Below are 144,179 nucleotides of genomic sequence, written 5' to 3'. Positions count from 1 at the left end.
TGTTCAACCTCTATGCAGAGTGTATCATAAGGAAAGCTGGATTAGATCTAGAAGAAGGTGGAGTGAAAATTGGTGGGAGGAACGTTAACTATTTAAGATATGCAGATGACACCACATTACTAGCAGAAAATAGTGAAGAATTGAAATGACTACTTGATGAAGGTTAAAGGAGAAAGCACCAAAGCAGGATTACAACTGAACATCAAGAATACAAAAGTAATGACTACCGAGGAATTACACAATTTTAAAGCTGACAATGAGGAAATTGAAATTGTTCAAGATTTTCTATTCCTTGGCTCAATCATCAACCAACAGGAGGACTGCAATGAAGAAATCAGAAGAAGATTTAGACTTAGAAGAGCAGCTGTGAGGGAGCTAGATAAGATCCTTAAAGATAAAGATGTCTCTCTGGGAACCAAGATCAAGATAATCCAAACTATGGTATTCTCCATTGCCATGTATTGATGTGAAAGTTGGACGGTAAAGAAAGCTGACAGGAAGAAAATGGATTCATTTGAAATGCAGTGCTGGAGGAGAGTTTTGAGGATACCATGGACAGCCAAAATAAGTGGGTACTAGATCAAATCAAGCCTGAATTCTCCTTAGAAGCTAAAATGAACAAGACTAAAGCTATTGTACTTTGTCACATCATGAGAAGATAAGATTCTCTGGAAAAGTCAATGATACTAGGAAAAGTGGAAGGCAGCAGGAAAAGAGGAAGACCTAAAACGAGATGGCTTGACTCAATAAAAGAAGCCACATCCTCAAGTTTGCAGGATCTGAGCGAGTCTGTTAAAGATAGAATGTTCCGGAGTTCTTTCTTTCATAAGGTCGCCATAGGTTGGAGACGACTTGACAGCACATAACACACACACACACACACACACACACAAATAAGAGCTTATTGTTCTGGGATTCATAGCTTGTAAGATTTGTACGGAACACAAGCTGATGCCCTTTGGTTGTCCAGACATCTGATTTTCTTTCACACAATCTGAGGTTGTAAATAGGTACTAATTGGCATTGCTGATTACTGCCCTACCAGAAAGCCCAGTGAAGAGCTCATTGTAATAGTTGGCTATGGTTAAAGCTGTTAGAGCAGAATGGCAAAATAATAGTGGATGCTGTAACTGTTATATGCTGGGAAGCAATCTCCCGCGTGGGCCCTTCACCGTTCCCATTCAGTAGAACTGAATATTCTGACTCTGTGTTGTAATAAATACTCGTTCAAGGAAAACTATTTTTAAAAAATATAGATATAGTTCTTCTGGTTTTTTTCAGATTTAAAAGGTATTAAAAGACTGGATTCTTTTAAATGTTCAGTTTTTCTCATACCTAGCTGCATTTCAGGATTGCTTTTGGAACCAATAGCAAAGAGTTAAAAATCTTTCTTGTGATATTTTCAAACTAATAGGAAACAGACATCAGCAATAAATTGTGTGACAACAGCTCTTCAGGAATTTTTAGGCTGCAAGAAAAATATTTTGATACTTATCAGGATGGGACTCTTTTTGTATGGCTTTAAAAATGTGTAACTACTTTTCCGCTTTTCAAACCAAGAACTGACAACACTATCTCAAATTCCAATAATGGAGTAGGCTTATACTACAGAACATTTTTAAAGTACAATGGATTACCAAGGAACATGTACCTTGGATATAGCACATCCTATAGTAGTTAGTTGCTGAAGCTAAGTAGGTTTGGGTCTGATCAGGTCCTGATTAGGAGACTACTCGGGAACCATACAACTTGAATTTCTTGGTGGAAAATAGTTGAGATGTAAGTATAAGTAAAATTATTCTTATGGACAGTAATACAAGAATCCAACAGATAAAAATTTATTCGTGGTAATTCAAAGTGAACATATGAAGTAAGGTCAGTACCATATATAGTCATAACAATGGATGACTTTGTTTTCTATCCCTAAAGGGTGATATGAAAATATAATAATAATTAGTGGAACACGTTACTGTAACCTTCCTCCTGAATCCTGACAAGTCGAGTCAAGTATGATCAAGTTTTAATTGCCATATTTTGTGTACTAGAAGAACACTTTATAAGACAACCCTTGCACCCAGGTTTCTCCTATTTTCTCTACATGCAGTGAATTGTGAATTCAACCCAGCTCTTGTAACAAGCTGAAAACTCATATCTGGGAGGGGACTCTGATTATTTATTGGTGTTCCTTTGCAACCCCAGCTGGAATGAAGAGACAGACACAGGCTTGGAATTAAAGGGCCGTTTATTAAATGACCATAACATAAACAAGGCAAGGGCCAACTAAGCGGTACAGGTCAAGCCCTGGGGTCAACTCCGGACCTCCGCCTTGACCTGTCTGGGCGAGCCCCATGCCCCAGGTGTAGGCCATCCTTTGAATGGCTGCAACCCGACCAGCCAGGCAATGGATCCCCCCATCAAGCATCTAACGCCCCAGCTGTACGGCATGAGGGAAGGCCTTGTGCTTGGGGATCTCCGCAGGCTTCTGCCAGTGTACAGTAGCCATAAACAGGCATACCGCCCTTAATGGCAGACCCTGTTCCCCACCCAAGGGGAAGTGCCACAGGGTGCTCACCGACCCACACCCTATTCCCAAAATCTCCTGCCAATGACAAAACCCCCACGGCACCACCTAGAATGCTTCACACACTGCCATTAGTGCAAGGTAGGCAAAAAAACCCTTTTCTTGCAGCCAATCTGGCTTTTGTGCATGTAGATCAAATAACTGAAATGTCACAGAACAAGGACAACAGGCTCAACTTCTGCCTCAAGTCCAATGCTCTTAGACTTGGAAGTGGGTTTTTTTTCCTGTTTCCCCACAGCATTATACACACATTTGTGCACCTCCAGGGGTTTCGATGGCTTTTCTTTGATTGTTCTCAAATCTTCTTTGTTCTGAAGTTTTGGGACAGTTCACAGTAACGCCTAGATGGCTGCTGTGTGGGTGAGTAAATTCATATTTTTTTGGCTCACTTGGCAGCCATTTTCCCTGACCTTGTCCCTTTTGCAGCCATTTCCTCTCCCCTACCCCAGAGGGCTTTTGATTTTTAAAACATCAGCACTAGAATACCATTGTATAGATATACTGTTGTAGGTGTCATAGTTTCTCTGAATTCTCAGCTTTCATTTTTTAAATAAGTAACTCTTTAGCCCCTTCCCTTGCAAAAACATGCCTTTTACTGATATCTGTACATTAGACACTTACTTTTTATAAATGAAAGCTGGGAATTCAGAGGAACTGTTACACCTATTACTGCAATGCTATATTAATATGATACTCTAGTGTCAATTTTTTTAAAAAAAATGCAAAGGCCCTATTGGCCCAGGGGAGGGGGTTGTGGCTAGACATGGGCATGAACAGAAAACAAAATGAACATGGTGTTTGTTGTTTGTTGCCATCCTCGAACAACAAACAACAAACACTGACGAACATGATCCTGTCATGAACATGTTCATTGTTCGTTGTTCGTGGGGGCCAGCAGGCTCTCCTCCAGCCATTAAGATCCCTACCACACCATTCCCAGAAACCCTACCTGAGCAGGCAGCAGGAAATGTACCAATAATAAATAATAGCTTGGCCCATAGCCTGGCAGCAGCCCTGGAACTTGAAGAGGTAGATCCCTATCCCACCACACACAAAGAAAATTGAAGCTCCAATGCACTCTCCCTGTCTCTCTCTCAAAATGCCAACAGCAACTGTCTCTCCTTGACTGTCTGCAAAACCGGAGCTGGGAGCCCCCCTCCCCCCTGCTCTTTGCTTCCTTGTAACAAATTTGGAGCTCCACACTTGAAAGGAAGACCTGTCTATCAAGCTAAATTGGACTTAGATTGGGGATTCCAGGGCAAAAGCAGGAGTTCAGACAGAGTTCAGGCAGTCCCTGCCTCCGGTTGCCAAGGGAATTGATTGCAGGTGCCAGATTGTCTGGCTTGACAAACAGCAACGAACAGCAACAATGAGGCTTGCAACTCCCACCTGTTTGTTTAGAATAGGGCCTCAGGAACAGCTTGCTTGTGAACAGCTGATTGGGCTGTTTGTGGCTTTTTTTAGTTCGTATTGCTGTTCGTGCCCATATCTAGTTGTGGCCGCTTGTGGGGAATTGGGGCAAGGAAACTGTGAGGACACCTGTTGTGTGGAAGTCTCACTGCTGCTGTGATTAATCTGCAGTTGCACAAGCAATGTGGAAACCACAAAATCCTGTCCCTGTGTGGAAGACACTACTGACATGTGAACACTTGCTTGTGAAAACTCAAAATGAATCAACTAAACTATACATGTAATTAAATTCTGATAATCAATGGCATTCATTCTCTGTGCTGAGTTTGTTGGTTGTCCAGAGCATCTGGTTGACCACTTGTGAAACATGATGCTGGAGTAGATGGACCACTGGTCTGATCCAATAGGGAGGGGTCTTCTTATGTTTGCAAAGGAGCTGATTATCTTTTTTGTTTTGAAACTATGGTGATAAGCACCAACATTTAGTAAGGACTCTTATCCCAAGAAACGCAGGAACAGGAGTTAGTGGGAATAGATAGGGAGGGCTGTCAAAAGGGATGGAGGGAAGGGTTTCATACTTGTTCAATCTATTTTGGTTTCAGTTGCATATGTCTAAATCAATATAACAAGATTCAGGTCCAGTAGCACCTTAAAGACCAACTAGATTTCCAGGATGTGAGCTTGTGAGAATCAAAGCTCCCTTTGTCAGACACATGGAGTGGAAAATGGTAGGTGTCCACACTCTGCCTGGACTTTAAAGAATCCTACCTTCTTATGCTCCATTTATCTGATGACGAGAGCTTTGACTCTCAAAAGCTCACAACCTGGAAATCTAATTGGTCTCTAAGGTGCTACTGGACATGAATCTTGCTCTTCTACCAACACAGCTTCCTTCCTATAACTAACTTAGAGCCTTTTGGGCTGAGTGGGATAAAAATCCAGATACATGTATAGCATTGCACAGTCTTGTGACCATTTTCAAGAGGTTCCTGAACTCCGTTCCACCACGTTCCAGCTGAAAAAAAAGCCCTGCTGTCACCCCCTATAGGTAAACAGAGTTTATCAGTTTGGGTATCCACTGCCATATCTGCTGACAATTTATAGGAGCAAGGTTTAATGCTTGAAGGAACACAGGATGTTTTTTGAGAGGGTGAAGGTTGGGCTCAATGACCTCAAAGCAATTGCATACCAAATAAACCACGATAATTGTGTTTTGAGTCCAAATAGAAGCATTTTGGGATTTGATGGCTTTGATTAAAAATAAAACAATCTGGCAGATGAAAAAGTTGTTTCTCTTCTAAATCAATCAGGACATGGTCATTGAATGTGTCATTAAGTGATGTTGGAAGCTTCCATTTATTGCATAAAGGAGAAGTCCATGAAGCTGTTTACATTTGGACTGAACAAGAAATTCCCCTAGTGACCTCCACAAGTGTCTTGTCCTTACTGTTTCCTCAATCAACTCTGCTGGAAAACTTCATACAGAAAAATCCCACATTTAAATGAGAACCAGATGCTGCAATAAAAGTTCCGATTTTTCTAAGAAATATATTTTAGAATGAAAATCCTAACTGTATTGGAAAGCATGTTTCTTCTCACTAGGTTTTTAAGTATTTTTACAGTCTTTAAAGATACTAATACTGTGATGTCTAATATGGCATTTGATTAGAATTTGCTTTGGCCTACATAGATATATGTATGTATGTAGATATGTAATATAGACAGCTATGATACAACTATGGCTGATTCCGCACACGTTGGATAATGCACTTTCAATGCACTTTATCAATCGTTTGAGGTGGATTTTTTGTTCCACACATGAAAAAATCCATTCCAAATGATCTATAAAGAGGATTGGAAGTGCATTATCCAACGTGTGCAGAATCACTCACTATTTGGAATATTGTGTATGGTTTTGGCTGCTGGTTCTCAAAAAGGATATTGTAGCCCTGTAACTGTAATCTACGGGACTGTCTCTCCCCATATATTCCCCGGAGGACACTCCAATCAGGGGACAAACAGCTGTTGGTGGTCCCTGGCCCCAAAGAGGCCCGCCTAGCCCCGACTAGAGCCAGGGCCTTTTTGGTCCTGGCTCCCACCTGGTAGAATGCTCTGTCTGCTGAGATCAGGGCCCGGCAGGACCTACTGTCCTTCTACCAGGCCTGCAAGACAGAGTTGTTCTGCCAGGCATATGGCTGAGGCTGGGCCTCCGCTGGCCTGAAAAAAGGGGTGTATAAAATCTTAACCCTCCCTGTGAAGGCTGCCCACCATCCTGTTTTAAGTGTGTATTAATAGAAATACACTGCTGTTTTAATGATGTTTTGATGTAGATGAATTTTTATTGTATTTTAATATGTTGTTATCCACCCTGAGCCTGCTTGTGGGGAGGGCGGAATAGAAATTTGAAATAAAATAAAATAAACAAATAAATAAAATTAGCTGAAATGGACAACCAATATGACAAGTGGTGGGAGCACCTTCCTTATGAGGAAAAGGTCATGATGTTTTGGATCAAATATTAAATATTAGCAAAAAAAGCCCATTGTGGGAAAAATACAATGGGCTCTAGAAAGGGGAGGCTGGGAAGGCGGGCATTGCCTCCTCCTCCGTCACTGATCCCGGTTGGATGAGGAGGGGGCATGGCCACCTCCTCTGTGCCTCATCTGGCTGCGTGAAGGGAGGGCGGGCATTGCCACCTGCTCCATGCCTGATCCTGGCTGAGTGAAGAGGGTGGACATTGCCACCTGCTCCACTCCTGATCCCTGCCGGATGAAGTCGGGGGCAGGCATTGCCACCTGTTCCATGCCTGATCCAGGCCAGGTTGAAGGGGGGTGGGCATTGCCTCATGCTCCGCTCCTGACCCTGGCCAGGTGAAGGGGGTAGGCATTGCCACCTTCTCCGGGGCTGATCCTGGCTGGGTGAAGGGTGGTGGCTATTGATGCCTACTTCATACTTGTTCCTGGCTGGGTGAAGAGTGGGCAGGCATTGCCTCCTGCTCCGCACCTGATCCCAGCTGGATGAAGGGGGTGGGCATTGTTACCTGCTCCACTCCTGATCGTGGCTGCCTGAAGGAAGGAGGAGGGCATTGCCACCTGCTCCATGCTTGATCCTGGCCACATGAAGGGTTAATGGGCATTGCCACCTGCTCTGCTCCTGATCCCAGACGGGTTAAGGGGGAGGCTGGCATTGCCTCCTGCTCCATGCCTGATTCTGGCCAGGTGAATAGAGACGGGCATTGCCACCTACTTCGTGCCTGATCCCAGCTGGGTGAAGGGGCAGACATTTCCACCTGCTCTGCTCCTGATCCCAGATGGGTTAAGGGGGAGGCTGGCATTGCCTCCTGCTCCATGCCTGATTCTGGCCAGGTGAATAGAGACGGGCATTGCCACCCACTTCGTGCCTGATCCCAGCTGGGTGAAGGGGCAGACATTTCCACCTCCTCTGCTCCTGATACCAGCTGGGTGAAGGTGGAGGCCAGGCATTGCCACCTGCTCCACACCTCATCCCAGTTGGGTGAAGGTGGGGATGGGCATTGCCACCTGCTCCACTCCTGATCCCACCTGGGTGCAGGCAGGGTGTAGGCACTGCCATCTTCTCTACTGCTGATCTCACCTAGGTGAAGGGGGGGAGCTAGCATTGCCACCTGCTTTGCTCCTAATCTGAGCTGGGTGAAGAGGGGGTGGGCACTGCCACCTTCTCCACTCCTGATCCCCGCTGGGTGATGGTGGGGGACGGGCATCTCCACCACTCCTGATCCCAGCTGGGTGAAAGCAGAGAGTGGATATTGCCCCCTGCTCCATGCTTGATCTCAGCTGGGTGAAGGGCCAATGGGCATTGCCACCTTCTCCACTCCGGATCACAGCCGGATGAAGACAGCAGGTAGGCATTGCCATCTGCTCTGCTCCTGATCCCAGCTGTGTGAAGGCAGGGAGTGGGCACTGCCACCTACTTTGCTCCTCATCCCAGCTGGGTGAAGGCAGGGGGAGTGGGCATTGCCACCTGCTCCACTCCTGATCCCAGCTGGGTGAAGGCAGTGGGCGGGCATTACCACCTGCTATGCTCCTGATCCCAGCTTGATGAAGTGGGGCCAGGCATTGCCACTTGCTCCACTCCTGATCTCAGCTGTGTGAAAGTAGGGAGCGGGCATTGCTACCTACTTTGCTCCTCATCCCAGCTGGGTGAAGGTGGGGGCGGGCTTTGCCCCCTCTCTGCTCCTGGGTAAAGGCAGGGGGTGGGCACTGCCACCTGCTCCACTCCTGATCCCAGCTGGGTGAAGGCAGAGGGCAGGCATTGCCCCCTGCTCTATGCCTGATCCCAGTCTGGGTTTTCCACCATGGCACGCTCTTGGAGATCGAGCTGCCTCATCTGGGCTTCCCTCCACAGCAGCGCTGTCATGGGCTGGGCCCGCCCAAGCTGGTAGTCCAAGCACTAACACGAAGCCAAGGAGTGTTCATGAGTCACAAGCCAGGTCCAGTCCATAGTCAGAGCACAAGGTAAATGCCAGGGGTGTGTCCAGGATCCAAAAGCCAAGCCAAGTCCAGTCCGTAGGTCAGAGCATGAGGGTATAAAGTCAAGGTGCAGGCAAGAACAAGATGCAAGGTACCAGGAAGTGGTTGCAGGTAATTGACACGTTGCTTCCACGCCTGGCAGTCACTCCAGACTGGCTTTTATAGCCAGGTGTGGTTTTCAGCCAGCTGCTGGGGCTCCATCCTGATGCTACTCTTCGTCGCTCTCCAGCAGCTGGCATCAGCTCAGGAGATGAGCACTGCGCCGTCTGTCCTGCAGTTCCAGTCTTTGGTGTTGTCTGCGGCATTCTTTGGGCACGGGCAAACCTGGGGGGGTGGAGGCCCCTGGCTGTGCTGCACCTGTAGCCTGGGATGTCCCTGGCTGAGCTTTCCTTGTGGTATTGGGGCCAGAGGATGCTGGTGTCTCAGCTGCTGGCTATAAGCTTTGATCGGCCAGCAGCTGTTGCTCCTGATTGCCAGCTTCTGCTGAGTCAGGGCTAGGGCTGGTTACACAGAACTCGTCTTCTCCTGAGGAGTCCTGGCTGGCTACACGAGGTTCCTCTCCTCCCGAGGAGACCTCACCCTCAGACTGGGCCATGACAAGCACCCTCTGGAGGTATATCAGGGTAGGAAGTGAGTTGTCTTGAATATGCTTAGCCTTTTATATAGTAGGATTTTTGTTGTTACTTTCTGCATAATCTGAACCTATGATCCAAGCTCATAGTTCTATCTGCAACTGCTGTCCTGCAATCTAGACTTTCAGTGACAGCTACATATCTTCTGCAAATGGTGAGAAAATGTAAACAATGGTCCATTTTAATCTCTTTTTTTGTGCTATAATAAGGAAAATATCAAACATCTGCATGATGGATGGTTTTCCCCTGATTTTCTCTAAGTTGGAAAAGACTTGCACATCTAATATTTCAGACAGGAGTTTGTGTAATGAGTTTGTAATAAAGTGCCATGGTTTAGTTTATTTATTTATTTATAGCCTACCTTTCTCACTGAGACTCAAGGCAGATTATATAAAGTAAGATTAGCACAGTCAATATCCAGGACATTTCAATAAACAATGCCATAGGGTAAATAAATACACAGCATTAGCAAGAATTCAATACAGAGTTGAAGAAATGCTGAAACAGAGCATAAGGAATTCTAGGACTGACATTAGACAACATAGATCTACCAAATAGGGTCATACTTAAAGCTACAGGTAGTACTTAGGAACACATACTTAAAGCGATAGGCTTTAAGTGGTGAACATAGTGGTGAAGTCTGTGGTCCCTAACTCATTACTGAAGCATCTCTTTGAGATCATCTCTCTACAATACAGCCCTCCTGTCTGTGTAAAAAGCCCTTTAGAATAATTCAGTTTTGTATCATTTGCGGAAGGCCAGGTGAGTGGGGGCTCTCCTGACTTCCTCTGGCAGGTTGTTCCATAGTAGGTGAATAAACCTGCATGTTTATTCCTGAGCAGACCCTTCTTAAGCAGACTTCAATGCACTGTCAATCTATTTACTCTGTAGTTATTATCAAAAGTTTTCACAGATTTAATTTTTCTCACCGATTTGTTCCCCACATTATTTGGTGGTGTGTCATTAAATACCGCATGCAGGCCCCATAAACTGCAATACAAAGCTCATGGCAAAATTGTAACATACCTGGGTTTCCTATCATGAAATAAATGATCAAGATGTCAGTAGTAAATGTGTATGGATACAGTGGTGAAAATTGATCAAAAGTGGTGGGAGGAGAGAAAAAAACGCCAGCTGGAAGACATGACAATGAGTAGAAATGAGTTGTTCTTTCAGAACAACCTTGGGGTATAAAAATCACTCACATGAACTAATTCTGGAGTAGAATGCTAAACAAGAATGGGATACAAAGTAAATTGTTCCACATCCTTGTGCAATCTTGCTTGATATCAAGTATCGAAGCATGCTGCTATAGGTCAACTATCAAAAAGAAAAACTGCTGCTTATCAACAGCTGTCAGTCTATGGAAGACAGGATATGCAGAAGCTGACCCCCCAACCCTTGCAGCAAGAAATCCAGGAATCCAGGCTCTTGAGTAAATGGGTATTTATTGAGATATCTAGGCTTCGCCATACATATGTCCAAACTGCTGCTTATCAACAGCTGTCAGTCTATGGAAGACAGGATACGTTGAAGCTGACCCCCCAACCCTTGCAGCAAGAAATCCAGGAATCCAGGCTCTTGAGTAAATGGGTATTTATTGAGATATCTAGGCTTCGCCATACATATGTCCATAGGATACACAGAAGCAATTAAAGGCGTCTGGCTGTACACAGGTTCCTTGTTAAGAATGACGCATTGAGTACATGATACATTATATCTACCCCTCTACATGTCTCCCACCCTCATAGCTCATCCAGCAGAACATAATCAGTAGCGGGACGGAAGGAGCTGTCTCAAGGCCGCTGCGGCGAGCCATCTGAGATAAGGGCTTGGCCGTACTGGAATCTGGAAAGCAACAAGGGAACAGGTGCATGAGGCTATTGCAACAGGGATGCAGGGATGAGATATATTATGGGAGGTTATACTGGGTAACAGTATGGAGGGACTGTGGGCAATGGACCTGACAACAGCCAAATACCATCACATGCAAAAGTGTTAATGCTTCTGCATTAAATACAGCTATTAAATACAGTAAGAGAGCAGTCTAAAGCAGGTCTACTCAGAATCCTACTCTGTTTAATGGAGCTTACTTCCAGGAAAGTGTTCTTAAGATTGCACTGTAATTATAACCGTTGTATGCCATATGTCAAAAAGCAGCAAGTATCAGTCAACTTTAAAATATAAATAAACTATCAAATGTCAAGTATTGATATCTAGTATCCATAGCAGATTTTAAAAAATACTCATCAGAAGCACCCTAAGGAACTTTTATAGATACTCTGTGCACATAATAAGTATCCATATAACACTTATTCCCAGACTACAGATGGGAACCTTAGAGAAAGTAGGTTGCTTGTGCTCTGAGGAAACAAGACTTCAAATAGGGAGTTCTAAAACAAATTGCCCACACCACACCAGGTCTTGTCATACAAATAAGTTTGACTCAAGGAAATCCAAATATGTATTTAGGTATAACTTCAGGGAGCAATGTTGTTATTATTTTTTCCTGCTGGACTTTTATCCTACAGCTAAAAATCATTAGTTTGAGGAAGCCGCCATCTTGGCAAACTAAAATAGTGTTTGATTCATTTTCGTTTTCCCGGCCATGTCGGATGCTCCTCTCCGCAGGTCCAGGAGGAAGCGCCCGAGCAGCCTGACCGGGTGGTTGGCCTGTGAGGGTTAACCCCCAGGACTCCCAGTGAGGGGGTCAGGGTCCGGAGCACTGCGGGAAGAGCCCCCTGAAGTCGATGCAGGGGGTAAATTGCCCGTTTGCTGCTACGGAGGCCGGCAGACTTGCACAGCACATTGCGTGCTGCCGGGCCATGGAGACTTGGACTTTCTGGGTAACAAGGTTAAGATATTGAAGGACATTCCATTTTTAGTTCGGAAAAGAAGATTCAAATATAAAAGGTTTGCAGCTCTTCTGAGGAAGCGTGAAATAAAATACAAATGGTTATTTCCGGAAGGCATCTGGTTCAGTTATAAAGACCAAGCCTACAAGATAACATCGGAAGCACAGCTGAGGGATTTTGTGTTTAATCATCAAGAGTTTCAACAAGGAGAAGATTTAGGATCTGAAGGGGGAAATGGGGAGGAGGGAGTGAGCGCAGCTACTGTAGCTGTTCAGAGAGAGCTGCGACCGAGACGCAGGGGGGGGGGGGGAAGAAGACCTGATCCTGACTGTAGTTCGTACTTTATAAGATCTACCGATCTAATAGCATATTAGAAAGTTTAACTTTAAATAATTGTATTATGAAGGGAATGCAATACTTGTAGATGTAGTCTGTGTTTTTTATATGTTGTTTCTTCCCTTTCCCCCTGTTCCTGTTTTCCCTTCTTTGTAGTTTTTGTGGTTAGTAATTAAAAATAAAATTTATATAAAATAGTGTTTGGCATGGAAATGAATGTTTCCTGTCTCCAGATGCAGGGATGAGATCTGTTATGGGAGGTTATACTCTATCAGCTGCAGAAACATTCAGTCAAGCCCAGGTTTGCTTACAGAGCAATTATATTTTATTCATCTCCATATCACTGAAATAGGGTTATACAAGCATAAAAGAAACAGGAAGCTCATTTTTATTTCGAATGCAATTATTATAAAGAAATACAAGATGAAGTAATAATTAACACCCTGTTCTCTTACATTCTTAATGCAAATGCTGTTTTAGACATTACCTATCATACAATGAAAATAAAAGATGACAGAAACAATAAACACAGAGGTTCTCTTTGGTCTTCTGTTATGATTCGTTCAGGATTACTGGACAATGTAATCAGCATGAAAAAAAGATTTTAATTACTGTTCCTTCCTTCATGAGAAAGTGGAAGAAGGCATATGTCTTTAATGTGGTGGATATGCAGCATTAACAACCAAAGCCAGCAATAGATGTATTATATTGTTTCCTACATTTATACTCCACCTTTCTACCGAATGGGAACCCAAAGAGGCTCACATAATTCTCCTCCCTTCTTTTTTATAACATAACAACTCTGAGAGGTAGGATAGGCTAAGAAGTGGGGGTGAAGTGGTGGTGATTGGTCCAAGATCACCCAGCAAGCTTCTAAGGCAGAATGGGGATTCAAACCTTGTTCTTCTGGATCCTACTCCAACACTCTAGCCACTTATATGAGAAATGAATGCTAAATGGAACCTCCATTTTCAGAAAAAACTACTTGGATCCCATGCAACATTCTTTTGTTCTCCTCCTAATGAAGCCCAAAACACTCCCCCAAAGGCTGTTCCTGTAGGACATGAACCATGAAATCTAACCAAAAATTCCTCTGAAAAACATTAGATGACAGGGATAAGTAATGGGGGAATGCCAGACCATTATTCAGAGCCCCTGAGGATGGGTGGTTTATAAATTGAAATATAATAATAATATAATAAAATAATTCTCTGCTAGTTAGTTTCCACTTGCATCTGGCTGTTGGCAATTACTGGAGACAGGACATGGAATAAGTGATCCTTCCTTCTCATCTACTACAGGAACTCCTCTTTTCTAAAAAGTATAACTGGGCAACAGTGATGTGATCAATAAAATGGGGTTAAATCCTTTGCTAGTATAACTCCTGGCTAGAGATGGGCACGAAATGGGGAAAAAATGAAATAAGCGTTTTGTGTTTCATTGCATTCCATGCATCATGAACTTTCACGAAATTGTCCCATTTCATGAAACTAGTTTCGTGATTCATCAGAACCCAGGGCACTTCAATGACCCCCTTCATACCCAGAGATGCCAAACTTGCAGGGAAACTTCAGCAGGCTGTCCTCTACCCACCCTCACCCAACAAGCCAGCAAGAACAAATGCTCTAAATAAGAATATAAGCAAAGAAATTTAAAGAAAAAAAAGGTATGCATCAGTCAAGCTAGGCCCCAGAGCCAGGCAATGCTCTGAGACTGGGGTTGGGTGGGGTGGAGGAAAGAAGGCACCCTCGCCCAATGACCTTCCCAGCAAGGCCAAGAGCTGAAAATAAGAAAGAGGTTTTTCAGTCTCTTTTAAAGCAGCAGCAAATCCAGCCAAAAGCTCCCAATTCCACTCTCTCACTCCAAATCCCAGCAACAGGTCCTCCCTCTCCCTCTGTCTACTGGAACTGAAAAGCACGAGGCAGAGTGCTATGCCTTATGTAAGAAATGCTCACATAGAGCAGAACAGGAGGTCTCTGGTTGGCAGACAGACCTGCCTAACAGGGTTTGGAGGGATGAGATTGGTGTTCCCATGGCTACAGAAAGCCTATATCCTCAGTTGCCTAGGGGATTAACCCCCCCCCCCCTGCTCCTTGCTGTATAGGGCAGAATGAAAGTTCTCCAGTTGGCAGGGAGAGCTGCCTGTCAAGGTTATGTGGGCTAAGATTAGGGTTTCCAATGGCAACAAAAGGTCTTCAGACATTCCAGGCCTATGTTGCCTAGGGAATCAATAGATTGGCGCCAGCCTGTCTGGCATCATGAATCATTCACAAATTGAATGAATCGCCCCCAAAGTCATGAATTTCGTGAAAACCATGGCCCCACGAAACACGTTTTGCGAAACACGTTTTGCGAAACACAAATCGGCCTGATTCATCATGAAATTTGATTCGTATTTCAATTCGTGCCCATGTCTGCTCCTAGCTGCTTGAGTGATATTTAATTAATTTTCTGAATTTATTATTATTCATTTTAATTTCTATCTCATTTTATCCCAAAGGCTATGAACAGACAACCACAATTTAAAACAACAATAACAACAAAGCAAACATTGAGTGGCCTGCAATATATATTGTATTAGATCCTACAATTCATGTGTACAAGGCCTTCCTGTGTTCCTCTATCCCCTTGGTAGGCCCTTCCAACCATGGGAAAGTTGATTCCCAGGGCTGTGGAACCTGCAGGGTCTAATAGCCAAGCAGACTGGGAGGCTACAGTGAGGAGAGGGAAGGGAAATCACCACTCTTCCCTTTTCCGCAATCATAGCTCCATTGACAGAAGGGAAAGGGTAATTCCTCCCCCTTTCTCCTGACCCATGTGGCTGTTTGTCCTACAACTCCAGAAATCAACTTTCTTGGAGTCAGAAGGGACTGCTGGGGAGAAGGAAATGCAGGAAAGATCAATTACCAGAGCTTTCAGTTCGCAGACAATCTTATAATATACATAATAATACAGCTTGAGGGTTCACATAATACAAGCCTGACTTAATAAACCCTCCTTACTGTACATTTGGTTATTACGTACTTAAACATTTTCAGTAAATGTTCCTTCAACCATTTTTTTTTCAAAATCTCCAAGGATAAAAAGTTTACAACCTCTTTAAGCTGAACATTCCCTCAGGGAGTTGATTCTTGTCTTGCTATTAGTAGTTAGATGAATTATTGTTTCTCTTCCAAGAATCCTTTCAATACAAGTAATTTTGCCCTCCTCATCTTTCATCTTGGATCAATCTTTTAGAGCTTTAATATATTTTTATTTCCCTTCTGAATCTATTACAAATTGTCAAAATCCTTCCTTAACTATATTCTTTTACTGAGGTAAAAAAGCCAGAGATCTGTAATAAATCTAGTACCTGTAGTATCCCTAACCTGGATGGCCCAGGTTAACCCAGTCTCTTCAGATCTCAGAAGATAATCACAGTTTGCACTGATTTGTACATGGATGGGAGATCACCAAGGAAGTCCAGAGGCAGGCAGACCACCTCTGTTTGTTTGTTATTATTATTAATATAATAACATTCAGTTTAAATACCCCCTTCAGGTCAACTTAACCCTACTCAGAGAGGTTTACAAAGTGTGTTATTATTGTTACCTTGAAAAATCCTATGGGGTTGTCGTAAGTCAGCTGTTGTAATGACAACACACACACACACACACACACACAATAACTCACCATTTACAGATCAATGAGAACCTGAGTTATTTGGAGGGTTTATTTTTGAATTTTGCTGTATGTGGTGATTCCATATAGTGAACTTAAGTGCAGTAATCTACCTATTTTTAATTAACTTTTTTACTAGTATTGTAGCCAGAAAAGTATTTTTATTGAGGTTTGTGGAAAAGGCCATTTTATGGTTAAAAGCAGGTCTCTAAGATTGCTAAGTTACGAGAATAGAAAAGTCATCGAAAGATCCGTTTGGTCAGCTAGTCTGTAAGGAAATGAAAACTCTAAACTTCAGCAAATCTGTAAGAGAAAATCAAGTAACTGTGGATTTTAGCTTTAAAAGCTCTGTATGTAATCTGCTTTCTATCTGTGCCTTCATCAATAAACACTCTACAGGATTGCAAAGCTTGATGTCCTTTTTCTGATTTAGATAGGTTTTCACTAGAATTGATACAATATGTTAGAGCTGGTGTAACATAGTGGTTAAATAGCTGGGTTGTGAATCTACTCTGCTGGTTCAAATCCCACTCCTGCCATGAGCTCATCAGGTTGCCTCGGGCAAGCCACTCTTCTCAGCCCCAGCTGGGGATAATAATGACTTTGTTCACCATTCTAAATGAGCACTAATCTGTCCAGAAGGGCAGTATATAATCTCACTGTTATTATTATTGTTACTGTTATTAACTAGAATAGTAACAGCATTTTATTACGCCATACATAGCAAAATAATTGAAATGCCAAAAAAAAAATCGAATACATGAAACTGCTCTGAAAGTTTCAGTTTCATACCGTTTGGTATGATAATAAACAAAACAAATCTTCCCCTGCTAGGAAAGCATTAACTTAGAAGCCTGTAAAACACGAGGTTGCTCATTTTCCCTTGTTTACTGTCATTGTTTCTTTGAAGGTGCGCAAGAAGGTATTTTGTTGGTGGGTTATAAACAAGAGAAAAATAGCTCCATTTAAATTGGAGCTATTGTTTCTACAACATTTGTAAAGCATTAAAAATGTTTTGCGTAACAGCAGTTTCACAGATGGCAGGAAAATTATCTTCAGGAGAAAGATTCAGCACAGAACTCTGCCCACAGTCATTGGGAAGGGTATGCAACACGAAGGAAGCACTTAGCCTTTTTATCAGACTCCAGAATAAATAACATTTTTGGAATTCAGGACAAAAGATAGTGCTGGCATTTAACTGATGTTTAATATCCCATTGAGGTGAGATAAATGTAGCAATGAGATAAAATTCTTCTGGATATACATAATCTTAATACATTCACTAAAACTTTTGAACATAAGTTTTATTTCTCTTCTTTTGCTTCATATGCACATTGTTCAGACAGAGTGGCTGCAGTTGGGAGATATTAACACAGAGATAAAAATGGCTAGTGTCTCTGTCATCAGTAAACAGCTTCTGTTGAACAACACTAATAAATCAGAAAGACTATATGCTGAAGAACACCCCATGCTCAAAGCCTATACTGGAAATTTTTGATCTTACCTAAATCGTTTAGCAACGGCCACTCCATATCAACATGCTCTCCACTGGTGATTCCTATCTCTTGTACAGTCATCCCTAGAGGTGAAACAAGGTGAAGAGAAAAGTTGTTTACAATGAAAGAAATATTTAGATTAGAATAGAGCTGATCCTCAAGCCACTATGACACATCGTCAATGATGGTAACAGACAACCTGTGGGTAAAGAGACATATGACTGGCAAAACATTGTAAGAGAGTAGAACTGGCAAACTTAAAGTTATTTATTCTATAAAAGAATCCTATTTTGTGGCAGAAAAAAGAATCTCCTGTAGGATCTTAATGATCGGAAAGCTCTTCTGGCAAGAACTTACATAGGGATATTAAATGAAAAGAATTCCAAATTGTTCCAGTTCTATTAGTAGAATTTGTCAAACAAACCTAGAATGAATGGTGTTCTGGATTAATGATAAATGGTTTATATTATCTGTGAGTAAATGCTCAGTGGACACTTTGCATAGTTACAGGTTCCATGAAGCAAATGGTTCAGAAGACAGCAACCAAGATGATTAAGAGGTTGGAGCACCCTTGTTTTGAGGAAAGAGTCCGGGACTTTTCAGTTTAGAAAAGAGATGACTGAGGGCAGACATGGACATGATAGAGTTTTATAAAATTATGCATGGGGTAGAGAGCATGGATAAAGAAAATGTTTTCTTCCTCTCCTGATATACTAGAACTTAAGGGCAGCCAATGAAGTTGATAGGCAGCAGATTCAGGACAGACAAAAAGGAATTTTTTTTACACAGTTATTAAAATATGAAATTCATTGACAGAGCATGTAATGATGGCCACATGCATAGGTGGCTTTAAAATGAGATTAGATAGATTCTGGGAGAATGGGACTATTATAGTGACTACTAGCTATGGTGACTAAAGGGGTCAGTAAACCAGTAAACCTCTGAATACCATTACCAGGAGGCAACATTGGGGAAGGCTTTGGCATTTCACTGTTAACAACAACAACTGATCTTATATACTGCTCTTCTAGACAGATTAGTTCCCCGACTAGAGTGGTGAACAAGTTAGTGTTGTTATTATTATCCCCACAATGCAGCTGGGGAACAGGGGCTAAGAGGAGTGGCTTACTCAAGGCCACCTACTGAGTTCATGGCAGTAGTGGGATTCGAACCAGTAGAATGCTGATTTGTAGTTAAACCACTTAACCACTGTACTACAGCAGCTGTTGTTGGCCCTCCATATAACTGGTTAGCCACTGTGTGAGAAAAGGATGAGATGGATCACTGGTCTGATCCAGCAGGGCTCTATTTATGTTTTTATTTTTATTCATTCCAAACGTGTGTCCAAAGGCAGAACTAATGATATGGGGAGTTACTTTCAGTACAAGATGGGTAAGAAGACAGAAACCACCCAACTACATTAAATGTGCTCTTTCAGGACCCTGAAAGAGCCTGTCTTTAATCTTTGAGAATTCTTGGAGAACACATGAAGTGCCGGAGGACGGGCAGTTAAAAGAATCAAGGAGTAGGTGATATGAAAGACCTCCCTACCTGAGACCCTAAAGAGCTGCTGCTTCCATTTACAGTCACCTGTACTGACTTTGATAGATAAGAGCAATGGTCTGACACAGTACAAGGAAGCTAAAGTTCATGTGTACTGCTTGAACAACTGTATGCAATGAGTGCTCATTAATGGCTTCCTGTCAACCTTCAGGGACTGCCCATGTCTATAGATTGTCCTGGTAATAAACAGGCTCAGATCTAGCCCCTGTGCATTTTTACTAATGACTTGAGTAAGGGCATAGAGGGGATGCTTATGAAATTTGCAGACAGCATGAACTTGAAAGGGAAAGCTAACATGGAAGAAGACAGGATTCAAAACGGTCTTGACAGGCTAACACTCTGAAACAAGACCAGCAAAGTGAATTTCAGCAGGGAAAAATGTAATGTCTTACTTTTAGGTACCAAAAATCAAAGGCACAAATACATGTGCAGTACATGTGAAAGTGTTTTTGATGTCCCTCACTGCCCTCCTAAGCAAAGTAATCACTATTTAGAATGGTGCTGCTTCTTAATCACAAACTTTACATGAGGATGCAGTATGCAATTCATCTGCTGAAAAAGCGAACACAATCTTGAATTGCATTAACAGAAGCATAATGGATTGGGTCCCATCTACAATTTCCATGGGCAGAAGGATTTCTGGCTGCAGAAGAATGACTTCCTTGCACCCCATCCTGCAGCAGCCCAAATCGCTTCCTAAAATGTCTTCAAATATCTGACAGTTTGCCATGTAGAAGACTGAGCAGACTTGTTCTCTTTTGCTTCAGAGGCCAGGGCTAGAAATAATGTTTGGAAATTACAAGGATGCAGATTTTGGCTAAATAACAGGATAACTTTCTAATGCTAAGAACTGTTCAACAGTGGAACAGACTGCATCTGGATGCAGTGGACTCTTCTTCACTGGAGATCTTTAAGCTGAAATTGGATGGCCATCTGTTGGAGATACCATAGTTATGTATCTGTGCACTGAATGGGGAGTTGTAGTAGATGAATTCCAAGGTCTTTTCCAACATTAAAACTCTTTGACTCTGTTCCCTTAAAAGGAAGTATTTCTCCTAGTTCATGCCACCACAAGCAAAATATATTTTAATGGCCACAACAATACTCTGGTAAAGCCTGATCTTTTTTATGTATGCTTGCAGTAGGGTATTGTTTAGGATCAGAACCAGAAGAAGACATATTGGATAACCCAAACTGTCTCTTCAGGGGGGCTTTCCGCATGTCATAGAGTAAATGAAGCTGGCAGCATTGAACATCCTCTCTTTTAAAGACGTGTTGATTATCTGCTGTTATATAATATGCATCTGTTGATAATTAAGCTGAATTTTGTTATATTTTATATTTTTTATTTATTTAAGTCACTTTGAAGTTTAGGCCATGAAACAAGAAAAGTAATTATAATCTGCCATGCCCTTGAGTTGTTTGATTGCCCTTTGGTAGTTAGTTGCACAAGGTTGTGCTGCATAGCATACCTCTATGGTGTACACTGTGATGAAAGAAAGATTAATTGACTTGACTGATCATTATTCTTAGGGCAAAACTAGATAAGACACTGGGAACTCTGCGAATCGATCTCTCTCCTGCAGATTTTTAAAGAAAGAAGTAGCAGCTGCAGTATATGAAAGCCAATAATTTAAGGAAAATGTTTTGGAGAGAACAATTACAAAACAAAACAGCTTCCTCTGTGCATTCCACATACTAAACCTGTCTTTGAGATGCTCGCAAGGGGTATTTTAAAAAAGAAATAATGAATGCACCTCTTATCAGACGTTAGCCAAAAAGAAATTACTTACGAAACTTCTAACATAGTAAATGAATTATTTATTATGGTCAAAGACCAGCAGAAAGCAAAAACTGTTAGACCATTATAAAAATTATATTAAATTAAGCAAATACTAAACTAATACGCAACTAGAATACTCTTGCTTTTTAACATAGCAGTAGCCAGCATTCTGAATCTCAGTAAATGAAATGTATGAACAAAGCAATCAGTTAATAACTTAAATTATGACAGATTGAGTAAACAAGTGGGCAGTGTAATTTTGCTGCCTTTACCAGATGGTGTGTTCCTGATGCTGGCAGATAGGCTGGAACTCTTTTTAAAGCCATCTATTTATATAGCTCTAAATGTAAAAGGACTTTGATCATTCATTCTAAATATATACTTACCTACAAAGCAGGTAGGGACTCAAAGTAATTAACAGCACCATCCTAAGCAGAAGTACAACCTTCTAGGTCCATTGATTTACAGTGCAATCCTAAGAAGAGTTACTCCAGTCTAAGCCCACTGAAATCAACAGAGCAAGCCAAAAGCAAGGAATATGGAACCCAAGGGCAGTGTGGATGTTAAACGTGGAAAGAATATCATCATCATCATCATCATCATCATCATCATCATCATCATCATCATCATCATCATCATCATCATTTAAGTGTTTAAACTCAGAACGTACTGTCAACTCTGGGCAATACAGTCCTTGTCCTCTACTCATACGATTTTCCCCGCAACATAGAATAACAGCTACTGGATCACTGTCCTTTGTTAAGATGATTGCTTGCCAATAGCCAGAGACAATTAGCTGATATTTACTGAAGGATAGGAGCTAAAACTGGAAATCTCTTTGGAAGGTGGTACACTTCAGTTTCTAGGAGGGGAGGAGAAACAACAATGTTATACAAACTGAGACAGCTGAGAAATAGAGAGCTGAGACTTTTTGGTGTAGTTGCTTTGACAACTTTAGGGGTGGCTGTTCTAGTTGAGAACCTGATGCAGGATTACCAAGTATCAGGGCTCATTTCGAGGGGGAACATGCAGGAACACAGTTCTGGCAGTTCCTCAAAGAGGTCACATGTCAGGTGGCCCCGCCCACCTTACTCTCGGCCATTTGGGGCCTATTTCGTCCTGGATTGGGGCTGAAATGGCCCAGATCGGGCCTCTGATGAGTGGTGGATCACTCTCCTGCTCAGCATCAGCCCGATCCTGACCATTTTGGGCCCCTTTTCAGCCATTTTCAGCCTCTTTTTGCCATTTTGGGCCCAATTTCAGCCCTGAATGGCCAGGATTGGGTCCAAAACAGCCAGGATAGGTGGTGCCAGGGGGTGTGGCATATGCTAATGACACATTTCCGGTGATATCAAAGGATTTAGCATATGTTAATGAGTTATGCTAATGAGTTCCTCCAGCTCTTTTTCTACGAAATGACCCCTGCCAAGTATAATGCCTTCTTTTTTAGACATCTGCTGCTTCCAATGTGCTCTGTTGGTACATTTTTAAAGAGGCAATCAGTAGCCTTGGCTGCTGCTCTTTCATCAAAGGAAACTAAACCTTGCAATGTTAACCTGACACTTCTCATTATTCTGAAGCGAGGAGGAGCTGACTATAAACACAATCAGAGAGCAACTGTGAAGCACTATATTTGTACCACACCTGATGAGTTTGTTACTTGTCTTGCAGTGGATTGAAAACAACTGCATTAGAAGAGTAGCTGTGTTGGTCTGCAGTAGAACAAGAGGATTTGCATTTCGTGGCACCTTAGAAACCAGCAAGATTTCTAGGCTTTCAAGAGCTTTCAAAAGTCAAAGCTCCCTTCTTCTTGGTCTCTAAGGTGCTACTGGACTCAAATCCTGCTGCATTAGGAGAATTGCATATTAAACCAAACTATATATGAATTCAAAATCCTGCGCTGGAATTATTTGAACACATTTTCCCCTAAATTTAGTAATTCATCAGAGGCCCCGTACCCCCAGTTGGCTGTATAATGCTGTTGTATCCATGAATCTGACAAAGGTTTGTAGCTTTCTATGCTCTGAAAATCATTGTAGTGCCTTCATTACAAGACTAGCTACAAACAATTTCCCCCAATCTGACAAGAATAGGCAGACAGTAGTACCATAAAACCAGTAGTACCATCTTCCCACCCATCTTGAGTTCACATGAGATTGCTGAAATATATACTATCTTCAACAGAAACCATCTCTACTGTTGTTCTATATTCCCATTAACTGGTGGTAGAAGAAATGGCCACCAGTGTTTCAACAAATACCATGATCTCCAGATGAGGCAAGATTATTTCCTGTTTACAAATTACCTGCTATTGTTAAAAGAAACAATGGACCACTTTTTCAAAGCTTGAAGCTAGATCATTTTACATAATATCTGAGATTTAAACATTAAAAAATTAACAAGACACAAGTCAATTTAGTGTATTTATTTAGTGTTTTTATAGCCTGCTCCCCCTCATCCCCCACCCCACCCCAGGTTGGAACTCAAAGCAGCTCATCAAAAATGCAATACAATTTAAAAAGATGAAACCAAATAAACACATAAAGAACATCACACATCCTGGGCTGGTGTCCACTGGGGTTAGTCCATTAAGGTAAAGCCACAGGTTGTGAGAAACAGGCTAGAAGGCAAAGGGCCAAGAACCCTAACAGTGAAATCTAAGCAGAGTCTCAAGTCTGATCCCATTGATTTCAATGAGTTTGGACTGGCGTTACTCTGCTTAAAATTTCACTGCTAGGTTCTTGCTCCTGGCCAAAACTTTAAATACCTGCAACAGAAGAAAAAGACGCAGCCTGGACTTTCTCACAATTTGCTTTCCTGTTGATACAAAGAGAGAACCTGAGAGATTTATGGAGCCTCTCAAGAAAATCCTACAGATTGCTACATATTAGCAGAAGAAACTAATGTGAAACAATTATTTCACCTTTTTTACTATCAAACTAATCACTATTAGTCAGTTTAAGTGATATTAGCTATGCTTTTTGGAAGCATCTATAAAATTAAACTGCCTTCAATTAATGTCTTGAATTAATAATAATCTCTTCATCCATGTCATAATAGACATTCACCACTACCCTCAAATATCAAGCTATCATATTCTGTGTTGTGAAGGATTTCTATTTAATTTATTTATTTTCATTACTTATAGTCCACCTTTCTTGCTGAGACTCAAGATGGGTTACACAGTGGAGGTCACTATTCTTATGGGATTATATGTGAACATCCATTTTCTATATTGTTTTATTTTTTCCAGTGTTACTGTATATAACAGCAGTTTGTTACAGCTTTTAGCAGTTGTGTATTCTCCCAGATCCAAAGTTCTTCATGTAACTTACATGCACATGTGGATGCTTACCATTTGAGAGGGCTTCTCCAGCCATTTCGGTGGATGAGGAACAGTGCCTTTTGCAGAGCTACTCATTCCATTCAAAAGGATGAGGGATCCTTGTTCCCACTATTCGAATACACATAAAGTATCATGAAACTGAGGCTGAATCATGCAGAACGTAATCTGCAAAAGTTCCCTGTGCAGATTCCTCGGAGCAATGGAAGTTGCCTCAGAAAATTTCCTGAACTCAACTGAACACGTAAATACTGAGCCTTACTAAATACCATCCTTACTGAGTGTGTATTGTAGCTTCAAGTTTGGCCAAAATTTACAGATCAGCACTCTGTGGTTTTGAGCTGGACCCTCTGATGCTGCTGGGTGGGTTCCAGCTTTCTTCTCTGTCTTCACTGCTGTGGCTTATAAGGGAGCGAGCAACCTTGGGCAGAAATGTGGCGAAATTGTGTGGACTCTGGATCATCATTTGAAGTGCCTGAACTCAGCCTCACAGAAACAGGCCACTCTCATATTTTTTCCTCTAGGGGTCTTGAATAATCTCTTCAGGCTGTTGACCTACATCTTTCAGGGTCTCCTTTGCATCTTAATCACCGCTACCTAAGTTATCTGGAGTCTGCGACATAACACAAAAAAAACCTGTAGCCTCTAGCTCTTAACAACTTAACCAGATATAACAAAAGATTTCCACTAGAGATGGGCACAATCCAAAAAAAATTAACGATCAAGCTGATCATGGATCGGTGCTGGCAATGACCCGATTTAACGACCCGCACTGAGCATCTCCCGTTCCCGATCCGTGGATCGTGGAGGCAAAAGCGGAGGGGCGCCCCGCTGTTCCCAGCGATACAGGAACGGTGGGTGATGTCGGCGGCATCTGTGTTTGTGTTTGGCCATCTGTGTTTGGCCGTCAGAGCAGCCTATCAGGGTTTGCAGGGATGAGATTGGAGTGCCCATGGCTACAGAACACCCCCTTTCCCTTCCCCTGGGTGTCTTCTCTCAACTGGTGATTGCTTTGCTGCTCCGTGGTTGGAAGGAAGCCCTGCTAATCAAGTAAAGCTGGGCTTCCATTCAGGTTTCCAGGGCGACAGAAGGAGGGCTCTGTTGCCAGGGGAATAGATTGCTGGCGCCTGAGTGTCTGGATCCCTGATCTGAGCCCGATCGTCCCGATCCAGGCCCCTCCCAATCGCTGGATCGTTGGCCGTAGACAATAACGATCTGCTGGGTCACGATCGCGCGATCGCCATTATCGTGGGTTTTTTTCGATCGTAATGCGGATTGTGCCCATCTCTAATTTCCACAATTGTTGGAATGCTAACTGTGCTGTGAATGAAAGTAACCCAAATCATTTTCTGATCACATTCTAAATTATAGTATTTTAATCTGCTGTCTTTCAGCCAAAAAAAGCCCCAAGTCAGCTAACAATTTAAAACTAAACAATTTAAACTAAAATTTACCAGTAAAACATATATATACAAAAACAATAGATGTAATCCAACTCAAAAACTTCTTGAACAGAAATGTCTCTAAAGTAATCCAGAAGGCTTGTAGGAATGGCTTTGCTTTTGCTTCCAATGCTCCAGGGCAGTATTTGAAAAGGTAAATCTTGACCAACTTTGCTTCAGATAAGTTCAGTTCCTAGAGAAAACCACCATCTCTATATGTTATCACTACAGGCAGGTTGATACAGGTGGAGTGGAGAGATGGCCCTTTTGATCGAAAGCTGTTAAGGGCTATTTTAGACTGTGTAAAATAGAAATTTTTTTATACTCCATAAATTTCTGCAGGAACTTAGATAGCTGCAGGAACTTAAATAGCTAGATGTAGATCTTCCACATTCATTCATCCTCTATATGCCCAATTCATATCTGAAAAATAAAGGGCTCACGCTGGGAAGACATACATTTTATATGGCTTTTATATGATGAACTACTGTTTAGTTTATCAATTGTTGTCTTCTGTGCTCCTAGACAGCTAGACATAATGTAATTCCATTCTACATTATAATTTGTTTTGATATTTAATTTTTCAGATATCTCTGTAAGATACCTGAATGTAGTTTCTAATCTCAATTATCTTTCAGACTACAAATTTTCCTTTATAACATAATAAACCATGTCTTTTTAATGCACTGTTCAATAATAATGGCCATAAAAAAACATTTTGCCATTTAAAAAGCACACCAAACAAGCCTTTTTCATATCTCTACATAGGCCTCATATGCTTTTGCACAAACTTTTAACAGTCCTGGTTCTCTTTTTTAAATTATGAAATAGTCAGTATATTCTTTTTTTAAAGCCAAATAATCTGTTTTATGTCATAACTTAACTTGTATAAACCTCTGTGTTTTTTCATCTTAGTTTTGTTACTTAAGAAATAAATCAAGCACACTGTATGTATTACGTGTTTCAGACAAGGTGTCTGGCTCCCTTACTGTTTATATTAAATAATGCATTTACAAGGGGGAGGGGTGTTTTTTAAAAGCCATCATTCCCAAGAAAAGGGAGTCTCAAAATATCTGAGGTTTATTACACAAAAGAATGCTACATTTCAGTGTTTAGTATGGTAACACTTGAATATACGACTTTGAAATACAGAGCAAGTGTTGCTGAGAAGATTATGTTTGGGTTAGATTTAGCCCTTATTAGAGCAGGCCAGTTATAGCAGAGAACATTCTCCTTTTTTTGACAACAGAGCCCTGAAGAGAACTCCAGTGTCTGCCCTAAGGTAATTCACTAGATTGCGTCCAGTAGTTTTATATAGACATGGGCACAAACAGAAAAAAACAATGAACATAGTGTTTGTTGTTCGTCGCCATCCACGAACAACGAACATTGATGAACATGACCTGTTCACAAACATGTTCATTGTTCGTTGTTCGTGGGGGCCAGCATGCTCTCCTCTAGCCATCAAGATCCCTACCACACCATTCACAGAACCCCTACCTGAGCAGGCAGCAGGAAATGTACCAATAATAAATAACAGCTTGGCCCCAGAGCCTGGCAGCAGCTCCGGAACTTGAAGGGGTAGATCCTGACTGCACCACTCCCAGAAACCTTACCTGAGCAGGCAGCAGGAAAGGTACCAGCAGGGTTTTTTTCTGGGAAAAGAGGTGATGGAACACTCAAGAGGGAAATGAGGAAGAAACACATGGGATTCTTTGAAATCATATTATTTTCAAGCACTATTGCCAAGTATTTTCCAGAGGTGCCGGAACTCCGTTCCCCTGTGTTCCCCCTGAAAAAAAGCCTTGGGTACCAGTAATACATAATAGCTTGGCCCAGAGCCTGGCAGCAGCCCTGGAACTTGAAGAGGTAGATCCCTATCCCACCACACACAAAGAAAATTGAAGCTCCAATGCACTCTCCCTGTCTCTCTCTCAAAATGCCAACAGCAACTGTCTCTCCTTGACTGTCTGCAAAACCCGAGCTGGGAGCCCCCCTCCCTGCTCTTTGCTTCTTTATAACAAATTTGGAGTTCCACACTTGAAAGGAAAAACTTAATAACAAGCTAAATTGGGCTTAGATTGGGGTTTCCAGGGCAACAGCAGGAGTTCAGAAAGAGTTCAGGCAGTCCCTGCCGCCCATTGCCAAGGGAACTGATTGCAGGTGCCAGACCATCTGGCTTGATGAACAGCAAGGAATGAGGCTTGCAACAACCATCTGTTCATTTAGAATGGGGCCTCAGGAACAGCTTGTTTGCAAACAGCTGGTTGGGCTGTGTAATGATTTCAAGAAATGGGTGCATGTATCTTTAAACGCTTGGTTTGAGCTAGGTGAAGAGAGGAATGAGTGAGTGATATGATTGGTTGACAGAGATTGTGGGCGGAGTGAATGGAGTTTAGACTGGGAGAGAGAGAAAAAAGTCAGTCAGAAGAAAGCAGGCTAGCTGTGTGCTGCCTGAATATGTTGAAGTGTTTATGAGAGAAATATAACCTGTGTGGAAACTGAACTGAGCATGTTTGTGAAAGGACACTCAGTCAGAGAAAGAGAGGCCAGCTGTGTGCTGCCTGAGCAGGTTTAATATTTCTGTGAATGAGAGTCAGAGAAAGAGAGGCTAGCTGGGTGCAGCCTGAGGAGTTTTAAACATTTCTGTGAGACAAATATTGAGTTAGAGAAAGAGGCTAACTGTGTGTGAAGCCTTGGAAGAGATCTGTGTGAATGAGAGTAAATGAAGTAACTTTAAGAACCAAGAACCACTTTTATGAAACCAATACGCTTCTTAACTAAATAAAAGTTTATTTTGTTTTGTTATATCCCAGTGTAGCTGTCATTGCTATATTCCATTCCTATCCTCAGGGCCACATAGAATTACAAAGGAGCCTGACGCTTTGGGAACGTAACCCAGAGGGTTAAGGGATAGATTAAAAGAAAAATCTACCCTAAAGAAAGTAAAGGTCATAACAGGCTGTTCATGGCTTTTTTTAGTTTGTGTTGCTGTTTGTGCCCATCTCTAGTTTTAGACCTACATTGTCTGACAAACTACCAAAGCTTCCCGTTGCAAGCTGTTTAGCATGTCTTTGATAAAGAATCTTTCTAAAGAATAACAGAAAGGTAGGTCTAAATCTCTTACAGTGAAGGTCCACTCTTGTAGTTGCTACAGTTTCTTTCTATTATACTCCTTTACCAAGCATCGGGTCCTACTAATCAAACATATCTGGAATGCAAACAGTCTCACCAAGTCACCTGTTTAAAAACTTGAATTGCTCTCATTAATCAATGGTACTTGCCCACAACAGTCAAAAGCTTCATAAAGATATGATTTCAAGCAGTACACGGTAAGGAATAACATCCTATAACAATACATGAGAGTTATTCCAATGCAGCAAAAAGCAGAGGGTTTTTTTGTTTTTTTATACCAGAATCAGTTACTTTGCACTGTCAGAAAAACACAACATAAATAAATCAAAATGTTTCTAATTTACAGTGGAATTTATAAATCTTTGGGTCCAGGATTTACTTTTTATGGTAACACGTTCTAGTCATCACAGTAAATGTCAAGACTGAGCAGCCTTTTTGTCTTCAGCTATAAAACAAAAGAATTTGTGCTTTAGTTTTAATTTTGTTTAGGTACAGTACAAACTGGCCTTAGAGTCTAGTCATTCCACAGTAGGGATGAATGAACTCAAGGACATGCTGGACATTTTTCCACGCTCTAAGTTTTAGCACAGAAAGGATAAAGATGTTTAACCACCATTGCCTTTTCATTTGAAATTAGAAATCGTTTATGTATGAAAGGGGTAGCAGAGAACTACCTAATTCCTCTTGAAAAATGAATTGGTGAACCCACTTTTTTTAAAATCTGGAAATCTTCTGAAAGTATGTTTAACTGTTCTGGAATCTATTCTAGATTCTAGACTGTCCAAAATCCAGCAGAAGCTTCTAGAACACCAAAAGCCATGTAACACACCTACTGAAAGCCTGCTGGATCATTAGTGTTCATCACAGTCAATATAGGACCGTTTCTGGTTTTGCTGTCTTGTAGACAGAATTTCAAATCCATTACCAGATTCTTCTCTGAAGGACTCCCGTGAGAATGTTAGCTTTCCTTAAAAAAAAAAAAAAGCTTCTATGCATCATAGCTGTAGAGAGAAATGTTGTAAGCTTGAATATGTGATGCCTCTCAGGGTTCACGAAGGAAGAAAAACTGCAGGAAGGTCTTAAAATATAATGGTTTATTAGACTTGATAATTTCAGCAGCATTTTATGACTTTTGAGAAGGCAAGAGCTGTACTGAACATTTGTAGAAACACAGTGTCATAGGGTGTTCAGGTAACCAGAGTGCTGATTATGTATATTCACTTTGTGATGGGAATCAAGCAGAACTGAGTTACAAGTTAGAAAATCTAATTTATCAAGTTGGAAAATCTTAGGTTCGTTTTATTTGGTGTACATAGAGTATACACAAGTGGTGGAGAGAGAAGCTTATTTGAACCCTCAGAATAAATTAAAAATGACCACCAGTTGTAGCATGTAATCTATCACTTTCAACCAAGCCACAAATAGTAGTAATTAAAAGTAATGAATAACCAAACAAAAGAAAGCATTAATATAACCACTGAAACCAGCTGCACCGATTTACACAATGAACATAATGCTGGTCAACCTATAGCCAGCAATCAGCAGTGGCAATTCTCTGTGAATGTGAAGGACAGCAGACAGAGAAGGGAAGCTTTGGTTTTGATGGGTTCACCACAACCCAATGTAAGTTGTTTTGATATTGGAACAGGTCTCTGTTTTGCTACTGTTCAGAACTGCTTTCCAGAGAATCTGCTGAATAATGCCAGCTCCCAAAACTCCTAGTACAAAACTACCTCTGTGCTGAAGCAAAAGTGCCAGTGTGTGGAAGTTCTGCATTGGCAAAGACTGTGGAAAGCAAACTAGGAAGACCAGGTGCCAGAAAGAACAGAGCTCCTTTCCCTTTAATACATGTATAGACGAGGGGATTTTGGCAGATTCTGCTTGTCATATAGGGGCAAGAAACCTGGAGCAATAGCAGCTTTCCTCATCCAAAAATGCAAGCATCATGCTTTCTTTTACACATGGTAACCCTAGTTGCATCTGGTCAAAATATGCTTCCAATGTGACCCCTTGGGGCTTAAACAAGCAAGACCTTGAACTATAGGCATAAGAAATATGGAAAAGAGTTATGATAATAAGTAGAGTGGCTATGTTATGCATCTTGGGAGGAAACTGAAAGGGCAACCAGACACCTTCTGTTTCTTTTCAGCTGAATCTGAACAGCATGAGAAAGGCCACAGACTGAAAGAGCCCAGTAAAACTCTTTCTTGGAAGGTGGTTTAAAGATAAAGAGTGCTTTTAGATGAAGCAAGTTAAGAACTGGCCCATTCCACATTGCACACCTGTCACATGCCACAAACCCCTTTTTGTTTGAGTTTAAAGCTTGAGTCACTTTGATGAAGGTCTAGAGTTTGCATGAGAAAAACAGAGAGAGGGATAAACAGCGACAAAGTGCAGGTGGCATTGCAAACAGTGGCTGCTTCTTGTACAAATATAGATTGTACGAAAAACTGATGGCTAGAAAGCATCGGATGGCAGCTGCTGTGATATGATGTTTAAATAAAATCAGGGCTTTTTTGGTGGAACGGAGTTCCAGAACCTCTTGAAAATGGTCACATGGCTGGTGGCCCCACCCCCTGATCGCCAGACAGAGGGGAGTTTAGATTGCCCTCCATGACACTGGAGCGGCACAGAGGGCAATCTAAACTCCCCTCTATCTTGAGATCAGGGGGCGGGGCCACCAGCCATGTGACCATTTTCACCGAGGGTGATTTAAACTTTTAAAAACTTCCCCCTTGTTCCAGCTGACCCAAAGTGACGTCATTGGCCCTGGGAGCATGCCTGCACTTTGCGCGCACAAATGTGGTACCAGGGGTACCACCTCCCTCCAAGAGTTGCCCCCTGTGCTGGCAACCCACTGAGTTCCACCACCTCTTTTCCCAGAATAAAATCATGTGCTTGTCCCTAGTATGATTTGGAACAGGGTTGTTTTAGGAATGTGTATAACCTGAATGGAGGTTTGGATGGTCTATAGCCATTCTGGTGGGACCTGCAAGGACTTGCAGGGGCATCTCATGTACCCTCTCCAACTATTTCCTTCCCTGAAAGCCTTCATAGCCTCTTCCCTTTTCCAGCTTCCTTCTTTCCACCCTTCAGCCAACCTACTTCCTTCATTCCCCTTGGCAGCCTCTACCAGGAAAACGATGGTCCGGTTGTGCAGTGCTGTCCAATGGGCTGGGCCAAGTTGCACAGTGAAGAAGCTGCAATGACGTGGATTCCTCTGTATCCCCATCCCCACACTTTCCTCCTGGCAACCGCAATATCCTCACCTTTCTCTGCTTCCTTCGCCCATTCTTACCCACAAAACAACCTTTTGTCTATCTGCCTCCATCTTCAGATATTTTATATACTTCATTTATACTACAATGAAGACCCAAATAACCTAATATCACTCTCATTTCCTCCATTCGTATGAGGTAGATTAGGTTGAGAATGTGTAACTCGCCAGTGAGCTTCCATGATGGAGTAGTGATTCAAACCTGAGTCTCTCAGATCCTAGTCTGAAACCCTAACCATTACACCACACTGGCTTTTGTGGAGTAGGTGCTGTTGAACAGTAGCAAGCAGCCAGTCATGGGTAAGTCATGCAATCTGAGTTCTATCAAGTTTTCCAAGGTTGCTGGGCTCTGGCCCTCAATGATTCCTCCCTCAAAAGTCAATACAGGCCTGGAAAGTGCCCTGCCCCCTCCTCATGCCTTTCACTGACAGAAACCAAGGCTTGAAGAGTGGCAAAACTGTTGGGGTTGTCTAGCAACCTCCACAATAACCATCAAGAGGAAATTCTATCATGCTTTTATTATTTGGGCCGGGGGGGGGGGGGGGGTTAAGCACCTTTTAAAAAAAAAATTCAAATTCTTCTGCAAACCTGTAGTTTTTTTTCTGGTTTATAAAAATGTCTGTCTTTACTAATGGCTCAAATCTCTACATTTAAGTATCTTCAGATTTGGATATGTTGAGAATTGATATATTGATGCTGAGAACATTGAAAATATTTCTCTTTCTGAATCTGACTGGAAATATGTGACACTGCTCTGCATATGGTAATGAATATCTGCCATTTAGTAACAGGAAAGACCATATGCTTCTGTGCCATTTTTCGCCTACTCATCATAGCAAGTGAAGAGGAAGTGTTTTCAGGGGTGTTGTTAAAAAATATATAGAAAATGCAGTATGCATGAGAATTTTTTATATAGTCTGGCTTTAAATCAAAAACAAAGGTAACAAAAATTGCTTCCGTTTCTGTTTTTCTTTGAATAATGGAAGATTCATCTTACATATCTCACTTGTCTACAAATCTGAAGGTCAAGTGATATGCAGCATAAAACTCTGATGTATATCTGCATGGCACAGTTTTTATTTTAAAATCAATGTTTCTAGATATTTTGTTGTACAGAAAAAATAGCTCACAGAGTTGGCAGGCAATTTCTGTTGTTGTAGGGTCCAAAAAAGGATGCTCTAGGTAAGGTTTGTTGGGACGTGACAGACCTTCCATCCTGAGCTCACTTTCATTCAAACACAAGCCACTTTTTTAATTTATGTAATTTATATCTCACCTTTATCCCCAATTGAGATCCAATATGATTTACATCCATTTTATCCTCACAACAACCCTGTGAGGTAGGTTAGGCTGAGGGTGTGTGAATGGCCCAAGGTCGCCCAGGAGCAAACCATGGCTGCATGGGTCTCCCAGATCCTAGTCTGACACTTTACCCACTATACCACTCTGGCTTTCTTTTACAGGAGTTGTTTGTCCTGGCTTGGATGCTTTTGGGAGGTGGTCTTTTTTCTTTGTTTCCCCACAGCATCATAGTGCTTTTGTTCACCTTCCAGATTTCCCTCTGTCCTTCCTGTGATCTTTCTCCAACCTGCTATGCTGCAACGTTTTGGGAAAGATTGTGGAAAAGCCAATGTGGGATCCACACACTATTTTTCCTCCTCCTGTCCCTAGTGTAGCCATTTTTTCCTGCCACTAGAGGGGCTTTTTAAAATTGGCCTCTTAAATTGTTACAAAATCAAAAAGAGTCCAGTAGCACCTTTAAGACTAACCAATTTTATTGTCAAAAAGAGTCCAGTAGCACCTTTAAGACTAACCAATTTTATTTTAGCATAAGCTTTCGAGAATCAAGTTCTCTTCATCAGATGCCTGATACAGAGACTGGTCAAACACAGAAGAGCAAGAGAGGGAAGAGGCAATTAGGGGGGGAGGGGGAGGGAGCAATCAAAACATTCCTTTGCTAGTATATGTAAACATCTCCTTTTGGTGTGTGTATCAGTTGGCTTCAAAGGAGTTTGCCCTGTTAGTTTGTAGAAGCCAAACAGCTAGACCATCCAATTCCAATGCAGTATGGGCCTTCGATAACCACAGCTCTCCCTGCCAGATGCATCTGACAAAGAGATCTGTGGTTCCCGAAAGCCCACGCCAGGTACCACTGAGCTCCCCCAGACCCCACCTCTGTAAAGGAAATCTGTTACCTGTGGTAATGTGATAACCATTCATAGTCCCTATTCAGTCCCAGCTTGACAGAGTCAAATTTGCATATGAATTCCAGTTCAGCAGCCTCCCGTTGGATTTTGTTTTTGAAAGGTTTCTGTTGAACTACAGCGACCTTTAAGTCTTTGATGGAATGTCCTGGTAGATTGAAGTGTTCTCCCACTGGTTTCTGGACGTTGCCATTTCTAATGTCAGATTTGTGTCCATTTATTCTTTTGCGTAGAGGTTGGCTGGTTTGTCCAATGTACAGAGCAGAAGGACATTGTTGGCACATGAGGGCATATATCAGATTGGAGGATGAGCAGCTGTAAGAGCCAGAGACAGTGTAGTTGATGCCATTGGGTCCTGTAATTGTATTCCCTGGGTAGATATAGGGGCAGAGCTGGCATCTGGGTCTGTTGCAGGGCCTGGTACCTGTGCTGGTGACTCTGCTGGCCGATTCATGGTTGTGAGTGAGAAGTCGTTTAAGGTTGGGGGGCTGTCTGTAGGCAAGGAAAGGTCTTCCACCCTGGGCTTCTGAGCGAGAGGTATCATTTTCCAGGATGGGTTGTAGCTCACTGATGATACGTTGGATGGGTTTGAGCTGGGAACTATAGGTGACAACCAGTGGTGTTCTGTTGTTAGTTCCTTTAGGCTTGTCCTGGAGCAGGCTGTTTCTGGGTACTAGTCTGGCCCTGTTGATTTGTTTCTTCACTTCATTTGGTGGGTACTGTAGTCCCAAAAATGCTTGTTGTAAATCTCTTAAGTGTGAGTCTCGGTTGAGAGCATTGGAACAGATACGGTTGTAACGTAAGGCTTGGCTGTAGACAATAGACCGAGTGGTATGTTTAGGGTGGTAGCTGGAGGCATGTAGATATGAGTATCGGTCTGTTGGTTTCCGGTATAAGGTGGTATTTATTCGTCCATTATGTAGTTGTACGGTGGTGTCCAGGAAGTGTACCTGTTGTGTAGAGTGGTCCAGGCTTAGGTTGATAGTAGGGTGAAAGTTATTGAAGTCTTGATGAAATCTCTCAAGAGCTTCCTTCCCATGGGTCCAAATGATGAAGATGTCATCCAGGAATCTTAAGTATAGTAGTGGTTCCAGTGGATGGGTGCTGAGGAAGCGTTGTTCCAAGTCCGCCATGAATATGTTAGCATATTGTGGTGCCATTCGTGTGCCCATGGCTGTGCCATTAATCTGTAGATATAAGTTGTCACCAAATTCGAAGTAATTGTGAGTGAGTACGAAGTGACAAAGTTCAGTGGCGAGGTGTGCTGTGGTTTTGTCCAGGATAATATTCCGTATGGCTTGCAGTCCATCCGCATGTGGGATATTGGTGTATAAAGCCTCCACATCCATGGTTGCTAGGATGGTGTCATCAGGTAGGTTGTCAATGGACTGTATTTTCCTGAGGAAGTCAGTGGTGTCCCGTAAATAGCTGGGTGTGCTGGTGGCATAGGGCCAGAGGACAGAGTCCATGTATCCTGAGACTCCTACCGTGATAGTGTCTCTTCCTGAGACGATGGGGCGTCCTGTGTTACCCGGTTTATGGATTTTGGGTAGTAGGTAGAATTTTCCTGGCCGTGGTTCCTGGGGTGTGTCCGTATGGATGCATTCTTGTATGTCCACGGGAAGAGTCTTCAATATTTTATTGAGTTCTCTTTTATATTGCTCCGTAGGATCAGCAGGTAGTATTTTATAGAATGTTGTGTTGGACTAGTACCCAGAAACAGCCTACCCAGGGAATACAATTACAGGACCCAATGGCATCAACTACACTGTCTCTGGCTCTTACAGCTGCTCATCCTCCAATCTGATATATGCCCTCATGTGCCAACAATGTCCTTCTGCTCTGTACATTGGACAAACCAGCCAACCTCTACGCAAAAGAATAAATGGACACAAATCTGACATTAGAAATGGAAATGTCCAGAAACCAGTGGGAGAACACTTCAATCTACCAGGACATTCCATCAAAGACTTAAAGGTCACTGTAGTTCAACAGAAACCTTTCAAAAACAAAATCCAACGGGAGGCTGCTGAACTGGAATTCATATGCAAATTTGACTCTGTCAAGCTGGGACTGAATAGGGACTATGAATGGTTATCACATTACCACAGGTAACAGATTTCCTTTACAGAGGTGGGGTCTGGGGGAGCTCAGTGGTACCTGGCGTGGGCTTTCGGGAACCACAGATCTCTTTGTCAGATGCATCTGGCAGGGAGAGCTGTGGTTATCGAAGGCCCATACTGCATTGGAATTGGATGGTCTAGCTGTTTGGCTTCTACAAACTAACAGGGCAAACTCCTTTGAAGCCAACTGATACACACACCAAAAGGAGATGTTTACATATACTAGCAAAGGAATGTTTTGATTGCTCCCTCCCCCTCCCCCCCCTAATTGCCTCTTCCCTCTCTTGCTCTTCTGTGTTTGACCAGTCTCTGTATCAGGCATCTGATGAAGAGAACTTGATTCTCGAAAGCTTATGCTAAAATAAAATTGGTTAGTCTTAAAGGTGCTACTGGACTCTTTTTGATTTTGCTACCACAGACTAACACGGCTAACTTCTCTGCAATTTTATTGTAGCATAAGCTTTCGAGAATCAAGTTCTCTTCGTCAGATGCATGATACAGAGACTGGTCAAATATAGAAGAGGAGGGAGGAGAAGAGGAGGAGAGAGAAGAGGCAATTAGGGGGGGAGGGTGCAACCAAAACATTCCTTTGCTAGTTTGCCTCTTCTCACTCCTCCCCTTCTCCTTCCTCCTCTTCTATATTTGACCAGTCTCTGTATCATGCATCTGACGAAGAGAATTTGATTCTCGAAAGCTTATGCTACAATAAAATTGGTTAGTCTTAAAGGTGCTACTGGACTCTTTTTGATTTTGCTACCACAGACTAACACGGCTAACTCCTCTGCATCTATTACAGTTTTACTACAGTTCAACCATCTACGAGATTCTCTAAATTTCCAGCTTTCATTTAATAAAAAAACCCCCTCATATCTCTGCAACAAAAGGCACCAGAGACTTACTTTTAAAGAAAGGGTGAATTGGTGACCTGATTCACTGATTGGCAGCTTTTAAAAAAATAATACTGTTTTTCATTTAAGTACTTACAATTCTATGAGAGACAAGCACCTTCTTAAGCATTCCTCTTTCAAGAAGGAGGGGATGCTTTTAAGGTCTATTTTCTCAAGAACTTTTGCTTTATGGACATTAAATTTATGCAGATTTAATCTGTTAATTGATTAAAACAATTGATCAACTAAGAATTCTTTCATTAGGAGGAAACAATTGGAACATATACTGTAAACAATTTCCCCTCTTTTTCTAAAAAGAAATGCTTACATCAAAAATACAGCCCCCTTTTATCAACATTTGATTTATATACCACCCTTGAGGACACCTTAATGCCCACTCAAAGTGGTTTACAAAGTGCATTGTTATTATCCTCACAACAATCACCCTGTGAGGTGGGTGGGGCTGAGGGAGCTCCAAGAAGCTGTGACTGACCCAAGGTCACCCAGCTGGCTTCAAGTGGAAGAGTGGGGAATCAAACCTAGTTCTCCAGATTCAAGTCCTGCCACCATTAACCTCTATACCAAACTGGCTCTCATATAGATCCTTTGTTATAGGGAGCTCCATTGTTAAAGTTGCCAGTCAATGTCTGGCAACTACCAGGAGATGGGGGAACATGCTGGGTGCCAGCAACATGTAAATCCATATTGGTAAACCCATACAGTTTCTGGCAATTCCCAGAGCGACATGATGTCACTTCTGGGTTTCCCGTGGAAGTGATGTTACATTTCATGCAATGCCACTAATTTAAAAAAAGTTCTCCCACGAAAGGAGCAACGGTGGAAGAGCAGGTTGCCAATGAGAAGTCTCCCATCTTAGCAGGAGACTTGGCAACAAGCTCCTTGTCTATGTAGAAATAATGCTTTGCTGCATATTCCTTTCATTTCCCCCTCTGTAGTACAACAATTCCTTTTGGTTTCTTTACAAGTGGTACGCCCTCAGTTACCTGATCAAAAGCAAGTTCTGGACAGTCTCTCAGTTTCCTATGAAAGACAGACTATTATTTTTATTTTTAAAATGCAGACTTAGGAAGCAAAAATAGCAATAAGCAAAATCAATGCAGTTCCTTTGAGATCAGAAGGTTGCTTCTGACATACTTCTCCTTTGAACAATCAGCACAACCAAGTAAAAACCATTCTGTTTATTTACTCTCTGTCTGATTTCTATGAAAACAGTATTTGTCTCAAGTATTCCAGATTTCCTTACTCCAGAGAAATAGTCGCACACAGAGTAAATGGAGCCCAAACCCACATTCTTAATCTTCCCTGATCCAGTAAATCTTACTGGTCATGGAACCTGTCCAACAAAATGCAGAGAGCCCACCCACCAGCAGGGGCTTCATGCAATAAGAAATTCAGCGTGGCCAACATCCAAATGGATGAGGTAAGAACATTTGTGCTGGATCTCCATGTATGCAGAGTATACATGGAGCTCCAGAGATATAGAATCTCTGTCCCTAGTACTGGTAGCCATTTCTGCGCAATTTTTACTATTTTGTCTGTATATACACTTGCTAAAACCTTTCTTTCCTTTCAAACAGGTGTGATCAATACCTTATTGTATTCTCACCCTCTCTCTGAAAATCCTATTAGAAACTACCAAATAGTTAACATTGAGCAGGTGGCTCAAGATTGGATCAAGCCGTGTCTGTAGTGGTTGAAAAGAGCAAGAGTCCAGTAGCACCTATAAGACTAACAACATTTGTGGTAGCTCATACCTTACCACAAATTTTGTTAGTCTCATGGGTGCTACTAGGCTCTTTCTCTTTTCTACTGTTGAGCACTGGTGTTTTTTTTCAGTCACACAATCTTCTCATTGTATTGAATCCTTGCTGAGTCAACTATTTTGCTGCTTTATAGAATCACTAATGTAATTTTCTAGCACTTTGGATTTGTCTGTTTATTCAGTCAATAGCCTCAAGAAGAACAATTTACTGTTCTTTCTTCTGTTACTTGATTCAATGAATGGCAGAACATATTTCATCTCTAGAATAGTAAATGGCATTTTGGGGATGTCTGGATTTTGGGGATGTCTGGAAAATCCCTTGTCCATGGCCTCAGAATATAATAAGGAAGCTACTTGATACAATTTGAGAGCAATTCTTTTAAAACGCAGCATTCAAGAGACAGTTGCAGTGAAACCTTTCAAGAGGGTACAACTCTGATATGAAAGCCACATGTTGAAGACCTAATGAGAGGACAGATGGTAGAAAGTAGTGATTACTATAGTTTTGAAAGAGAAATATGTTTTCTGGGATCCCAGAATGCAAAAAAGATTTGTAGCTAACCTATGGCAGGGGATCTAATACAATCTACATATCTTCTTAAAACTGATGTAAAAAATTTCCATGTCTTAGTTGGTGAAATTTATTTAGCCCTTTTAACTATGAGCCGCTGCCAGTCAGATTAGACAATACTAAAATACTTGCCTTGATAGGCCTATGGCTGACAGCATAAGGCAGTGTCATGAGTTAATGGTTTCAGCAGCAACAGAGTAAGATAATGGTCTGATGAGATCCACCTGACCAGCAGAAATGTCAATCCATTTTGAAAAGCTTTGGAGTGCAAAAAGTTTGGACACCAAAATGAAGATAATATAGGAACTACACAAATTTGTCTTGTTTGCATTTGGGGGTGGAGGTATTCCATAAATATTCCACCACCACTAAAAAGCACTCTCTTTGTTTCCCACACATCTATCCTCTGAAGTTTGGAACACTCAAAAAAGGCTTTCTGACACAGATTGTTGAGCAGGTTTGTTTGGAAAAAGGTAGTCCTCCAAAAGGTCTCATTTAGGGCTTTAAGCATCAAAAGAAGCACTTCAAATGGGGGCTGGAAACACCAGTAACCAGAGCTACCTTTTAGTACAGCATGTATTCATATCAGCATGATCCAATTAGTAATCCATTCCATTTCAAATACTGAAGCTTCCCAACAGCTTTGAATGTCAACTCCAAGTACAATACTTAGTGAAAACTATCTTACATGTTACAAGACCAGGAATAATTGTGGCAACTATAAGACTTTCTCTTTCCAGGACGGGCTACAGCTGGTAGACATACTGTATTTCCTTCTGGCAAGACAGAGCTGTGTCTCCAAATATGACTGTCACAACAGTTCAAATACATAAAAAGCAAATGTTGCTTCTCATATAAATGAGTCATGCAAAAGTTGAGTGAGAAATCAATCACGAATAATTCCTGAGGTATAGCCATGCTGGTCTGTTACAGCAAGAATACATAGGAATCTGGTGGCACCTTAGAGAGTGACATATTTTGTTAACCCTTCTAATCTAAAGCTCCAAAACTCTAGTCTAAAACTCTAATCAATTATGGTTGATTTGATGAAGAACACGCTGTTGATTGCTAGAAGTGTCTGGACTTTTGTGAATTTCTTACTAGAACAGATTATTCACTATGATGAAAGATGCTTTTCTTATACTCAAAGGTTTTCAAAAACGTGGGCTGCTTTATTTATTTCACACAAAAGCTGCTCTTCATAACCCCAATTAATCAGATCTTCAAAATGCCAAGGAAAAACAGCTGAACTTTTATGTAGATTGAATCCAGTTGACAATAAACACTATCTACACTCTTTTGCCTTGTTTGTGAAGTCATCATTGCTATAGTGCTGACAAACAGCTTGATGCTAAAGATGATGGAAAGTGACAGTTTTATGAGAAAAATATTCCTTATAAAGTAAAAAAAATTCATAGCAAAGATAACTGTGTCCAAAATCACATGCAATGAAAAGTCTGGAAATATCCATTGCATCAAGCAGAGGCCAATGAAATTCAGAATCACAAAGCCAACAATCTTTTTTACAGTTAGATGGAATTGAGATTCGTATATTATTTTGATGTCTGTTCTGCCCAATATATTTTTTTTTGTAAAATTGGCATGAGAATTTGTAAGAAACTTTGTCTCTTTCTCTCTTCCTTCCTCCCCAGTGATGATCTAAACTGGCTTATATCATTTTCCTCTTTTCCATTTTGTCCTTGTAACAAACTATGTGTGGCAGGGTAGGCTGAGAATGTTTGACTGGCCCAAGGTCACCCAGCCAGCTTCCATGGCACATGCAGGATTTGAACCAGGGTCTCCCAGACCCTATTCCAACTCTCCATCACCATTCATATATCTAAACTCCTTGAACATGAGGTATAGCGACATCCTGATCCCCTGGCATCTAAATTTAATCCATAGCATTTCCATGAATTATACTATGAAAACTGTAATTTTATTCTAAGGTCTTTTCTTTTACATTTCCTCAACTCCCTCTCATAAGTCTTCCATAATATTTTTTTATTCCTCCAGATGCTCATTTTAAGGGTCATTTTAACTTTCTTTTTAATTGAGCTTCTGTCAAGAAAAGCTTTTCTGCGTTCAGTACCTAACAAGGTAGGAAATGCTGGCCAATCAGGATCAAGCACTCTATTGCAAACATAGCCATGGAGTCTGTAGTAGGTTTTGAATATTCAGAAAACTCACGGGATATGCTTGTGGTTGCAGAGAGAATATTCTTCCCTCACTCAGGCTGATTCCGTACATGTTGGATAATGCACTTTCAATGCACGTTATCAATCGTTTGAGGTGGATTTTTTGTTCCACACACAAAAAAATCCGTTCCAAATGATCTATAAAGAGGATTGGAAGTGCATTATCCAACGTGTGCGGAATCACTCTCAGTTTCAATCTGCTCTCAGAATCATCACTAATCTGTCTCAAATATATAAATCTATATACCTGCTGCCTGTTCTGAAAATTCAGGGGGGAAAGTCAGCTTGCTTTATAGATTACAGCAAAGCTTTTGACTGTGTGGATAATGAAAAGCTATAGATGGTGTTAGAAGAAATGGGTGTGCCACAACATCTGATTGTTTTGATGTGCAACCTGTACTCTGGACAAGAGGCTACTGTTAGGACAGAATGTGGAGAAAGAGTGGTTTCCAACAGGCAAAGTTATCAGACAAGGATGTACATTAATTATCTCACTATCTGTTCAACCTATATGCAGAAAATATCATAAGGAAAGCTTGGTTAGATTTAGGGAAAGGTGGATTGAAAATTGATGGAATGAACATTAACGATTTGAGATATGTAGTTAGAGATGGTCGTTTGACAGAACTGTCAGTACATGAGGGTGGCTGTGAGGTAAAAAAGGGATCCTTTTTTCTTAATCAAAAGTTAAGATTTATTTACAAGAACACAAGTGAGATGGCTGCAGTATTTTGATAAGCATATTGGTTTCAGAACAGGGTCACCATAAATGTCATTGCTTCAGTAGAAAAGAGCAAGAATCCAGTAGCTCCTATAAGACTAACAAAATTTGTGGTAGGGCTATAGCTCCCTTCTTCAGATACAGCTAAAAAGGGATTGCTTCAGTGTGCGTTAAAAGCTCTCAGTAAACTGAAAATAAGAGTCCAAAGTCAGTTGTTGTGCCCAAAGGTTCTGTAAGTCATTGATGGTTAGTATCTCTAAATTACCAACATAGCTGCTAAGCAACTTATCTTTGGCTTTGTTCCTTCATGGACTCTGTCCTTTTTTGAGTTTCGTTTTGCATGCATGCCTTCTGCTGTAATAAATAATACTGCTGTCACTTCCTGTTTTGAATCTAGCCTGTTAATCTAGCACATGTGCAGTCCAATCCTCCCAACAACTTTCTTCACAAGTCTCTGAGTTATCAGTGCTGCATGTGCTTCTGTTATATTTCCAGCAAGCACTGCTATGGCAGAACTTCTCCAGCAGAAGCCACACTGGAATAAATGGGAGATATTGTGCAACAGTAGCAAAGACTGTGCAACTTTTCTGTGTTCAGTAACACCCTAACTGTGCCATCCTAAGCAGAGTTACCCCCTTCTAAGCTTAACGGTGTAACTGCTTAGGATGGCACTATAAACCCAATAATGCATGTAGACAATGAGCTTAGAAGGGTATCTGCACTGTCAGCAAAGAAACCTCAAACTTTATTTGTTTAGGATATTTCTATGCCCTCTTCAGAGTACTGTTCGAGGCAGCTTATTGCTCAGATCAAAGCACAAACCTGACCTGGAAACTTTTAAACAATGCAGACTTCTATGGACCATTCTTCTTCAACAGTGACCGTGGTCAGCTACAGTATAGTTAACCAGATCTTGTTGGTGGCAAGCAGCTGAAGCAACCCCTGCGGGTTTATAGTAGTCTTGATAATCAAACCAATAGGACTTCTTTATTCTCTTGCATTTACGTTCTTATCAAATCTTTGTTATTCATTGTATTCCTTATGAAAATATAAGGAAGTACTGAGAATGCAAAATTCAGCCTTAGTATATATTCATTACTAATATTTTCAAACGTGGCCTTTTTAAATAATCGAGAACCAGCCACTAACTGGATAGCTTGGTGATCTGGGTATTCATTTGCATTTCTGCTTTATAGCTTTTCTTATAAAATTAGATAGGATTTGTCTGACCACTAAGTACTTTCTTTCTGAAAAGAGATGTACCCAGTTTCATGCCCATGTTGGGGTGGGCTGTGATAATTAAATGTTGGGAAAAAATGTGTTTTGTACATGCTTAATGGCATGTTCTATGAGTAAGGCTTCATTTTGAGAAGAGGCTCTGAGGATCAGGCTTACCTGCTCTTATTTATTCCTTGTGCAAAATAATTAAAAACCTTATATCCTTCACACAGAAACCATCCTAAACGTCCAGGGATAAACTACTAACCTGTTCAAACTGCAAAATGCCAAGATCCTACAGAACAACCCTCCCCTCCCCCCCCCCCCCCGAAATAATATTAGACTTGTTATGGTGAAGTTTTTCCAATTCTTATAGTGCTTCATTCCCAAATAATAAGTGAAAAAAACCCAAGCCCCATACTTTTCCATCCCAGGACACTCAACAATTTATAGTAACAGCAGGTCATTTAGCCATTATTAGTTCTATGACACTTTCCTACATTTAGACTATTATTCATTTATTTACCACATTTATACCCTGCCTTCTACCCAACAGAGCACCAAAGTGGCTGATATAAGTCTCTTCATTTTATCCTCACAACAACCCTGTGAGGTAGGCTAGGCTGAGAGTGTGTCCCACGGTCACCCAGCCAGCTTCTGAGGTAGAGGGGAGGATTCAAACCTGGGTCTCCCAGATCCTAATCTTACACAGAAGTGAAGAGCCACTGTGGAGGAAACCACTTATCATTCTGTGGTTGCTATTATTTTTAGAATAACTACCTAATTACAACACATACTACGAACTGTGTAAACGTGCTGTTGGTTCCTTCTGCCCTGGCTCCTTCTGGATGTAGCTTCTCATTCCTCTTAACAGCCAGAAGTGAACGAAGCAGAACGTAGAGCCACTGTGGAGGAAACCACTCATCACTCCGTGGCTGCTGAATACAGCCATTCAGGCTTTCTTGGCTAAGTCAACAAAGCAAGGTCTTTAGAAATGTGGTGTGATGATACCAGAAAGGGAATATGAAAGGATTCCCTAAAACTGCTAGGTCGCTCTGACATTGAACAAAGGAGAGGGGCTTGCAACGTATTCCAAAAATTCACCTTGAAACTGTTGGACAAATTTTCTGTCAACATTTGCGCAACCACTAGCTATGAAGTGAGGGTTAGACATGGCAGACGATCCATTACAACCTGTGGCCTCTGCTTGTTCAAAATACAGACTGTTTGATTTCAAAACTCGTTAGTCAATCATTTCTTCAGGTCTGTTGATGCCAATGTTATAGCCAGGCATTCAGTTTCGGGATGTTATAGCATCTGGCCCAACTTCTTTTTTTCCTTCTCTTTTGAACTTTTTTTTGTATGAGCTACAGGAACTACATTCTACCTTTCTGAGCTAGCCCTTGTGGCCATTTGCAGGGTTAGGCCCACTACTTTTTCCAAAACGGTCCATGTTCATATGAAGAAATTTCCTATTAATGCGAAATAACTCCTTTAACCTTGAAAAGTACAAGATTCTCTAAATCACACAAGGGTGACTGGAATATCTGTACATCATCCAAGTAGCTTAAACCGCTCAGCTATACAACACAGCTACTCTTTCCATTGATCATTGAGGAATCCTATGCATAAATATAGTATGCAATAAATCGACGGGATACCATCAGAACTGGGTTTACTTATCAATCCATTTTAATTCATATTTAGGTAAGCATAGCTGCAGGATGGCCAAGGGCACCTATCAAATTGTAATGTGTAATAGAAATGCTGATTCTCATATCCAAAGTCACCTGGGAAGAACCGCTGGGGACAGGCTATGTTTATTGCAGCAAAATCAAACATCAGTTCAATGATACCTTACTAACAACATGGATTTTAGCAAATGTCTCCATGGGTTAGAGCTCAGTTCATCAGATGAATGGAGTATACATCAACAGAAAATAGACTATATTTGTAATACTATATATGGTATATACAGTTACAAGGAACAGAAAGGTGGGAGTGGGGAGAAGTTACAGAGAGAGGCCAGTCAGAAACAATACCTGATTGATGATGACTATTTATTAAGTAGTGATTTACTAGCCTTCATGTAACCATTTGTTCAAGTAGTGCTCTGTGTAATCTTGCCAACCAGTTAGGACAAGTTTATCAGTCTCCTAATTTCCTGGATTTCTGATAAGGTACAGATATGTGATATCCTCGGTTCTGGACAAGATAATACATGAGTGGCTGAACATGTCCAGAGAAGTAAACTTAAAATTGTAGCTGACCTTGGGCATGTTGTCAAACAGTCATCTCAGAAATGATATCATAGGCAGACAGAAAATAATTATCCATCTCTGCAATGAAAAAGACTAGAGACTTTTCAAATAAGTGAAAGCTGGGGATTCAGAGCAACTAGTAGATAATAGCAATAGGTCATTATAACACTGTAGTGAGCTGGCAATTGCTTTTTTTTTAAGCCTGGAAAACTCCTCCAGTGGTGCTGAGTAGGGAGGGTGGCCATGGGGGAGGGGAGGCTGAAGCAAAGAAAATGGTGCCAATGTGGAAGGCTGCAAAAATGGTTGCAAAAATGCAACCTTCCAGTCTACGTGATATGCAAACGCATTTTGATTGCCATAGTTCCAAAAAGGCGTGGGAAAGATCAAAGCACAGGAGAAAACCCACAGAGGACAATTAGGTCTTTAGCCCTGTACAGCGAACCTCTCTACAAGTTGACTGAAAGTGCAGAGAGGGAGAACAGGCACAAATGTGTTGGCTTCACCCCCCCACCTTCGCATCGTGAGCACAGCACCTATGTGCAGTTACCATGAGTACACTCCCTCCCTGTGATCAGGGATGCTGCTTTCTGAACACTGCCCACCACAGAGAGGAAGCGTAAGCATGGACACCACCTCTGTGCATACACATCATTACATGCTCATGAGCCACATGGTGTGTGTGGTTAGCAACTCTGGATTAGGAAATTCCTGAAGATTTGGGGGTGGAGCCTGGGGAGGGAGGGATTTGGGAGGGGAGGGACCTGATTGGGGTATAATATCCACCCTCCAGTGCCGCCTTTTCTCTGGGGGAGCTTATCTCTGTGGCCTTCAGATGAGTTCTATTTCCTGGAGACCTCCAAGCCCTTTCTGGAGGAGGGCAACCCTACAGAAGCCAGGGCGCAAGTGCCCACTCTCCTCCTTTGCATGTCATGTGTACAAGTCTTTTGTGTGGATGGTAAAACACACACAAGACCCCACACCTCCAAAACCTGCTTCACTTTGGATGCCCAACTGGCACGACCCTCTGTGAGGAAGCAATGCTTAATTCCTTGGCCGATTCCAGACGGCCCTCCGCCTCCCGAAACATCGCGCGTCATCGCGCGGAAAACACAGAGGCAGCAGTGGGCAAGCCTGCCTCATACAACTTTGTGCTTTGATTGTTCACTAGTGCAACAAGGGAACTCTGCATGTTTTTTTAGTGGTCTTTCCCCTTGTATCACATACAAACCTATTATTGTAAACCTATTTCAGAGACGGCAGAAATGTGGTCCTCTGTTTCACCAAATTCCAGAAATTCACAACTTTTTCCAGGCTAATTTTAAACCAACTTTTCCTTTTCCTGATTTTGGAGTTCAAATGTAAAATGTGCATTGTCTAGTTTATATTTTGGATTTAAAAAACGGGGTTTGTTCTTACAACCGTTCACATTTGTACACAAAATGAGAAACGCTCAAATGTACTTTGGGGCATTTGGCCACACGATGCTTGATATTACACAGGCTGGCTTGTGTTTAAATTCCCACTACCAAAGAGTAACGCTTCTACTGGCTGATGACAAATGCAGACCCCATTTCCTAACCCGTCCGTGCATGCATACACACAAACACACACACAGAGGCTCAAATGGGCTTTTAGTTGCCTGCCTGAACGTGAAAATAGTCGCCGTTTCTAATGTCCGCACGTGCTACCGAAAGCACTCCCTGTCCCTTCCGCCCCCTTGAAATGAATGAGCCTGACCGCGGTGGGACTGGAGGAGCAGCGGCGAGAAGGTCGGGCAGAGACTTGCCTCGACGCCCGCAGCCGTAGCGCCGCGTGGACTTTTTCCGGGCAGCGGCGAGAGGAGTCCCGCCCTGGGGGAGCAGCGGCGGGCACGGAGGGAGGTGGAGCCGTCGGCACGTTGGGGGCTGGATCCCAGCAGCTGGGCTCCCCGAGGAGGAGGAGGCGTGGAGCTGGCGCTTCGCCGGCTACTCCGGGCGGACACCTGGAGCACAAGGAGAGCGCCGGGGGGTGGGGGGGTGGAGAGCTGGTCCGGCGCCAGGATCCAACCTCCCCGGGCGTGGACGAAGGTCTCTCCTGGCTGGGGTCAGGAGGTGAAATCAACAGCAAACAAGCCCCGAGGAGCGGCAGCCCTGGCCAGACGGGGAGCCGCTGCTGCCGCCGCCACTGGGGGCAAGCCGGGAGCGGATGGAAGACCGGACCATGGCAGGCGGCTGCCTCCCCCCGCAGCTGCCAGAGGAAGCGGTGGAAGCGTGGCTGGACGATCACGGGGACTTTACCCGCTCCTACTTTGTTAAGAAAGCTACAAGGTAAGAGCAGCTGGGAGGGGCAGACGTCCTCCTTGCTTGCGGGGAGGTGGGACGGGGGGAACACCCCCCCCTTTCCTAAAAATACCCATCCTAAATAAAAAGCAAATACGGCTTTCGCCCCCTGCAACGTGGAAAGCGACAAACAAACAACGGCTCTGTGTGGCTGCCCGAACCTCCCAGGCGAATGATTCTCTTGGGCTTCGCTGCGGTGCAAGGCGTGCCGTCGCCTTGCAGCCAGTTCCAGTTAAGATCTCTCTCCTTTGGCTGCTGAGGCCGAGCGTGACCTTTCTCTGCAGCGCCTTGTTCGAGAGTTCGTTTACTGTGGATACGCTCAGATAGGACAGATCCCCTCTTCAAAGCAGCAAAGCTCAACTCACGAACTGGAGAGAACATTACAGCTTTTATTTATGGCGCTTGTTAATAGCCTTCTGTCAAAGAGCTGCATCCAGTTTAGCGCATAGCCCCCTCGTTTGAGTTCTATAACGCCACAATCCTAGGATTGCACGCCGAATTTCTTGGATTTCATGGGACTTGCTTCTGATTAGGCGGTTGCGAGAGTACAAACACTTGGGGAGTGAGTGCCATTGAAGCTCCGTGAGGCTTTTAGCGAATGTGTGTAGTGCAGCCCTTTCCCGCTTAATCACCTGAGAGCAGGGCCTGTGGAAATTTTTTGCAGTTTTGGAGGTCTTTCATTCATTGGGTCGCCATAGGTCGGAGGCGACTTAATGCAGGTAACGCACACACACACACAAGCCAACGTGCTCGGGAAGACATGGCTGGGACCAAATGGCTGTGGGCCCACCTGCTCTTGCTTGGAAGTGAGCCCCACTGAACATATGAGTAACTAGGCTTAGGATCAAGTAGCACACTTGCTTTTTGCAAGTAGATTCCTTCAGAGCATCTAGATCAGCTCAAGTGTTACACCTTTCTTTTGACAACCAAAAATGTTTCTTAGCCACACTCTCCTATAATGTCCTTATTCTGGGACATCCCAGTTTATACTTCGAAAGCTCATACCCTGGAAATCTAGTTGGCCTTGAAAGTGCCACTGGACCCAGATCAAGATATACAGAATTTTTGAGATGCTGTGCTACTTAGTTATGTAGCAATTGGGTTTTTTTTTTTAAAGTATTGATTGTAATTAATTCCCAATAAAGGTTGTTTTTGGCTTGAGAGATCTCGATGATTGAGGGGAGGCGATAGGCTGGGGAGGCCTTCTGCGTGGCCTGGCGGCTGCCAGTCGATAGAGGGGATGGAGTCTGGTTCGTGGGAGTGAGAGTGGCGCTCACCCGCTGGCGGCCCACGCGATCCGGCAGCGGGGCCAGAGGTTCCTTCTATTGCGCCCAGGATGCTTCGGGCGCAGAAAGCCCTCTGCACAAATGAGCCGCTCCGTCCTGCAGGCGCCGTTCTCCGCCAGGAGGCAGCGCCGAGCTACACGCAGCTCCACCAGGGCAAGAAGTTTTTCCTGGGAATTTCTTGTCCGAGGGTGGGGTCTTGGGGGGGAGCGCTCCGCAAAGGTTTAATGCAGATCAAAGGAGCTCGCCTGGACTGGCTCATCTCTGGCTTGACATGCTGCCTTTTGGAGACAAAACGAGGTAGTCCTCTCTCGCGTAACGGATCTGCGCCCTCAGCCCGCGGGATCGCCGCTATTTTTAGCAGCAGAGTCAGGTTTCGTTATAAAAAAAGCGGGGACGGGGCAGCGAGCAAGCGGTCTGCAGAGCCGGCGAGGGGACTCGGGGGAGAGCGCGCCGCTGGGAAGTCTCCCGAGCTCCTCTCCGAGCGCCGCCGGGCTCGCCTTTCGCCGCTCTCTCCAGGGCTTGGCCATCTGCTCCGGCTGCTGGCACGCCGTTCCAGCCTTCTTATCGGGGATGGATGGGGCTTGAATGAGTTGGTCGCGGCTGTGCCTCTCCGCATGGGACGGGGCGGTAAGACGAGAGGTTCCCATTAATTATTGACTCGCAGGTTGCACGGGTCACCGCCTTCCCCGAGACCATCTGGGGCTGGCATGGTCCCCTTCCGCCTCCGCCTGCTGCTCGCTTCTCTGGGCTGGGCTCGCCAATGATAACTTAAGGCAAAGTCAGTATATTTTAAATGTCAGCTGGAATCTGGAAAGCTTTATCTGATCTGAAGCCCTTTATCTGTTCGATGGCCTTCAGTGCTGCCCAATAGCGAGGCTCCTTAAATCTCATTAAAATGAACGGGATCTGAAATGCAGGCGAATTTATGCAGTAGAAGGACTGAGTTCGGCGGAACTTGTTTCCGTGTGTTTGGGGGCCTTGCCTCCTGCGAGGGATGGAAAGCGCTTTAAATCTATTTTGAAAAATTCTGGTGCTTTATTTTTAAAAACATGATTTAGAAACATTTCTTTTTAACAGTGAGAAAACAAAACTGTTGTGGAATCCTATCATTTGTAACACTCGGGAGGTTTTACAATACTTGTGTATAGTTTGTGCAGCAGTATTATATATGCTACTATGTAATGAGCATAATGCTGCCCTACATAGAGTACTGGTGGGGATGGCTACGATACCTTTATATATTTCATGCCTAATTATTATATGCTATTAAAACTTACGTTGCAAGTCATTAAAATTCAGGAGTGTTTCTGCCACTTTAATAAAGAATGCACCCAGACGTACCATGAATATGTAATATGTGGTGAATATACACAGTGTTCCTTATGTGTGGCTTATATACCTATACTATTATATATACTAGGCAGTGTGTGCACAGTAATTGGGCCAATGAGCTCTGTATTAAGTAAAGTTTAATTGTTTGAATCTAGGGGCCAGTCATAATGGGCAAGCATAATTTTTAATGAATGAGGCTGAGAGCTACAGACGTACATCTGGGTTTTTAAAGTATATTTTGATTTTGGTGTATTACTATAACAGGAATGGGAAAAATATTAAAGATTACTTTTCCTCCTGACAGCATGGTAGCTTTCATTGAAGTACAAATTATCTGCCTTCAATATCTCTTATATAGAAGTTCTGGCAAACTGATTTACGTTGAATTAGTTAGCTAATTAGTTGGATAATCTGCTAAACATTCTTTATTCTTTTGACAACACAAATATTAATAATACTTTGGTATATTTTATATACTGTTGCACGCAGCTCAATACTTTGGTATGTTTTTATGTAAATAATCCAAAGGCATAATCATACTTCAGTATGTTTTATGTACGGTTGCATATATTATTTACCTGTATTAATACATTATGTTGTGTTAAATTTCACATATGAGCGTCCACCATACTGATCTTACTTGTTTTAAAAACATAGTAGCATTGTAGCATACTGTTGCACTAGCACAAGCTTTGCTTATACATATGTGTACTTGTCCCTGTATGTGCAATAATGGCAGATTCTTGACTAGGACAGTTTTATTTGACAAGCAGGGATGCGCTACTTGAACTAGTTTTGAGAAATAGCGGTTTAACTGGAAAAACATGCCTCCTTTATATTCTGACTCTGCATGTTTATGCAAAACACTTTCCATGGAACTTTCTCCTGTGTAAACTGCTCATAGGATTTCAGTCACAGAAACTGAAAGTAGTACAGAACAAATACAGAAATCCATTAATATGAATAGTTGGCATCACATAGTTGGTTATCATATAATCCCAAGAACAATAGTAAAGATTTATAATGGGATAAAATTTTTACAAAATGCAATACTATCTTCTTAACTTAACTGATGTTTCCTGCTGGTAATTTTAGAACTTGTTTGAAACAGCTCTGTAATACCATACAGTGTTAATTTTTAAGAACTTTTATCTGGTTGTAAATTAACAGGGGTGTTATGTAATCTGAAACGATAATAATCAGTACGTTCATACTGCACTGTGGAGTTTCCTGTTTGAGAGTTCTAGTCAATGCATCTCCCCTTGCGCAGGATTTAAGCCTTTTACGAACAGTGCAATCCTCAGGAAATCTCCTCAGGCAGCAATCCTAAGCAGGTCTAATCAGGAGTAAGTTCCACGCGATTCAGTGGTCGCTGGTGCTTATTCCCAGGGAAATGTTCTTTGGATTGCACTATGAGAGAGTAACTCTAAGCAGGTTTATTCAGAATCCTATTCCAGTCTTTTCAGTGGGGCTTACTTCCAGGAAAGTGTTCTTAGGGTTGTGATATAAGCTACCCACAATACAACCCTAAGCAGAGCTACACCGTTCTAAGCCCACTAATGTGTGTAAGTCCAGCTAGTAGAGGGTGCTCAGAAAAGCGTGTAATCATGCAGTATTGATTCCTGAGCTCCATGTTGATTAGCTGTACTGATGACTTACATGAATCATTGTGACCCACATTCTGCTAACAGCATATGTATAAAAGTCAAATGATGAGACTTGCTTCAGTCGTCTCCCTTTGATGATTTGCTGGGAAGGTAAATTTTGTCACCGTCGAGCCCAGTACCGTAAAGGCTTCGTTGTATCAGTCTGTTTACTTATGCAGATAGTTCCTTATACTGCAAATATACATAAGGGCTTGCAGGTGTGGAGCTCAAAACTAAGCAGGTGTAGGACTGGAATGAAAAGGCAAGAGAGTGACCTCTGCAAGGTTTCACTTGACATTCAGGGCTCCTAGTGGATCCATTCCTGACCCTTGTACACAGGTATGGAGTGGTTGACTGGTTTTTCTATTAATTTTGTTGCGTACCAAAGGACTTGTCGTTTCTGCAAATAATGTTCACCCTTGTTATTATTTTATATTTACAGCAATGTATTGGTACCTTCTGTCAATACAGATTGTATTTTTAATTAATTCTGTGCAACTTCAGATTAACTTCTGTCTAATGGATCAAAATCATCACTTTATACACAGCACCCACTGAAATATAAATAAATAAAGATGGGAAGGATCCATCCTTTGAATCACACTGTTGCTGGGTAAAAAAATCTTTGCTCAAAATGTCTGAGAATACACCCCTATAATAATCTGTATTTACACAGAAAAGTTGGCCCAATGTATTTGTCTACATGCTGGCTTGAAGTGATTTAGTTGAAATGAAATGAAGCCAAATCCTATGCGAGTTTACCCAGAACCATTTAGTGACTGTTTCTCCTGAGTAAATACAGAAAGGATGACAGCCTTAATATACAATATTTCCATGACATGGTCTTCAAATTACAGATTCCATATTTCAGGAAAAAAGTCTTAATTTCTGAGCTGGAATGTTGCTTTGTAGCTTTCTAAGTTTTGGGTCACTGTTGTCACATAATTTTATGTTCCAGTGCATTTAACTTGTTTCTCTGAAAGTAGTCTGTACGTTGTATTTATATCAGAGCTGTACGGAAGTTCAGACTATATAAACATTCTTGGTGTGATCTTCCCAAACTTTAAATATGCACAAGTAGTTGTGTCTGTGCAGCACTATATGGAAGAGTTGGAGCTGGTTGGGGGGGGGGGGGGGAGGTGGATTCTGTCTTCCATTGTTTCTTTTTCTTTGACAAGAAGCTTATTGGTGGAACTCTTTACTTTATCCATGTGCACAAAGCCTAAACTGGAACATACTTAATACTAGTACCCTGCGAGATTTTTGGCAAGTGACTTTGTGTAACAAACTTCCTGGGAGTGGAGAATGCCCTCAAGTCATAGTTGACTTATGGCGACCCCTGGTGGGGTTTTCATGGCAAAAGACTAACAGAGGTAGTTTGCCATTGCATGCCTTTGCAACCCTGATTTTCACTGACGGTCTCCCATCCAAGTACTAACAAAGGCTGACCCTGCTTAGTTTCTGAGATCTGACTATATGAGGCTCACCTGGGCTATCTTAAAAGGTGTTTAAATGTTGTTTGAATCCTGTTTTCTTTTTGTAAGTGATAAAAGTAACTTTAGAAGAATAACAGGTTACAGCATGAGTAGTTTTCTTTGGTCATTAGAACTAGTTTTTTATGTTTCACATCTCTGAATACAGAATATGGAAAATGGTCTGTATATCTTGGGGCAGGAAGCACGATCTTTTGAGGAATTCCTACTGCACAAACCTGACCTAAAGATGCAAGTTCATTTGTGAATTCTTTGCAATGGGTCTTTTGGGTAAATTATGCCCCTTGTGAATCAGTGAATGTTTTAGTGGGATGGAGCAGGAAGCCTGAGCCGAGTTCTTTGGCCAGTGACTTGCTCCACTTCCACTCCTGTAGAATGGATGAGAGGCAAGCCAAAAGCTTGTCTAATAAAGACATTTAACTGAAAAAGCTGTTTAGTTAAGAGTTCATTCGACAATTCTTTCTCCCTTTTGATCCTAAAACAGATGCTCTGCACTGTGAAAACATTGCATCAAAAGGATGCCACTGTTGTTCATCGTGTTTCTGTGCACAAGTGACTCAGAAATGCTGAGAACAGCTTTTCGGTTTCCATCTGGGATTTGTATTTGCTCATGGTAGGACCAAGGAGTGGGTGCAGTTTTAAACATTTTTGATGGAAGAGTATGTATATGCCCCCTACTGAAGACTGTTCTGCCAGAGTATATAGTAAGGTTGCTGACCTGCAGGTGGGTCTTGGAGATTTCCCAGTATTACAACTGATCTCTAGACTACGGAGATCAGTTTCCTGGGAAACAATGGCTGCTTTGGAGGGCGGACTGTATAGTCCCTTCCCCAGCCCCCACCCTCTCTTGACTTTACCCCCAAATCTCCAGGAATTTTACATCCTGAAGTTGGCAGTTGTAGTCTGTAGCAAAAGGCAAGTGTTCCCCTCTGTTTTTTCTACATTTTACTGATTTCTTGTCCTATTATAAGTGAATGCGCCATATTCTCAGGTATATGATGGGAGCTGAATGGTTATATGAACCACTATTCAGAAATAAATAGATATTTCTTCCTTACCAGAAGAAAGAAGAAAATGTCTTCAGAAATGAAGGAGTTGGCTTAAGGAATAAGCATGAGATTTGAAAGTATAAAATACATATACACTGCAACACAATACTCCATGGTCTCTCTGATGTGGGAAACCACAGGTAACATTTAACATTTGTTTTAGATTTGAGTCCCTTTGATTCACTGTTGTAATGTTTTCAAGCTTTTATTTTTAAGCATGAGGACTAGCAATGTACTAATTCAGGATGATAGGATTCCCTGCAGCAGAGGTATTATAATTAAAAAAGATAAACTATATCATAATTCGGAGCCAGAGATCAATGAAAGGACTTATAAAAATTCATTTGCCTAACTGAAAATACACATTACTGATAATTAACATGTTGATCAATAATCCAGACAGTTTCTGCAACTCAAACTCTGGTTGTTATAACTCTTTTATTAGGAAGTGGAACATGTGAGGTTTAACAGAAAGCACAAAGATGCATGATTGTTGTAAATCTGTAGTTTGCAATTGAATTAATGGCAACTGTTCATCTCGATCATTTCCCTTTCTGTAAAGCATTCGAAGAAGCTCTTTAGTCCCGTAATAATCTCTGCGTGCCATACCCTTCACTTACTGGTTATTCTAGCTTTCCATCTGCTGCTGCAATATACCTTCAATTAAAGATTTCGCTTTCTAAGACAGTCACATTTGGTTCCCTACTGAGCCACATTTGGCTCTAGAGCAATAGGCTGCAGACGTCCATGTTTCTTCAGGCTTTTTCTAGCTGGTATCTGCAGGCCTTCTTTTATCAACTCCTGTTTCGTTTTGCTCTCTTGTGTCTGATTTGCTATAAGGTTGCCTAACAAGTATAATTGACGGTGACTTCTTACTCTATGTGCATTTGTCATGTGAGATAACTGCATGTGGAATTCTCAAAACTTCGTATACTGAATTGCTTCTATACGGAAAATGTGATTTTGTGTAAAATGGCCTTTATAATTCTTTGACAAGAGGGTTGCTACATTTGCATCCCTTCCCAGCATCTAGAAGCTAAGAGTTGAATCATAAGTGTTTACAACACTAACAACAACAAGATTAGGCTGCCCAAGGTGAGCAGTAGCTCAACAGGAGTTTGAATCTGATATGTTCAAGCCCAGTGCTCAGCCCCCTGCACATTATGTATGTACCTAAAAATAGAAGGAAATTTCTCTCATAGAGAAGCGGTCATTTCCTTTAAATATGTAAGAGACGTTAAAATAATTTTTTTATTTTTGTTATATTCACCCTGCCCTGCACCCGAGCTCTAATCGGTCTTAGAGCTGAATGTCATGACATTTTCATTACAGTAAAACTGCTCTGTTTGTAATGTAATAACGTGATTCTACCACTTGTAAACACTGGATCTGGAAGAAATATATGGCATCAGTGATGCATGTGTTTTATTATCACATAGTGTAACTCCAGGGCTAAAAAGTTACCACTTTCTGTTGCTGTGTAGAGTAGATTCTGTTGTGATCACTCTGGTTGGTTTCACAGAAGTTCCTGCTCTTTCTTTGGCTAATGGCAAGATGTTCTGTGATTTCTGATTAATCATAATCGATGGAATCTTATTTTTGCAAAACAAGGTTAGCATCTTGAAATAAATTCAATGCATGAAAACTGTGGCTTGTGGTAGGTTTGCTATCTTCTGCCTGTGGATGTGTTTTGACTTAGATTAAACAAAGGATAAGCTTGTAAAAAAATATTGTAGACTCCATTGATTATGGAGTGTAAAAAACTTGCCCAGCAGAGGAAAGGAAAATACGAGAAAGGTTCTTGGTTACTAGAGCAGGTAGCTGATATAGTGGCTGTGGTGGAGGGTAGGAAATGGGATACAGGATCGGGACAAGGGAAGGGCAGCAGCAGAGGAACTGATGCAACATATGAAGTTCTGCTCAAAAAGGGCAAAAGTCTTGTCAAATGAATGAAAGTCAGGAGTGCCTGAGTTTATATATATATATGATATATATAAGCAACAAAAGCAGTCCAGTTGTCTTATTTGCTTTTTTTTTATATTTTACTTCTGAGATCAGAAAGCAACAAAAATAGCAGTGTAAGTAATTCTGTGTATTTTCTTTGCAGCTTTGACCTTCATATCCCTGTGGTTTTACTGTTCTGTTTTCCGTATTAACAATGAGAAATCCCTTATAGGGCTAGACTGTTCTTGTACTCTAGATAGCTGAAAGTTAAGCTGTACAAGTTAGCTTGTTAAGTAGCCAAGAAAAACAAATTAGCATTAGGGTACTTTTTTGGTATTCTTGCTTTCGCAAACAGATCACACTGTTTTCCTTATTTAAAAATAACACTTGCAAGAGAAGAGAATCATGTTGTTTGACAATGCTGTAGAAAGAAGCATTTTCACTCTGAATAATGCTGACTGCAGTTTGGATCTGGTGAAGACCTTCTCCATGCTTGCATCCTAGTCCTTAAGGTTATTTTAAAATTAAACAGCAGCTTTTTTGGTTTACTTTTTTGAATGCAGTTGTAGATGTCACACACTGTTTCTTATATAATACACCTACTGCTGTGTACTCCAGTAAAGCTTTTGGCTTCTGTTTTTTGGGTTGGAGGTTGCAAAAAAAATTTTAGAAGCTCTCTAAATGTATGAATGTATCCTGTAATGTGACCGTAAATAACAATGCCTATCTAAATCCTTTGCGCTACTGCATGTGTTGCAGCATTGATGCCATGCTGACCTAATGCCCTGCTGTTTTACATTGTGATCAATATAATCCATCCTAATTATGTAGTGAATGTTGACATTGTTATTTTAGGATTAGGCTTTAAAAGGTTAAAAACCCAAGTGTATTATCTAGTGACAAGGCATGAACATCATTTGATAGGAGGTTAAATGCCATTTTTACCCATCATTTTGGCACTAAAGAGTTGTAAGCATCATAACTAGAAAGCTGGGCTGCGTATGGAACTGTGAGATAATTTAAAAAATAGAGCTAGCTATGGTTGCCAGCGTAAAAGACAGAACACAACAACCAGCAAGCAAGCCAACTTCTCTGATGGTTAAACTAAAGTTAGTCTACAGTTAATGTATTTTCATATGTTGTTATCCGCCCTGAGCCCACCCGTGGGGAGGGCAGGATAGAAATTTGAAATAAATAAATAAATAAATAAAATGCTTAGCAAAAGGAAATGGTAGAATTTTGATGTGTTAGAAGGGGCCATGCCAGCTCAGACTGTAGGTACAGGGTTCGTATTGTAAATATTAATTCATACAAACACTTCCTATATTAAAAAAATGGTATTAGATCCCTGCTGGATCAGACCAGTGGTCCATCTGTTCCATCATCCTGTCTTACATATTGGCCAACTAGTTACTCTGGAGGACCAACAACAGGGCACAGAGGCCAAAGCCTTCCGCTGAGGTTGCCTCCTGGCACCGGTATTCAGAGTTTACTGTCTCTGAATGTGAGATTCCCTTTAGTTGCGGCTAGTAGCCACTGATTGATCATGAATCTGTCTAATCTCCTTTTAATGTTGTCTAGGTCTGTAGCTATCATACCCACTCTGGTGGCGAATTCTACATTTTAATCACTCTTTGAGTAAGGAACACTGCTAACCCAGTTCTGAGTCATTTATGAAGAAATTAAATATCACCAGTCCCAATACCAATCTTCGTGGGATCCCACCGCTTCGTGGGATCCCACCGCTTACTTCTTTCCACTGTGTGAACTAGGGTTGCCAATTCCCTGCTGTTCCTAATAATTCTATCTTTGATTACAGTTTCTACTAATTTGTCTGGGTGAGATGTTAGATTAATTGCCTGAAATTTCCTGGTTGCCTTCTGGATCCCTTTTTTTAAAAAAAAATCAGTGTAACATTTGCTACTCTCTAGTCTTCTGGGACAGCGGCTGATTTTAATAACTAGTTACATATACTGATAAATAATGTCACATTTGAGTTTCTCAAGAAGCCTTGAGTATTTCTGGAAGAAAAGTTCTAGACTAGCTCTTTTCATGCAATTACATGATGGCAAGCTTTGAAAAATTCAATCTTTCCCTTGTAGTCTGTAGTACAGCCAATTCTCTAAACACAACATTCTGCCACCTTGATATTGCCTTGATAGGCAATATCTGCTCGAATGGTGAACGGCCAATATTTCTAATGAATACACTGGCAGAACGTACTTCCTCTGCAACCCTGCAGTTGTCAAGGTGCCACAACCCTGCAGTTGTCAAGGAGGGGATAGCATTTCCTGTGCCTGCTCCTTACCAACTTAGTTTAGCCTGGAAGATGGCTGATCTGGCCACCAGAATCTATGACACAATAACGTCAAGACTAGACTACTGTTAGTAGAAGCCAGTTTGGTGTAGTGGTTAATAGCCATAGGACTCTAGAGAACTCGGTTTGATTCCCCACACTTCCACTTGAAGCCAGCTGAGTGATCTTCTGTCAGTCACAGCTCTTTCAGAGCTTTCTTAGCCTCACTTACCACACTGGGTTTCTGTTTGTGGGGATAATAATGCCATTGATTTTGTAAACCACTGTGAGTGTGGCAATAAGTTGTCCTGAAGAGCAGTATATAAGCACGAGGTTACATAGTCTGTGTAGGCCTCCCTGCAAAGTCGAATCAGAGACTCCATCTGATACAGAATGCTGCAGCTTCCTTGTTATCAGAACATGTCTATTCATTCTGCAGTCACTCCATTGACTGCCCATCAGTTACCAGGTTTAGTTCAAGGTACTGACTATTCCATACAAATCCCTTCATGGACTTGGATTTGCATATCTACAGGACCACCTCTCCCTACGCTGCACCACAACAGCTGTGTTTATCTGAGCCGGACCTTCTACAGGTACCCCCCTACAAATGGGTAAATCAACAATTACACATACATGTGCACTTTGTGATGTGGTCCCCACATTATGGAATGGCCTGCCTGATGAGAACGGGAAGTTACCTACTGTCCTGGCATTTCACAAACTATGCAAAACTGATTTATTCAGGAAGGAATTTTACAAAGGTAATAGGGGTTTATTATAATGGATTGATTCAGGAAGAATGCTTTAATAAAAGGAACTATACTACTGGGCAGGGCTCATTTCGAGGGGGAATGCACAGGAGCGCAATTCCAGCAGTTCCTTAAAGAGATCACCTGTCAGGTGGCCCTGCCCACCTGACTCTCGGCCATTTGGGGCCTGTTTCGTCCTGGATTGGGGCCAAAATGGCCCGGATTGGGCCTCTGAAGGGTGGTGGATCTCTCTCCTGTTCAGCAGCGGCCCCATCCTGACTATTTTGGGCCCCTTTTCAGCCATTTTCAGCCCCTTTTTGCCATTTTGGGCCCAATTTTGGTCCTGAATGGCCAGGATTGGGTCCAAAACAGACAGGATAGGTGATGTCAGGGGGTGTGGCATATGCAAATCAGTTATGCTAATGACATGTTTCTGGTGATGTCAAGGGGCGTGGCATATGCTAATGAGTTATGCTAATACGTTCCTCCAGCTCTTTTTCTACGAAATGACCCCTGCTACTGGGTATAGCACATACTATTGCTGTATGTGTTAGTGTTATCCTATTAAGTAACTTTTGCATTGGTTAATATGTGATGTTAGTACTTATACTTTGTTCCAGCATTGTTCCAGGTTTTTTACTTGGTTTTAATTTCTGCATCCTAATCCTATTACATTGCCTATTAGATGACCCATCCTGTTGACTGCATTGATTTACACTGTGTAATCCACCTTGACTCTCAGTGCGAAAGAGCAAAATTGCTAGAGTATAAGCTTTCGAGAGTCAAAGCTCCCTTTGTCAGATGGGTATCTGATGAAGGGAACTTTGACTCTCAAAATCTTATCCCATGGAAGTCTTGTTGGTTGTTCAAGTACTACTGGACTCAAATCTTGTCCTTCTACTGAGGACCAACATGACTACTCACTAAAACTGTCCGTGAAAAGGTTGACCATAAACAATGTAAATAAATAAGTGAAAGTAATTCCCGCTTTTAGTGGTACTTATTGACAGATATGCAGATACAGGATAGTAGCTTTAATCTAAAAAGAAGGATCCTTTCTGAGCAAAGCAACATCTGCCCAGGATATCTTAAAAGAAGGGGAAGTTCTAACATCCAGCTAGCATTTCTGGTATGCTGATCATTTAATCAAAGTTCCGATATATCCACAACTTTGTTACTGCTTTCTCTTCTAGTGCAAGAAGTGTGTTTAGTTTAAGGGATGCAGAAATCTTGACCCAGTCCAGCAGTTACTGATGAAAAAATGGTGTAAAAAGTGGGGCGGCTGTTGTTTCTTGGCTAGCGGAATAAAGCCGATCTTGTGAACATCTCCCTCCCCATGCAGACCAGCAAACACATTTATCACCAAAAACTAGCACGTAGGAACAAATGCTCAGTGCTCAAAAGTCTATCATTTAGTAATATTTTTTCTTTCGGCCTTTTCTTTCAGTTTCCATGGAACTTTATGTCTAACTATAATCTGGAAAGTTGGCAGCAGTTACAACACCATCTGTAAACAATAAAGTTCTATACAAATTGAGCCTTGTAATGTTAGTAACTTCCCAGAGCCATGCTTTCAGAAGCAGAAAAATAGGAACAATCAGCTGCACTTTGTTTTGAGGGAGCAGCAAATGAAAGAATTAGATTTTGCATAGTTGGTATACAGTTATTAAAGCTATCTAAAGCATATGGGTTTTATACCCATGATGACGTCTCTCTGTTGAACTGAAAGCCAGTTACTGTGAACATTTTTGATACAAGACAGCCACTTCAAGGGTTCTTTTCTCCATGTATTTCATAAGATGAACCTTTCGTATTCATCTCGACAGTCAAATCTGATATTCAGTATTCCACTGATTGTATCTACATAGCCAGATCTGATATTAGTATTCCATTGATTATATTATATTGGTAAATGCCAGATCTTACCCCTTTTGGAAAAAGATTGAGAATAGTTATGGTAAAAATTATATGGAAGGTCAGCTGATGGCAGCATTACTGTTGCAAAAATAAAAATGGGTGTTTGCTGAATGGTTGCTTTATGAACATATCAACAACATGAACCAACAATTCTGCATGTTATCTGATCAGCGAAGTATGAGCATATAGTTTATTTTTATTTATATTTCTTCTCAAATAATAACTATATTGTAAAAATTCTATGTAAATTCAGATTATATCAGAATGCCTAAGTATATTGAAATTATGGTTGGCATTCAGTCTGATTCTTTGATGATGTGCTGTATTTTGGACACAAATTACCATAGTATTGACAAATGTTACAGTGAGTGTGCCCAGCACAATTAAGGTATGCTATGATGTAATAGGGAAATGTATGGTACATAAGTTGTAACTAGGGTTGCCAGTCCCCTGACCCCCTTTCTCCTTCACCCTTGCACGTGAGCATAGTGTGCGCACGCACTCCTGGTCTGCATGATGACATCACTTCCAGGAAGTGATGTCATCACGTGGGTAATGTGCCGCTCTGGGAGCACTCCCGTTCTCTGCAGGGGGCCGAATCTGGCCTGAATTCAGGCCAATTCATCCTTTATCATGCCCGAATCTGACCACTGTGGAGCACAGGAGCACTCTCATGTTCTGCAGCAGCTCAGTTTGGGCCAAATCAGGCCTGAATCTGGCACAAATTGGGCCTGTAGTGCACAGGAGCGCATCATGCCATCTGGGAGCGTGCCCCGGGAGGCATGTTCCTCCCCAGCCAGATAGATGGGGGCAAGGGGGTGGAGGGTGGGAGCGGGGATCTCCTGCTGTGGGCAGGGAACTGGCAACCCTAGTTGTAACAAATGCTCCATGGAGATGAGCCCTGGCTCCGTATGTTACTGGTGGCAGCCCTCACGTACTGGAGGCATGTGATCTTTTCTATCACATACCTCAAAGAATGTGAGACACACTCTCACAAAGAATCTGAGGCACGCTATAGCATCTTCTGTGTGGTGGCCACACATAATTTATCTTCCTTGAACAGTAGAGAAATTGCACGAGATGTGCATCTGTGTGAACTGAAAGGCTTGCATGAAGGCTTCCTTTTATATGTTCTCTGAGGTGTATGGTACACAGAATGGCTGCCTTTCTCCACTATAGAAGGACAACATGGCTAGTAAGGCATCATAACAGGAAGCTTCATTGTGTATCTTATGCCTCTTCAGAGGAAGCCACTAGGGCAGCAGATATCTTCTGAAGAGGCTGTCCTTGAAACCTGAATGTGTTCTGGCCTATGTGGGTGTTTAAGATGTTGTTCTGAATACTGGGCCTGTCATACAGTTATGGAGGGGCCTAATATCTTTGATAAAAATAATTTCTTTTGATAACAGGAAAACAGGATTTTTAAAAATGAGACTAAGGTTTTAATGCTCAAGTCAATCTCTGTGTTGAAATGTAGAATATCATGTGACTAAACAAAATGTTCTTTTTATCTACCATGTGTAGAAGGCATAAGACTGCTCTCCTGGGAATACACTCCTTAAATTTATTACCTTTTTGTGGGGTTTGTTAACCTAAAATATTTATTGCATTTCTCTTCTGTTTCAGAGAGATGGTCAATGCATGGTTTTCTGAGAGAGTTCATACCATTCCAGCGTGCAAAGAAGGGACCAAACACCACAGTGAAACCTGTTCCTGTCCCAGTCCCCAAACAGTGCGGGCTGAGGGCACGACTCCCACCCCACCAGCCAGGAAGATATCTGCGTCTGAATTTGATCGACCTCTCAGGCCCATTGTTGTCAAAGATTCTGTTGGAACAGTGAGTTTCTTGTCAGACTCTGAAAAGAAGGAGCAGATGCCTCTACAATCTCAGCGGCTTGGAACTGATGCAGAGGACCAGTGTTCGAGGCTCTTAGAACTGGTGAAAGATATTTCCAGTCACTTAGATGTCACAGCTCTTTGTCACAAAATTTTCTTGCACATCCATGAACTAATAGCTGCTGATCGATACTCCCTCTTCCTGGTCTGCGAAGACAGTTCCAATGAGAAATTTCTTATCAGCAGGCTTTTTGATGTTGCTGAAGGTTCCACCTTAGAAGAAGCATCAAACAACTGTATCCGCTTGGAATGGAACAAAGGGATTGTGGGCCATGTAGCAGCTCTGGGCCAGCCTTTGAACATTAAGGATGCATATGAGGTAAACAAAAAATGTGTGTGCGTTTTTTTTTTAATCCAAAGAGATACGAGCATATGAAGTATTTGTTTATTTAGATAGGTATGTGTAGTCTGCTTTTCTCTCTAATGGGGACCCAAAATGGCTTACAGCATCATTCTCTGCTCATTCATCTTACTGTCACAACAACCCTGTTAGATAATTAGGCTGAGAGACAGTGATTGGCCTGAGGTCAGCAAGCTTCCATGGAAGTGCAGGCATTATCCTCCAAGACCCTAGTTTAACACTCTAAACATCATACTAGTTCCCTTATAAATGAGTCAGACCATTTGTTCATTTAGCTCACTGTGTCTTTTCTCACTGGCAGTAGTTCTCTAGTGTCTTGGGCAAAGAAAGGTCTTTTCCATAACTTACTTCCTAGGATCCTTAGCAGGGATTCAACCTGAGTTCTTCTGCATGCAGCACATGTGCTTTGCTTGCCCTTGGAAAGAAAGCTGAATGATTACAAAGATATATCCTAGGAGGCTGGCAAACAACCCAAGCTCAACCATGGCATGTCTAGCAGTTCGCTGACTCTGCTAAGTTTTGGTGGTTCACCAGCCTTGGTCAGGAGTCTATCATTAGAAATGACAGTTGCTGAAATCAATATCTTATACAACTATACATGCCTTCTATGATTGACCTATATTCTCTTTTCTAATGATATGAAATTTGACTAGAAAAGAATACTGGATAATACTCAGTGGCTGAGATGGACAGTGCATAGTTCCATGTCACATGTGAAACCTATGAAGTAACCATTGGCTTGAATGGTATGGTGCAACTTTTTTTCATTGAGTTTCTAGGGGCTGTGCATATTTTTTATTTATCTACTTTTGTATTGCCCATGGTTCAAACAGATTCCAGTAAGCAATATTCTTTCAAGCAGTCTTCCAGGCAGCCAGATCAGTCCTTCCAGGCAGGCCGATCACACAACAGCTGGGCTCTTCTTCGGCAAAGCCGCCCCCTTACCTAGTCACCCTTCACCAGGTGCTTTCAATTTACAGTGCTGTATGGAGGTTAACTCTCTGCTGCCCTGAGGCTGCTGTTTACATGGAGAAGGGCTGTGTGGCTCACCACCTATCTCCTTGTTATTACAATTGTCTTCTGGCATTTTCATTACAACTTTATAGTCTGCCTTTCCCACTGAAACTCAAGGTGGATTACAGTATATAATACTGTGCAATAAGACAGTATAAAATAGCCAATGAACAGTGCCATAAGACTAGGATTAGAGAATTAGAGAACAATGCAAACAACTAACTAGCAGAGGCAAAGTATAGTATAAACAAGGAAGAAAGTTTGGATTACAAACTATAAATTACTGCAGTTGAATACAATCTTATTTCATTATAAAGGTGCTGTCCTAGATTGTTCCATTCTAGTACAGTTCTAATTTCTTTTCAAATATGCCATCTTGAATTTTGCTATTTTGCACATTCTGTGGAATGATAAAAGTATGGGAGCCTTTCTGTCATCCTCAGGCAGGCCATTCCCAAAGGTGGGAATCACCACTGAGAATTTACATAAACAGGCAGCTGTTGATCTTACCCATTTGCAGGGTGGCACCTTTAGAAGGCTTTGCTCAGATGACCCAAATTGTCACTGCTGGTAGCTCCACCCACTGAGTTTGAAGCACTGACCTCATAGTACTTTATAGTGCAACTTGATAAAAGCATTGACAAGGTAGAGTATCTTACACCAAATTTCCATCCACAAGTTTGTCTAGTGTGTATGGTCAGGGAAAGAAAGGGGCCTGGTGGACAAAATACCCAGCTGTGCAGGATGATGGAAGCGAGTGTGTTGACTGCAAAGAATAACGTAAAGTACATGACACCCGTGTTGTTGATTTTGTGAAGTCATAGCACAGTTTAAACAGCTATGAGGTTAGCTGTTTAATTGTCTCATCACAGTATTCAAGATCTTTGCACCAAGCGAAAGAACAGGACTGTATAGTCAGGGTTTATTAACTTCTACTTCAAGTGTGAACTTTCTTCTACTGGAGATTTTCCAAACTGGGCAGGCAGTTCACTCCTAGAATTAAGTCAGAAGCGTTAGACATGCTGGCTTTCTTGTTGATGGCTGCAAAAAAGAAGAAAGTCCTATATATTTGTGGAAAAGAATTCTTAAAAAAAAATAACAAATTGGGGGCGTTAATCTCATCCCCAAAATTACAGAAACACCACATGTCATTTTAATAAACTAATGCCCTCAGTTGCTGTTGCTAGTTAACACAACAGTATTGCCAGCCTGAGGCTTGGTTTCTTCAGTAAAAGGCAGGGGAGGGCCTTTTCCAGGGCTATTTTGGCCATTGAGGGAGGATGCTTGAAACTGGGCCTGGCAGCAAGCACTGGGTGACTTGATACCACATGACTTGTGTGACTCACCCAGTCCCAGCTGCTTACTACTGTTCAACAACAGCCCTCCCTCTCAAGCCAGTGTAATGTAGTGGCTAGAGTTTCAGAGAAGAATGTGGGAGACCCAGGTTCGAATCACCACTCAGCTATGGAAGCTCACTAGGTGATTTTGTTCCAGTCACACTCAGACTAACCTGCCTCTCAGGGTTGTTGTGAGAATAATATGGAGGCTAGTAGAATGATTTAAGCTGCTTTGGATCCCCATTGTGGAGAAAGGCAGTACATAAATGAAGTAAATTAAGAAATATAGGTGAAGATGGGAGGCAGACAAAAGGTAAGTTGTTCAGTGGGTTTGAAGGAGAGAAGGGTGTAGAGAAATGTGAGCATATGGAGGCTACTAGGAGAAAAAGGAAATTGTGTGGGGAAGGGGATACAGGGTGATACAGGTTCGCCACCATGCAACTGTGCCTGGCTTAGCCAGGACCAGGCAACTGGGCTGTAAGGGAGAGGCTGCTGGAGGGGAGAGAGAAAGATGAAGACAAGGGAGTTACAGTGGTTGGTGGGAAGGAGAGAAGGAAGCAGGAAAAAGGGGAGAGGCTAGGAAAAGAGCAGGGAATGGAAAGAGGACATGGTGGGGAAGGGGGAAATTAGATGACCCCTGCAAGTTCTTGCAGGTCCCCACTTATCCTATTCTAAACCTGGTCCCCTTAGACAGAAAAACCCAAAGAGCAGAGCCAAGCACACAGAGAAAAATCCTCAAAAGAAAAAAAAGATATTAAGGAAATGACCAAGATCTTATGATGTTACATCATGAGAACTTGGCCACCATTTTGAAGAATGGAGAAGCAGCTACCCACCACTGCAGGAGCCAGACAAATAGGGGAAGAGGAGTAGCAGGCATTAGAGGAGGAATGGGAGGAGAAGCAGGAGCCATCCCCAGTGCCACAGGCGTGTGGAGAATGAGGAGAAGGGCGCATGAGTGAGTAGGAATTGCTGCCGTGCCTCCCTCCACCATCAGCACTACAAATGGGTGAAGAGGAGGAGGGTGGGGAAGGAGGACTGGGAGCCACCACTACCCCTTCACACTGCTGCATGAGCCAGATGGGCAGCAAGCAGGTAAATGGGGAAGCAGGAGCTGCCCCCACAGCATCCACATGCGTCAGGCAGTCAGAGGCACAATGGGCTGGCGAATGGCAGTGAGCAAGGAAATAGAGGGTGAGAATAGGATTCTCAAAGGGTCCCCCACTGGGTGTATGTAAATGTATTGATACACACCCTGAGTTTTTTGGATGGAGCAGTCTAATCATTTAGTTTTTCGTTACACCATTTGTGGCTGTTAACACAAATAGGTCTGTTCACATCTGAGTTAGGCATATGTGTGAAATTGTACCACAGTATTTATAGAATTTAGCTTTCTTTGTGTTAGAATGACAAAATACAGCTTTTAAAATTTGTTCCTAAAAATGGAACACCCTGCTCCTTTTAATCGGCAGTGCTTATTGAGCCTTGAGCGCCCTGCATTCAATGCACTCTAATCATTTTCTTTGAGAACAGAAAAATGTTCTATCAGTAAGCATAATGTGATGTATTTTAATGTTGGGGGAGAAAATAGCAATTTTTTTTTTGCACGCTCGTTACACTTTGTGCAGCAAGCTAGTTTGGGGGGGGGGGCGCGTTATTTAAAAATGCTGATGTTCCACGTAAACAATTGGTTTCAGTTGCTACTTTATGGAATATAAATGCCAGGAAAAATAATGTTCATTCCCTTATCCATTGTTTCATAATGGAAACATTGTTACCAAAGAGGAACAGTTAAATGGAACATCTGCATTCCTATAGTTATATAAACAGGGGAAGTAATGCATAATTTTTCAAAAGAATGTGTACGGGGTGTGATGCATTTTCTTCTTTGACAGGACCCCAGATTCAATGCAGAAGTGGACCAGATCACGGGCTACAAGACACAGAGCATCCTTTGTATGCCAATAAAGAATCATAGGGAAGAGGTAAGCTTAAGCATCTGGCCCTTTTTCTATTGTAACACTTCCAGTCCTATTAATTCCCTAAACTGTTTTCAGCTTTCAGGCGCTGTCCCAGAGAAGTTAAAAAAAAAATCCTGTCTGCTTATGTTTCCACAGAGAACACATTTGACCTGTGCAGTAAACTATGCAAAATTGGTTTATAGCCAGTTTTCTTTTCAGTTTTGTCATTTTCTAAACAGTGTGAGCTGTTCTTGGCAATATAAACATATCTGCTATTTTTTTTCAGACATAAAACTCTAATTTCATTTAATGTATCTATCCACATTGCTTGTTCAACTGAATTTGTATTGCAAGTTTTTTATATGTATGAAATGTAGTGTTAAAAAAGATCCCCAACAGTATTACCTTACAATGAAAAACCAAGCTTGTTCTCTAATATGTAGAACAACAAGGAGAAATGGAATGAAACCCAAGAGGAAAAAATATAAAAGAAATTTATTATGGTTTCAGATCTGATGATAATATAAGCCCAACTAGTAAATTTAAACTTCCATTTAAATTGGCCATGTTTATATGGAAGAAATGGTGGACTGTGTTTTGTCAACATTTCAAATCTTACTTAAGATGCTGAAAAGAAACCTGAGTGACGTGGCTTTCATATCACTGGTGGGGAACTGATGCACATCAGCTTGGACTCTAATCCATACAAAAGATCTTCCCTGTTATCTGCACGCATGAATCTTTCCATGGGAGGCAATTGGAGCCCTAACAAAATGTAAGGCCCTAAGTTACCTTTTTCATATAATTTCCCCCAAATCCCATGGAGTGTATTTGTTGTCGCCGCACCTACTAAGCCCAGCAGAACATGCTGAGGAAAGCATCATCCTGCCACTGCCACTGGTGCATGCTGAGTTCAGTACAGAGAAGTTTTTAGGTATCTGTGGCTTTAATGTCATGATAAAAACCTATCTGTTCTGAGCTCAGGATGCCAGAACTGTCACATGACCACTGTAAAAGAGCCCTGCCAGGCTCAAACTTGATTTTTTATGATAGTCACACACTGATAAGTTCTTGATTCAGTGGATCTCCAAATAAATGAACTGTTGCATTCATTTTCTAATATTATATTTGATTAACTCTTCATTGCTCTTAGATCTATTATCTCTCTTAGTGAACAGTTTGCCTATATACTTATGTGGTACAAATAAGGTGAATGGAATGTTTCATTGTCAAAGCTCCTTACTTCAGACACCTTATTGAAAGATTATATCCTGAAAATCTTGTTGGTCTCTAGGGTGCCACTGGACTCATCCTGCTGTTCTCCTGCAGGACTGCTACCTACCTGAAGCTGTATGTATGAAAAGACATACATACCTATCTACAGTATTAATCTCTGGTGGCGGATTCACACATGCAAGTTATTACAGCATTGCAGTTGACAACTGATGAACATGCATGTGTGAACTTATTCCAAGACATTGGCCTTAGATATTTCAATAACTTGTCAGAGGTCAGGTACCACATTTAAGTGGATCCCCCCCACACACACACTTGTATGAATCATACATATCATTGTATAATTTTATATATATTTCAGAATAGCCTGTACTATAATTCTGCAGTACTCTGCTGCAAGGAACAGAACAAAAGAGCTGAATTATACTTTGACCTATGGAACTGCTTGCAGATCAAGTTCTTTCGTGGGAAAAACAGAAGATTCCAACACACACACTGTTCTCTTTTTCAAAGACACTGGGGTTCTCTCACTTTGTCTTCGTCATTTATTTTTAAGTGCTTATAAATTATTAAGTAGTGTACAAAACTAAGTAGTGCAGTCTTATAATCTAATAGATGCCACCAGGGTTAAAGACATGCTAAAGAAAAGATTACTTAATACTCATGAGTAAAATTTTGCTGTATACTTGTAGGTTAATGTAAAAGGATTGTTCCATCTGCCCTTCACCTGATTGGCAGCTTTCTGAGTGTTTACAGAAAACACACAGGGCAAGAATCTGGCTCCAAGTTGGCCTTCTGCTGGACTGTCCCAAGGCTTGTTTTGACTGTGTGGACGTTTCTTTTGACGTATGATTTTCAGTCAAGGAGAGGTTCTGTATTTGCAGTTTTCCAATTCTCCTTTTTTCAGCAGCATTTCAAACAGTTTTCAAATACATTCATATTTGTAGTACTTTTGTAAAAAAACAACAACCCTAGGTTAAAATCCATCAATCAACCTGCCTTTGTTGCAGCAGCAAATAAGCCATAGCAACAATCATTCCATCAATGTAAAATGAAGAAATTGCCACACATTCCCACAGGAAAAATTAAAACAGCATTTAATCATGCAGTTTTAATCATGCAGTTAGATACTGATATTTTGATTTTTAAAATAAATATGCCTTTCCATATAGGTTTTTCAAAGGATTAGATAGAATCCTAAAACATTAACACAGCAATTTTCAAATCAGGCAAAAATATTATAACAATAAATAAAAATCAGAAAAGCAGCACCAACATTTGAGGAAAATGTCTGAAAATATAAACTAAAGATTCAGGACAGACAACATATTTCTTTACTCAACAAGTAATTAAACTGTAGGATTCAGTTCTAGTGGAAAGAGTGAGGGCCATGAGTGTTGGTGGCTTTAAAAGAGGTTAGTCAAATTTATTTAGGATAGGTCCATCCGTGGTTTTAGTCACCATGGTTCATCTTCACATTCAAACTTCTGAATACTAGGTAGCTTCCACATGCTCCATTTTTTTTTTTTTTAGTTTTCCCTGTCCCAAAGTCATGTCGTCCTGATCGGCTTCGAGAACTCACCTTTCACATGCATCGTCCTCATGCGTGTTTTGTGGGTGTTTGTTGTGGGGAAGGTCCCAACCCAGAAAACGTATTCTTTATCTGCACCTCCGCACAAATGATGTTGATGCATTCCTGTCCAACTTCCCCCGCCTTTTTTTTGAGTGCATGCAAGATTGCACTATACCGTTGTCCTGTCTTTCAGCTTCTGTAGAAACTGGGCATGTGTAGTACTCCATTCTCTACAGTTGATTTCCCGCTCAAAGTTTTAAATGCGAACAGGACAGTAGCATGATCGTGCAATTCCGTATCCTACTATATAAAAGGAAAACTGTGTTCCCCACCACTCACTCCTTATACCTGCGGAGGCTTAGTACGCAGGGATAAGAAGCAAGTTGAGGCGGCGAGCCCCCCCCCCCAAGGTCCCACAGCAGCAGGGGGGACTCCCCACCACCTCCGCGGGGCCTTGGGAGGACTGTACACAAGCCAAGTAGTGGCTGAGGGTTCAGAGGAGGAGGGAGCACCTGCTTTCTTTCCCGATCTTCCCCCTTGACTGATGCCGCGGGGAGGAGGTGCAGGGGAAGTGCTGCTAGGGCCCATTGTATTTTCCCAAACAATGGGCCTTATTGCTAGTTTAAAATAAAATCAGAAATGGCATTCCATTCTTAATGTTGTTCCTAGACTGATAGTCTGATTGCTGAGGGATCCAGTGTAGCAAGCACTGCAGTATGATTCCCTTTGTATACATCATAATAGCGCAAGGACTGTTTAAAAAGGGGTGGAAGGGGGGAATTATACGATCACGCATGCAAGCTAGACATGTGTGGGAGGGGTAATGGCAAGAGGAGGGATTGGAGATTTGTGGAAGGGCACTTCAAAAACAGAAAAAAAAGCCTCCACATACATTGATACGGTAGAAATTGTGTGGAAAAAGTGGCATCAAAAATAAAGATGGACCAAATCAGGTCTCACAAAAAATGCTTAAAAATCAGGATCATGACCTGCTCATGCATGGAAAATGATGACGTGTGTAATGGGTGAGATAACCTGCCAGAGTTCCATTGGCCGGCTGTCTCATTAAGGACGTGTGGAAGCAACCCTAGTGCTAGGAAGCTACATCAGGGATTCCCTTGGTGTCAATGCCCTATTCGTTGGCTCTCCAAGAGCCAGTATGGTGTGCGAGCAACCCTGCTGTAGTGCTTAGAAAGTTGGGTTAGAATCTGGGAGACCCATGCTCAAATGCTCACTCTGCTTTGGAGGGTTGCTGAGTGATCTTGGGGTAATCACATACTCTCAGCCTAACCTAGCTCACAGAGTAGTTGTGAGGATAAAATGGAGGGGGGGGAAACATGTAAGCTGTTTTGGTTCCCCATTGAGGAGAAAGGCAAGGTATAAATGTAAGTAAATAAATAAATGTAGTAAAGAAACTGGTTGGAAATAGGTTGTTGAATTAGGTAAACTACTGGTCTGATCCAGCAGAGTTCTTGTTAGGCTTTAAATTTTTGACTAACATTGAAAGGAGAGAAAAAATAGTGCCAAACTACTGTGGGAGGAGTCAGTTGTCTCCCAATGACCAGCAACCAGTGGCAGGTTTTGTGGCATACAGAGATCAACTGCCACCAGCAGGCACCCTGGGAACATGTGTGGCACGTGCACTCCCAGTGGACGCGTCGATATCACTTCCAGAAGTGATGTCATTGCACTGCCTGTGGGAGTGCTCCTGAGGCCGGCATGATGTCACTTCCCAAAAGTGACATCATCACACATGCGTGCGCACATGAAACCAAGTACTTGGAAGGCACAAGGTAAGTGCAGGGGCTCCCCCATCTGCTGGGAGAGTAAGGGGACCTGGCAACCTTAGTCCAAAGTCCAAAGTCTTTGTCTCCAGTGTTTAGGCTTCTGATTTCTGAAGGAAACAGAATCCAGAGCAGAACCTCAGTTTTTTTAAAAAAAAATCTCTTCAACTTATGACTCTTTGGGTTGCAACTTTAGATTTAATTATGCTGTCATTTGTACAGCTGTAAAATAACTTGCTTTTGTTAATAAGAACCAGAGTGCTGGTCTAGAATTGAAGAAGCCCAATAGATTTATGTTCCTATTTTGCCATGTATCTTGTCAGGGCTTGTCGCTGCCGCCGCTGGGCGGGGCCCCAGCTGGGCCAGCCCTGGCATCAGAGGGGCACCAGGGATACTGCAGGACCCTGCTCTGTGGAAGGAGGGGCGGTATACATCACCCAGACCCCCTCTCAGTCCACTCGCTGGCCTGCTCAACCTGGCCTGCTTACCCTCTGCGTCCTCCTTCATCTCCTTCTCCCAGAACTCTCCTCCAAGCCTCCACTCTCGCACTGCTCTGCTCTCACTCCACACCATCACTCCTTACTCACACCCACCACCTCAGCGCTCTTTCTAGCCACCTTATATAGGGTTTCCTTTCCCCGCCCTCCTTCTAGGCTTGTTCCCTCTCCTGACTTGGCCCAGCTGTGCCTTCCCTCAGGTGTTTCCCTCCTACCTCTAATCCCTTCTTGGCATCCTTGCCTTGCTGGCAGGGTTGGGTTGAGTGCGAGCCATCCCCAGCTGAGGTCTCCTTGGCCTTGCTCACAAGGAGCTGCCCCAGCCGGCTTCTGTGCTGCTGAGCATGCCTGGCCTTGCTCGCGAGGAGCTGCCCCAGCTGGCTTCTGTGCTGCTGAGCATGCCTGGCCTTGCTTGTGAGGAGCTGCCCTGGCCAGCTTCTGGGCTGCCTGCTCATTGATGCCGGGCGGGGCTACCCATCTCCTCCCCCAGAATGCCTGTGGCAGCCCCACCTGGAGGGGCTTGGCTCCTAGCACCTCCTGAGCCAGGCTGCTGTCCTCTAGCCAGGGTGTGGCTCTGGGCTGTAGAGGCTGCTTCTCATCCTTGGCAGGTAAGGGCTCTGTTTGGGCTGTTGCTGGGTCCCTGTTCCCCTTGCCTTGGCCCTTTGCCTCTGTCCTGCCTAGCCCCCTCTCTTCCCCCTGGAGGGTGGGACTGGCTGGTCTCCCCCTGCTCCCCCCAGCCCTCTGAGGCTTGGGCCTTTCGCCTCTTCCCCCTGGAGTGGGCAGGTTCTGGACCTGGTTGCTGGCTGGGGTGGTAGGGCCACTGCCTCCTGGTTGCCTCCCACTGCTCCCTCCTACCAAGTCTGGGGGCTGGGACACAGACCCCGGACATATCTCACTGAGTGACCTTAGCCAGTTGCTTTCACTCAGCTTAAGTTAACTAATGTAGTTGTTGTGGGGATAAAATAAGGGTGACGAAATCAAGCACGAGTTGATAATCATATATAGACCATTTTGTTACCTCAGACCAGAGGTTCATCCAGCCCAGCATTTCTAGCAGAATTCTCCTGTTTCTATCTTTGATGGACTGCACTTAAAAGCAGGTTTCCTAAGTGCAGCACAATCAGAGAGCTTGGAGGGAAAGAGTTAACTAGACTGGAATGAAGAGCTTGAGTGACAGACTGATCCCTCCTCTCTGATTGGTCAGTTTAGAACCAGTCTGAAGTGAGTCAGTTGGGAGCGCAGCTACTGTAGCTGTTCAAAGAGAACTGAGACCGAGATGCGGGGGGGGGGGGGGGAGAAGACCTGATCCTGACTGTAGTTTGTATCTTATAAGATCTACCAATCTAATAGCATATTACAAAGTTTAACTTTAAATAATTGTATTATGAAGGGAATTCAATACTTGTAGTTGTAATTTATGTTATTATGTTTTTTCCCTTCCCCCTTGTTTCCTTTTTCCTTTTTTTGTTTGTAGTTTTGATGTTAGTAATTAAAAAAAATAAAAAAAAATAAAGTGAGTCAGTTGGTTTCTGACAGGATTGTTCAGTGTGTGTGAATGAGTCTAGCAGGGAAGGTCAAACAGGTTGCCTTTAGTGTGAGGGAGGAGGACTCTGTTACTTTAACTGTATCATTACTGTCCTAAGGAAGAATTCTATTTAAGAATTCAAAAGTATAAGTGTTAGAATAAGCTGAAGCTTACTTTACACAGACACGTGAAAACTGGGAGTGTATTTTGGCAAGAGTGTTGGGTAGTGGAGTTCAGACTTCCTTTCAAGCCAAAAGAAGAGTTTTATCTTCTGAGGAGAAGATTAATTCCTGCCCAGTTTCTAAAGGCAGTTCGGCTCTGAGGAGGACCCCAGGTCTGTTGTGAAGGGAAAACAGTTTTAAACTGACTCTAGGAAACTTGAACTGTCATAAGGAACTTTGTGAAGAAACATGGTTGCTGTAACTAAAGTACTAAGTAAAACACCTCTCTGTTAGAATATAGGAAACTAAGCTTCAAGGATATTATCTTGCCTGTTAATCCAAGTGTAATACCAACAAACTTTTATCTCAGCACTTCCATCCCCTGACTACACCTACTCAATCCCTTCCTGTTAAATAAAAGTTGTTATTCCTTTTTGAATGTTATACAGTCTCCAATGCTATTTCCAGCCAAAAGGAAGAGGGCTCCTGCTTTTCCCCATCAAGCTCCTGGGCTGGGCTAAAAATCCAAAATTATATCTGCCTGTCAGGGTGGGACAAACATACTTTCAAAACAACAAATATTAACATGCAGCTTGCGGCTGCTCAGTCAAAGCAGGCCAACTGAATTTTGGCAGGAAAATCTGCCTCACAGTGGGGAAGCGATGGGGGATCCATCATACTAATAGATATCCTGGGCAAGTTCACAAACAGGCCAGAAATTGATCTCTTTTATTCTAGCATCTGGGCTTTACTGCTTCTGAACAGGGAAGTTCTATTTAGCTAACTATGGCTGTGACAAAGCCTCTCTTCTATAAACACACCTTATCCTTTAAATAGCTGTGAACTCCAAAAGTTCAAAATAAAATCTGATGGCTGTGAACTCCAAAAGTTAATTTTGTGTTACATGAAGAATGCTTCCTTTTTTCAATCCTGAACCTAATGTAAGTTAGTGTGATCTGAAGTTCAAATTGAAATACAATGTGAACTTTCAAGTTCAAGATAAAATACACATACAAAAACATAAAAACAACAATTAAGACATATAGCTACAAGGAGGGATTACTGAGGGAAAATCAGATGAAACAAAAAAAGTCTTCTCTCATTGGTGGAAAAAAGCAACAGAAGGGGACAGGTGAGTCTCCATGGGGAGAGAGTTCCAGAATTTTAGTGCCACAAGCAAGAAGGCCCTGTCCCTCGTTGCTACCTGACTAATCTCAACGAAAACAAGAAGGGGGGGGGTTCACTTCCGCTAGAATAGGACACCAAAGGAAAAGAAGTGAAGAGGCACAATTATGAAAAAGTTCGTAATTTACATATATACACCAGCTCCAATTACAAAATCTACAGTCACTACAATATAAATGCTCAAAGTCCCAGTAGCAGTCAATCTCTCATCACAATGGATGGTTGTACAGTTCATATAAGTACAAGCTGTGACGTGACGCGTTGTCCGAGGACAGCGCTCCAGGTAAGTAGGTAGCAAGGTAGATGGGTGGCAGGTAAGTAGGTAGCAAGGTAGATAGGTGGCAATGAGTACGAGCCGGCAATTTCTTCGCTCGTTTCAGACCAAAAATGTCTTTCTTCAGGCCACAATGTCTGAAATTGACAATACATAGTAATACTACAACTATCACGCCAAAGGTACAACAGTATTATACAAGCACACACCGTTCATTTACTTACAACAGCAGGAAAATTAATTCAGTTCAATCGTCATTCTTCATCAATTGCTCCATGGACAATCAAGTAGGTAATGAAGTAGGTTCCCAAACCCTTTCCCTCCATTTAACTAGTTAGATGGAACACGCCCAAATCAATTTAAAGTCCCATTGCACTTATTCCCATTTAGTACATACATTAAATTTTAAGATTTTCTAAAGTTACAATATCCTTGCCTGGGAAAAGCAACAAGAAAAACAGTTTTTTCTTTATTGTGCTTCCCTTGTTGCTTTTCCCAGGCAAGGATATTGTAACTTTAGAAAATCTTAAAATTTAATGTATGTACTAAATGGGAATAAGTGCAATGGGACTTTAAATTGATTTGGGCGTGTTCCATCTAACTAGTTAAATGGAGGGAAAGGGTTTGGGAACCTACTTCATTACCTACTTGATTGTCCATGGAGCAATTGATGAAGAATGACGATTGAACTGAATTAATTTTCCTGCTGTTGTAAGTAAATGAACGGTGTGTGCTTGTATAATACTGTTGTACCTTTGGCGTGATAGTTGTAGTATTACTATGTATTGTCAATTTCAGACATTGTGGCCTGAAGAAAGACATTTTTGGTCTGAAACGAGCGAAGAAATTGCCGGCTCGTACTCATTGCCACCTATCTACCTTGCTACCTACTTACCTGCCACCCATCTACCTTGCTACCTACTTACCTGGAGCGCTGTCCTCGGACAACGCGTCACGTCACAGCTTGTACTTATATGAACTGTACAACCATCCATTGTGATGAGAGATTGACTGCTACTGGGACTTTGAGCATTTATATTGTAGTGACTGTAGATTTTGTAATTGGAGCTGGTGTATATATGTAAATTACGAACTTTTTCATAATTGTGCCTCTTCACTTCTTTTCCTTTGGTGTCCTACCTGACTAATCTCAGACAATGGGGACACCCAAGCAGGCCAAGGCCCTCCAATGTGGTGTCGGTGATTGCCATGCTGCCTGCCAATACCTTTCCTGGCAAGAAAGTGAGTGAGCCAAGTAGGACTTTTCCCACCAAAGTTTCTGCTTGGCCCTTGGAGATTTGATTGGCTGTGCAGATTTTTTAAAATGTTTCTTTAGCAGAAGTTGCCACAACAGTACAAGGATCTTCACTGTGTGGCTGAATGTAAGCTGTGGCAGCCATTTTGTGACTGCATCTACCCTGCTGTGTCAGAATTCCAAAGGGGCCTGAAGGTTAAAAAAAAAATTGGGATCCCTAGAGTGGGTGGTCTTTAGCCTTTCTTCATAGGAAAGGTGATCAAATTCCCTTGCTACATTATTTTTTTCGTAATACTGCAGTGCCAAAATACTTTTGTATAATTTTTAGATCACTGTTTCTAGCTTCTTTATGAGATTGGTTTACCCTCATAAATATAAGATAAGTTCCAGATGAAGTGGGTCACATCTCTATTTAGTTTGAAAATGTAAAACAAATGAACAGATGAACAAATTACCACAAGATAGATTGGAGAGGATTAGGAGCCACACTCATTTCTAGGCAGTTTGAATTAGATAGGCTAAGTTGTGGAATGTTTCTTAAGGAAACATTCTTAGGGGTTTTTTTTCCCTTTTAAATTCTGTTACCAGAAGGTTTTCATCACTCTCACCATAATGCCTTACTGACACATTTCTGGAATAAGACTTCATCTACTGAATCAACTTCTACATTGCCGTCTTTAGCTGCTTTTCCTAGTTTTAAAAAAATTAACAACATAAACATATTTGGATTCTCTTTCGCAGTCTTCCCAACCTGTCCCTCCTAGCTTAGAAAACAGACATAATTGTTACCATAAAGATCTGTCTAGCACTTAAAAGAAACTGCTTCAGTTCTGACTGTTACTGGTGACAGTCCAAAGATGTAAGGTCTTTCTGATGATCTATGAAAAGAAGTTATAAGCACATTTTAACTACTGTATAAGTGACCCCACCTGAAGTAACCATTTACGAATATTTTGCATGTGATCCACTCCATCTCTTGCATGTTGCTGCCTTGAACACATAGTATAAAACCAATAATAGACTCATGGTGCTGTATCAAAAAGAGTCCAGTAGCACCTTTAAGACTAACCAATTTTATTGTAGCATACGCTTTCGAGAACCACAGTTCTCTTCGTCAGATGCATGGAGGGCAGAAAGAAACTGGTCAAATATAGAGGAGGGGAGGGGAGGAGGAGGGATGTAAACAACTGCTTTGATATGGAGATGCAAACAGCTCCTTTTGATGTGGGGATCAGTTTGCTTGTGTAAAGGTTCAAAGGAGTTTGCCGTGTTAGTCTGTAGTAGCAAAATCAAAAAGAGTCCAGCACCACCACCAAGACCATACAATTCCACTGCAGCACAAGCCGCCTATAACCACAGCCCTCCCCGCCAGATGCATCTGACAAAGAGAACTGTGGTCCTCGAAAGCCCACTGGACTCTCCCTGACGTTCTTCATACAGGTTTTGAATGATTGTGAAATGAGTTCTAATGTTTCCTAGCCATTGTAACCTGTTTCTCATAACTAAATTGTGTCTTCTCTCCAACATACATCATCTTCTTGTGTTGTCTGCCTTTTCACAGAAACAAGTGACTGAGGATAGCACATACTCCACCAACTATTTAAAATAAAAATGTTTTCAAATGTATAATTTCAAGCCAAGTTACACCTTACTAAGTCCACTTAAGCTGATAGGTTGGTGTTCTATCTCTCGTTAGGAATACTCTTCAAGATTCCAGTTAATGTTATTACTTTCAGTTCAGGATTGACAGATCCCCCAAGTCAAGGAAGAGTGGGGAGTGGGGTGCAGGGCAACAGCTATTTCTTTATGTGTGTGTACATGTGCCTGCATCCCCTGGCAATTATGTCATTTCTGGTGCATCTCAGAACTAACAGGTTGCAACAGGAGCCAATTCTTTAAAAATCAGTCCTGGTGTGACTTATCACTTTCAGTTCATGCCAGAAATGACAGAATCTTTGGAGGATGTGGGTATGCACATGCGCATTTAGCCCACATACCTCCTGGCCTGCCTCCTTCTTTCCCAATGCCTCCTTCCTGCTGGCCAGGTAAGCAGTTGTGAGTGCAGCACCTGAGGACATGGGGCTGGCAACTCTATTTTTGTTTGATGCTACTGGACAAGAAGGGATGAAGATGCTTCATTTGGGCTGAAACAGCAGCAAGATTAATGTTCAAATAGCTTTTGTGGGATAAACTATCAGGTAGAAGATACAGAGGGCAGAAGAGAAGGCTACAGGTGTAAAGTCTGGAGAAATAGGAAGAGAAAGCTAAGCAAGAGCTGCCGAAATGGAAATGGGGCAATTAGGAAGGAGATATATGGATCTAATGTCAAAGGAGGGGATAAAAGCAGTCCATGCAGAGACAGTGGGAGAAGTAGCATGGAGTGTGCTTAATCAAGGTAAAGGGCAGAAGAAACAGCACACAGAATAAAATCTTCATGCACTCTTTTTCATATTCCAAAAGGAAAACAGGCCCCTTAAATACTTTAGAATCCATAGCTGTCTGGCCTGGTGATGAAGAATGAGGGTATTCTTTAAAAGACAGCACTGATAAGTAGCTAACTGGCCTGGATTGCTTAGATTTTTGGACATAAAAGAAGCTTAATCTCCACAGGCATAAAGAAGCAATGGTAGAGAATATTTTTTAAGAATGCAGCACACAGTTTAAGAACAACGCCCCTCCCCTTTCTGAAAAAGAGATGAAGATCCATTTCCTGCTTCTCTGAGCATTCTTTGATACAGTGGATCATTTTTCTTGTGTTATCTTTACTGAATCTCAAAATCTTCTCAGGAAGCCAAGAAAAAAGTGTTTAACTTAGAAATAACAATGAAAAAGGGCACATTCTCCCTTTGGGGTTTGAAGTAGCTTTCACAGAATTAAATCTGAGATCTGAATGTACAAGAATGCAACAAGAAGCATCCAGATAAAATAAAATTCTGAATGCAGCTAGCAATGCTAAAGAAATATCTGCAGCCTGCGGAGAAAAGCCTACAGGGAGCTAGGAAGGGCAATGTCATTCTTCAGGCTAAAAGTCAGCCTGTCTATTTTAGGCAAACAAGATAATTAGTGAGCATAAAATTCTGTGACAGATTATATGAGAATTAAAGTTTATCTTTGCAAAACAAATGAAGAACCAGGATGGATCAGCAATGGGCATTGGATGCAGGAGGAGTAAAAACCACAATACTGAAGTAATCAAGCATTTGCTGCAAGTAGCAACCGCTGTTTAAGCATAAGAGCACAGAGAAGTAGAAAAGAATAGGGGCAAAATACAGCTAAGATTCCAAAATCACAACCTTGCCATCATGGTTTATCATGTTATGTGCCATCCAGCCAAGGGGAGATTTCTACCAAAAGAATTTTAAGGCTATAGCTTTAACGTATGCTGTGAGTAAGACTACCCTTTTGGGCAAATATGCTGTTCAAATTGCATTATTCGTTTGCAGTATATGGACAGGTGCAGTTTGTCACAAATAGAGGTGGGCACGATCCCCAAAAAATTACCGATCAAGCTGATCGTGGATCAGCGCCAGCGAAGATCCCAAACTAGCAATCCACACCGATCATATCCCGTTTCCGATCCGTGATCGGGGAGGCCAAAGCAGAGGGGTGCCCTGCTGTTCCCAGCTATGTGGGAAGGTGGGTGGTGGTGGTGACCGCCGGGCCTGGCAGGCACGGGGAGGCGGCGATGAGCCGCCTCCCCTCAGGGGGCAGGGGTCTGGCCGCTTGTCTGTGTTTGGCCATCAGAGCTGCCTCCCAGGGTTTGCAGGGATGAGATTGGAGTGCCCATGGCTACAGAACACCCCCCCTCCCTCCCCTGGGTATCTTCTCCCAACTGGTGAGTGCTTTGCTGCTCTGTGGTTGGAAGGAAGCCCTGCTGATCAAGGCAAGCTGGGCTTCCATTCGGGTTTCCAGGGCGACAGAAGGAGGGCAAACACAGCTCAGGCATTCCCCTGGCTCCGTTGCCAGGGGAATAGATTGCTGGTGCCTGTGTGTCTGGCTTCCCGATCCGAGCCCAGCCCCGATCAAGCACACCCCTGAATACTGGATCAGTCGCTGTGGATGGCACCAATCCACGGGTCCCGATTGTGCAGTCGCCATGATCGTAGGTATTTTTCTATTGTAATGCTGATCGTGCCCATCTCTAGTCACAAATGGAGATTTATTTCAACAGTTTCAATCCATCTTGGTATGTTACTACCTAACTTAAAGCTCCTTTTCTAATGTTGTTGTGTACAGAGCTAAACCTAGTTGCAACTGTAAATAACAGGACTTCTCCCTTTCCCCTCAATTGCACAGTGAGTGATACATGTCTCTTTGTTCCAGGGAGTTAAACATTTCCAAAGCCAAGAGACAGGGAGAGCTTGGTGCTCTTCCCTTGCAAGGACGTGATTGGCAGGGAGACAATGCCATTGCCTGGGTACTGCCAAAATAAAAAAAAGATGCACTCATGCGCATTGCACACGTTTCCCCTTCCTGCTAGTGCAGTTAATTAGGCGGTATAACATAATGTAAGGGCTTTCTCCCTTTGTGATCTAATTGGTAGACAATCCAGATAAGGAAAACAAGATGCTCTCAGCCCAGTGTCTTCCTGATTGCTGCTGTGCAGTAAGAACCAAAATGAAACACACAAACTTCTTGGTGTGATGGTGTCATTATAGATGGTTGTTGTGGGTTTTCCGGGCTGTATTGCCGTGGTCTTGGCATTGTAGTTCCTGACTTTTCGCCAGCAGCTGTGGCTGGCATCTTCAGAGGTGTAGCACCAAGTCACAGTGTGGAAAAGATGTTGGCAGGTCATTTGTATCTACTCAGGAGGGGTGGGGTTGAGCTGAGTCATCCTGTAAGAGTTTCCCAGGGTGTGGAATGCTAATGGAGGGAGGCTTCACTGTATCCTGAGGAGGTTCTTTTGCATATGGATTGGGGCTTGATGTGCTAATCTCTGCAGGGCTATTGTTGAGTACAGAGTGTTTTGTTAGCCTGGTGTTTTTCAGAACTGGAAACAACAGTATGTCATTATAATTTGGTTTCCCAGATTTGGTTCACTGTTCCAGAAGCTGCTTTAACTAAATGAAACAGCAATTTCTGTGTGCATTTCCATTTTGTTTGTTTAATTTTGTTGTGGGGGTAATAATGACATACTTTTTAAACTGCTTTTGTGGGCATTAAGTTGTCCTGAAGGGCGGTAAATAAATCAAAAGTTGTTGTTATTATTATAGTTTAGCACATCTCTTTTTAAAAAAATATTTATTCATGCACAGTAAGAAAGACAAAAAAAAACCAATGGTGGTGAGTGACTCTGTGTATAAGCTTCTATAAAAGGTCTCCAGATACCTAAAATTAAGTCTGTATATAATTGCTGTCTATATTCAATTTGCTCAAATGTTGAAAAGTTTATAAGGTCCTCAGTTCAGTGAATTATGGGAATTGGCTTTTGTCTACCTCTAATAACAATATTCAACTGCCTGTTAAAAAAAAGTAGTGGGGGGAAGAAATGTCCACTAATGGGACAGGGCAGGAAAATAGGTGTTATTTACAAGGTGATGTATATCTTCATGCCATAAAAAGCTTTCACACATTAGGCCTATATTAAAGGATAGGTCATTTGTCTTCGAGCCTGTTGGCAACCTTAGGTAGGTGGAAGAGATTCTAAGGCCAATGAATGGTGTATGGGGCCTCATGTTGTATGATCCTGGATGCTGCTAGCTTGGGATCTCACATTTAAATTTGCTTGCAATATTAATTTCTTAAGGATATTTAAACTGATTAATATATTTTTGCTCGGATATAGAGATCCCATGAGCTTGCTGACTTGTACAAGTTGTGTTTGTGCTAATGAAGTAACTGTCTCACCAGGCTAGAAGAAATCCTGCTGAGTTGTCTATGTCAGTTCCCAATTACCGGGTGGTAGGAAACTTTCAGTTAGCATAGCTGATCAGCAGTCCTCATCACAGGGTTTTTTTCCATTACTGCCTCAAGACTGAAGATACAAAATTTCTAGAAACTTCGAATTATCCGAAACACAGTCCACACAACACATTTTATTAGGATCAGCCATATGTCGCATAACAGTGTGTAAACTTTCTAGTTCTCCAGAACTCTTTTTCCAGGCTGGATTAGGGAGACCGGGTCTTCCACTTTGGCAAGAGACCTCCTGCCCTCCTGTTGGCTCTGGGCAATGGCTCTGGGTGGTGGGGAAATTGCTCAAGAGGAATAGGTGTTGTGCCAGTGCCATAACATCACTTTTGGCATGATCAAGAACTAATGCATTTGTGGTGGGCACAGCCTAGTGTTCACCCTGGGTTGACAATATCACTCCAGGGTCACTCAGGAAGTGGTTTTCAGAATATGGGGCAAAGCGAAAAAGTCTCTGTAAGCCTGCCATAGGTTGGATGTTACAAAAAAAAAAGTAGGCAAAGGAAGATGCTTCAGTATATTGGTTATGTTTCATCAAGTTGCTTCCGACTTATGGCAACTCTATGAATTAATATAGCCATGGTTTTTATTTTCTTTTGATTTCCTGGATCTTGTGGAATGAATCTCTTGTTGTTCTATTTCTTTGTGTTGGTTATTATAGTAGTTCTCTTTGTCTCTGTGTGCAAGTCACGGAAAAGCTGCATTTTAAATTCTGTTTCTGTCACCTTCTACTTCCCTTCTCATTTGTCTTTAGCCATTTTAAGAGTTTCATCAGTCATCCATCTAGGCTTCTTCTTTCTTTTGGCTACAGGAAAGTCTTTACACTTTCCTCCTTGATAATGTCTTTGATTTCAGCCCACAGTACTTCCAGTTCACGATCAACTGAACTTTGTAATGTAAATCTGTTCTTTATACAGTATTTAAATTCTTCAGGAATGTTGTTTAGGTTATATTTTGGCACTATGATTATTTTAGTATTTCTTTTCAGCTATATTCTAATTTTTGATATTAGTGATTTGTGGTCTGTACCACCACAATCAGCGCCTGGTCTTGTTCTAGCAAACAGAATTAAACTTCTCCTGCTTCTTATTATGTAATCTATTTGATTTAATTTCTTTATTGGCCATCCAGTGATGTCCACGTACACAGTCATCTATTCAGTTGCCTGAAGCATGTGTTAGCAAAGAACAAATTGTTGGCTTGACAAAATTCTATGAGATGCTCTCCTGCCTCGTTTCAGAATCCTAGTCCAAATTTTCCAACAAAGATTCTGCTTTGTCTCCTATTTTTGCATCCCAGTCACCTATGATTATCAGTGCATCTTGTTTAGATGATCAATTTATGATCAATTTCTTCTTGGATGCTTGCACAAAAGCTTTCAATTACTTCCTCGTCAGCATCTATGGTTGGGGCATAAATTTGAATGATGGTTTTATTGATAGGCTCTCCATGAAATCTGATTGAAATTATTCAAACAAACTTAGCATTATAGCTCCTGATTCCTTGTGCTGTGTCTCACCTCATTATAAGAGCAGCACTGTTTCTTCTGTGCTTATCATTTCCAGGGTAAAACACTTTGTAATTTAATGACTGAAAAATTCTTAATCCAGCCTACTTTAGTTCACTCACACCCAGGATTACAATGTTTAAACATTCAGTTTCTCGTTTTATGATTTCGAGCCTAACTGGATTCATACTTCTCACATTCCATATTCCTGTTATATGTTTAACTTTGGACTTTTCTTTTGCACTGAACATCCTTTTGGCTTCAGTCAAGTGCTGTCATTAAGAACAGCATTATTCGTACTTGTCTTCTGCACTTCCCCAGCAGCTTTTTTCTGAATCTCTACTCAAGAACAGTGATGAATTCTGAGCAAGTTGGTTACTTGAAATGATTTCTTTTCATTATTCATTTATTAAAGGATGCTGGAATTTTCTTAAACTGGACTGTAGCTGAAGGCTTACAGTTCCTGAGAGTACTCCGTGTCTGTTTCATTTCTCTGTTTTTTCACGTATATTAACAAGTTCAGGGGGCTGTATTAGAATTCAAAAAAATAAATGAATCTACATATGGCTTGCATGCTTTCCATAGTAAAAGAGAAGCCTGCAGGGGTAATAAGGAACAGCTGAATGGTCTTTTTAAGGCTATATTAACACAGCCTTTTTACTGTTTCCTCACAGCTCTTTAAGAACCACAAGCTTCCCTTTCATGGCAGAAAAGTGTTTACACAGGGTGAAAGTGTTCTCCTTTTGGATGCTTCAGAGGGCCTATGATCCTATTGAAACGGGTTCAGCTTTCTGTGGTTCAAAGCTAACAAAAACAAAAAGGCCAGTGTTATAAGGTAACACCTGCATGTCAGCTGTGCACCTGTGGACTGCTGTGAGCACACGCTGGGAAACTGGAAGATCCGCTTACTTTTTCCACATGAGCTGTGAGATTAATACTGAATCTCCGGTCCGAACTCTTAGTTTGGAAAATCAAGAATAATTACTCTCCTTAACAATGACCATATAGCAAGCAGTGAACGATACTGTATTGTTCATGAAAAATTCGGCACTTGCTGTATATATGATGCCAGTATGTTAGTCATTATGGTACAGGTGCTAGCTGTTAGGTTTGGAACAGAAGCCTAGATTCAGTTCCCCAAGATTGCTGGATGTCCATGGGAAAGCCATATTAAGGCTTTCTCGTGGACACCCAGGTTTAAGGTTAAAAGTGGTATAGATGAGTGAGCAAAAGGGCCATCTCTAGGATTCCATATTAGGTTCTTAGCCTTTAACAGCCTCATGGCTGGCAGAAATTCACCAGGTGTAACCACTGGTTGTATTTCTGTACTTTAAAACTGTTAAAGACACAAAACCTCTATCAGCAAAATAGTGGCCCTGTTTTTTGGAGGAAGGTGATGGGCAGACACTTGCACATCGAACTGGTTCATGAGAATTGGTTGCATCGCTGTACGTATGTCCACTACAAGGAACCGTTATATCGTGAGAAAATTAGTGAGTAAATTGATTATTTTAGGGAATTAAAAGTTGACCCGTTTATAAAAGCTGAATTTGTGTTAGTTGGTGAGAGCTGAGGATCTGGTAGTAGTGATGATGTCTGGAGAAACTGCAGTGTAAGAGAACTGGATTGTAAATTATAACAGGAGTTTTGTGGGTGTCCATCGGGTGTTTACTTCAATGAAACTGCTGTGTTGTCTGTACTTTGTGGTGCCTGTTCTGTGGAGATAAAAAGTTCTTGACGTAGGGGGATGTGAACTATCTGTTCTTTGAGGCATGATCTAAAATAAGAAAACTTCTCTTAAATTAAAGACAGCTTGGTAGCTGTCTCTTGGTCATTCAGGAGGCTTGTGTGATGTATAGGGTATCTGGAATTATGGGAGCTTTTACACGTTTTGTGTTTTGAAGCAATGTAAAAAGGTTCAGATGGTTTTAAAAATGCTTCTTGAAACTACATGCCTTGTTTGAAGACAAGAAGTGTTTACCATTAACTTAAAAGAGCAGAATTTGACTTAATGGAATGGATCTGACAATAAAACATTTATTTAAAATGGACATTTGGAGACTATGCTTGGTAATGGCTAACTTTTCAGAACAATTATGTTATTTGTGTTGCCAGTAACTTATGGGGAAGGGTGATGTGAGAGGGAAGACTGTAAATCATGATCTAACCCACTGAGATACTGAAAGTGTTTTTTCACCCAGTTTTATAACTTGGCTATTAGGACTCGGTGTCAAATGTCAGACTGCAGTTTTCCATATGTGTGCCTTGCAAAAGATCATTTGTTGATGTCTACATTAAATAGGAGGCATCATTTCCTATTTTATATCCCTTCCAAGCTGCTGTGGTCACAAATAATTCTGTTTCTGGTGGATTCTGGGCAAACGGCCTTGCTGCTAATACGCTAAAACTACTAAACTGGATTACAGCATCCTTTATCAGGTAGCTGCTGCCCAGAGTTTGTGTGCGTGTGTGAGCAAAACACAGTAGAATCAATATTATACATATAAACAAAAGAAACTTTCCTGCCTCCTTCAGGTCTGTAGGGCTTGGTTAAAGTTAAGTTTGCAGTGTGCTATATATTTCTTTGAACAAAAGGGAAGTTGAATACACTTCAGAGAGCATGTGCAGATAAACCCTTAGAAACTGTCCTATTGCTGTTCTAATTTCCTTAGGGCTGCAAGTGGTACATCAGAAGTCACTCTTCTGGCTCAATTACCTCTCTGCAGCAGCCTCCAAGAACATCAGTTACACATACATTAATGGAGCTCTCCTAAGACTTCTGCCATTAATGCTCAGAATAGACCGTTATGACAGGAAACTTGAAATCCCACAGAGCTATTATATGTACACAAAGAATCCGTTAGGCCTTTCAAGTAACTTGAAATTAAACAGTCCCTTTTAGAAACACCCAGACTAAAAGCATGTTTTTGTCTGGTTTAAAAGAACCAAGAGCAGTTTTGAACATGAAGAACTGCTTTTGCAATTTGAATTAGAAAGGAGAGCTGTCTTTGATGTCATGCGTACAAGCTATAGGAAAACCCTTGCTTGTGGCAACACCACAGAGAGTAACATTTTAAGCGATCCTTATCATATGTGCAGCCTCCAGCCCATGATGTTGAACTTCGGCAAGGCTATATCAAAATGGTGGCATTTTATGTAAATGATTTTGCAGTGTTGAAGTAACTTTATCACCATGATGCAGCCTCAGAAAAATCACCACTAATATTAAAATGGTCTAGTTCTCTCCTTGATTGATGGCTTTAATTTGGGTTTGAGTATACAAAATCAGCAACAGCAATTTCTGTGGTACAGTGAGAACATTTAGAAGTTTAGTGTGACTTGAACAGATGGTTTTAATGTTGAAAGCCACATTATATTCATTACACCAGACCACATTATACCAGACCACTCACCTATAAGGCAATATACTGGCTCCAGAGTACAGTGAGGATTAGACAAGTTGAAATTCAGTAGATGTCTACTTCAGTTCTCATGTACAAATCTGATTGGTTTATAGGGCTGTCATTCTCCAGGTGGAGCCTGGAGACCTTCTGGAATTACAGTTGATCTCTAAACCACAGAGAAAATGGCTGCTTTTGAGGGTGGACTCTGTGGCATTATACCCTGCTGAGAATTCTCCCTACCCCAAATCCTGCCTTCCCCAGGCTCCACCCCCAAATCTCCAAGAATTTTCTAGTCAAGAGTTGGCAACACTACTGGTAAAATACAGAATATAGGATAAAGGCTGCTGATAATGGCAGGCTCTCATGATGGTTTCTTTCTATCAGTGGACTCTTCCAGAGTACTCCAAAGCAAAAGAACATATGCATAAATTATTTTTGTGTAGGTTACATTCATGTAGCACCCCCCAAAGCCTTTGGTGCAACGGGAAGAGAATATTCTTACTTCATTTGGGTGGATTCATTTGGATATAATGCACACAAAACCAATTTTGGAAAGCAAGAACCTGATTCTACATTTATTTACCTGAAAACCAACCCTTCTGAGTTCAATAGAATTGCAGCATTATTGGGCTTTTAAAAAATCAGTAACCCTGATTTCCTGTTGCATGTTGATATTCTCAACGGGGGAAGTATTAAAAGATTTTATAACCCTACTTTGGTAACCAGTGTGAATATTAGTTGCCTATAGCCTGCTATCATGTATAGCCTGCTGTTGAAAACCTACAGTATTAACTAATGTTTTGATATCTTAATCAGGTGGTTGGTGTGGCCCAAGCCATCAATAAGAAGTCTGGAATTGGAGGAATATTCACTGAGCAAGATGAGAAGGTACAAATTATTAGTTTAGCTTTATTGACAGAAAAGTAAAGAGGAACAGCAGTTGATCAATCGATGTTCAAGTGATTGTGTGAACAGTCCAAAAATGGAGTACTTCACTACTGAAGGTAATGGGGGAGTAATCTGATGGTTGGCAGCTTACAAGTGCATTAAAAATGTCATATTTTGTCATATGTTATATATGACGTTATCTAGGTACAGAAATCTTTGGTAACAATTCAACAGTTTCCCAGCTGAAATTACAGTGATCGCTTCTGTAAATGGATATTTAATTCCCGTTAATGAGATGTCAGTGCTGTTCCCCCACTCTCTGAATTTGTCTACATGAGCAGGAAGTACATAGAGCTTTTTTTTTGGTCTCCTTCCCCCACACCACCTGACTGCCATGTCTACTCTTACAATCATTCTCTAATTTCGGGCATATGAATGTTGCATCAATTCCACTCTTGTTCTTCAGTGATGTCAACAATGGCAGGAGCAAGGAACACTGGACCAGCTCCCATTTCCCAACAGAAGATGTGTCTGGAGACAGAAGGGAGCATCATGCAAGAAAACTGCATGGTTCTATTTTCTTCTCGTGCTCTTCTCCCATCTGGAAATGGGAAATCATCCTAGCGCCCCCCCTCCCCCAGTAACATTGCAGGGAACTCTGGGGTAATTTCCCATTTCCTGCCAGAAGGCATTCAGGGGAGAATGGAACCTTTTAATGTTTTTTTTAAACCTGTCTGGGCTGAGGAAGTTAGAAGTATGATAGAGTTGCTATCCTATTCCTCCATAAAATAGGAAGAATAATATGGAGTGGCTACATTTGCACGGGAGAGAAGTGATAAAACGTGCAGCCAGCCCTAATCCGCCCTGAGCCTGCGAAAGTGGGGAGGGCAGAATATAAATATAATAAATTAAATTAAATTAACTAATCAGTGACATCTCTTTGAAGTTACAAGGTGGTGGTGGGGCTTCCTGCTCTAGGTGACTAAAACAGGACATCATTGTTCATCTATTGAAAACAATAACTAAAATCTATCATTTTCTTACTCTGTAATTACATAATTTCTATCTGCAGAATGGTGGCTACAGTAAAATAAGCAGTAAATAATCTTGTCAAGTGGTTAGAGAATGAATATTTAATACAGAGTCTAAATCCCTGTATCAAATTACGGTTACATGAATACCTGAAAAATACTGTTTTATATAATTTGTATAACTGCTGTGTATTCTAGTTTGGGACGGTATGAACAAATTAATTAACTGAACTGGCTAAAATCATAGTCTTAGAATGTTAGATTAATTTAGAAGTGCCTATGGCAGTGTTGTGTACTGGGCCGAGCAAGGCCTCTAAAGTAGTTACTGTATTGATTGTAATGCACTATACTGTGTGGAGCTTGAGGTTCAGTCAAGGCTCCCAAAGCCTGCATTCTCATTGGTCCATAATCCCTGCAATATCACTGGTTACTTTCTCAAGACGGCAGCCAATCGGTCCTCTATAATAAAGACCAATCAGTGGCCTGTCTACTTCAAACATTGTATATAGTTTATGCAAATGATGGTATTCTAAAGTATGCATTCTCATTGGCTATCAGGTATTCTGGGGGTGGAGCTGCTGTATATATATTGAGGGCTTCTGTTCAGTCTGTCAGTGTGTGTTGTGTTCTTGCTAAATAAAGAGCTGTTGAATCACCTCATGTCTGAACCCACTATTTATCAGGCAGAGTGATGTACAATGCCATGTTGTAGTTTTTTTGAAGCTGCATTATTTCATGAGTAGTTTGTGGTGTACCAAACAGAACTGAACTCAGGCTAGAGATTCTAACGAATGTTGGTAATGATGAAGTCAAAATTTGGTCATTCCAAATGGCAGGGCTCATTTCGAGGGGGAATGCGGAAGAATGCTGTTCCAGCAGTTCCCCAAAGAGGTCACATGTCAGGTGGCCCCGCCCACCTGACTCAGGCATTTTGGGCCCGTTTCGTCCTGGACTGGGGCCGAAACGGCCCGGATCAGACCTGTGATGGGAGGTGGATCACTCTCCTGCTCAGCAGTGGCCTGATCCTGACCATTTTGGGCCCCTTTTCAGCCATTTTCAGCCCCCTTTTGCCATTTTGGGCCCAATTTCAGCCCTGAATGGCCAGGATTGGGTCCAAAACAGCCAGGATAGGTGATGCCAGGGGGTGTGGCATATGCCAATCAGTTGTGCTAATGAACCATTTCTGGTGATGTCAAGGGGTGTGGCATATGCTGATGAGTTATGCTAATGAGTTCCTCCAGCTCTTTTTCTATGAAATGACCCCTGCCAAATGGAATGTGTGATGAACAGCTGCAGAACACTGGAATCAATACATTTACTGAAGAAAAACAGCTCATGACTTTTCTGCTTCTGAAAAACGCAATCCCTAGTTTTAAACTAGTTGCAGAGCCATCCTAAGTAGAATTACATCCAGTGCATTTAGATGGGTGTAAGTCTGCTTAAGATAGCATTGTTAATTCCTTATACAACAGATGCTTATAGCATAAGGATGACAAAACTTCTAGCGTGTGTGGGAGAAGGTCCCCAGAGCTACTTATTAGGGAATATTTTTATTATGACAAATCAGCCTATATTTCATAGGCTGTGCTCAAGAATGCATTTCTTCATGAACAAAGACGTGATGTTATTGATCTTTCTAAGTAAGCTGTGGTTAGAAACGGGCCCAGTATTTCCAAAACTGATACACGATTCCTGGAAGCTGTTGATCAGTGAAACAGTTTGAGGCATGATTGTCAGAAATAATTTTCCAATGGTCTGTATTTTGTTTTTGTGATCATTAATGGGGGAAGCAGATTCTTTTCATTTTATTTGCTTTGGACCAAGTAGGTGAGGATCTGTGTATAACATTTTAGACTATGAGCTCAAAGAGACATGATCCTGGGAGTTCTGTGAAGGGCGCTCCCAGCATTTCAGTAAAAGATACTGGTAGATACATGGGGTGGATTGGCTGTTAGGACCACCAGGAAGAATCTTGGTGTGTTGATGATCTGGGGGTCTGCCCCCCCCCTCCACTGGTGCCATCTAAACCTGGAGGTCATCTCTCCAACAGAGCCACCACAGTGTAAAGAGAAGGGTGGGAGCCAGCCAGAGGCACAGGGAAGGAGGGCTTGCCTTTGTCCAGTTTGATCTTGCCACAGCTAGGGATGCTCCTGCCTGGCCTTGCCATGGTGAGAGATGAGAGATGCATGCTCAGCCTCTCTTTACCTGGTCGGGGACAGGACATGCCTAGCTAGGTTCTCAGCTAAGCTAGGTTCTCAGCTTGGCTGAGAACTTCCTGCTCAGGGATGGCGAGGCAGGCACTTCCTTCCTCCTTTGGAAAGTGGAGCCAAGGCAGGCTTGGCTAGGGCCCTTTTCTGGGGCTGTTTCTCCCCCCTATCCACATATATACTCCCAACAGAGCAATAGTACCTCCCCACATCAATTTCAGCCATGAAAAATGGCGTAGACAGGAAATCTGAAATGAAAGCTCTTTGCATGATTTTTACAGAAAAAGAAATAGTGGTAGGTCTTCCCAGTGTCACAGTTGTCTGAATCCTGAATCATGTATACAGCGTAGACCATTGTCTCATTTTTTTTTAAAAAAAGTTTGCAATTATGGCCAACAAATCTGTACCATTAAGGATCTGGTCATAGTTGGAATTAGATATTTATGAAGAACATTCAGTCCTTTTGTTCTTTGGGAATAAAAAACAACAGACTGCTTTTTAAGCAAATAATTGGAGTACTATTAGAAACAAGAAAATACATTTCAAGGTGTAAATAACTGATACCCTACTAAGTGTGTGTAGATCTGAACGTTCTGTCCTTTCCGTGGAGTTATGGGCAGATACTGAAGATAAATGGCAAAGCAGCACAAAAGTAACTATACATTGGACTGCCAGTGTTTTATGGGCATTTGAATGGTATAGGGTCACTGTAACTATTGTTGGCTTGTGAGTCGAGAGAATAAATGATCTAAAGGTAGCCAAGTAATATTTTACAGGGCCGTCACTTGTGTAATTCAAAAGCTTACCTGCACTAGTAGCATACGGCACAATACTTTCTAGGACTTACTTGTATTATAGGAATTTGGCGATGTCAGATTCAAGCTGCCAACTCAGTTAACTCATAATATCTGGTTTTCAGGATTTTGCTGCTTATCTGGCATTTTGTGGAATTGTTCTTCACAATGCTCAACTTTATGAGACATCCCTGCTTGAAAACAGACGAAACCAGGTGAGACTGATCGGTAATCTGCCAATTAAGCTTTTATCACCTAAGCTTCTGACCTTTTTGCTCATTGGACTGAATATTTGGTTTGTGATGCTGAGATTCCAGCAGGAAGTAACGAAAGAGGACCAACAATGTGGAAAGTATTTTGGGATAGTGTGCTCAGCTCTGGCTCTGGACAAGGGGCTGAGGAGAAGAAGTGGGAATTAGAGGGAAGGGAACTGGAGTAGATTGGGAAGTTAAAATGGCTCAGGAACGTGCCAAGCTAAACAGCTCCTGTGGTGCTACAAGCCAGCATGGCAGCTCAGTTCCAACCAGAAGTGCAAATGATGGGCACCTCATCTAGCTCCTTCTCTCACATTACCACTAACCAAGAGCAGTGCAGGAAGAGACAACTAGTGATTTGACTGAGGGCCAAGCTACAAGTGACGAATGACACTTGAACGGCAAGTGGATTGAGTGGAAGGCAAGTGAACAGGGAGAAATACACTTGCCGTTCAAGTGTCATTCGTCACTTGTAGCTTGGCCCTGACTCAGTCATGTTTGCTGCTAGAATGGTAAAATTTGCAGATGAAACCAGTGAAAAAAATTATTTTTACCCTATTTTTTCCAGTTAAATTTGGGGGAATAATAACATTTGATTTATATACCACCCTTCATGACAATTTAACACCCACTCAGAGCAGTTTACAATGTTTGTCATTATCCCCCCCCCCCCCCAAAATCATGCTGTGAGGTGGGTAGGGCTGAGAGAGCTCTAGAGAGCTGTGACTGACCCAAAGTCACCAGCTGACGTCAAGTGGAGGAGTGGGGAATCAAACCCGGTTCTCTGGATTAGAGTCTCGCCACTCTTAACCTCTACACCAAACTGGCTCTCTGGAAAGTTGAAATATAGGCAATACTTATTTTTGCATCAAACCTGAATTTATTTGAGCGATTTAACAACATGAAAAGAGCAACTTACAACTTTTAACATTTCAGTCATGCCAAAAGAAAAAATAGTTCACAAGAATTTTTAATCCAGTGTTCGCCGAAATGTCTTGAGTCCAAGCCAAGTAAGTCCTGTGAAGCTGGCCATGCTGCTGGAGGTTGACTCGGCTTGCTCCTGGCTGCCGTGGCCCTCCTGAGCAGCATCTCACCAACACTCTTCTTGTAAATTAAAGAGCCATTAAATTTATACCTTATATTACATCCAGGCAACCTTCAAAAGAAAATTTTCATTTTAGGAAGAAAGAATTTTGGATTTAGGTATGGGCCTTCACCATTATTCTTCCAGTGTTCTTTTCTCACTGATGAGGTTTCTAAAATATGTGGGTGTTAATCTATCATTTTGGAACAGCTGTATTAGGAAGGTTTATTATTTTAGTAGTTTGAAGAACATCCTTGTGAAGATTGTTTTCTTTGGTGGGGGGTGGGGTGGGGAAACTCCTTGACTTGACCTATAGGAGAATTTTCCAGGAACCTGTGATTGTACTGACAGATTGATGTCCAATTACCAGCCAGTTGGAACTACCTTAACCCTGCCTACAATAAAACCGAATGGGTTTTTACTATGTAGAAGTAGTTCCCATGCCACTACATGTAAACTGTAAACGGGCCTCAGGACTGCTGGGATTGGACCTGGGGACCTTTGGATTGAGAGCTTTGCTGTTCCTGGTGATGACGAGCCACAGAAGTTGTGAGGGTTGATCCAGGTCCAGGAAGTGCAAGGAGTTCCTGAGTCTCAGAGAGGCTCCGACCATGCACAGAGACCATTGGCTCCACAGAGCAGGAAGCACTATATATGGGCCGAGGAAGATCAGAGTTTCCTGTCTAGTCAGCAGCGTTTACTGCTGACATTGGCATAGTGTTCTTTCCTGATCTCTGACCTTCAATGGCTTTGTGACCTCAGCTCCTGCCTTAAGATACAGCATACCATTGGCTCCTGATCTTAGCTTTGGATCTTTGGACCTCCTCTGCCTCTGCTGCTGTTATTGACTATGCCTCTTGCTCCTGGTGCTGATGCTGCTAAACTTTCACCTATAATCTCAGCCTTAACACAGGACCACAATGAATGAGTTACATAATATTCAGTGACATTAAAAGGACAATAAACAAGATTTCAACTGGATGGGTAAGGTAGGGAGATAATTCAAGCAGAAAAAAAATAAGTGGAGTGATTTCACACCCATTTCTATTACATGATTATCCTTGAGTTAGTCCAAATGCTTGGAGGGAAATAGGTTAGTTCAGAACACCGCTTCCGTTCCTCCACTCCTGACATTGCAGGGAGTTTGAGCATGCCGATTCTGCCTTTTCTGTAAATTCACTCAGACTTCAAGGCTCCTCCACATGTATTAATAGGTGTTTACTGTATCTGGTGAAGCAGAACTGGTCTCTTTCAGTAGATTTCTAAGGGTGTGTCATCTAGCCATGTGCTTTGTTGCAAGGTTATTTATATTCCACTACTGTTTACGGAGGGAAGTATCTATGTCCACTCCTGCCAATGTGAAAAAACATTGGTATGCTTAAATGGGCAAACACTGCTCTGAAGTTTTCCATCCAGACGGGATTTCAGAGTTGCTTGTGAAAGCTTTCAAGGGATCTAAATGTTTCAGGCGAGCATCCCAGCCTAGTTCCATAATAATGTAATGCAAAATTTAAACAGGGCCATAATTCAGAATTCTCCCAGCAAGCATTTTTCAAACTGTCAGTGAAGCATTGTGGGAGGAAAATAGGGTTTATGTTAATATGATGAGCAAAAATATCTGTAGATGTGAGCTCCTATATAATTAAGCAAGTGCTTGGCACAAAATGACAGAATTTCTGGTTTACGAGAATTGACGAAAGATAACTTTGTCTTGAATAGACTATAAATATAAGGAGTGAATCAAATTTTAAGTCTCTCTTGTTAAATAGTGCATTTATTTGTTTTTAACCAAAGGCTAACAAAAATATTCAGTAAAATATACTCCAGGCTATATTAATGAATGTGACACTAGAGCATATCCAAGATTAGCAAATGGCCACCACAAGCCGTAATATCATTCTGAAGAAGAAAAATTTGACAAAGAAATACTTTGCACTGATGCCATTTTTTTGTGAAAGTTAATTAGTGGAATTGGAGAAGAAAGAATTTAGGGGATTGTATGCCACTGTTTGGTCCTTCTTGAAGGTCCTTCTTTCAGCATCTACATGAAACCACTGGATGAGGTCATCCACCAAGCTCTGTCTTGAGTTTCTGGCCAATCTCTGGCTGTAGAAACCCTGAAATGGTGCCTGGAGGCAGTTTTGAAGTGATGCAGCCTAATAAACTGAACTTTAATCCCAACAACATGGAAGTACTGATGAACAGAAGGTCTGAACCAGGACTTTTGGTGTCATGCATTCTGGATAGGGTTGCACTCCCCTTGAAGGAAGAGGTCCATAGTTTGTGGCTGCTCTTGGACTCTGGCCTACTGCTGGATAAGCAGGTGGCAGCTGTGGCCAGGAGCACTTTTTACCAGCTCAACTGGTTAGCCAGCTGCAGCCTTTTCTGGGCAGAAAAGATTTGGCTGCAGTGGTGCATGCCCTAGTTACATCTAGACTGGATTACTACAATGCACTCTACATGGAGCTGCTCTTGAAAAGTGTTTAGAATTTAAATTGGCGTAGAATGCTATAGTCAGGATTTGACTGGAGTGGGATGTAGTGACCATATCACTCCAGTCCTGGCTCATCTACACTGGCTCCCAGTCAGTTTCCAGGAACAATTCAAGGTGCTGCTGTTGACCTTTAAAGCTGTATATAACTTGGGGACATCATACCTGAAGGACTGCCTACTCCCTTATGAACCTGCCTGACCACTGCAGTCATTTTACAAAGCCCTGCCCCCATGTTCTGAGATTAAGCAGGTGGCAACCTAGGAGAGGGCCTTCTCAGTTGTGGCACCAAAACCATGGAACTCTCTCCTGTTTCATTCTGTTGCTAACTTCTGCTGGTGGATGAAGACTTTTTTGTTTCATCTAGTGGTCCGTCAGTGATCCCTCCTTCCTGCCCCATGTTTTAATTGTTATTTTTATGTTTCTGTATGCATATTTTAGCTTTGGTTCAATTGTTTTAATTATGCATTTTTGTTTGGTTTTAATTGCTTTTATGACATGTTTTTAATATATTTTTTTAATCTGTTAGCTGTTTCGGGGCCCTGATGAGGGCAGAAAGGCAGGGTACAAATTTTGTAAAGAGAGAAAGAACCCATGCTTTTAATCCTCACATTTTTTAATTTTCATCTCTGCGTTTAAAAAATAAATAGTTTCATAATTAGTAAACTTGTAAAGTAACTTGTTACATAATCTTTTTTTTGCAGGTGCTCCTTGATCTTGCAAGTTTAATATTTGAAGAGCAGCAGTCCCTGGAAGTCATTTTGAAGAAGATAGCTGCCACCATAATCTCCTTCATGCAGGTGCAGAAGTGCACGATTTTCATAGTGGATGAAGACAGTTCTGTGAGTATAGAACCGCATTTGTTTGCCAGAAGATTAGTTGTTCATTCTTCTCCTGGAAACATTAGAGCAGTGATACTTACTTCACAGATAGTGAAGAGCCACATTCGCCATTGCTATCAAGCAAAAAAGCCACATTTACTTCCAACCCTGGTGTGAGGCCTGTACTTCATGGAGGCTTGCAGATTACCTGTTCTGATGGCAGCTATTGCACGATGGGAACTACCTGTGGACCCCAAGCCCCACTGAGCGAGGGTCTTGTCCATTTACCTACACTATGTTTCAGGAATTGTATCGGGGAATAGTGTTCAGAAAAGCCAAAGGTGGCATGTCAGAGAGCCACACATAGAATCGTAGGGTTGGAAGGGAACTCTAGGATCATCTAGTCCAACCCCCTGCACAATGCAGAAAATTCACAACTATCTCCTCTCCCCACACCCCCAGTGACCTCTGCTCCATGCCCTGAAGACGGCAAAATCGTCAGCCACTGAATATTAATGCATTTGAGTCAGTGCTTCACTTCTCATCATTTGCACTAGACTACACTGGAAATCTACCTTTTGCAAATGCATACAATGACTGTAGTGCTAGAAATGTGGAAGAATACATCCGAGAACTGCAGCCACTAAAAGAAGAGTTAACCTCTGTTAAATCTCCCTTTCAGTTATTTTTTTTAATTAAAGTTCACTTCACAATCACAATAGGAAGGAAAATCACATACGTATCTTGTTAAATGCAAGGGGAGTGTCATATAGAGTGGAAAATAAGAGTTAGATTCTTTCTTTCCATCTCGTAGTTGTTTCAGCATTGGGTCCCATTCTCAAGCATTTTTCTCAGTTTAGGCACAGTGCCATTTTAGGTCTAATTCACACAATCATTTTTTTCACCAGGTTGAAACCAAGTCCATGTCTTTTCCATTAAGACTAAGGCCATTGGGAGCTAATTAAACTGAACAAGTGCTGGTGGTAACTATTTAGGCCTAGCTTCTCCTTAAGTCCTATAAGACTGTGCCTTGAAATAGAAACAACTCAATGGTCACAAAAGATCTGTTGCTGCTCTAGTTAGACGTGAAGTAAAGAAGTTAAAACATTTGTTATGAAAGACAGATGATTTTATTTGTACATGTTAACCAGGAACTTGTTTTTCATGCTTAGGATTCGTTTTCCAGCGTCTTTCACATGGAGTTTGAGGAACTAGAAGACTCCAGTGATGCCCACAAAAGGTAAAACTAATGGCTGTGAGCTGTTAGGCATTAAAACTAATGGCTTGGGAGACAACCTGGTGATGTTTTCAGGTGGGATGCTGGAGTTTTGCCCCAAGCTCAGCCCTGGAGGCACCACTGGCCCAGAGGCAGAGTGGTACCACAGATGTTAAAATTAGATATTTTCTGTATGCAGAAATACAGGCTTTGTTTTGTTTTGAAAAAAACATTCCTTATAATAGGGGTTGGCAGTCAAGGGGTCAGTGATGGGAGGGCAGGGCTTTGACACCCCTAAGCCCACACTGATGACTCTCTCTAATAAAAAGCCCCACAATTAAATGGGTGGAAAGATACGAGGACAGATCCCTTGCCTTTCACTCTGTCACACATGAGCAATAAAAGGCCGAATGTTCTCCCCGTATATCTTCTTCCTTTGGTGCTGGAGCGCATCAGGCTTATGGCCAAGTCTAGATGGCAGCTTCCCACACTCTTGGTTTCGTGCTTAAACTGAATGTGGAGAAGCAAAGTGGTAGGTACATGATTATGTGTTCTCTGACTGTCCTTCAAAAATCTTTTTTAGAGTTTGTCACTCTGGCTTACGCTGTTCATGCTTTGTCTGCTGTTCACTTTAATGGTTGTTTGCCCCTGAGTCAAGATTGGCCCGATGGGCAGTCTTTGACTTTCAAGGAATAAATAGAAGTACAAGGAACATTTTGTGCATTCTTTTGTATCTTTGTACTTCTTTCTCTGCTGAAGTCAAAATATTTCAACATAACATTGTTTTAATTCTGTGTATGTTAATAGGACTAGGGGTCTGATCTAGGCAATCATATTTAGTGAGTTCCATTGAAATCTGTTAACTGTCAGTTGAATGTATTTAGGATTGAGATGCAGTGACAGCCCTGTTCAGGGGTTCGTGAATTGTGGCCGTAGTAACCCGTTTTAGAAAGATAATTCAGTAATTTTCATTGCAGAGGGGTACAGATATGCTGTTGGAAGAAAGTAGCAATGCAGATACAGTAGATACTATGCAAAACAGTAAGAAAAGGTGGTCCAAATAGAAAACAGTCTGAAGTTCCAGACTTAGGAAATTAAACAGAACATTGGAGTAGCTTTGTGTCAGTGTATTTGAGGATATTTTTTAAAAGTTTGTCATCACATTTTCAGGTGTCTCTGTAAGCATAAAGGCACAGGCCTCAGAAATTTCACTTCCAACATCTAGGGATTCTTGTACGCACCAGTGTATGGCATTGTGCTTGGTAATTCCAATGTATGAATTAAAAACTGGAGATGGTAACCAAAAAACACCCAGATGAGTTTTGAGAGTACACAAGTAGAAGGTCTACTTATGCATAATAAGTGGTGCCCCCAAATACAATACAATGCATATCACAATTAGGTGGGTAGCTGTTTTAGTCTGAAGAAGGGAGCTCTGACTCTTAAAAGCTTACACTCTGAAAATCGTGTTGCTCTCTAGAGTAGCAGTGGACTCAAATCATGCATATCTCGGAAGAGATTTAGTTTAGGTCCTGATTTAAAGAGGTGGATGTTGAATATCTGTACAGCAATTCCAATGCAATAAAGTACGTATTTGGTTCTGAAAGCATCTGTTATGTGAAGTTTAGTAAACGTTGAAAACACAAGTGTTTCACCTGCTCTGCATTTATTTGCAAAGTCAATCTGTTACTGGTTTACAAACATGCCGGCATTCTAAATGGTACTATTTGTTCTGTTTTTGGAAAAGTTCCTCAGCCCAAGATCAAATGAATATCTTGCACATTTGACGCAGGCCTGGTGTTTCCCCAAAACCAAATTCTAGCATAGTAAATCACCTTACTACTTCCGTTTCCTTCTCTGTATGACTTTTCTTGCTATTAAGAAACCTCTCAAGTTTTAAATAAGAATTTGGAGTAATAAGTCTACCTGTTCTTACTTCAACAGAGGCTATGATACAAACCAGTTTAATTACATGTATGCCCAGTATGTCAAGAATACCATGGAGCCTCTCAACATTCCAGATGTTCGCCAAGACAAAAGATTTCCTTGGGCAGTAAGTAATGCAAATCTAGGTTGGGAAGTTGGCAATAGACATACACGTGCATTTCAATTGTGGGAAATATCATTTGTTGCCATTCTTATGCATAAGATGTCTTGAACAAAGTCAAAAGGTACTCCTAACATCTGCATTAGGCCATTATCACGAAGTGTTTTCTTGTTTCTTGGGCGCTTATCTATCTGTTGCATTGTTTTCCTTTTCACCAGCCATAGAGCTGCATCCAAATAGGTCCATAACAGTTCATTTGCCAATTGTGATGTTATGAATACTGTGATAGGAATATATTTATTACAAGATTTCTGTATGAGAAAGGGAAGTCTGACCACAGTGTAAGATAGCTGAAATGCTAAACTGGGGAAGGAATGCAATGAAAATATCAAAGGGAATTCTGTTAATAATATTACAGATATATGTGCTAGCCAAAACTAAATAAACATGCATAGGAAAACTAGCCTCCACATTTCATAAATATAAATACAGGTTTATATATATAATTACTGTTTTATACTGTATAAATACTATTGTACTACAAATACTGTATTTGTAGGAACTAATAAATTAATTTATAAAAAATGTTTTTTTGTATTTTGTTTCCTTCACAGGATGAAAATGCAGACAGTACAAACCAGAATATAGAAAGCTTGCTATGTACACCAATTAAAAATGGCAAGAAGAATAAAGTGATAGGTATAGTATTTGTGTTTTTTTTAATGTTTCATTATGCACTTTGCATGATATTTATGTGAATGTTCGATCAGCTGGAGGGAATGACAACATGCCAGCTTCATAACATTGACACGTTTCTTTACCCCTGAACTGCCACTAAACCCAGTTATGTAGTTTATTGGATAAATAGTTACATAAACATCTTCATACTTTGTAAAATCTAATAAATTTAATAACAACAACAACATTCGATTTATATACCGCCCTTCAGGTCAACTTAATGCCCACTCAGAGTGGTTTACAAACTATGTCATTATTATCCCCACAACAACAATCACCCTGTGAGGTGGGTGGGGCTGAAAGAGCTCCAGAGAACCATGACTAGCCCAAGGTCACCCAGCTGGCTTCAAGTGGAGGAGTGGAGAATCAAACCCGGCTCTCCAGATTAGAGTCTCGTGCCCTTAACCACTACACCAAACAACATGCATGTTGTCATGTTAGAAACAGACACACAATTTATTTCATTAAATTTTATTAAATTTTCACTACCTTTTCCAGAACTAAGACTTCCTTTCTGAGATAAAGCAACAAGAAAACAATCCTCTTTCTCTATTAATCAAAACCAAATAGTTCCTGCTTTCCCCCACTATCCGTTACATTTTTATTCTTTTCTTCTAAAGATTCTCCTCTCCTCCATTTTATCTTCCCAAAGTTCTCAGAAAGTGACTGTCCCAAAGTTGCTCATAGTGCAACGAATACTTACCATTGAATAGACTTGAGTAAGATTTTGAATTGATCTGTTTATGATGGCACAGTCAGCTTCTTAACTGAGTCAGAATAAGAACCTGGGTTGCCAAAGTTCTCATTAAACTTTCTAACCACTACACCACATTAGCTCTCCATTCTCTGACTTAAGTTTTACACTTCACGCTACAGTGTCATGCAGAAAAGGGAAACTTCAGACATGCTTTTCCACTTACACAAAAACTTGTACAACCTCTTATGGAAGTATAAGAATGTAATTGTTACAGTTATTTATTTAAGAGATTTCTATGTTGCCTTATCAGATTCTCTCTCAAGATGGCTTACAATTAAAATAATCCATTATCAACAACCATTAAAATAGGCCCAGGGACATCAGCAACCATCCATACAACTTGAAACCATAAAACTATCCATAAGACTTCAGACCAGAAGCAGACTATTGAAAGAGCTGGAAAGAAAAGCATGGGTAAAAAGATACATTTTAGATATCTCTGGTATAGAATACACCTGGTTTAGCACTGTATGCACTCTTATACAAGCTTTTCACAGGCATTTGTGAAGCAGTGATAGCAGCTATTTTCTTTCTGCTTATGGTGCTTTGGATGTTTTGATATGTTACTTGTTTTCTGGGTGTTCTGGGAACTAAATTTACACTCCTCAGTGAAAGTACAATATGCAAGAGTTTACTGTCTAGCAAGAAGAACGTAGAACAGAAACTGAAATGGACAAGAGGATTACTTATATAGCTAAGAACCCATTCCCAGATCAATGGAGTTGTAATGAGAATCGTCACAAACAGGCAATGAATGCGAAACTCAGGACTATCATCCAAAAGAAACTGCAGCATTGTTCACTTCTGTAATTTTTGACCCTGCACACATTGAGCTTTGGCTACTAGTCCTATGGAGAGTTATCCCAGTATAATCCCAGTAAAGCCAGTGGGCTAAAACTGAAGTAATTCTGCATGGAGTGCATTGTATTTCCATGCCACTGAGATTACATTTATTTGAATTCTGGCTTACCCCACTAATGAGAGATATGTAGTTCTTGTGCTAAATATGAGCACATATTTTCAAAGCTGCATTTGTCAAAAAAATCTTTAGCTAACTGTTTCTATTTAGAGGTCATTCTCTCCAGATCTCAAACCCAGCCTCACTGATTTTTTTTAGTGCTACTTCCCTGAGATGCTTTAAACTATGACTGGATCTTTTAGCCATGTGTCTCTAGTAGCTACAGTTTATCCACTGATTGAGCTTCGTCATTTCCACCTTAGGTTCTTTCCACCTTAGGAAAGGAGAGTTAATTTGTGAGTCAATGACAAAATTGCAGCTTCTGTGGGTGAACTCTGTGAGGATTAATCCACATGTTCAGGCACAACCTCTCACCTTGGTGTTGAAGAATCTCTCGTTTCCTTTAGATGAAGGAGTTACACCTAAGACATTATGTGAAAGTGATACCTGGTGATTTGAACACAACAAATGGTTTCAGGGCTCCAGCAATATTTTTTCTGCCTATTTGTTTACATGCCATCTGGTCTTTTTTTTTCTTGTTCAAATAAGTGCAAGTTCTGTGTACCACTAACCTGACATTCATAACTGTACTTTTGGCATGCTTACAACAATCTAATTAACTTGCAAAGGACAACTTGCCTTTAGGGATTACATCAAACTAAAGTACTATTAATAGTAAAAGTCAAGAAGAAAATGGAGATGAAGACTTAAGGAGATAGTGAAGAAGGTACAGTTTTTAGCTGTGGTGATAGTTGTAAATGCATTTTCAATTAATGTATAAAATGAACTTGCATGCAAAACGTTAATGAAATACAGCCTGACTTCAGGTTGATGACTAGTTTGCTTGTCAGACTTCTTCAGATATATCTAAAATCTAAAATTCTTCTAATGTACATCTGTTAGTTTAATAAAATGTACTTGAGTAATGGTTATAAGGCAAGAGTAGAATATATATATTGCTTGTATGAGGCTTCAGTTTCCATCCAGACTTTTCCCAGTAAAGTTTTACACACCACCAGAGGTGAAGGAAAGACCCCTGACTCTGAGAAGCATCCCTGCTAACTTTTGAAAATACAAAGGTGGAAAACCTGGGCTCCACTATATTATAATTTTAAAAAACTCATGACTTCACAATAAAAGACAAGAAAACCTTAGTGTATATCAGTGTCTTCATTCATTCGAATTATATTATTTCCAAAGAGCAGAAACGTTTAAGAGTCTTCATATTGCCATGATTTAACTCTGACTAATATTCTGTTTGTTTAATAGTAAAGAGTCCAGTAGCACCTTTAAGACTAACCAACTTTATTGTAGCATAAACTTTCAAGAACCACTACTCTCTTCCTCAGACACATCTGACAAAGAGAGCTGTAGCTCTTGAAAGCTTATGCTACAATAAAGTTGGTTAGTCTTAAAGGTGCTACTGGACTCTTTACTATTTTTCTATTATAGACTAACATGGCTAACTCCTCTGATTCTGTTTGCCTTTGGCAAGAGAGAGAAAGCGAGAATCCCTCCCACTGTTCCTCCTCTAGTGGAGAATAGCTGTTCTTTGTAAGACTGCACAATCCAGGGAACCTTGCAGGACCGAACACATGACAAACGTGTTTGGCATCTTATGTAGTTTGGCTCTTAGTTTCTCCTCAGTAAAAGGCAGAGGGAGGAGAGGGCAGGGCCCTTTCCAGAATTGTTTTGGCCTCTGTGGAAGGACTCATTCGGACCAGGCTCTGCAGCAACCAGAGCTGACTTGCTCCCACATATTTTGCACAACTCACCCAGGACTGGCTGCTCACTAGTGTTCAACAGCAGCCAGTATGCTGTACTTGTTAGGGTTTCAGACTTCACTGAGTTCTTGCGAGGATAAAATGGAAGAGAGACGCATAACGTAAACTGCTTTGGGCCCCTGTTGTGGGATATAAATGAAGTAAATTAATAAATATAGCTAAAGATACAGGGATAGATGTAGAGCAGTTTGGTAGTTGAGGAGAAAGGAGAAAGGAAGCAGGGATGGGGGTTACCAGGAAGATGAAAAGAGGAAATAGTGTGTGGAGGAGGATACAAGGGAAATTGAGGTGCCCCCTGTAAGTCCTTGCAGATTCCCCACTGTGCAACTGGGCCCAGCCCAGCAGCCAGCAACACCCCACTGAGCCATAGTTTTCCTAGGAAGAGACTGCTGGGGGGAGGGGGATAGGACAGATAAAGACAAGAAGCAGATAAACGTAGGTTAGCTGGTTGGTGGGAAGAAGGAAGCAGAAATGGGGGTGGGGGGAGATATGGAGTATTTCAGGGAAGGGAAAGAGGAAATAGTGGGAGAGAGGAAAATGAGATGCCCTTTCCAAGTCCTTGAGGGCCCCCCATGTTCCAATCTAGCTTTAGGTTAAAACTTTATGAAATGTGGGATGTTATTGATCAGGATCTCCAGCTGTTCTTTTAAAAAAAAAAAGGGAGGCAATTCATACTGGGGCTATGCATTGTGCATTCATACACCTCCCTAGGTTTCCCCAGCTTTTCTCCAGTCTTTGCCAAACCTGCTTTGCTCAAAGTTTTAGTTTTCCCAGTCCTGTCCATACAGTAACATTTTCCCTGCAGCAGCCATTTCCTCACCCTATTACTGGGAGCTTTTTTCTTTTTAATCATTAACTGAATAGCATTATAACCAAGAGAGAGAGAGAGAGAGAGAGAGAGAGATCAGGTTCCCTGCATTTTTAAATTTCATTTTTTTGTTATGGAAATATAAGTGGAAAGGCATATGTCTACAAGGGTAGAGGGTAGAAATTAACACATATATTAGTATACCGGTATATCAATAGAGGGCTACTTAATCACTGGTTTTAAAAAAATCAACTGGGGACATGTGTCATGTGGAAGCCCTCTTGCAGCTGTACAGTTTTAGCAGCAACTGAGAAACTGCACAAGTCTCTCTCTTTTTGGAAAACACTAAGAAAACTAAACAGGATTGAACTGGGTCTTTGGTTCCTCTGCTTATGATATACTGTGATATAGATGAAATAATGTACAGGAGCGTAGCTTGGAGTGGAAAGTTTGGATTGATTCCCTTCTGACCATATGATTCTATGAAGAAAGAATACACGTTCTTTTTTTAAAGTTTAGTTAAATTTAAGCTATATTGTTTAAAAAAGTGTAATTTTGTTATTTTTAGGAGTTTGTCAGCTTGTAAATAAGATGGAAGAAAATTCCGGCAAAATAAAAGCTTTCAATCGAAATGATGAACAGTTCCTGGAAGCTTTTGTCATCTTCTGCGGCCTGGGGATACAGAATACGCAGATGTACGAAGCAGTGGAAAGAGCCATGGCAAAACAGATGGTGACATTAGAGGTGAGGCTTCATCAAGGCAGTCATTATGTAGCACAGCTGCTTAGTTCATGGAACTCCCTTGATGAACCAAACTTGGCTTCATGATGAGCTCAGGATTGCTCCTTTTGTTTGCTGCTTGCTTCTGCATTTCCCTGGGCTTGCATGGTATTTGGTTGGTTGTTGTCAACTGCTGCTTTCCTGGGGCTTCAGCAGTGAACATGAATGCTGCCTTCTCTAAGTATGTGTGCATGAGCAAGATAGACTAACGTAGCTGGCTTGTCCTATTGCGTAGAGAAACAACACGGTCGCAGGCTTTGGGACAACCTCTTTTTCTTGCTTGCGGTTTACTGTGATGAATTTGGCTCAGTCCTTCAAACAGACCAGTAGTTGGACCAGCAGCCAGATTACTGTAGGCTTCCTCCAACTTCACCAAACCGTATCAAGCATGAACGTCATCTGGTTGTGGGCTTCTGAATTGGCTACTGTTAGTTTTAATGATCATGGTATGAAAGGAGATTCCAGCAGCAGATTCAGGTTTACAGTTGTCATCTTCCAAAGTAACTTAGGAAGTCAGACGTTGTAGACTTTGGATCTGTTTGCATCCAGTGAGTAAACAGAATGTCTGTGGCATTTCTAAAATGATGATTCTGCTGTCAGCTTGTTTCTGAGGGGAAAGTTCTCATTTAGGTGCTTCATGTGCATTAGCACATGGTAGTTAAGGCATTTTGTGAAAATCACAACTGGTTAACTGTTACAAATTACTGACTAAAGTGCCATAATCTAAGGAAAGAAAACATCCCCACAGGCAAAATGCTATAGACTGTGATTGTAAGTTATTGAGTTAGCTGTTTTGAAACAAATATTATCTGTCTTTCTATCGAAACTTACTGGCAACGCAATTCACATCATCATTTACAAACAGCCAATTGCAGTAAACAGTTAAAACAGCAACAAAGGAGCAAATAGAATTAGCATTTTTTTAAAAAAACTAAATGCCTAGATGACTAAGAATTTTTTAAGTGGTGACAAGAGTGGAATAATGTATGGGCCAGATTGATAGAACTGGGAAGGAAGTTCTAGGGTGCCAGCTCAGAAAAGTCCCTGCCTACTATGGTCATCTCCCTCACTTCTAATAGTGTACTCGCAGGCTTCTGGATGATTTGAACGAAAGCAGGCACATCTTAAGGCTCCCGGGCTGTTTACAGTGCAATCCTAAGGACATTTTCTTGGATTTAAGCTGCATTGAGTAGGATTTTGAGTAGATCTTCTTAGAAATGTACTGTTAGAGTCTTAAAGAAAATCAGTACGTTGAATTGTTCCCAGAAATAAATGGGCAATCAACACAACAAGTCTTTAAGCATTAATGTAATAAGATCAACTGGATTTCAGTTAACAGTCTGACTGCCATACCGCTTGAAATTCTAATTACATTGAGTTAAATATGAACCTAACTCAAACAGTAAGGTTATTCTTTGCTTACATTTTTAATAACAATATTCAATTTGTTTCTTAAATGAAAAATATTTTCTGCTAGACTGACAAAACCTCTGCCAAAACCTTTCCAGGACAGAATTTCTTGTATGCCTGTGTTACAAACCTTTGGAAGAAGTTAATTTATTATGACAACCTTGTCAAGGTTATAATTATAGCCATGTCGTAAGCTATTTGTCTTTCATATAGGGACATGGAAGCTTTTCAGATTTTTTTTTCCATAAAGAAAAGAGTTCTTTGCTCTTTTAAGGCAATGATGTTATTTTCGCCCCTCCCTCATAGCTTGCTATCCTCAGGAGTCCTCTATGCTGGGAAGGCCTGGTGAACTTGTTTCTCCATCCTGCACTAATATGCCAAGAAACTGTGCATATTATCATCCTTGTTAAGATTAATATGGCAATGAGATATTTTTGAGTGATATTTAGGACTAATTTGGCTGTTTCATTATTTGAGGATACCAAATATGCAAGAATAACCCATATTTTCAAATTCTCACTAATGCAGCATCTAAAGCTGAGAACAAGTAGAAAGGTACTGTCAGTTCTCTGGACCCCATATTTTATAAATTGGGAGCAATCCTCAGGAATGTAGTCCCTTCTGCAAAAATCCTCCGTTCCCTTGTTTGCCCTGGTTTAAAATTATATCTGCACTGATATTAGTGTTAGTCATTTTAGCTTGGATTTGCAAATCCCTTTCAAACATAATGCTAAATCACAGTTGAAGCAAGGAAAAGGAAGAAGATTCTTTGTTGCAGAAATGTTCTGAAATCATGGTTTGAAGAGAGCTAGAATCATGTCTCCACAAAATATGACATTATTCCAGCCTTAGCCCATTGATTTAGAATTATTCAGCATGAAATAGCACCATCAGGCACCTAAATTAACATCTGCAGTTTGGTAAGAGGGAGGATCCCTCGAACTATAGGCCAGTTATCTTGCTGAACATCATAAGTAAGTTATATGCAAGCCATCTGCTGGATAAACTCTTAGACTGGTTTGAGCAAGAGGATATCTTAGTGGTAGAACAAGCAGGCTTCAGACCAGGGAGATCCATGATAGATCAGTGTTTGATCATACAACATCTTATCGAGAAATACTCATCCAAGGGAATCACTTTACGCAGCCTTTGTGGACTTTAAATCTGCATTCGATTCTGTATCTAGAATGAGACTCTGGGATAAACTAGCGAACTCCTCTATTGATAGAAGACTGCTATGCCTTATACGGGCTCTATATGATCAAACTTTTCTGAGAGTTAGATGTAGTAGGCAAAGGTACCTTACTGAACCCATGCAAACCTTCAGAGGCGTCAGGCAAGGTTGCCTGCTAGCACCAGCATTATTTTTCTATATCAATAATCTAGTTAGCTGGCTAAATTCACCTATACTCCATCCTCCCAAACTTGCCCAGTAGGACTGTATCAGTCCTATTATACTCTGATGACACAGTGTTACTTTCTAGAACTCCTGTCAGGCGTCGGGGAAACTCTCTCAATGGCTGATTCCACACACGTTGGATAATGCACTTTCAATGCACTTTATCAATCGTTTGAGGTGGATTTTTTGTTCCGCACACAAAAAAATCCGTTCCAAATGATCTATAAAAAGGATTGGAAGCGCATTATCCAATGTGTGCGGAATCACTCAATATTGTAAAAATGAGTCTCTCACAATCAACTATCAGAAAGCCAAGAGAGTGGCTTTTGGGTGCAGGCTGAAGACCTGGTCCTGGTCGATTAATGGCCATCATATCAAACAAACTGATAACTTCAAATACTTGGGGATAGTCCTGCAAGCCTTGGGCTCCAGGCTCCAACATAGTAACTATGCTGAGGACCAAGGGGAAAGATTGCAAAATTCCATCAAGCGCAAGGGGCTTTTTTTGTCCCTGCAGCTCTCAAACTATATAAGGCTAAGACATTGCCCCAATTTCTATACGGTTCTTTTATGGGGCCGCCCAGCTCATGGTTTGCCTCTCAAGAAAAAGTTCAATCTAAGTTCCTAAGACCCATTTTGCAGGTTCCTAGGCATGTGTCAAATGCTAGGGTAAGATTGGAGACAGGCTGTTTGAAAGTTGAAGCTTGGGTCTGTATTTTATCCATATATGTGTAGTTAAAGGGTCAGCTTAACCCACAAGGCCAGTTCCCCTCGTTATTCTGTGACAACTTTCAACCAAACTGGCTGAGGGCTGTTCAGAGTCACCTGCTGAAAATTGCTTTCTCCCCCCCACCCTCAAATGCTTCGTTCATGTGGAATAGAGCACACAAAAAAACTAGTCAAGCAGAGAATCGAAGATACTGAACGTCAAACTGATCACTCCAATACAAAGGTTAGGGTAAACATCAAGTACTCTGCGGAATCGGCAAACTATTTAACATAGTTGGAAGTAAAGGGGTTCAGAAGGGCTTTCACTCTTGCTAGGTGCTCTGCCCTTGCCACCGCCATACTTGAAGGCAAATACAAGAACATTTCCTTTACTGAAAGGCTCTGTACTTGCCAGACAAGGGAGGTTGAGACTCTGGAACACAGGTTTTTCTTATGTCCGTATTCTAAGCTGGCACACAATAAGTATATTATTCCGTTGTTACGGGGAAATCTGGACCTCTCCAAAAAAGCTAAACTGGAGTTTCTTTTATCTGCTAAAGATGCAAAGATAACGTATCAAATAGCCAGCTTTTGTAAGGCAATACTCAGGATAAGAAAATCTTATGATACCTAGATGCAAGTCCAATTTTAAACTGTTTTAAAACTTTTAATCTAAAATATGTAATGTTTCAAATATGTGTTTATTTTTGTATGTTGGGTCTAAGGACCGTAATAATAATAAACAAACATCTGCAGTTCCCATCAATGCATTCACAACCGCTGTTTATTTCTAGTTTTCTACTTGAAATACCTCTTCCACATCACCTTCAGGGCTGTAGGATTACAATCTACCAGGTAGTATTTCATTGTAAATTGGATTTAGCCGAGTTTTGATGATCCCAGGAGAAACTGTTGCTGTCAGGAGTCAGACAGACAGCTTCAGTCTTTGTGTCCAAATCATTAATTGTAATTTATATATGGGCTTGTTCTCTTTTTTCATAGGTTCTTTCTTATCATGCTTCAGCTGCTGAAGAGGAAACAAGGGAACTTCAGGTAACAGCGGTAATACATTTTTTTAAACTATTTTTTCTTGTTATAGTAGTCTGTGGCTATTCAAGGATGGTGTTCCTTTAAGATTCTTGCAGGAAATTGGGTATGGTGTGTATATGGCGCGGGGGGGGGGGAATCATTTGTTTATCTTCCGAGTAATTAAATTCTGCCCTAATGACCTGGACAATGAGAAGTATAACAAAAGCGTATCTTTTGTTATATAAATTCTGTCAGTTTGTTTTCCGGCTTAACATGGAATACAGTATGACTACATCTCGGTGATCGTTTTGCCTTCTCTTTTGCTAATGTTTTGGAGGAGGAGGAGAAAGCAGAATTTATTTATTTAACTATTTTTACATTTCGTTACTGGAAGTGCTCTTAGTACCTGTGAAAATTTCTATTCACACATGCTGCTCTCAGATGTCCATGTCAAGCGATCTTTTTTTTGATGCCTGAAATGAGCAAAATCTTGGGCTACTCTTTGGAGAGGGATTTGGACAGTGAGGAAAGCAGTACAAAAGTTTTTAAATCTTTATTGAATGGTTCAAGTTAACAGAAGGGAAAGTAAGAAAATGCAGGTATATTGAAAAAGAAATATAAAGTACTAAATTTGAGGGATTATTAAACTGCAAGTAACTAGATGGCATGTAAGAATTACACCAATGTTTATGAAATTAGCAACAAGAAGTAAATTGGATGATCATCCCAGTTACACTAGATATTACTCCCTCATATTTGTCCAAAAGTCAGAACCTACCTTTGGTGTTGATATGAGGGTACAGTGTCCCCAGAGAGACACGGAGGGTATGAGAGGTAAGGAAAAAAGTGTTGTGGGCTTTCTCTGAAAAGCACTTGAGGCAAAGGGATAGGACTTGGGAAAGGGGGGAGGTTTAAAGAAGTAGAGAAAAAGTTTCATATATTGCCTAATCTTGCAGTCCATTGCAGTTTGAGAAGTTCCAAAGTAGCAAGGGGAAGAATCAAAGCGAGCAGAAGGGGTCTCTGTCTAGTGATTTCAGCAGCAGAGGAACAGTCTTTGGGGATGGGATTGAACCTTATTTATCCCTTGCTCTGGGATGTTATTTTGCTTCTATTTTTCCTTGGACATTTACTGTTGGGGCATAAGATGTCTAAATTGGCTTTGTGGACGAGGCTGTGGAGAGGTAAGGCAGTAGGGAAGGTAAACATAAGGAAGAATATGATGATAGGCCTGGTGGCCCGAGGTTCACTTAAGATTAGGTGTCCATAGAGGTCTGAATTGGAAGGCAGATTCCTGGAGGGTCCTAGAAGGTTGCTTGTTAAACATGGCTGAAATTTTGATGAGTCCTCAGGAAAACAAAGAATAGAGCCATATTATCCCCAGGGTTTCTCAAATTTGATACTGAATATTCAGTATCTCCTGCAGTCTCAGGCATCATAAAGGTCTCAGAAGTCATAGGAAAGGCTCAAAACAATAACTCCCAACCCCAGGGCATCGTTGACTGTGACATTTCCTTTTATCCAACATTGGAGACTCAAAGCAGCTTGCAAAGTAAAATGTATATCATCAATGTGAATTTAAACAAAAACATGCAGTCCCACAGTCTTCCAGTACAAATTTGCAACAAGTAATGAGTTACCAGGATGTGCTGGGCTGGCACTGGTTCCACCAACATGGGCTTTATGCCAAGAACCAAGGTCTCGCATCTCTGGCCCAAGCCAAGTTACCTACAGAAAGGTGGAATGAACTCCAATTCTGCTAGAGAAAATCCGGCTAATTCACAGCTCATTTTCCTCTTTCACCTTTTGTAGAAGTGACTGAGCTCTTCCACAGCATTGGCTGAACCTCAAACCTTCACTACAAATTCTCATGATGTACTGCTTCTTTCACAGATGTGGAAACATCAAGACTTTTATTTCGATATTAGGGCATCTTATTCGTTCCTGCCAAATTATCATTAACATTCATAGAAGAAACGTTTTTCAGCAGAAATGTGATATGCCCCAAGGGACAGCATAACTCAGTAGCAGGGCTCAGATACAAGCTAAGTCTGCCTGTTCCTGCTCTGTTGTTTGTTCATGTTGGCACCATGTCCTGGACCTGCCTCAGATTCCTTTAGAAGTAACTCTATTAATCTGGATTCAGAATTATATGCTTATTTATTGATTAGCAAGTAGGAGATGCAGCTGTTACAAAGATGAAAGTGTATCAAAAAATAGGTCTGCGAAGCTAGATTGTTCTAATCAACAAGCTATTTCATAGCCGCTTAGTTTCCAGTCTCAGTGAGCATAGCATGTCAAGAATGTGTTACTACCAGAGGAAAGGCTAACTTGCACAACAGTGTAAGTTAATGAGGTAGCAATATGAGGTAGCAAAATGTATGCTCCCATTTTATTTGAGGAACGGTTTCATGAGTGCTGAGTTCCATGAACACTTAGTTTTTTCACCCTCTGTTTCATCCTACCGTTTGAACATTTTTGAGTTATGGTTAGTCACAATCCTGAATTCGTGCTAGATCGTTCTGAAGAGACCAGTCAGTGCATCTTACTGTTCACCTTGTAGTGAGTGCACGCCATGTCTGTGAGAAGTTCGAACCCATTGACTGCACCATATAGTAGTGGTGGGTTTCACGCACGCACGTTCTAGACTGGATCTGTTGGCCATTTTAGTGCTTCATAGTGTTGGCTATATTGTCTCCTTTCCTCCATACTTCTTATAGTTGCTTTTGAATAATATATCTCCAAAAGCTGAGAGAGGACTTCAGAGTCAGAAGATAAATTTAAAATTGCAAATTCAGGATAGGGTTTAAACTAGCTCAAGGGATCAAACTTGTTCTTCTTTTTATTAAAAGGCAAAGCAGTCCTTCTAATAATTAATTTTGCAAAATGTCTAGTGTGGATTACCAGTACCAAAACCACAAACTGGCTTCATGTTTACAATGCTTTTTTTAATTACTATTTCTATCGGCTGATAGACCTGGAATCTGCTTAGAAGTGACATTTCTTATAAAATCAGACAGTTCATTCACTTGGCTGAAAACAAGGGATTCTAGGAATCATTTTTCCCATGCTTGTGCTTCATTAAATTTGGTAACAAATATTTACCCTTTAAGCACATGAAAACTTTGTGCAAGTTCTCTGGTTGAAAATTTCAGATGTATAGTTTAAGAATAAATTTAGTAACAAGCATTAGTCATCTAGTTTATAAAAAGAACGACTGTATTTGCTTTTATTTCCTTAACCAATTATCCCATGCATGTAAACAGGCTAATATTCTACTCTCTTCAGAACTATTTATGTCCCTGCATTTTTAAGTACACAATTTAAATTATACATGTTTTGAGTTTGTCTTAAGAATTTTCTAACTAGACACAATACCCGCCTCTAGAAATCCGGCTTAGTTCTCTTCTGGCATAACCCTAAGTTGAACAATCTGCTTGCCATATCCATTGCTTACAGTGGGAAACACATTTACAGGTATATTTTCACCTCCCTTGATGAGATGAAATTCTTGGGTCATGTAAGTTTGACACAACGGATCATCCCTGCCAAAGTACAGACAGAAGGAATGAAGCATCTTCGTTTTAGAGGCAGTTTTTCCCTTGCAGGGACAGCACAAGGAAAAAAAGACAATATTGAGCTAATTTGACCTGGGATACATAAATGGTGGATAAGGGGCACTATACAAAACTGGAACTACAGTGGTGGAGGTGGTGGTGGTGGAGAGTGCCATCAAGTCAGGAACTGCAGGTGCAGGGGGCTAAATCCTGAACCCCATTGTTGTTTTTAGCCTTTCTTTTGTATCTTGCTGACCTGTAGTATCAGATCCATCTGCCAGAATAATTCTGAATGCATCAAAATAACATGTGATGTAGAGTAGGATTTAGCTCCCCTGCCCCCATATGTTCAGGATTTGCTTTATGTTCTCATTTGAGGCACTTTTGCTGTTAAAGAGAGAGGATGGTTTGGGTCAGAGCTTAATTGGTAAATGTTTGACTTCACAATCCTACTTCAAACAGGGACTGCCTAAGGGGCTTTGTAATTAGTGCAGCTGGCCCACTATAGGGTTGTGCCAGGGTGAAATACTTGGCTTTTTCTGGGGTACTTTTTCTGCTTTCACTTGTATGCTACTGTACAAAATTAGGAGGAAGGGAAGGTGTTGTCTACATGTGCCTTTGAAGTATTAGCACCTAATGTCAAAACAGGGTCATATAAGGCTGACGCTTCAGTTTATAGATGACTCATTATATTAACAAAATCACAATATTCACCTTTTATCTGGGACATGCAGCATGTATAGAACAGAAAAACATCTCAATTAGAGGAGTCTGGATAAAGGCTATATAGTAACTATGCTGGATTCTATAGAAGAACATACCTAATTGTACTTTAAAGCCACAAACACAAAAATTGTGAAAAACTAAGATAAGCTGGAATACAAAAGCAGATTGTCTGTTTTGATAGGAGGGAGGGAGATTTAGCAATATGCATATTTGACACAGATTCAGTACAGTGCTGCTTGACAGTAGGCTATCTTTCTGTTCCGTTGTTATCTGTTCTGACAGCAGTCCTCTCCAACACGTCAATTTGAATTGCTTTTAGACTTGCTTCCTATGACCTTTAACTAAAAATGACAGGGATCGAAGCTGAAACCTTTTCAACACATGCCATGTGCTTAATTACCAAGCTATAACTTCTCCCTTACTAAGGTCATGCTAGGAAAAACTCCGCTGTTACGGTACAAAATGTAAATACTGATACCTGGATTATAGTAAGTAATTCTGCTTTGCTCACATTGGTATCAGGAGGCACCTGCCAATTTTAATCATTCTGGCAAAACAACAGCAGCCACCACGCAGCTATTGCAATTGTAGAATTACAACATGTTCGAGTGTTGTTTTTGTTTACATTTCAGAGAAGATATTCCAAGCTGTGTTATTGTTTTCTTCCTTTTTTTTTCTTTTTAAAAGGCTGCTGTTGTGCCATCTGCACAGTCTCTGAAACTCACAGACTTCTACTTCAGTGATTTTGAACTGTCAGATATGGAAACCTCTCTGTGCACAGTTCGAATGTTCATCGATCTTAACCTTGTGCAAAATTTCCAAATGAAACATGAGGTAAGAATTCTGTGTTATACGGAAGGTTTTAATTATCAACATATGCAGTTAATGCTAAACAATACATTGAAAAGGCAGAACATAAATGGAAAATAAAATGGTTAAACATTCATGGACCACAGGATAGCAGTCAATCAAACAATTGTGTATTATTGTCATAGACCAGCAAAGTAAAACATTAAAACATTTACATGAAGGCATTACATAGAAAATATAAAAAGAGTGAGTATAATCCATTACATCAACACTGAACTACGATAGACTCTTGGCTGCACAGAAGCTAGCCACGCTATTTGTAGTTCAGGCTCATCATCGTCTAGAAGGAAGGTATACCATTGCTATGATCTACTGGGAGTTTTTTTGGGAGGATACAAGTGATAAATGCATATCTGAGATTGTCATAGAAGGGACAGTGCAGCAAAACATGCCCAACCATTTAAATTTCCCTGCTTGCACAAGGGTATATTCATCCTAGCTATGGCACACTATAGTATCTCCCTTCCAAAAATGCAAGTGGAAGAACACTGAATCATGCCAAAGTGAAAGGTTTCCTGTATTTGGGAATCAATAAATGAGCCAGATAATTAGATGGCACATGTTGTCCCTGAAAAATGATACTGAAATGATACTTAAAAATGACAGAAGTTAAATGGTGTTGCACAGGATGGCTAAACATAATATCCAAAGTAGCAGTTGAATTTCTGATAGATCAGCTGGTTGCTTTGCATTTGCTATCCAGCTTGGAATTTTATTCATGACATCAAGAATTGGTGGAGAAAAATACTGCACATAGCTATAATCTTTGTTCTTAAGATGTTATTCCATCAGAACAGTAGCTGAAACTCATTGGAAAGTTTAGAGCTTTCAGATGACTGTTGTAATTTCTGTGCTATTGAGTTTTGACAAAAGTTACCTATCTGCCACCTTTTCAAAAATAAAGATTTTAATACCGAGTTTTAGAGAGGTAAAAATAGCCACATACAAGCCGAGGGAAAGTGAGGAGTTACGTCCCTGGTGCAGAAGGGGCTATAGTATACTAGGCGTAGTATAACACGGTTTTCTTAATGTGGTTCTTCTGAGTAAAAGTATATGTTTCCAGCTATGCTCTGTGAAGCCTGTGAAGAAACCACATGGGAAATCTTTCCATACTGGGGAGCTGACAAATGGAAATGTGTGTTTGTGTCTGTGAAAATGGATTATATTGTGCTTTTAACTGAACAGAAATGTTTTCTTAAGGTCCTTTGCAGATGGATTTTAAGTGTGAGGAAAAATTATCGGAAAAATGTTGCCTATCACAATTGGAGACATGCCTTTAACACAGCCCAATGCATGTTTGCTGCTTTAAAGTCAGGGAGAATTCAGGTATGCTTGGATTTGATTATTTACATTAAGAACTTTTTAAAACTAGCCAATGTGACACTGACACATACCACATGAAACTCTAACCAAGGTCTGGCTTCATGTGCTGGATCTCTTGGAATACAATTTCCTGGGGCATGTAATATGTCACTCAGAGACGATATATAGTTCCAAATATATACAAGTAGTACATAATTCACCAGAGGCAATCAAAGAATCAGAGATTCTTGTGGAATTAGTCAAATACCAGGAAGCAGTGAGGCAATTTTCATAACAGATTAAGCAGTGTCATCCCTCAAGGATTTCTATAGGAGTCACCACCCAGTGGGGACATGCAGCATCCTAAGATATAAAAGGCAAACTGTGTTGCTGATGACTCACTTTTTATTCCCACACAGATGAGGATAAAAAATTAGTCGGCAGTGGACTTACCTAGCTGCGAGAGCCCATAGACAGAGTCCATGCCCACAGATTCAACCGGGGCACAGGAGGAAGAAGGCCGAGCATGGGCCCTTGCTGGAGCAGCCAGCAGAGCCACGCCGGCCCCTCCTGGGCCTCGGTCACTGGCCTACACAGTGCCAGAGACAGCACAGACCACCCAAGGGCAGCAGCAGTCGAGGGAACAGCTGTCCATGCTGCACCATCTCCCTCCAAGCCACAGACTCTGGCCTGAGCGGCAGCAGAGATAATGGGAGCTTCGGCATGGGGGGCCGAGAGTGTGGCCAGGGCACTAGGTTTTTAGAGTCCATTGTTTATATGATTTAGTTAGTAGTCTTACATAATTCTCCTCTTCTCCATTTTATCTTCCTAAGAACTTTGTGAAGTAGGTTAGGCTGAGAATGTGTGACTGGTCGAAGGTCACCCAGAAAGCTTCTGTGGTAGAGCAAGGATTTGAGATCATGGGAGGTCATAGTATGGCACTCTTGTCTACTACTCCAAAATGACTTAGAGTGAAAGATAAATAAGTTGTCAAGGTTTCAGTTGACATCAAATTCTTCAGGATCTCTTCAAACAGAGTGAACGAGCAGCAGAATGACAAACATACAAAAATTGTATTTGAACTCAAGGTTGGTGTTCAGTGATGAACAATGTTCAGCTGCAACAGGAAGGTTATTAAAAAGGGGACTGAAATCAGAAAGATTGATCTTGTCTTAATGTCTTTGCATAAAACTATAGCCTTTGGAATAGTGTATATTTATTTATTTAAAACATTTATAACCTGTTTTTCTCACCGGTAATTGATTAAAAACCACATAAAACACAGAAACTTTAAAACATAAAACGTTACGACTGCTAAAAGAAACCTAGTAAATGACATCCATGAGAGACTTCTGCCCCTGAGAACCAAAGGAAACCATAAGGAGTCTCTGAAAGTCTCTTAAAATATTTTGATCTTCTAGTGAAATTGATAAGAGGCAAAAAGAAAGCTCTTCTCACTGTGAATAATCAAGAAAATCACTGCCAGAAGATGTGGCCATGGTCTTGAATTATACGATTTGGTGAGGATGAAAGAAATCCATGAAGCATAAGTATATCCATAGGTATTAGCCATGACAGATAAATGGGATATCCGAGACAATGTAACTTTGAATACTTCTTGTTAGGGAAGAAAAAAAATGGCAAGAGCTATTGTCTTTATGCCTAAGGTAAAGAATGATGGACCATCAGTCTGATCCAGAAAGGCGCATCTTATGTTCTTGGGCAAGGAAGAGACAGCACTAGTATACAAGTAAAGAGGATCATGACATATGCTATCAAATAGGTAGGGCATAAAAGGTCAAGAAACAAAAATAAAAGACTCCCCCTGAAGTGTTGATAACTTTTTCAGATACGGCTTCTATTTTTACAACAGTGAGAGGCAAATGTTTTCTTTAAAGCTTAGAGCGTTGTGAAACCAATCATTTGCTAGGATGTCCAAGAACTGAAAAGCAACAAATGTTTGACTTAGGCTTGGTTTTTGTTGTACTTTATATTCATATCTTGATGGCCCAGTATCCAATGAGAAAAAACTCTTAACATTACAGTTTATAAGACACAACATTGTATTATGATACTTTTTGGCTGCATTGCCATGTCATTCTTTGCATGCCAAAGTGTAATGTATTTTTTTAATTAAACAGACATGTATATTAGGTTATATATAGATTTTTTGCTAAGTGGATAAGTGTGTTGATCAACATACTTGCATTAATGATAATAAACAGGATCGAAGGTGTCAAATGCTCATCTTTATGGTAAACCTTTTCCCCCCTGCATTTCATGTCATATTCAGAACAAGCTTACTGATGTTGAGGTCCTTGCTTTGCTGATTGCAGCGCTGAGCCACGATTTAGATCACAGAGGGGTGAATAATTCTTACATACAGAGGTAAGTGAAGGGGAATAGAACAGAATGCTGACTGGGATTTGAGAGAGACTTCTGTTGTCTAATTGTTACTGTGCTAAAAACATATATATATATGCATGGGAATAGACACAGCCACTATTAATGTTTAAAGTGAGACAGAGCAAGGAAAAGGTGAACAAAGAGCAGAACCATAAGTGACAAAAGGCACAGATTGGACACTTTTCAACTTGCCTCAAGTTTTGATGGGAAATGTAGGCGTCCTGGTCTCGCAGCTTCGCTCTCTGACTGCTGTCCAATGGACTTTTCAACTGTCACTTGTCCAACATTCCGCCAAGCTGCCTACATTTCCCATCAAAACTTGAGGGAAGCTGACAAGTGTCCAATCTGTGCCTTTTGTCACTTGTGGTTCTGCTCAAAGTGAATGGGGATCCATTAAGAAGCCGGATATCATCCAGTTGCTCAGACCAGCAAACAAGCAGGGAAGGCCTTTATAAGAGTCAGGATGTACCTTGCACTGGCAGGCTGGTTTAAACAGGATTTCTTTTTGATGGCACTTCACTACCGTTCACTTCTGCAGTCAGAGTTAGATGAGTGTTTAGGCTGAATCCCTGCTTAGGACCCTCAAAGCCTATGTCTAGATAGTATGTATAAATGATTTATAAAATCTATATGAATTTCATGAATACAGACAGTATTCAAGTCTAATAAATTGTGGGGAAATGTGGTGTTGTAACACTAGAACAGTGGTTCCCATAGTGGGTGGAACCACCCCCTGGGGGCAGTGGGATTACCTGGGGAACACTAAGAACCACCCCCTGGGAGCAGTGGGATTACCTGGGGAACACTAAGAGGCAATGGGGTGGCAGGAAAGGGCTGGAGGTGGCCCCTTTGAGCACGTTGTCCCCTTATTTATGATTGACCAAGCTCTTAATTGGAGAAGCAGGGATGTGCTTCATTTCCATGGAAGGAAGGCAGGATAAAATGTAATTCATAAATAAGTATAGAAGTACAGCAGGGACACCCATAATTCTGTGATGTTTGCCAATGGCAGCACCTAAGAAGAGTTGTAGTTGCTTATGTGGCCCAGTTGAGGCTAGGCTGTATGAGAACACTGGGGGATCTTCTCCCTAGGGAAACATTTGAACAAGTATTTTTCAGGGGTGTTTTTACATGAACTGTTTTGTCTTGTATTACAGCAGAATCTGATTGCAATGGCACCTTATAGACCAACCAGATTTTCAGGGTGTAAGCTTTCAAGAGTCAGAATTCCCTTCTCCAGGCATCAGGGAACTCTTGTTCTTGAAAGCTTACACCCTAAAAATCTGGTTGGTCTGCAATCAGATCCTGCTATTCTGCTGTAAACCAGCGCTGCTACCTACATATAACTATCTTGTGTTAGAATGCTGGATTACTCAGTGGGATCCCCATTAGAGGTTTGGTGATCAAAAGGTGAAAACACCCTTTAAAATCTTTCCCTCCTGTTAGGGAAAAAGGGGTTTCTCCTTTTTGCAACTTGCTGTTAAAAGGGGCTTCATAGGACTACTTCAGAGGTAGAATGACATTAAATTTCTCAGAAAATTTAGGATGATTAAGGCATCTTGTGAAAGAGCTCTCTGCTCCCCAACTCCAGGTTAAGATCAGAGAGTCATTCTCTCTCCCCTGCCCCCCAATCCCTATTCTTCTTTCACTAGAATCCAGCAACCTGCAGATTTGCAGTAACTGGAATCAGCTGGCTATTTTTTAACTTTATTTATATAAGAATAAATTATTTCCAGGAAAGTATCTGGGGATGTATCATCACCCTTCCAAAAATGTCCTGGGAAAACGTTGACTGCAAAGCCCGACATGTATGCATACCACAAATTAGATACTATTACTTTTTTATAATGTGTTCTCTTTAGACTAAAAATGGTTCCATTATTTTTTCTAAAAAAAAAATCTTTCCAGGCTAGTGAAGAATAGACTAAAATGAGGAGGGGGTGTGAGTGGTCTGTAGGAGCAGAGATATTTACAACAGTTGGCTCAAGATTCTTTTTCTTGAAAACTGGAGTTTAAAAAAAAAATCAGTGGGCCGTAAGCATGGTGAGAAAAAAAATTATACGGACTTAGTTTTAACAACTACTTTGTAGGCATAAACTTTGCACCCCTTCTCCTCTTTCTATGCACCAAAAATATGTAAATAAAACATAGATAAGAATTGTGCTGCTGCACTGGATCACAAGCCCATCTATGCCAGCAGTCTGGTTATAACAAGGGCCAAGCCCCCGGGAACCTCACAAGCATGGCATGATATTGTCATGCTCTGTTATTTGTTCTCAACATCAAATTGTCACAGATAAATAGGCTCTGAACATGGAGGTTCCACTGTAAGCTAGTATAACAAATAACCATGGAAATGTCTATGCATTTTAAAAATACTAGTAGCCTATTTGTGACAATAAATCGCACACATTAACTATATGTCATGTTAGTTATGAAAAAGTGGCTTTAGGATATCTGTCATTGTTGAAAAAAATAGTGTCCTTCTCCTCTGCTAGACAGATTTGGAACAGGGTCAAAGGACCTGTTTTCCTCCCAAACCAAGGTGGAACAAGAATAGGTTTATTCCCAGTTAGTGGTGATTGAACTTCCTCTCCCGAGTTTGCTGCTGCACAGGTTTTTGCTAGCATCCCTACCAAGTATTTTTATTTATTATTTATTGTGGCATTTCTGTCTGAGATACTCAAAAATGGTTGGCACGCATTTTCAAGTGTGTGAAGGGGCCCTTGCAAAAGAATGTGCTCACCCATAAATGAGCATAAGTGTTTTCCCCTCCCCACCACCCATTTCCCCCAGAAGACTGATCTTTCTGTTAGGGACGGGGAGAAAACCTGCCACAGAAAATTTCTCTTCGCAGTTTTTTCCCCATATCACATCCTGTTGGTGTTCATTGGACATGTGTTTTTCACAATCTCCTGAATTCAATGGTAAGGGTAAGAAAACTACAAACTACCATCAACCTTCAACAGTCTAGTACATTTTTAAGTATTTGCCAACAGCACCCTCTCCAGCTGCCTATGCAATAATGAATGCTCTCTGATACAAATATGCTCAAATTACTGCTCATGTTAAATTGAAAACAATTCATTATTATGAGTGTACGGGGCACTTGATTCAAGAAAAAACAGCCTTGTAGATAGGAGAGCTCCATTTCTGAAGACTTGGGGGGGGGGGGTTTGAGGATTGCAGCAAATCCCAGTTTGTTTTGCTGCCTGCCTCTGATTCTTCCTGTTGAGGTTATTTTGGTTTTCTTTATTTTATTGTCTCAGCACAGGATACAATAAACACAACTCCTAATGTAGATTAGGCTGACCTTCAGTAGTTTGCCCTAGATCACCCGATGAGAATGTGACTGAATGAGAATTTGAGCTTGAGGGGATTTCAGCTCTGCATTCTATCCAACATAACCACCATAATTTGGAGGTCCATGTATTGTTCAAAATTACTTGTGTATGGGTGTGCATAGGATTTACTTTCAAAACAGACTGGCTTCTTACGTTTCAAGTATAGGTTATGTGTAACCTTTGTGCACTGTTAAAGTAAGTGTGAACTAGGGTGAATATTGAACAGCTATTTTAGACTGCTTCTATTATCTTTGAGACTGTGAATTGAGCTTTTTTTGTAAAAATGATAAAATGATTTTGACCCTTAGTTTGTTAAGTGTGAAGTGGATCTTTCTAAGGAGACAGGATTGTGGAGAGGCAAGCACTTGATTGGACCCAGTTGGGGTGTGTGGAATTTCATGTCCTTTTAAGCTAGTAGACAGTGCAGCAAGCCTCTTGGTTTTCTGGCTACAAAATTTGAAAGCTTATTTAAGCTCTCCCATAGTGGATCTTCCTTTTTGCAAATATCTATGTTTTCAGCAAGGCAAAGTGTGTGAAATAAATGTTCTTCAGGAATCTTTACTTGTAGTTTCTTTCTGCAATTTAATAGTAACTTTTCTTTAGAAAGTGTTTTGCTGACTTTATTTTTTGCTATATTTTTATCGCGTTAAATTATATTTTGAATAGATGTATCATTCTACCTTTGTTATGTGAACTGGCTGTTGGCCACCCTGGGCATGGGAAGGGCAGGACGTACATTGTCAGATAAATAAGCCTGTTACAACTCAGCCTGCTTTGTGTTTTTGCCTCACTTCTTGTGTTGGTGGCCTCTACAGCACAGCTTAAACCGTATCACAGCACTAGGATTGTCAACACCTGCATGAAAGCAATTGCATGATTTTGGCTTACGGTTGCTCAGACCTTGACTTCACTCACACATGCACATTTATTGAGAAGAAAGTTGGGTGGATAGAACAAGAGAAGAGAAAAACACTAGGGACAATAACGCAAATTAAGAATGAAACTATAGCATAAGGGTTCTGACATAAACAGGCAGAAGAGAGGTGGTAGATTTTTAAAGGGGAGATCGTGGTATAAAGGAGGAATTACTACTCAGAGGGTGCACTCATCTCCCTTTGCCTCCTTATTTGTGGTTTTTCAAAAATCTATAAAACGTGTTTGGCCAAAGCAGACAGTAGGGAAAAGATGCGTGTATGAGAAATCAACTCACTCTCCCTCACTGCTTTCTTAAATGAGTTCTGCCTCCACTAACTACACAACATTTGCATTTGAAATGTTCTCTCTGATTTTTTACTTTTCAGAAGTGAACATCCCCTTGCCCAGTTGTACTGTCATTCAATCATGGAACATCACCATTTTGATCAGTGCTTGATGATCCTCAACACCCCGGTAAATGTCTCTGTGTGTGTGCACTACAGGAAGTCCTTGACTCAATCCCTCGTATTTTTAGGTTTGGATGGATTCCCAGTATTATACATTCTTAACTATTTTTTATTCCTTTTTTGGGGAAAGATGGCAAAGGCAGCCGTTCTACCAAACTTTCCAAATGCTGCCTGATAAGCTCAGGGGACCCACTGCCTTGGACCTAATGAAATAGGAACCTTTTCTACTTAAGACTTATTGTCTTAATCTGTACTGAAAGTGTTTCAGGATCAAGTATTATCAAGAGACGTACAGTGTCATTACAGAAGAATGTACTTGCTGTAAGAGGTGTTACTCCCTTATATGGTCTTCAGACACAATGCAGCCGAAAAGCCTCCTTAAGGTACCCTGTTAGAACAGAATCCAAGTATTACTGAAACAATGACATACAGGAATTCCCATAGTTGTAGTTGTTTCTGCACATATTGGTAGACACATTCAAAGTAAATATAAAATGAAGCCATATACCTGACCCCCAATATGGTTCTGGCTGGCCATAAATTGGATGGGATCAGGTGGAAGGTTTCTTGTGCCCATGTAGTTTTGTGGTATCTCACAGGCTCGGCAAAGTTACAGGAGTGTTACATAAGTCATCAGTTAAGGCAGTGCTGGTGCAGTTACAGTGTGCAATCTCACATATAAGTTAGATGTAAGCATGTGAAAGTGTGGTGAGACTGAAAGGTGATTAGCACAATACAGGACTACAGATTCTCCAATTTTTCAATAAAACACAAGTCTTCAGGGAGTGTCAAGGTCCAACAGCCCAAACAGACCTCTGGGCTGCATCCACAGATCATTGGATATTGTCTTTTCATAGTGCTATAGCAATCATTTGAAAATGGATTTTCCTGTGTAGACAAAACAGTTCCGTTGTGAATTATTGCTATTGCACACTGACACCAAAATGTCCAGTGAAGCATTCCTGGATGTCAAGTGGCTTGTTGCAGCCTTTTGCGTCTCTTAAATGGGTAGACTGCCTTTTTTAATGTCGTATAATAGGTCTACTTGTATTCTGATCATAAATTTCAAGCAGTTTTTCTCTTCAAAGCAATAAAAACAAGCAGAGGTCAGTGGAGCTGCTTAGAAGCCTGTAACTTGGAATGGGAAGGAATTTTCCTCCTACTCAGCTTTCCTTGAAACTCTGGGGAATTTTTCTCTTCCCAGTAGTATATGCTTTAGCTCACTTTCTTACAATTATGGAACTGTGTTGGAGCTAAGAAGAAACTGCACAATGATGAAATACGTAATGTGTAATTGCAAACTTTTTTTTCTGTTAAGGGAAACCAGATTCTCAGTGGCCTTTCTGTTGAGGAATATAAAGCTACCCTGAAAATGATAAAACAAGCTATTCTTGCAACAGATCTTGCACTGTATATCAAGTAAGTTACTATTTCATTATTGTTAACAGCTGGTGTTCTTGGAAATGTCACAATTCAGCTTTGGAACTTTTCTCCCGTCTTGTTTTAAGGAGGAGAGGGGAGTTTTTTGACCTTCTGAGAGAGAAACGGCTTAGCCTGGAAGACCCCTATCAAAAAGAATTATTTTTGTAAGTAAAAAATAATACATTATCTGGTGATTTTGTCAGCTTAGTTTGTATTTTGCAGAGTTAGGCTAGGCCAGCTTTCTGAAGATTTTGGATTGATTGAGTGGTTGGGTTGGGCTGTGAGAGAACAGAAAGAACTCTTCTGATGACCGTTGGTGACTAGCCAGCCATGCAGTTATGCAAGCAGGGTGTAGAAAGCTTGACTGAATGACATATTGTTCCTTTGCTATAGGTGCATTGTCCTGAGGCACTGAACTGTTGAAATTGGAGTGTTTTAAGTTTTCAGGAGGCCCTTTATTTTGTGTATAAGAGGCTATGCAGTGGTTTAAAGACAATAGTTCTGGTTTTGCAAAGAGTTATTGTTGAGCAATAAGAATGGGTTTGCATAGGTGGCATTTCATCTGAAAGCAAGGGGCAGTTAGTATGACAAACTACCAATGGATAGAAGTGGGCTGAGCAGACCTGAGTGCTGAACTGATCGTGAAGAGGCCTCTGCCACTTGTTCAGCTACTCTCTGTTAGCTTTGCAGTCTTTTCAGGTCCTCTCCTTATTTTCTGATACGTAGATTAAATGAATAGTTGAGCCATTGCATGACATCTTTGTAAATGGACCATGTTGCATAAGAATTTAGCACGCCCATATCTGGTCACAAGAACAAATCATAGATCTCATTTCAAAACATATTAACTCCATTCTTTAAGGTATCTGGATTCTTAATCAGATCACAATTAAAAGAGCCCTCAGTTGTCAGTGATATTGGAAATGGATGGAGAATTGGTTTACTTTATAAAACATTTTAAAATGGGACTTCTTTGGTCTAATCTAAGCCAAAAGGGGAGATGGCACAGTACTGAGTTACTTAATTACCAGAAACAACCACTGTCACGATGCCTTTGTCATATTTTTCCATTACTCTTTTTTTTATATATATATGATTTGAAATGCCACAGCCAGTTTTATTTTGTTGCTAGGACAGCATTGATTGATATGATGCATAAAACCATTGGTTGTTGGTTTTCTATAGAGCGATGTTGATGACTGCCTGTGACTTGTCAGCGATAACAAAGCCGTGGCCAGTTCAGCAAAGGGTATGTATTTGGAGGGGCTTGACCAGTCTCTTCCTATAAAAAATGGTAGCCCTGCAGTTTTCCAAGTATCCTGTTCATCTAGTCTCTCACTCCCACCATTTAAACCTATCAGTTATTGTATGCAAGGGGCATATTCTCTATAAAGTACCAAAGGAAGTTCTCAGGCATCTTGGGGACATTGCTGGGAACATTTGGAGTTTTGAAAACTAGACCTCAGAACCTGTAAAGAATGGTCAGAGGCAAAAATTTCAGCCTGACTTCCTGAAAACCTGGGTGACCTGGACTTGTGCCAACACTTCTCTGTCTGTTTGTGGCACTACTGGGGGCAGGCGGGAACTGCCTTTTCCCCTCACAGAAACAGGGAGAGGGGAGGTGTGAAAGATACAGTTCCCCATTGCTGCTGCCCCCACAAAGCTGCAGGCAGGCAGAGAAGAAAGAGGGCCACTGCTGTCCCCCGCCACTGACACCGCTTCACCAATGTTGAGTGTCCAAGCGAGTGGGACAGCAGGATGCCCGTGAAAACAAGAACACTCCCCCCCCCCCCGCCCGCTGGAGTTAACTTTTGAGTCCACACTTGTCTTTAAAAACTATCAAAGCAACTGAGATAGTTCTGTTTTTGTTAACAGATAGCTGAGCTTGTCGCTGCAGAATTCTTTGATCAAGGCGATAAGGAAAGGAAAGAACTCAACATAGAACCAGCAGTAAGTTGAAGTAACTTCCTGAAAAAGTGCTTTTAGATGTCTTTTTACATCCTTGTAAAAAACTCAGTTTAGTCCATTTCCTCTTCCATTAGAATGAGATTTTACCAGTTATAATACTGCTTTGCTGAGTTGTTTTAAAGTTTTTGTCACAAAGAAATGATTTTGGGAAAACCGTATGGGAACTGGGAAACATACCATAAGGGAAAGTGTATGTCACAGCCATCTTTCTCTGCATATTCATGATATATGTTGCTGAATTAGACTGCATTTTGTCAAGCGGATAATGGGCTTTGTGTTAATTTTCAGGATTTGATGAACCGAGAGAAGAAAAACAAAATCCCCAGCATGCAGGTTGGATTTATTGATGCCATCTGCTTACAGCTCTATGAGGTAGCGTAAATAAGAATTTATATAGCATAAGCCTGTAATTTAGACATCTGTATAATTGACCAAAACATAGAATTCAAAACTACACTTGCTTTTCAGAGGCATCAGGGTGCAGATTCCATCAAAGAGATGTGGATGTATAACTTGAGAGATTATAAATCCAAAGCTTCATGTTACAAAGAAATCCCATTAATTTCAATGCTCCAGTGAGCATTGCTTGAGGATTGCATGCTGAGAATCCTTATGAAAGGATGCAGCAGCTCTTATAAAGTAAAAATAATAAGAACAGTGTCTAAAATGTTTATGAATTCTCAATATTTTGTCCTAGAAGCTGCTTAATGCAAATTCTTCAGTGACATCTATTCTGTCTGAATATCTGATGTCCAAGAGGGTGACCCCTGTATAGGCAGTCAAATGTGCACAATTTCCAAAGCTGTGATTTAGAATTCTGAATGCCAAGGGGAAACTTCAAGTTTGCAGAAGAATCTTGTTTGAAAAAATTAATTTTGGGATTTAACCCTTTCCCCAAATTAATACTGCAGTTGCCACAAGGAGGAGGAAGTGAGGGTGGGAATGAACTGGAACTAGGAGCAAGAAGAAGGGAAGTTGGAAACAAGGCAAACTGAGGTGGAGATAAGATGGAGAAACCGGAGGCAGCCTTCAGAGTCCTTAAGACTGCAACTTCAGTCTCTTGCTGATGTATCAAAAGCCTAAAAACAATAAAAAGAGCCAAACGTCTTCTTTTTTTAAACACATGTTCATTCGCCCGTTCCCTTTCTGGTCACAGATAGCCGGTAAGTACCTATATCTGAGCCAGAACCAGAGCATTATTCTGGCACTCCTGATCTCCAGTAGAGACTTGCAAGCTTAAACTGATGGGCCAGCTTCTTCTATAGCTTCGTACAGGCCATGAAATCCACCTGGTTTGTTACTTGCAATCCGTGTGAGGCTGCTTTGTGCACTATTATCCCCAGTTAGGACCCCAGGAAGCTGCTTTCTAGGTGTGCTTCGCCCTTGTTTCCCAAGAGGTTCCTTTCAGATGCCAAAGTCCTAAAAAAAAAGAGAGACCTTTTTCTTTCTCGTTGCTGGTCTGATTTGCTTTTCTACTTGCAGGCGCTGGTACACATTTCAGAGGCCTGCTCTCCTTTGTTGGATGGCTGCAGAAAGAACAGGCAGAAATGGCAAGCTTTGGCAGAGCAGCAAGAAAGTAACCTGATCAACGGTGAAAGCAATCAGCCCAAGAGGAACTGAGATAGCACTTGGTTAAGGAATGTTGGTTTACAAAGTTATTTATATACAGTAATTTGGAAACACGTTTTGCTAGACACTGTATGAAATAGGTGTATAATTTGCCACTGCTGTATTTTAAATAACAAGAGACATATATTTTTGCACAGCATTTCAGAAGCGCAACATGACCTTTTTATGTGTATGATATATAATAATTGTATATTTCCAATATTTTATTTTGTGTAGAGGAGAACCAGATCTGTGGCTAGCAGATCCAGTTAACTCTGTTCTGCTTTATATGATGGTATGGAAAAATGAAAGCTCATAGGACTGCTTTGGTTTTGAGTTGTACATAATTGTTTAGTTTCAGTGAATGGCCAGTACTTTAAAGATTACCATATTTGGCACCTTTTCATTCTTTTGTGTTGTCTGTTTTTGTAAGTGTAAATAATGAAAGAACAACATGCCTTTGGAAGCTTGAAAACAGGGAAGAACTTCTTGATCAACGATCACTATAGGGTTGCTGACTCTTATACAACCTCTTTCAAATGAAGTACATTGAAAAGTTTGAGGGGAAAATATTGAGATCGGAAAGGATGAAGCATGATGTCTTGGAGGAATATGATGTATCTGTGCCTTTTTTTCTCCCTGCAATGGGGATGCTTCAGCTAAATGAATCTGGCCTGTGAATTACTAGGCAATCCAGACCCATGTAAGCAGCGCCACAGATGGACTTTTTTAGAATGATGGAAAGCTTTTGAAGATCATGATGCCGTGCCATAGCTTTAAAACCTTTGGCGACTGAGAAGGAGCTTCTCTGGTGAAAAACTGAAAGAAATGTCAACTAGAGATGGAAGGAAAGAAATGAGGTAAGGAAATTACGGCCTGACTGTGGCTACTTTCATTGTGTTGGGATTGACCTTCAGCGGCCAAGCTTAATGTCAATGGAGAAGTGCACAAGACTTGTATAAATGAGTGAAGAAAGCCAAGCCTATTCCACGGGAATTGTGCTGTGTATTTTAAAATTTAATCGAATTACAAAGATCTGAACTCAGAAATAGCCAAGACTACTTAAAAGCAATGGGTCATAATTGCAGAGAGTTTTTTACGAGTGAACTTTGGAAAGAAGAATGTGGTTTTTTCCCCCCTCAAAAGACCATTCGGCTTGGAACAATCATAACCACAAAGTCTTAAAGCAGCAAGTGCAAATGAAAACAGCTGAAAACACTTCAGGGAGTTATGACTTACAAATGTTGTTTTAAATAAGTAAAAGAAAAAGAATATTAGTTCAAGGAAGAACATGGACAAGACAAATCTTAAAATACCATCTTGCTTTACTGCCTACAGCCAGATATTTATAAAGATTATTTTCACACATTTAACACTTTTCAGGGCAAACGAGCAATAGTTATGTGCGCGTCTAATATTTTTCTTTGATTTTTATTCAGTATCTGGAGTTTGTCCCTTTATAGTTTTAGACTACCTCTGTGATTCTCAAAGAGACAGGATTTCCTCAGCAGGCACCATAGGTGGTTAGGTACCAAATTCCTCTTGGTACTCTTTTTTTTTTTTTTTTTTTGCTTATAAAGACACACAGCCATGGGAGGGAAATTTCATTTATAGATCCAGGAATTTGGGTAATTTTTATGGGGGGTTCTCTTTATGATTCTGATTGGAATGGATTGTTTTCTCCCTCTTGATTTTGACCGTTCTCACATATCCCACAGGCGAACTGATTTTACCTCAATTTTAGTCATAAATGAGAGTTACTAACCTGTGTAACATTTGGCTGTAGTAAAAAGAAAAGGCAGCCCTAAAACCACTTTGATCATCCTGGTTGAAGCCAATTTCAATGGACTCCTCCAAATACTTCAAGCTGAAGATGTTGACAATGGGAAGCATTCCTTCTTTTTAAGATAACTATCCCTTATCCCTTTTCATAATGAGATGTAAACTTTAATAATATGGTAGTGTTTTGATTTGGGCATGTGTGCATGTATAAGGGTATGCATATACCAAAGCTTGGTACAAGTACAAACAGACCAGCTTCATCTGTTTTGATACTTGTATTTTAATAATGTTTTCGAACTTGTGCTTGTTTAGCAAAAATGTTATCTGGTCCAGTTCTGTCAGAACTCTGCACCATATTCTTTGGATGGTTGGATGATTGTGTGTGTGATGGTTCCCTTCCAGTAAAAAATGAACAAACTGCAGCCATGTATAATTCAAATAAAATTATAGGTTACAGTTTGCTCCCTAATACAATAACTTGCCATGCACAGGGAATTGATTTCAAAAATGAAATCTGAGTGGCACACTGAAAGAAAGACTGTATTCCATGCTATTTCTGTTCATTTGGATTGGCTGCAAGACAGCCTCCAAGTATTTTTCTAAGCTGTTATGAAAAATATCTTGATGATTTCATAAACTAGCAAGATGTTACATTTTCAACATTTCAGTGATTGTCACAAGTTAAATCATTTGAAATCTTTACACCTCTATATATGCATCAGTCAGAGTGGGAAAGAAAAAAATCCCTGTTCAGCTCCCTCCTCCTTTAGTGAGATTCGTCTTATCTCATTCTCCAATCCAGGCCCAAGGATACCACACGTGAAGGGCAGAAACAAGCAAAATACTCTGTTCTAAAGCCAACAATGGTATGAACAGAACCTATCAACCAATAAAATATCACTTCCAGGGCCCCATCATGCTGAATTATTCTTCAAAATTCCACACAAGAAAAGTACATTTGGTAGCAGCTCTATGAAATAAAAACAATTTATAAAACAACTAACACAATAGTGATCAATGTACCAGGGGAAGCAGTAGCAGAATTGTCTAGAACCTGTTCTCTGCGTGTTCTGTGAGTATACGTGCATGCAATAAGAAGAAGAATAGGAAATCAAATGCTTTTTTTAAACTGTTATTGATAAATTGATACCTCTAGATCAACTAGTCAAGCCCTCATGCCCTCCAGCACTATGAAGCTAAGTAAGTCACCTGACAACTTATGGTGACCCCTGCTGGGGTTTTCAAAGCAAGAGACTAACAGAGGTGCCTGCCTGTTCATAGCAGCCCTCATCTTCCTTGGAGGTCTTCTATCCAATCACTAACCAAGCCCTGCTTAGCTTTTGAGGTCTGAGGAGATTAGGCTAGCCTGGGCTATTATGCACACTTAAAAAGTTTGAACTCTCAGCCTAACCTACCTCACAGGGTTTGTTGTGAGGGAAAACATTGGGAAGAGGAAATGTAAACTGCTTTGGGTCCCTATTGGGGAATAATGAAGTTAAGTAAAATAAAATATAGAGGTTAAAATACAGGTGGATATTTTTACATCTACAATGGTTTTAGGAAACGTTCCAGCATACTTATACACACAAATGGGGAGGACTGCAAGGATTTCAGGGGGACATCTCATTTTCCTGCCCCCGCTATTTCCTCTTTCCCTTCCCTAAAAGCCCTCACAGTCTCGTTTTCAAGCTTCCTTCTCTCCTTCCCACCCAGCTGCCAACCTATCTTTATTCCCCCATCTTCATCCTTCCCTCCCCCTGACAGAAAAACCCCAGGAAACATCTGGCCTAATTGAGTAGTGCCCATCTAGCCACCAGGCTGGGCTGAGCTGCATGGTGCTAGCCAATCTTGGACGTTGCACAGAGGGGAACCTGCAGGATTTAAGGGAAGCACCTTGCTTTCTCCTGTATCCCTGTCTTCACATTCTTTCTCTGCTTCTGACTGCTCCCATATCCTCAGCTTTCCCTTTCCTTCTTTCCTTCCCACCCACCAACTAAGCTACCTTTTAACTGCCCCCACCTTCAGCTGTATTGTTTATTTGATTCATTTATACCCCATCTTTGTCCCCAATAGGGAACCCGAAGCACTTTATATCATTTTCCTCTCCATTTTATCCTCAACTATTCTGTGAGGTGGTTTGGCTGAGAATGGATGACTGGTGAACTTCCTTATCACAGTAGGGATTCTAACATGGTTCTTTCAGATCCTAATCTGGAATTATTACACCACACTGGCTTTCATGGGGTAGATGCTGTTGAATAGTAGCAAACAGCCAGGCATGGCTGGGTAGTAGAAGTCTTATGATTTAAAGTCATCCAGAGATTACTTACAAACTTGTCCCTGATAATTCCTCCCTTAAATGCCAAAACAGCCCTAGAAAAGGCCCTTCCCACTCTTTTCTGCCTTTCACTGACAGAAATGAAACTTGAATGCTATCAATATTGTTAAAGTTCTCCAGCAACAGCCACTGAGAGTGTGTCTTTTTTAAAGCTATAGGTGTTGCTTCTATTGTTTTGGAAGGTTTTAAACCCTCAGTGCATTTTTTTTTTAGATTTCTCTGGAAACCTTGACTTTTTTCAGGTTTGTAGAAAGCTCTGTCTTGTCTGTTCATGGCCCCAATGTGTTGATTGAAGAGTCTACAGATGGGACCATGTTGATAAATTATGCCTTATTAATTAAAGTTATCATACTTATGTTTAAATACATTCATGATAACTGAGAAGAGATCTTTAGCTTGCATTCTCTAATGGTATGATCAAAACTATCATTCAAATTGTTGTAGAGTAACAACTCATATGATAGTATTTTGTAAACATTCATAAGAAGCTAGTTTAAATATACTTTGTGTTTAACCATGGGGTTCTGCAACTTGCTTTTAAGTTTTAATAAAGGTCCAATCCCGTATGTGTGTTCATTTGAAGGTGAGTCCTGTTTAGTTCAATCGATCATATTTCCAAAAATGCTTGGAAATCTGAATGCTTATTATTGGGACATAAATATTAATTATTATATTCCCAATTTTAAAACTAATTCATGGTGAGAGATGCTGCCAAGACTTCAGAAAGAATTTCATCCTAGTATTTTAGTTCAGTCACAAACAGGGAGCCAAACTAATAGGTAGCCAATCTTAAGGATGTTTGTTTGGAAGTTAGTCTGTTGTATTCCCAAGTACCTTGATTTATATCCATGTAGGTGCGTAGGATTACAGCTTTCGTTAACTTATTTAAAAACTGGATTATGTTCATAAACAAGAAAAAGTATAATTCCTTAAGGACTAATCCCAAATACAAAACATGACTAGTTATTTTTAGTCTTGTTATTGTCTGTTGTCTCTGGACAGACAGTGATCTGAGTATCCAGATTGGATGTATGGAAATATGCTGTGAGATGTTCCAACATACACTATACATAGATCTATGTAGGTTTCAAAAATGCACTCTGTGTTCAGAACAAAGGTGCACATTTAGAATAATGTGTTGATTCCCAAGCTTCCAGATGAAAAATGGGTTCTCTCAAAATGATGGGCTGGGTCATGCATTCATGCATATGTATTACTGAATTTATGTTTTTTGTTTAACAATACTTGGTACTAGATAAATCCAGGAATGAAGGTGGCATGGCATAGCCCGATCTTGTCAGATCTTGGAAGCTAAGCAGGGTCAGTACTTGGGTGGGCAACCACTCGGGAAGACTGCAGAGGAAGGCAATGACAAAGCACCTCTACTTTTCACTTGCCATGAAAGCCCCTTGCTGGGGTCACCATAAGTCAGTTGCAACTTGACAACACATACAAATGCACTAGATAAGTTGCAACTGAATGTGTGTAGTGTCTGCAGTGATGCATTAACTGTAACAGGAAATTTGATTTGCTCGCACATAAGTCACTACATGATGTTGCAGTCATCAAAGTATGCATGTAAGGACTGAGCCTTAAATTAAGATACGAGATGGCTCACAGAAAACGTGTGCATATAGTGAGGTTGATCTTATCCCAGCCTGCTATTCCATTGAACAAAGTTTGAGTTTTCCTGTAATGGAAAAGCCACTTCAGATGGAGAAAGGCTTCACATTTTGTTCAGTGTAGTAGTAGGATGAGGGGTAGACTCCATCCCATTAATTCAAAAGCTGGAATAAAATCTTAACTCATCTATTTGGTATGGGAGATCAGCACTTTTGATTTCAGTGCAATGAGAAAGAGGTAATTGAAGTTAAAATTTTGACTTCTTGCATATATATATAAACATGCATATGCTTCGAGAGTGTAGTGGAAACACTGCAGAACTTTGAAGTCTTTTTAAAGTGTAACTGCCAAAATATTTAACAAAGTGGCTCCACTTGGTGTATTAATTTGTAACCTTCTGCCTTTGAGGAAAGTTTGAACAAATATATAGTTTCTGAGCACAGTATTTTTGTACTAGGCCAAGACTTGGGCTATGTAGATGGTGTTCTCTTTTTTAAAGTCATATTTTTAGAAGATTACTGACTGCTTTGTTCCCACGTTTTCTTCTTGTCACTCTGGCTACTTCAGCTAGTTCAGAGACTGGTTGTTTTCTAATAGTGTATTGTACAGCCCAGGGAAAGAAAATAAACAGCTGAGTAATTTTTCCCCTTGAATTGCAACTCAGTTGACTTTTCCTTTTGTAAACTTCATTGTACCATATCCCATGCTTTCTACAATAAATGTAAGAAGTGAACTATTCCAGCTCTTTTCATCTTATATTTTCACTTTGGCTGTATTGAAAACAAATCTCCATGCACTGGTCGGAGAAGATTCCACAAATGGACCTAGTAATCATTTTTATTTTAAAACTTAAAGACATTTTAACATTCACAGCATTTAGGTAAGTGGGAGTTCTGCTAAAAGGTACCAGGGAAAATTTAACAGTTCTGGGATAGGAGGTGCGTTCTGTGAATTTTGGAACTGAGAATTCTAGGTAGGTATTAACTGTGTTGAAAGTTACTTCTAGTTCATCTGCTTTTTGTTGACTGTCAATCTTATTAGTATTTGTTCCATAATGAATTCTGAGTTTTCCTATTCACCAGCACAGTGAGTCTTTCTTATGAAGAATTGACCACTAGAGGGCAATAAAGGTACAGCTATCAGACTGAAACACATTGATCATCACATCTACAGAAGGGGAGGTGAAACTGACAGCCTTCGGGGAGGCTAAGAGGAAATAAACCACCTGAGCAGCCATATTTGTGGCTCTGTAGAGAGATGAAATTGACAAAGCCTTCTGATCTGTCTTTTTAGAACTCATCTTCACTTGTTCATCCACATGTACTTTGTCTCATTTAGAGAGGTTCTAAGAAGACGAGTCTAAATCCTAGAAATCTTTAGGAACTCAAAAAGAGCAAACTTCAGAATACTGTTAGGGGCTCAAGCAAGCCAATATCCTGTCTTCCCTCTCTTTTCCTTCTTCCTTCTTTAACGGACCTTGCAAGTTTCATGAACATTGCTGATCCTGCCGGGTCAGTCCGGTGGGCCTCTGGGAAAATACTTTTTTTTTTTTTTGTAGAATATGAAGTATCCATGTCTCTTGCCAAAGACTTGTGTGATGCTTTAGGTAAATACAACAAACACGTATTTCACTTAAGAAAAGCCAGTAAAAAGGAAACTTGTGAGGCTGAAGAGCCCCATTCACTCATTGTGAATCATTTAGGATCACACTGACTTTCTCAAGCTTTAGGGATATGTTGCCAGGGTTGACTGGCTATTGTGGAAAAACAGGGAGGCTGCAAATGAAACAAAATTAGTTTTTGTCTGAAATCAAAATATACTTTTAAATATTCCCCCCCCCCCGCCCCCCAGTCCTGGTAATTCTAATACTGAGAAATGAATCATTAGCACAACCTGACACATAATTATAGGGGTTTGCACCAATATATCTAGAAATCTGTATCCAGGTTTCAGGGATCCTCCCCCCCAAAAAATCCAGGATTCCTGTTAGGACAGATTAGAGAATCCCAGATTTATCCAGCCATTATTCCCTATGGGGAAAAAGACCCCACCCCAGTTTCTGTTCTCGGGCAGAAACACACAGGAGCAAGGCTATCATTGGCTAAAGGCACACTCTCAAATGCAACCTCAACCCAGAGAAAGCCCAACAGAACCCAACTCGGGTCCCCCAAGACCCCAAGTGCCCCTTGAACAAGCTGCCCCACAACACTCTTCATTGCTTCCTATGATGGGAATGTTTCCAAGATAGTTCTCAGGGCTGAAACACACAGGAGCAAGGCTGCCACTGGCCAGAGGCACACTCCCAAATGCAAGCTCAAATCAGAGAAAGCTCAACAAAACCAAACTGAAGCAATAGAATGGAATCCACCCCCTCCCCCCGAACCAAAGTGAAGCAAAGGGAGCAATGTCAAATTAGAGAATCATGTCAAAACAGAATTCTGCCCAAACTGAAGCAAGGGACACTGTTGCAACTTAGCCCAATTGAACCAGTGTCACTCACAGAAGCCAGGAGACAAGGAGAGCACCTGCATGGATTGGGAGAAAGAGAGAGACTTCGAGCACTTCCGAGCCTCAGCTCCTAATTACTGTCACTAATGAGTCTCTGAGTCCAGAGCTGCCATCACAGCGGCATCCAGGGGCCCTCATTGCTGCTAGATTCCATTTTGTGGCTGCTGAAGTGATCCCAAATTGGAGCCACAAAGCTGATATCTTAAACAGATCCTCCATGCCCCTCACAGTGAAGGAAATCTATTGGCCACTTTCAGCTACTGCTGGCTTCTTCTCTGCTATGGGGGGGGGGGGCAGGGGGAGGAGAAACCCTGGAAAAGCAAGGTAACGGTGGCTGTCTTGATCCTCGCAGCAGAGAATGGAACCGATCTGTAATGGACAGGAGTGGCCCTAGCTGCACCTCTCCTCAGAAACAGCAAATGTGAACTGGTGAACTGCTGGGCCAGTGATGGTGTCTGTTGGAAGAGAGTGAGGGGGGAGAGAAGGCTTTTGGAGCGGCTGAGAGAAGGCAGCAGGGATATTGCTGGCTTTTACAAACCTGTTCTGTTACATGGAAACATTCCCTGTTTAACCCCAGAATATTTATGAGTTTAAAACCATTCACTCCCATGCTCCATCTTGTAAACAAAGTTTCTTTTTGTTTTGTTTAACCCTGGCTGGCTTGAAGTCATTGGCTGAAGGAAAATATCATACACAGAGACCTCAAATGCTCTGGTCACATTAAATGGGCCAAGTTTCAGTAAATGGCAGCTGCATATATAGGGAAAATAAACTCTTTTAAGTTCTCTTTCTCCAATAGCCCTAGACTGTGGCTTGGTGAGGGGAGGGAAAAAGAGGGAATAGGCTTACTGTCTGATGGAAAGAGGCTCTGGAAGAGGGGAGAGGGGACCCTGTGAGGATTTGGGTCAGGGCTCTTCCCTTAAAATTAGAGGTTGCACAAGTTGTGTGTGGTGACTGCCCTTTTCTGCCTTGGAAGCCCCAAACCTGTGAAGGGAGGTTTAGGGTTGGTGGCAGTGTGGAAAGGCAGTCACCATACCCTCTTTTGGCACTCCCCCCCCCTTTTTTTGGGTGAAGAATATTTCTTCTCCAAACTCGAGGAGAGGTTTTTAAATTAATCTTCTTAATTTTACAAAGTTCAGCTACAAGACCTAACAAAACAAAATCCACAGCCTGCTACCTAGTTAGGATGGATCTGAGAAGCTGGATACCCTCCCCGCTCCTTGCTGTCCTAGCACCATGCTCTTGCCTATAGCCAAGTGGGGGTGTTACTGCATAATAACTTCCTCTCGCTGCCCTTTCAGGAGAACATAGGTTGAGGTCACAGAGATGAGTAAAGGGAAGGCAAAATTCTCCATCTGACTTACAGCAAACTCTTGGGTGAATAACAAACACCTCACTAAGCCCTCTCTTATTGTTTTTCGACTTTCATTTATGGGAATTACTTTATAACACAATGTGATCAAAAAGGATACCTATAATTTTTACTCTGCAACCATTGTACTATCTACAAAGATATTCTCTGAGTACTTCCATTGAGCTGGTCTGAGAACCACTGCTATATAAGAAATGAGTTCTGTCCAAAACATTGGTGGATGGTACCTATTTAATTTTACTGGGTTTTTTCACCCCATGTTTGTCTCCTTCTTCATCTAAGAAGCAACAGACATAGTCCTCAGGAACAATCCAAAGCAGGTATACTCAGAAGTAACAGCCATGTTATCCAATAGAGATTACTCTGAGGAAAGTGTCCTTAGGATTGCAATTTGTTTCTCCTCCATCTTGTCCTTGCAACAAAACTGTGAGGTAAGCTAGGCTGAGGAGAAATGATTGACCCAAGGTCACCCAGCAAATCTCATGGCTGAACAAAGATTTGAACCTGGGCCTCTCTAGCACTAGTCTAACACCATACTACTGTATCATTCTGGTGTACAGTGCGCTGGTTTGGACATGAAAGCTACTATTTGAAATCTCTGTTGAATTAATACAGTGTGGCACTCTTGTCAAGCTCACTCCAGCAAATACAGTCTCAGAGTTGGAAATCCATATTATTCAGGATGACTCATACCATCCTGTGTCTTGTAGAAATGATTATGTATCCAGTTCTCACAGAAAAGCCTTAAGAAAAGGTTTTGTGCTATCAGGTTTATTTGGAATTATGAAAAGTAAACCACGGTTCTTAATTCACTGAATGAGAATATCCTTTACATGCTAAAAATCACACAGCAGTAATGAAAATCTCATTTATGTGTTAAAATCACACAGCAAAATCCATTCACAGAGCAGCCTAAGTATGTACTTGATTTCTTGAGCTAACAAGAGAGAATGTCATACGTAGTTTTCTTTTTCATCATCAAGTCCAAGTTTCCCAGCATTATCGTTCTTTAGCTCTGCTCCAGCCGATTTTCACTCTAGAAATGACCAGAAGGTACAAACCTATTAATATAGTCGAGAAGTAATAAAGAATACAGACGGTAATATCTATTGCCATCAAGGTATACAGAAGGTATATCTATATCCGTTAACCATCAAGACTTCCTCCAACAAAAACTGGGCAAGCCACGCTTGAACTGCAACTGTGCAGTCACAGCTCCTTAGAGGAAGTTGCCGTGAGGAATAGCTCCCAGTTATTCTAACAATTTAATCCAAGCTAATTCTAGATGTGCCTTCCAAGGGATACCTTACTGGCCACTGAAAGATGCTGGACTAGACGGAGTTTTGGTCTGATGGACTACGTGGTGTCTGTGAGTCAGTTACTGACATTCAAATCCAGTCCTGTTGGCAAACAGCAACGATGCAACGGGAGGGCTGAGAAAACAGACTCCTCCTAACTGAACCTAACCTCAAAACAATAATCACAGGATCACAGAGTTGGAAGGGGCCATGCAGACCTTCTAGTCCAACCCCCTGCCCAATGCAGGATGAGCCTAAAGCGTCCCTGACAAATATTCATCCAGCCTCTTCTTGAAAACTGCCAGTGAAGGGGAGCTCACCACCTCCCTAGGCAGCTGATTCCACCTTTGAAATACTCTGACTGTGAAAAAGTTTTTCCTAATATCCAGCCGGTACTTTTCTGCATGTAATTTAAGCCCATTGCTTCGGGTCCTATCCTCTGCTGCCAACTGGAACAGCTCCTTGCCCTCCTCCAAATGACAGCCTTTCAAATATTTAAAGACAGCAATCTCCTATAAAAATAACTGTTTTCAAAATTCAGATGTTCTCTTATCCTTTCTTATCCCTGTAAGAAAAGGGATTATTTATATGCTCATACTTTCTATTATTTACAAAACAAAATTACAAATGAGCAGTGGTTGTTAGGTTAGGGAACCAGCTTCCAGCTCTGGTTTGTGAGATCCAAGGACTTGGGTGTTTTTGTAGCTTTCTCCTATTGATCCTTTCTCAAACTTGTTTGAGAACTCTATTGAGAACTCAAACTCTATTTGAGAACTCAGACTCTATTGTTTTCTATGGCTGATTCCGCACACATTGGATAATGCACTTTCAATGCACTTTATCAATCGTTTGAGGTGGATTTTTTGTTCCACACACAAAAAAATCTGTTCCAAATGGTCTATAAAGAGGATTGGAAGTGCATTATCCAACATTTGCAGAATCACTCTATGGCTGCTTCCACACACGTTGGATAATCCACTTTCAATACTCTTTAGTGAAAATTTGAAACTGCTTTTCCATGTGTGGAACAAAAAATCCACTTCCAAAGGATTGCTAAAGTGCATTGAAAGTGCATTATTCAATGTGTGTGGAAATGGCCAATATGTGACTCTTTGTGGTCTAAATTGACTAAAGATCTTGTAAATAAAATTCTTCTCCCTGTGTGCTTATCATCCCTCATTCCATCCTGTATTTTGGTTGTAATAACATGTAGGCCTTGCTGTGTACAGTCAGTTTACACTCTGAGAACAAATGAAGGCTACATATGTTTCCTTCCTGACCTGTTCTCAGCCTTGGGTACGTTCTTCCTCAGTAATGTAGAGACACCATGGAATCTTTCTGATAGTTTACATTACACGACCTGAAAGGAAACATAATCTCGACCTGTCAATCTACCACGTTCCGAGCATCATGAGACATTCACTTGATTGTTTATATGTTCTTGTCCTTTGTACTATAAGCAATTGTTCTTTACTTGCATCATGCCTGTGTGATGGTATAAATGTAGGTGCAGCCTGTTTGTTGCCATGCGTTGTGTAATAGCATGTGCCTCAGACTTATTTGAGAACTTCTCATAATAAATCTTTTCTGCTTTTAAGATCACCAAGTTTGAAGCCCTGATTTATTATTCAGACAAGGAGAGAAGGTAGACCTCATAATTGGCAAACAGAGGTAATAAAAGTTTCTTCTCCCTTATGCTACTTCATGGGCATGGGCATGGGCATGGGCATGGGGGATCCCAGGAGTAAGAGGGATGTGGGATGCTGCTGTGGGAGAAGAAAATTGTCAAAAAACAATCCCCTCCTAATCACCTCCTTGCGTTCATGGATCTCAGACAGTTTTAAGTTTAACCCCCAGGAACTCCAGTTCAAGGCTTTCAGGCAGCAGGTGTCACTACCAAGATACGCTTTGTGCATTGTTGCACAGTGCAGTAGGGATCCCTGAAGCACTGCCAGTCCAGATCAGATTCTATTCAACAGCGGCACGTGGCGTCACAAGTGGCAGTGATGCCAAAGGCAGGCCATTAACTGACAGGCGTCTGGGCTTTCTGCAGCTTATTTTTTGTACATACGTACGTATGTATTTAAAAATGTATGCCACATCTCCAGGAACCTGCTGGGTGTGGCTTCATTTTTTTAAAGAAAGATGCTGATAAAAATCCAGCATTAAATCCTTATCACAGCACTAAAAAATAAAAGTCAAAAAACAGATCAACAATAGCTTCAAAAAGCAGCTTTGAGACTGAAATAGCATTAAAAGATCAATTGCTTAATAGAAAGACTGGGATAACAGAAATGTTTCGATCAGGTGCTAAGAGAGAGTAATATAGACACCAGGTAAGCCTTAAATTATACTCCTCAAAAAATCCAGAACAAATTAAAATATCCCACTTTTTAAACTCACTAAAACATCTCAAGAAATTAGAGGAAGAACATCGAACACTCCTAGATAAACCCTTCACTATTCAAGAAACAACGGATGCAATAAAAGCAGCTAAAAATAATAAAGCCACAGGGCCAGACGGATATCCGGCAGAATTCTATAAAAAATACACGAGCTTGCTGCCAACGCATCT

The 144,179-nt window shown here is 41.1% G+C and overlaps 1 protein-coding gene across 2 annotated transcripts; it reads left to right on the top strand.

Moving 5' to 3' along the window:
* The first annotated feature begins 47,813 nt into the window (after window positions 1-47,813).
* On the top strand, window positions 47,814-131,089 carry PDE5A (phosphodiesterase 5A). 2 transcript variants are annotated; one of them, XM_054990549.1, is made up of 21 exons: window positions 47,814-48,293; window positions 63,647-64,235; window positions 68,524-68,613; window positions 89,714-89,785; window positions 93,943-94,032; window positions 98,351-98,488; window positions 99,640-99,707; window positions 101,628-101,736; window positions 102,345-102,429; window positions 107,344-107,519; window positions 112,075-112,134; window positions 117,069-117,215; window positions 118,452-118,577; window positions 120,847-120,941; window positions 125,605-125,692; window positions 127,004-127,104; window positions 127,194-127,271; window positions 128,293-128,356; window positions 128,983-129,057; window positions 129,364-129,447; window positions 130,558-131,089. In XM_054990549.1, exons 1-21 carry the CDS (start codon window positions 48,172-48,174, stop codon window positions 130,693-130,695), a joined length of 2,595 nt encoding a protein of 864 aa, XP_054846524.1. In that variant the 5' UTR covers window positions 47,814-48,171; the 3' UTR covers window positions 130,696-131,089. The 2 variants fall into 2 exon arrangements, with proteins under 2 accessions (XP_054846524.1, XP_054846523.1); XM_054990548.1 differs by having other exon boundaries at window positions 48,076-48,293; window positions 112,075-112,125.
* The last annotated feature ends 13,090 nt before the right edge of the window (window positions 131,090-144,179 follow it).

Source organism: Eublepharis macularius, chromosome 10 (assembly GCF_028583425.1).
Source record: "Eublepharis macularius isolate TG4126 chromosome 10, MPM_Emac_v1.0, whole genome shotgun sequence".
Taxonomy (NCBI): domain Eukaryota; kingdom Metazoa; phylum Chordata; class Lepidosauria; order Squamata; family Eublepharidae; genus Eublepharis; species Eublepharis macularius.
The sequence above is the reverse complement of the archived record's forward strand: the minus strand, read 5'-3'. Positions and strand labels throughout refer to the sequence as shown.

Coding starts and splice junctions, on each gene's coding strand:
- PDE5A (XM_054990549.1), top strand. CDS start 48,172: ATGGAAGACCGGACCATGGCAGGCGGCTGCCTCCCCCCGCAGCTGCCA. Junction 68,614..89,713: donor TAAAGAATCATAGGGAAGAG/GTAAGCTTAAGC, acceptor TATCTTAATCAG/GTGGTTGGTGTGGCCCAAGC. Junction 94,033..98,350: donor TTGAAAACAGACGAAACCAG/GTGAGACTGATC, acceptor TTTTTTTTGCAG/GTGCTCCTTGATCTTGCAAG.